Source organism: Anas platyrhynchos, chromosome 33, assembly GCF_047663525.1.
Source record: "Anas platyrhynchos isolate ZD024472 breed Pekin duck chromosome 33, IASCAAS_PekinDuck_T2T, whole genome shotgun sequence".
NCBI classification, from domain to species: domain Eukaryota; kingdom Metazoa; phylum Chordata; class Aves; order Anseriformes; family Anatidae; genus Anas; species Anas platyrhynchos.
Window position 1 is genome coordinate 5,696,047 of NC_092618.1, and position 127,252 is coordinate 5,823,298.

At 64.2% G+C, this 127,252-nt stretch overlaps 10 protein-coding genes across 14 annotated transcripts; 4 read left to right on the plus strand and 6 right to left on the minus strand.

Annotated features, from left to right (window-relative positions):
• Positions 1-4,800: 4,800 nt before the first annotated feature.
• LOC119716331 (uncharacterized) lies at positions 4,801-12,652 on the plus strand. Its single transcript, XM_072029973.1, has 11 exons — positions 4,801-4,839; positions 5,468-5,611; positions 5,887-5,976; positions 6,065-6,169; positions 7,761-7,910; positions 8,132-8,286; positions 8,648-8,786; positions 9,061-9,192; positions 9,371-9,547; positions 9,904-10,059; positions 12,599-12,652. Exons 1-11 carry the CDS (start codon positions 4,801-4,803, stop codon positions 12,650-12,652), a joined length of 1,341 nt encoding a protein of 446 aa, XP_071886074.1.
• A 2,166-nt stretch (positions 12,653-14,818) lies between these two features.
• RTN2 (reticulon 2) lies at positions 14,819-22,797 on the plus strand. Of its 4 annotated transcripts, none has more exons than XM_038185439.2 (10): positions 14,819-14,996; positions 15,738-15,779; positions 15,888-16,250; positions 16,485-16,649; positions 18,059-18,272; positions 19,577-19,712; positions 20,818-20,887; positions 21,811-21,857; positions 22,134-22,192; positions 22,598-22,797. In XM_038185439.2, the coding sequence occupies exons 1-10, from the start codon at positions 14,966-14,968 to the stop codon at positions 22,638-22,640; spliced, it is 1,170 nt and encodes a 389-aa protein (XP_038041367.2). In that variant the 5' UTR covers positions 14,819-14,965; the 3' UTR covers positions 22,641-22,797. The 4 variants fall into 4 exon arrangements, with proteins under 4 accessions (XP_038041367.2, XP_038041364.2, XP_038041365.2 ...); XM_038185436.2 differs by having other exon boundaries at positions 14,821-14,996; positions 15,735-15,779; XM_038185437.2 differs by having other exon boundaries at positions 14,821-14,996; positions 15,735-15,779; positions 16,488-16,649.
• Positions 22,798-25,789: 2,992 nt separating this feature from the next.
• On the plus strand, positions 25,790-33,790 carry FOSB (FosB proto-oncogene, AP-1 transcription factor subunit). Of its 2 annotated transcripts, XM_072030130.1 has the most exons (5): positions 25,790-26,581; positions 29,087-29,371; positions 29,483-29,590; positions 31,919-32,077; positions 32,238-33,790. In XM_072030130.1, the coding sequence occupies exons 1-5, from the start codon at positions 26,456-26,458 to the stop codon at positions 32,301-32,303; spliced, it is 744 nt and encodes a 247-aa protein (XP_071886231.1). In that variant the 5' UTR covers positions 25,790-26,455; the 3' UTR covers positions 32,304-33,790. The 2 variants fall into 2 exon arrangements, with proteins under 2 accessions (XP_071886231.1, XP_038028816.1); XM_038172888.2 differs by having other exon boundaries at positions 31,919-33,789.
• Positions 33,791-38,311: 4,521 nt separating this feature from the next.
• On the minus strand, positions 38,312-50,681 carry EXOC3L2 (exocyst complex component 3 like 2). The gene is made up of 12 exons (XM_027448159.3): positions 49,718-50,681; positions 48,341-48,797; positions 46,273-46,903; positions 45,601-45,715; positions 44,759-44,869; positions 44,437-44,537; positions 44,097-44,204; positions 43,203-43,338; positions 41,629-41,751; positions 41,404-41,559; positions 41,185-41,306; positions 38,312-39,444 (listed from the first exon to the last, which is right to left on the minus strand). Exons 1-12 carry the CDS (start codon positions 50,207-50,209, stop codon positions 39,186-39,188), a joined length of 2,811 nt encoding a protein of 936 aa, XP_027303960.3. The 5' UTR covers positions 50,210-50,681; the 3' UTR covers positions 38,312-39,185.
• A 2,063-nt stretch (positions 50,682-52,744) lies between these two features.
• MARK4 (microtubule affinity regulating kinase 4) lies at positions 52,745-72,431 on the plus strand. Its single transcript, XM_072030080.1, is given in 19 exon segments — positions 52,745-53,049; positions 55,577-55,768; positions 56,528-56,581; positions 56,698-56,746; positions 56,862-56,927; positions 57,233-57,303; positions 58,447-58,503; positions 59,015-59,251; positions 60,011-60,130; positions 61,484-61,583; positions 61,667-61,776; positions 62,969-63,074; positions 63,077-63,124; positions 64,176-64,292; positions 64,295-64,392; positions 66,378-66,481; positions 66,555-66,827; positions 69,744-69,788; positions 71,432-72,431. Coding segments are annotated over 19 exon segments (2,232 nt in total). The 5' UTR covers positions 52,745-52,998; the 3' UTR covers positions 71,766-72,431.
• A 121-nt stretch (positions 72,432-72,552) lies between these two features.
• On the minus strand, positions 72,553-80,546 carry CKM (creatine kinase, M-type). The gene is made up of 8 exons (XM_072030081.1): positions 80,393-80,546; positions 78,223-78,424; positions 77,353-77,507; positions 76,634-76,766; positions 75,821-75,992; positions 75,331-75,454; positions 73,987-74,176; positions 72,553-72,844 (listed from the first exon to the last, which is right to left on the minus strand). The coding sequence occupies exons 2-8, from the start codon at positions 78,413-78,415 to the stop codon at positions 72,666-72,668; spliced, it is 1,146 nt and encodes a 381-aa protein (XP_071886182.1). The 5' UTR covers positions 78,416-78,424; positions 80,393-80,546; the 3' UTR covers positions 72,553-72,665.
• A 2,757-nt stretch (positions 80,547-83,303) lies between these two features.
• ERCC2 (ERCC excision repair 2, TFIIH core complex helicase subunit) lies at positions 83,304-95,307 on the minus strand. The gene is given in 26 exon segments (XM_072030126.1): positions 83,304-83,535; positions 83,615-83,758; positions 83,841-83,984; positions 85,947-86,017; positions 86,120-86,192; positions 87,241-87,333; positions 87,437-87,558; positions 88,312-88,375; positions 88,475-88,576; positions 89,373-89,442; positions 89,888-89,957; positions 90,218-90,280; positions 90,283-90,335; positions 90,948-91,119; positions 92,087-92,220; positions 92,300-92,396; positions 92,496-92,622; positions 92,722-92,836; positions 93,762-93,844; positions 93,847-93,879; positions 94,497-94,558; positions 94,561-94,609; positions 94,700-94,720; positions 94,722-94,763; positions 94,839-94,916; positions 95,002-95,307. Coding segments are annotated over 26 exon segments (2,208 nt in total). The 5' UTR covers positions 95,035-95,307; the 3' UTR covers positions 83,304-83,442.
• Positions 95,308-95,660: 353 nt separating this feature from the next.
• Positions 95,661-108,031, minus strand: PPP1R13L (protein phosphatase 1 regulatory subunit 13 like). Its single transcript, XM_072029974.1, is given in 16 exon segments — positions 95,661-95,858; positions 96,711-96,787; positions 96,790-96,855; positions 96,858-96,908; positions 98,472-98,635; positions 99,033-99,172; positions 100,133-100,271; positions 100,982-101,345; positions 102,307-102,666; positions 102,669-102,702; positions 103,272-103,339; positions 104,775-104,873; positions 105,537-105,939; positions 106,071-106,189; positions 106,288-106,343; positions 107,877-108,031. Coding segments are annotated over 15 exon segments (2,322 nt in total). The 5' UTR covers position 106,343; positions 107,877-108,031; the 3' UTR covers positions 95,661-95,675.
• Positions 108,032-108,035: 4 nt separating this feature from the next.
• ERCC1 (ERCC excision repair 1, endonuclease non-catalytic subunit) lies at positions 108,036-116,826 on the minus strand. Its single transcript, XM_072029975.1, has 11 exons — positions 116,817-116,826; positions 116,191-116,284; positions 114,754-114,946; positions 113,825-113,928; positions 113,641-113,740; positions 112,525-112,601; positions 112,328-112,427; positions 111,366-111,437; positions 110,668-110,736; positions 110,176-110,317; positions 108,036-108,061 (listed from the first exon to the last, which is right to left on the minus strand). Exons 1-11 carry the CDS (start codon positions 116,824-116,826, stop codon positions 108,036-108,038), a joined length of 987 nt encoding a protein of 328 aa, XP_071886076.1.
• Positions 115,778-120,308, minus strand: CLPTM1 (CLPTM1 regulator of GABA type A receptor forward trafficking). Its single transcript, XM_072030145.1, has 7 exons — positions 120,038-120,308; positions 119,496-119,588; positions 119,075-119,265; positions 118,880-118,976; positions 118,657-118,794; positions 117,275-117,444; positions 115,778-116,284 (listed from the first exon to the last, which is right to left on the minus strand). The coding sequence occupies exons 1-6, from the start codon at positions 120,273-120,275 to the stop codon at positions 117,290-117,292; spliced, it is 912 nt and encodes a 303-aa protein (XP_071886246.1). The 5' UTR covers positions 120,276-120,308; the 3' UTR covers positions 115,778-116,284; positions 117,275-117,289.
• Positions 120,309-127,252: the final 6,944 nt, after the last annotated feature.

Consider the following 127,252-nt stretch of genomic DNA (forward strand, 5'->3'; position numbering starts at 1 on the left):
GTTACTGTTGCTTTTTCGACATCCTCATCTTCCTCCTCCTGAATCCTTGATGGCCCAGCGTCGTCATCATCTTCGTCATCTCTATACTTAGTTTTGGCAGAAGCCTTACCTGGATTGGCAGAAGACTCTCTGCGTTCTAAACGACCTGAATTTCTATACCATATTTTCACCTTCTCTACAGGGGCAGCTTGCACTGCTACTGCTCGTTTCTCTGACCCCGTTACAGGGATTGGAATACCCTCTGCAGGGTCAACTTGCACTGCTACAGCTCGTTTCTCTGACCCCGTTACAGGGGTTGGAATACCCTCTGCAGGGTCAACTTGCACTGCTACAGCTCGTTTCTCTGACACGGCCACAGGAGCTGGAGCAGTTGCAGGAACCGGAGCTGTAGCGGCTACAGGAGCTGGAGCTGGAGCTGGAGCAGTTGCAGGAGCTGGGACTGGAGCAGCGGCCGGAGCTGGAACTGGAGCGACTGCAGGAACTGGGACTGGAGCGGCTGCAGGAGCTGGAGCTGGAGCGGCTGCAGGAACCGGATCTGGAGCGGCTGCAGGAACTGGGACTGGAGCGGCTGCAGGAACCGGATCTGGAGCGGCTGCCGAGTCCACCGTAGGGGTCACAGTGGCCGTTGGATCTGTCACAGGGCTTGGAGTGGCCGCAGGGTCTGTCACTAAGTTGATAGCAGTATCAATGGCAGCTCGATAGGCATGAGCCAGGCCCCAGCACGTTACAATGATTTGTGTTACTTTGGAACTGCCAGAATCATGACACCTTTTTTTCAAGCATTCTGCCAGTTTTTGAGGATTTTGCCATTGTTCAGGGGTGAATTTCCAACACACTGGGGGTGCCAACTGCTCTAGATGCCTGCCCATATCCACCCATACTCCCTGCCACCCACAACTATCCTGCCTCCGGGCAGATCTCCGGATGAGCTTCATAAGTAGTTGTTTAACTATAAGCAGAATCTGAAGTGCATTCATGAGGCAGAACAACAAGACTATGGTGGTCTGAGTATCCCAAGAATATTCAGTATCTTGGAGAGCTATTGTGACAAGCTCAGGGGATAAGAGGGTGGTGAAGGAGGAAGGCAGAGTGATCCAGGAGGATACAGGGGTGGTGAAGGAGAAAGGGAGAGTAAGCAAGTAAGGAAAAATATCCTCCCCTTTCCCCTCCACAGATTGACTCCCTAATGGAAAAAAACAATAGGTATAATTGCTAATAGTTTCCAAGATACAGTTTCCAAAGTACAGAGTCGACGATGTTACTGAATACAAATAACAAGTTAGAGTCATGACCACATATTTCATCGTCTCATAAGCCATTGCTACAACACACAGCACCATAATGATCTGAAACCAGGGCCCAGAGAGGATAAACAACACGACAGAGAGCAAATACGGAAAATAATGTACTATAATATTCAATTTGGAAAACAGGCGCAGCAGAGTTGAGATTAAAGCAATCAGCATCATGACAAGTGACTATTAAGCAGGTCTAATCCTTACACCAATTTTAGTTTAACACACTCTGATCAGATCTGCTGTTATCTCAACCTTTCGGGCCCCACGTTGGGCGCCAAAAAGACTGTCGTGGTTTAACCCGGCCGGCAGCTAAACACCACGCAGCCGTTCGCTCACCCTCCCCCCTCCCTCTCTGGGACGGGGGAGAGAAATGGAAAGTGAAGCCCGTGAGTTGAGATAAAGACAGTTTAATAAGACAGGAAAATAATAATAACAAAATAATAATAAAATAATAACAATAATAATACAATGGTGATAATAGGAAAGTAATAATAGTATGTACAAACAAGTGATGCACAATGCAATTGCTCACCACTCGCTGACCGATGCCCAGCCTAACCCCGAGCAGTCCGGCCCCCTCCCCCCAGCTAGCCACCCCTATATATTGTTTAGCATGACGTCAGATGGTATGGAATACCCCTTTGGCTAGTTTGGGTCACCTGTCCTGGGTCTGTCCCCTCCCAGCTCTTACTGCACCCCCAGCCTGCCCGTTGGCAGGACAGAGCAAAAGGCTGAGATGTCCTTGGCTTAGTATAAGCACTGCTCTGCAACAATTAAAGCATCGGGGTGTTATCAGCACTCTTCTCATCCTAAGCCAAAACACAGCATTCCACCAGCTACTAGGAAGAAAATTAATTCTGTGCTAACTGAAACCAGGACAGCCCCATAAAGGAAGAGGTCTTGGATAGGGCTTGTCATGTCAGAGGTGTCAGCTTTTGCCTGAAGTCATCCTTCAGGACTGCTTTCAGTTTTCAACACAGAGGGGGCCACTGCCTCCAAGATGCCTGGGGTAAACCGAACCATGCACGAGGGCCTGGAAAAAGTTACCCTGGCTGCATAGGAGCCGTTCTATATCCAAAAGCTGGAGGCAGGAAACAAATTTTTAGGGTGGTACGGAGCTGCAGGGCACATTGTGCAGGGTGTTCCGGCAGCCTTTATGTTCTTTTCCATCCTGGCTTCGGTGCTGCGTCTGTCTTAAGAAAGGAGTAGCCAACAGAGGTAAGACAGACACTGTGAGATCATGAAAGCCATCAGAAAACTACCCCTAAGAAGATGACTGATATGGGGAGGTCAGAAGAAGCCTGGCCAGGAGAAATGTGAGATTTGGGAGAGAGAAGAGGCCAGCAGGAATCAATGATTTCTGGGAGGCTAGAAGGTTCAGGCAATGTTGATTCTGCTGTAGCACTGACTTAAAAGAGTCATGTAAAGACCTTGCCCTATTTTAACCAGCAACATTAATCCTTAAACCTAAATGCTACTGTACACACTGTCAGGAATCCACTACTCTAATGCCTGACCTCAACGCATCCCTTGAAGCCAAAATTCATCACATAGCCCCTTCCCCTTGTTTTTACTCTCTTAATCACTCTGATCCCTGACCTTAACACTAGCATTAAAATGCTCTTTTTAACCCTAGGAAACTGCCTGAGAGACCTAAACAAAACCCTAAACCACAAAGCTTGTCCATACCCTAAACACAGACCTGATACCCACATAAGAATACCAAAACATTCCCATTCAAACTTTGCTTAATCTTTAACCCAGTAAGGTGGGCCCTAGTCCCTAGTCATATACATGAACACCTAACACCCAAAACCCCTGTTCCTGTGCATTAACCTCCTCACCTTCAGCCCCTCTACTAAGCCTTAACTTTAGGCCCGTCATCCCTTGGGACAGGGCAGGAACCATGAGGTTGCTCTGCAGTCATGGCACTCAAAGCTGAATGTGAGGGGCCATGGATCTCATCAGATTGTGGGCCACAAGGAGGAGACAGGGGAGAATGCTCTGATGAGCTCAGCTCTGCCTCAGGATCTCCTGCACCAGCAGGGGAGTGTGACTGTGGTGGTCACTGTGGGGTCACTTCTGTCTCTGCAGTTGATAGGGAAGCAGCAGGATCATGTCACAGAAAGGGACGGTAAGGTCACTTCTGTAGGTGGCAGGTCACCCTTGACTTAGAGCTGGGATCGGTACTTTTCGGCTGACATCTGCCAGTGGCCCTGGTAGGCCAGCAAAAGGCACCTGGCTGGCATGCTGACTGTGGGATCCCCTCTGCCTACATACCCAGGAGGACCCATGCAGAAAGAAGGCCCACATATGGGTTGTCCTGTCCCTTCTGCTTGAGTCCATGACTGGACAGCAGCAGGCCCATGGCTTGGAAGATGCTGGTGCGGTGACTTCTGTCTGGTTGGCTGACAGGCCGCAAGGAGCCTGATGGATTGGGATGCCTACTTTAGGAGGGGGTTCCACCCTGATGGAGCTTTCTTTTGTAGTAGAAAAGAGTAGGAGAGAAAAAACTGCCACAAAGTGCACTTTGGAATGTTGGTGCTGGCCACGAGGAGGAAGAACTGTCCCTCAGAGTGTTGTGCTGCGTTGCCAGAGGTCACCCAAAGAGCGTCTGTGATCAGAGCATGGCTTTGTGTGAGAAGGAGCAGCTGGGGAGGGTTGATGAGACACTGGTGAAATGATGGAAATGCTGGGATGAGAGCAAGGTGGTGAACAGAGACGGGTGTCTACAGTCCTCAAAGAAATAGGTGAAAGTCATCAAAGTCAACAAAGTGCTCTGCCGGGCACTGCCCAGCCCAGCCCGGCCCCTGCCCACCTCTCCCCACCACCCTGAAGGGTCCCTCCCCACCCCATCCCGAAGAAGGGTCTTCGGGATGGGGTGGGGAGGGTTGGGGACACAGAGACCCCTGCCTGACTCCAGGACTCCTTCCCTGGGTAAAGCGGCGCTTGGGCTGACGGGGCCGAGCTTCCTCCGCAGCACCACAGAATGCCAGGACGTTTTGGGCTGGGGGGGACCTCGGCGATCACGATGCTTCCCCCCAGCCCAGGCTGCCCAAAGCCCACCCAGCCTGGCCGTGGGCAGTGCCAGGGACGGGGCACCGCAGCCTGCGCCAAGGCCTCACTGCCCTGGGCGTGAAGGAGAGAAATCCCTGCCTGTCCGAAAGAAACCTGCCCTCTTTGAGGTTAAGGCCGTCACCCCTTGTCCTGTCGCTGCAGTCCATGATGAAGATCCCCCCCCAGCTTTCCTGGAGGCCCCTTTGGGCACGGGGAGGCCGCAGCGAGGTCCCCCCGCAGCCTTCTCCAGGCTCCACAAGCCCAGCTCCCTCAGCCTCTCTTCCCAGCGGAGCTGCTGCAGCCTCTGGGCATCCCCGCGGCCTCCCCACAGCCTTCTGGGGCTGGGGCCCTTCCTCTCCTCACCCCTGCATTCAGCCCCTCTCTGCAGCACTCTTTGCTTTCCTCCTTTCCAGATAAGGCATGGAAACTGAGCGCAGACTCGGCCATGGAATTCATCGTGAAGTATATCAGTGGCACAGAAAAGGTAATGGCAGCCGCTTGCATCACAGCTGTGCTCCTGGCGCTGCCCTCCAGGGGTCCCACACAGCCCCAGACCCCTCAAGGCTTTGGTCCTGCTGGCCGTGGGTGTCCCCCTAATGCTCTGTTGGTATCTTTGTGGCTGCCAGGACGACGAGGAGCAGAAGATGCTGTTCCTCAGCAAAATCTGCGATCTGTGCACATGTGTCACAGAGAGGGGTGTGCCAATGAACTTGCATGGCTTCTGCTGCCAAACTAACCTGGTGGAGAACATCATGGTGAGAGGATGCGCAGCGGGTTGGGGAAGGGGCAAGGCCCCCCGGCACCAGCCCCCTGGGAGGCGAGGGCTGGGGCAGCGCTGGCTCTGCTGCTGCTGGGTGCCGGCGGCTCCAAGGTCTCATCCTGCTTGTGCTCTGCAGGCGCTGCTGGAAAAGGAGCCCATGGACAGCTTGCGCACAGCATTCCGGCAGAAGGCCATGGAGACTGTCGCCCTCCTCAGGTGCGTGCCCAGCCCCTGGTGGCAATGTCCTGGTGGCCCTGAAGCTGGCAGGGAGGCTGCCCGTCCCTCCCAGGGATGCCTGGCCAAGGGAGGTCCGTGTCCTCCTTCATAAGCCTCGAGGCACTGCGTCCAACAGGCTCCTCTCTCTCTTTTCTTCAGCAACACCGTACCAACAGCACTGTGTGGCAAAAAGGAGAGTCTCCTAAACATGTGCTGCAAGAGCATCTTCTTTCTGCCTCCGGAGTCGGATGTGCCAGAGACAGGAGTGCTCTACGCCGAGGTATGTGCTGGGTGAGGTACCGGCACCCCCAGTCCTGCTGAGCTGCTGCCTTGCTTCCCCGTGCTGACACAACCAGAGACCAGTGCAGGGCCGGGGCCCAGATTTGCTTTCCCAGCCTCGCCCCTTCCCCGACCTGATCTTGTGCTGCAGGAGGTCTGCACACAGCAGCTTTTTAGCCCCAAAGCCACCCCTGAACTCCCGAGGGGCTCAGAGCCAGCTCCTGGGGGTGAGGAGGGCCACAGAAATAATTCGATGCTCTTCTGTCCTCCCTGCAGACTATGGATGCCTTGGACACCATGCTGGAGGGCTTCGTACGCAACTGTCCCATCGCCAGTTTCAACATAGAGATGCAGAATATGTTGAAGGTTTGGCATTTCCAAAGAATTTCCAAAGAATCCTCTCAGGTCACATTTGCAGACCGCTGTCAACCCCCAGCAACTTCTCTCCTCGCAGGTGATGCTGGACTTTGCTGTCTCCAAAAACTCAGCTGTGCGTGAGAGCGCTGTGAAGGTGATTGAGAGGCTGATTACTTTCATCCGCTGGTATTTGGTGATCAAGGTAAGGCACAAGGAATTTTCCACCCTTTCCTGCATCCCAGAGCATCCTGCCATGCAAGGGTGCCTGCGAGGTAACCCTCAACGCACGTGAGTGCCTCAGAAGCGTGAATCGAGGGTCTTTGTCCCTCCTTTGCCCCTGCTCTTCCCTCCCCAGGCCGTGCTCTCTCAGGGGCTGGCTCTGCCTCCACTAAGCCCTTTGTCTCTCCTCCCTTCCTCAAACAGATCTTAGGGAACTTTGAAAACTATGGCAACGATGAGCCCACAGATTTCAACCTGCGCATCCCCATCCTGGGCAAGCTGCTGGGCCACCTCTTGCTTTTCAGCAGTGGCGATGATTCCATGAGCCACTCAGCTTTGGAAAGTCTTCATCGCATGTACTCAGTCGTCAGAGAAGGAAGAGGTAAGAAGGTGTGGTAGGCAATGTCCATCTGCACACAGACATCTGCTGGTTTGTCTGCCTGTTCTCCCTGAGTATTGTGAAGGATTGTTTTTGTGCTTGGTGGAGGCTGCCCACGGAATTCTGCCAGGTTCCCTGGCCTCCTCTGCTCCTCACAGCAGCTTCCCGCAGCATTCTGGCTATCGTTTTCCGCAGAAGCTAGACGCTCACCTGCCGTCCAGGAGCAGTTCTCTGCTGCTGTGCTTCCCAACCCTCCCCAGATCACCTACCACGCTGTTTTGTGGTCTCCCCCAGTCTAAGCCATCGATCGATGAGCACTTCCCAAACCGCATCTTCCCCGAGGAGTGAACAGCAGAGCCAGCCGTGCATCACCAGGGATGGTGACGCCCTCCAGAATGCTCCCTGACTGTTTGCTCCCTGCCGTCTTAAAGGCAGGTGTCAGGGGGCTTCCTGCACATCCTGACCCCGAGCAGAAGGGGGTCTGTGACACGCTGCTACCCCCACGGCACCCAACGCCATTGCTTCTCCTCCTTCTGCATCATCCCTGAGGTCCCTCTTGCTCCCAGCACTCCTCACCTTGTGCTTTACATCCCTGCCCACCACTCTCCTCGCCGTGGGTCTGAGCCTCCCTCCTCAGCCATTCCTAGTGAAAGTGCTTTTCACCATTTGGCAAGCTTGTTGGCAAAGATGCTCTTCCCTACTGACTCTTCGCTGTTTCCCCCTGTTTAGAATGCATATTGAGAGCGGACATGGTAAATTATGCAGAGAGACACAAGAAATTGGAGTATGCAAAACTTCCATTTTCTACAACATCAACTCCGTGTGAAATTGCCAAGGTAATGAGCTCTGGCCTTGCTGGGGATCTTGTCCGCAGCATCAGCAGGCATCTCGTGTGAGCAAAGGGGTCCAGAACCGGTGGGGCTGGCACGGCCTCACTCGCCCTGCTGAGAGGGTTCCTCTTGTCCCCAGGCTGGGGCTATGCGAAGGCTGCTCCCCTGTGTCCCGGCAGCAGCTCCAGCCCTCCTGGCCACCAGCAAGCCCTGGTTACCTGCAGGGCCAGCACTCTGGCCCCATATGCCCCATCCTCACCCCTTCCCCCGAGGGCCCTCTCTCCAGAGCTGCCCTTGCTGCTCAGCTAAGCAGCACCCTTGGGACACTCAGTGAGGCATGTCTTTGCTTCTCCTTCTTCCCACAGGGGTTTGGAGGATACCTCTTCCCTGATGAGAGGCTGGACATCATCCTCACAGCCCTTGAAGCTTTACAAGACTCCAGCATCCATGACAAGAAGAGGGCCTGCAGCGTGCTGGACGCAGCCTTGGAGGTCCCTGACTACTGGCTGACAGATGTAAGTGGCCTGTGGCCATGGCCCTGCCCTTGAGCTCTTCCAGGCATTGTTCCTCTCTCCTTCCCTGCCTCCCTCCCTGCCTCCCTCGCACATCGGGGTCTCTTGGGCTCCAGAAGCCACCTGAAGCCAGCAGAGAGCAATGGAAGGCGCCAAAGTTTGAGTGGCAGCTGTGGCAATGGCTGCTGTCTGCTGGCAACACCATTCCCACTTTGTCCCCCAAGGTGCCAACGATCGTGGAGTGCATCAGGAGAAACCTGGGCAGCATCCACACGGCATCGGCGCGGCAGTGCCTGGACTCCCTGCTTCTCCAGCTGACCAAAAAGATGCCCTGGAGAGAAGTCATGAACCTGCTGCAGTTCTCTCCGCCACGTGACAGGTCCTGGCCTTAACATCCTTGAGGGCTTGTTCCGCGTCGGGAGATGCACCTGGAGACTCTCTGCTTGCCACACCAATGGCAAAGAGCAGGACATCCCCAAGGAGCACAGCCCTCCTTCCCACCAATGTGTTCCAGCCCTACTGGGCCAGCCAGGGCTGCAGCAGCCCAGCTGTCCAAGGCAGCCCAGAGTCCCCCTGCCCCCAGGGAACACCAGCTCAGCCCCCTCCTGCCTGCCCAGGCTGAGCCCTCAGTGCTCCCCAAGTCACAGGGGCTGCAGGACAGCCTGGGTCCTCTGGGGCTGGCCCAGTTTGTGGCCCTGCGGCTGAGGCAGCCTCACTGACAGAGTATTCTGGGCTTGCAGCACTGACCTGGCCATGTGGGAGGTGATCCTGGCCATGCCGAAGACCTTGAATTGGGTTTTAAACTTCATGATGGGCTTCTTGCAGCTGTGCTACTGGTGCACCGCAGTCTCCGAAGACACCTGCATCCGTCGCTTGGCTGTGAGTTCCCAGATGAAACCTTGCTCCCAGCAGGGCCACGTGTGCCCCTTCAGGCACACAGGCACAGCCCTGTGCCCATCTACCCCCAAACTGCCAGCTCCCGCAGGACGTACGGACACATGGTCCCTGGGGCCGGCAAGCCCCCGTAGCTCCCCGCGCCTGGTGCCTCTTTGGTGCCAGCTGGCGCTGCCCCATCCCTGCCCAAAGGTGGGAGAAGAAGAAGCTGCAGGGAGCCCTGCAGGCCCTGCCAGGCTCTCACTGCTCTTTCTTGCAGATGCTGGCCCAGAATGAAAGTTATGAGTTTGGTAACCCGGTGCACCTCCAGAGCTACCTGAGGCACCCAAGCCCAGAGATGCGCTTTTTGGTTCTGAAAGGGCTCTGCACCGTGTCAGAGAGCCCTGAGAAGGTGAGCGGGCCATCGTCAAGCAAAGCCATGTTGGCAGCCTGGGGCTTTGCTCTTCTGCCCTCCCGTCCCTCCCCGCTGCCAGGAAGCAAGGCAGGAGGCTGGTGCTCAGGAACCAGAGCCCTTTGCCCAGGGTGGTCTCTCACTGCCTCACGGAAGGGAAATGGTGTCTTTCCTACAGGCAAGGGAAATTCAGGTCTTGCTGCCAGACATCCTGGAGGCCCTGCAGGACACCAACACAGACGTGGTGCTGAAGGCCCTGCTTGTGCTGAAAAACGTGATGGCTCATGTGGAGAGGAGGAAGGCCAGTGGCCTGGCTCTGCAGCTGGCTGAGAAGCTCCTGCCATTCTTTGACCACGTAAGTGTGCTGCGGGAGCCCGAGCCCTCAGCTGGGCCCCCTGTAACGAGGGCTGCCCTTCAGCCCGGCCCTGTGGGCAGCACTCAGGCAGGGCCTTCCCAGTCTCCTCGTCAGCCCAGGCGCTGGGGAGCTCTGCTTGGGCATGGCTGGTGCGGCTGGTGGCGAAAGTGGGGTGGCTGGCGGGCAGCCTGCGATGGCAACCGATTGCGTTGCCCTTCACAGGCACCAGGCCTTGCAGCTGCCCCTGAGCAGCTCCTCTGGGAAGGATCCAGCGCTGAAGCATCTCACAGTGCTGGGAGCTCCCTTCACATCGGCCATGCTAATGCTGAAATTCCTCCTGTCCTCCTCCCTGCCAGGCGTCCAGCCAGGTGCAGGAGCACTCCATCTGCCTCTTCCAAACCGTGGTGGAGGCTGTGCTGCGGCAAAGGAAGAAGGAAATGAAGAGGACAGTTCACAGGAGCCTTCTCCCACTCTACTTTCACATGAGAGACCAGAGTGAGAGCGTAGCAAAGGTACAGATCTCAGAGCTGAGCAGTTATGTGGGCAAGGGTGTGCTGATGCCACAGGGTTGCTCTGGGGGATCTCTGGCCGGCAGCATGAGCTGCCTCCGATGGTGGCTGTCCCGTGGCCTTGCCTTGGCCACTGAACCCAGTGCACGCTGCCCCCCACCACAGCCTCCCATAACGCGCTGGGAAAGGCTCGCAGCCCTGCCAAGAGGAGGGGACAGAGGGACTCCTTCCCAAGGCTGTGCTGCTACCTCCCAACCTCTGCTGCTCCGCAGGCCTCTGGGGAAGCTCTTGCCGTGGCTGCAGAGTTTCTGCGACGCAAGGAGCTCAAGCGCTTGGCCCAGACAGAACAGACGTGGAGGATTGGAGAGTGCTTGGTAAGGCCCCAACTTGGTTTGCCCCAGCTGGGCAAACGCGCCCGGCCAGAGCCCGCTGCCTGCAGCCGCATCCTCGCTCCCTTCCTGCCAGCACAGAGCCCCAGGGGGCTCTTCTGCAGGCCCCTCTGCCCTCCCTGCCCCCAGGATGCTGGAGGAGACCCTGGAGAGGGTGTGCAAGCCCCGTGACCCTGCGTTCTCTCTCTCTCCAGCTGCAGCAGGACAGAGGCAGAGTAGAAGAATACCTGCAGCAGAGCCAGCCCTACCTGCAGGCCACTCAGACCGACTTGCGACTTGAGGCCGTCAGATTCATTGGTGAGCCCAGCCCCTGGGTCCCTCTTGGGGCAGCCTTTGGCAGCCCCAGGCACTGCCCTGTTGCCCCCAGAGCCCCCCGACTGGGCCCTTGCTCCAGGGTGTAGGAGGGGGCACAGCCTGGCTGGCCAGGCCAGGGGCTGCGCTGCTGGGAGCGTGCTGGGGAGCGGGGCTCTGATGGGGTCTCTGTGTCTAGGTCTTGCTGCGCGCTACTGCGAGGACCAGAGCGAGGAGAAGCAGAATGAAATCCTCAGAGGTGAGTGAGGGCAGTGGGGGATGTGCTAGGGCTGGGGGGACAGCGGCAGAGGCCCCCGTGCCTTGCCCTGCTCCAGGGAAATGCTTCGGGGCGGAGGAGCAATGCAGCCATAGGAACGAGGGAGAGGAGACGGGGTAGCCTGTGGTGTCAGGGAATGGCCTCCCAGCCTGGAGCTGGGCAGTGCCGCTGAAAGGGTTGAGTGTCCCTGAGGAAGAGTCAGGGGAAAGGGCAGTAAGGCTGACAGAAGGTGGGAGCCTGTTGTAGAGCACGCAACCAGGACGAAGAGGGAGATGAGACAGCCTACAAGCAGCTAGGAGCAGGGTCACGATTGCTAGCCCTTGCTCTCATGGGGAAGCACAATAGCGAGAGGAAAGAGTCCAGGAGATTCCTGGAGTGTGTGAATCCTCCCAAGGGATGGAGGCAGGTGGTGAGGGAACCAGCTTGTGAAGGTGCCCCACTTGACCTGTGGTGCGCAGGTGGGGAAGGACTGGTGGCTGCATTTGGGACATTGCTGAGCAGCAGCTTTCAACGGATTCCTTTGTCCCTCCTGCTCCTCCTGGCCTGGGGAAGAGTCGAGTGGGGCTGGCATGGTCTGCAGGGGATGCCTGGGGATCTCTGCAAGGAGTGGGTTTTCATCTCTGCTCTTCTTTCTTTTGCAGTCCTCCAGCCTTCAAAGAAAGACCCGGAACCCATGGTCCGTTCCTTGGCAGTTCAAACCACCGTGATGCTGACGTCAAGGCATACCGCAACGTCAGGACGGAGATTTCCACTGCCGTGTTGCCGCTAGCCCCGCAGCAGTCCCCAAAACCCTTTCGTAAATATTACTATAAATGTTTAAATCTTGCACATTTTATAAATATGACTAAATTCAGATCGAGTTGAGACTTCATTTGTAACAAGCCCAACGTTCAGATCTCCAGGAGTAGGCCCAATCTTCCAAGTTCCTCTCATGGGTCCCTTTTCTCCTGACCCATCCTGGAACCTTCAAAGAATTTCGGAATCCCTGGAACCCTCTAAAAGCTTCCAAATCCCTGGCCCCCCAGCACCTTCCCAGTACCTCCCAGTAGTGCCTGTATCTAGAGGTGTCTAGCAAGTGGTTAACCCACCCAGTGCCTCCCAATATTGCTTAGAGGCCCCAGCACCCTCCCAGTGCCCCCCAGTAATGCCTATGGGCCTTTAGGACCCTCCCAGTGTCCCCCAGTATTGCCTATGGGCCTTCAGCACTCTCCCAGTGCCCCCCCAGTATTGCTCAGAGCCTCCCAGCACCCTCCCAGTGTCCCCCAGTAATGCCTATGGGCCTTCAGGACCCTCCCAGTGCCTCCCAGTAATGCCTATGGACCTTCAGCACTCTCCCAGTGCCCCCCCAGTATTGCTCAGAGCCCCCCAGCACCCTCCCAGTGCCCCCCAGTAATGCCTATGAGCCTTCAGGACCCTCCCAGTGCCCCCCGGTAATGCCTATGGGCCTTCAGAACCCTCCCAGTGCCCCCCAGTAATGCCTATTGGCCTTCAGGACCCTCCCAGTGTTCCCCAGTAATGCCTATGGGCCTTCAGGACCCTCCCAGTGTCCCCCAGTAATGCCTATGGACCTTCGTTACTCTCCCAGTGCCCCCCAGTAATGCCTATGGGCCTTCAGAACCCTCCCAGTGCCCCCCAGTAATGCCTATTGGCCTTCAGGACCCTCCCAGTGTCCCCCAGTAATGCCTGTGGACCTTCAGCACTCTTCCAGTGCCCCCCCAGTATTGCCCAGAGCCCCCCAGCACCCTCCCAGTGCCCCCCAGTAATGCCTATTGATCCTTGGTACTCTCCCAGTGCCCCCCAGTGCTGCCCTCAGCCGCCTCAATTCTGTTCCAGTGCGCCCCAGTAATGCCTGGAGACCCCCCAGTTCCCTCCCAGTGACCCCAGTGCTGTCCTGAGTGTCCCCAGTTCCCTCCCAATGCGTCCCAGTGTTGCTTAGAGCCCGCCAGCACCCTCCCAGTGCCCCCCCCCAGTAATGCCTGCGGATCTTCAGCTCTCTTCCAGCGCCCCCCAGTGTCGCTCAGAGGTTCCCAGCACTCTCCCAGTGCCCTCCAGTAATGCCCAGAGACCTCCTGTAGGCATTACTGGTGGGCACTGGGAGAACACTGAGGGGCTCTAGACAGCAATTTGGGGCACTGGGGTGTTATTGAGGGGCTCTGTGCAGTACTGGGGGGCACTGGGAGGGTACTGGGATGCACTAGATGCACACTGTGGGGACTCTGGGGAGCACTGGGTGGAACTGTGAGCACACTGGGGCACGGGGGCCAGCACTGGGGGTTACTGGGAGGGTACTGGTGACCTCTGGGCAGAACTGGGGGACACTGGGAGGGAGCAGGGGGGTCTCTAGGCATTACTGGGGGGCACTGGGAGGATGCTTGGGGACTCTGAGCAATACTGGGGGGAACTGGGAGAGAACTGGGGGCACTCAGGATGGAACTAGGGGGCACTGGGAGGGTATTGGGGGTCTCCAGGCATTACTGAGGGGCACTGGGAGGGAGCTGGGGGTCTCAGGCATTACTGGGGGGGCACTGGGAGGGAACTGGGCATCTCAAGTCCTTACCGGGGGGGCACTGGGAGTGATCTGGGCATCTCCGGTCCTTACCGGGGGGCACTAGAACGGTGTGGGGGGGTTCTGAGCAATACTGGTGGGCACTGGGAGGGAACTGGGCGTCTCTGGTCCTTACTGGGGGGACACTGGGAGTGATCTGGGAGTCTCCAGTCCTTACCGGGGGGGCACTGGGAGTGATCTGGGCGTCTCCAGTCCTTACTGGGGGGCACTGGGCGGGAACTGGGCATCTCCAGTCCTTACTGGGGGGCACTGGGAGGGAACTGGGCGTCTCCAGTCCTTACTGGGGGGACACTGGGAAGGAACTGGGCGTCTCCAGTCCTTACCGGGGGGCACTGGGAGGGAACTGGGCGTCTCCAGTCCTTACTGGGGGGCACTGGGAGTGATCTGGGCATCTCCAGTCCTTACTGGGGGGCACTGGGAGTGATCTGGGCGTCTCCAGTCCTTACTGGGGGGCACTGGGAGGGAACTGGGCATCTCCAGTCCTTACTGGGGGGACACTGGGAAGGAACTGGGCATCTCCAGTCCTTACCGGGGGGCACTGGGAGGGAACTGGGCGTCTCCAGTCCTTACCGGGGGGCACTGGGAGTGATCTGGGCATCTCCAGTCCTTACTGGGGGGCACTGGGAGTGATCTGGGCATCTCTGGTCCTTACTGAGGGGCACTGGGAGGGAACTGGACATCCCCAGTCCTTACTGGGGGGCACTGGGAAGGAACTGGGCATCTCCAGTCCTTACCGGGGTGGCACTGGGAGTGATCTGGGGGTCTGCAGTCCTTACTGGGGGGCACTGGGAGGGAACTGGGCGTCTCCAGTCCTTACTGGGGGGGCACTGGGAGTGAACTGGGGGTCTGCAGTCCTTACTGGGGGGCACTGGGAGGGAACTGGGCGTCTCCAGTCCTTACTGGGGGGCACTGGGAGGGCTCTGAGCAATACTGGTGGGCACTGGGAAGGAACTGGGCATCTCCGGTCCTTACCGGGGCGACACTGGGAGTGAACTGGGGGTCTGCAGTCCTTACTGGGGGGCACTGGGAGTGAACTGGAGGTCTGCAGTCCTTACTGGGGGGCACTGGGAAGGAACTGGACATCCCCAGTCCTTACTGGGGGGCACTGGGAGTGAACTGGGCGTCTCCAGTCCTTACCGGGGCGACACTGGGAGGGTACTGGGAAGGGGGGGGCTCCGCTCCTCGGTTCCCAGCGCGGCCCCGCCCGTGCCCCGCCCCCCCCCACCCCCCCCATCGTCGTGTGTCCCCCCCCCCCCAGCCGCCGCCGCCGCCCTTTGTCCGCCGCCGCCGCGGGCCCCGCCATGGCGCCGCCGTGATGCGCGGCGGGGCCGGGGGGGGGGAAGCGGGGCCGGGGGCAACCGGGAGCCTGATGCCGGGGCCGCCGCCATGGGGCAGGTCCTGGGCTTCGCCCACTGCAGTACGGAGCGGGGGGGGGGGGCGGGGGGGGGGTACCGGGGATGGGGGGTACCGGGGATGGAAACGGGAGGGGATGGGGAGGGGGTACCGGGAGCGGAGGGGGGGCCGGGGGGGGGGGACCGGGTGGGGATGGGGGGGGTGGGGGGGGTACCGGGAGGGGATGGGGAGGGTACTGGGAAAGGATGGGGGGGGTACTGGGAGGGGATGGGGGGGCACCGGGAGGGGATGCGGGGGGTGGGGGGGGTACCGGGAGGGGATTGGGGGGGGGGGGTACCGGGGATGGGGGGGCACCGGGAGGGGATGGGGGGGGTGGGGGGGGCACCGGGAGGGGATGGGGGGGGGTACCGGGGATGGGCAACCGGGAGGGACCGGGTGGGGATGGGGAACCGGGAGGGGGGGCACCGGGAGGGGATGGAGAGGGTGGGGGGACACCAGGGATGGGGAACCGGGGGAGGGGGGGGGGGGACACCGGGGATGGGGGCATCGGGAGAGGATTTAGGGGATGGGGGGGGCACCGGAGGGCAGGGTGGGGTATAGGGAGTGTCTGGGGGGGGGCGGGGGGGGGCACCCGTGATGAAGCCACGGGGACACAGTGGGCATGGGGGTGTGGGGGGGGCAGGTTTGGGGGGCACCTGTAACTGGGGGGGGGGCAATACGGATGCACGGGGGGGGGGCAGGCCTTGTAGGGTGACCCCCATGCCCCCCTCCTTGCCCCTCTGATCACCCCCCCCCCCCCCAGAAGAGGCTCCATCCACGGCCTCCACCACGCCGGACTCCACGGAGGGTGAGTGGGGCCGAGCCCCCCCCCAGCCCAAATTAGGGTGACTATGGAGGGGGGGGAGCAACCCCCTGACCCCCCCCCCCATCCCCATTGCCCCCCCCCCCCCTCAAGGCAGCCCCGAGGAGCCGGACTTCGCCGAGCTGCAGGCGGCACCGGAGCCCCCCGAGGAGGAAGAGGAGGATGAAGATGCAGAGGTGGCGTCAGGGGGGGGCCGGGGCCCCCCCCGGGAACTCACTTTCTCCTACATCGCCTTCTCCGGGGGGGGGGGCCCCCCCGGCGAGCCAGCTCCCCGAGGTCGTCGGGACCCCCGCCGGGGCCGCCCCCCCCGCCTGAATCCCCCCCCCCCCCGGGGGCCGGACCCCCGCGCTTCTGCTCGTGCCCCCCCCACGAAGTGCCCCGGGGGACCGGGGGGGCCGGGGGGGGGCCCTTCGGTGCTGGCAGACCCCGTGCCCAGGGAGCCCCCACCGAGCCTGGGTATGGGGGGGGGCAAAATGATGGGGGGGGGTTGATGAAAGGGGATGGGGGGGGGGGAAGGGAGGGTGTTGGGGGGGGGCAGGTGATGGGGGGGTCAACAGGAAACCCTGGGGGGGCTTAGGGTGCTGGGGGGGGGCAGAGGGGCCTGGTTACTGGGGGGGTCTTGAGGGGGGGGGGGGCTCAGGGCACTGCTTGTGCCCCCCCCACCCAGCTTCTCCCCCCCCCTTCCCACAGCAGCGCCCGTGGGGCCCCCCCCGCCGCCCGCTCTGCCCCCCCCGCCTGCAGGGGGAGCCCCTCGAGCCCCCCCGCTGGAGCCCCCCCCGGCCCCCCCCCAAATCCCTGAGGGGCCCCCGCCCCCCCCCAACCAATCGCCGAGCCCCACAGGAGCTGACGTCCTGGGTGAGCAGCCAATCAGGGCCCCGGGATGCATTTTTTGGGAGGGGGGGGGACCGGGGGGGGGGGGGCAGGAATCCGGTTGCAGGGTGGGGCGCGATTGGTGGCTAAAAATAGGGGGGGGGGAGGCCCCCCCCCCCTGCACACAGCACCCGAGGCGCCATGGAGGGGCAAGGTGGGTGGCGGGGCCCCCCCCAGGCCTTTTGGGACCCCCCCAGCCTTTTGGGACCCCCCCCAGCTTTTTGGGACCCCCCCCCAAAGCTTTGTTGGACCCCCCCTATGCTGGGGGCTGGGGACTGGGAGCACTGGGATGTATTGGGGGGGGACTGGGAGCACTGGGAGAGGCCGTGGGGGGGGGCTGGGGACATTGAGGGGGGCACTGGGAGGAACTGGGGATGTGGGGAGGGGGCTGGGTGGGGGTACTGGGGGGTACTGGGAAGTACTGGGAGGTTCTGGAGGGGATACTGGGAGCATGGGGGGGGGTCTTAAAGGAGGCTGGGAAGGGGGGGAACATGGGGGGCACTGGGAGGGGTCTGCAGGGGGCACTGGGAGGGACTGGAAGCACGCTGGGGACACTGGGGTGATCTGGAGGGGATAGTGGGTGGACACTGGGAGCACTGGGGTGACACTGGGACTATCAGAGGGGCACTGGGGGGACCTGGAGGGGCTACTGGGGAGACTCTAGGGACTCTGGGGTGACCCGGAGGGGTTACTGGGAGCACTGGGGTGTCCTGGAGGGGCTTCTGGGGAGACTCTAGGGCTACTGGGAGCACTGGGGTGACCTGGAGGGGCAACTGGGAGCACTGGGGTGACCAAGAGGGGCTACTGGGGGCCACTGGGAGCCTTGACGGGGATACTGGGAGTACTGGAGGGGGCATTGGGACCTGTAGCAGGGCCCTGGGGTGACCTGGAGGGGCTACTGGGAGCACTGGGGTGACACTGGGACTATCAGAGGGGCTACTGGGGAGACCCTAGGGGCACTGGGGTGACCTGGAGGGGCTACTGGGGAGACTCTAGGGCTACTGGGGAGACCTGGAGGGGCTACTGGGAGCACTGGGGTGTCCTGGGGTGGCTACTGGAGGAGACTCCAGGGACACTGGGATGACCTGGAGGGGCTACTGGGAGCACTGGGGTGACACTGGGACTATCAGAGGGGCACTGGGGTGACCTGGAGGGGCTACTGGGGAGACTCTGGGGACTCTGGGGTGACTGGGGGGGGCTACTAGGAGCACTGGGGTGACACTGGGACTATCAGAAGGGCACTGGGGGGACCTGGAGGGGCTACTGGGAGCACTGGGGTGACCTGGAGGTGCTACTGGGGAGCCTCTGGGAACTCTGTGTCACCCCAGAGGGGCTACTGGGAGCACTGGGAGGCCCGCTGGGAGGCCCCGGCACCCACACCAGTGTCCCCGCAGTGTGGGAGCTGCTGTACTGGCGCGCCCCGGGGCGCTCGGCGCTGGCGCTGGCGGGGACGCTGGGCACCCTTGGGTGCTTGGCGCGCTTCAGCGCCGTCAGCGTGGGCGCGTACGGGGCGCTGGCGGTGCTGGGGGTCACCCTCCCCCTGCGCCTGCACCAGGTGGCCCTAAGGGCGCTGCGCCGCGGCCCCCCCACCCCCGAGCAGCCCAGCCGGTGAGTGACACCCCCCGAAATCCCACCCCGGAGCCTCTGGGGTGTCCCCGGCCATATGGGATTGGGGTGGCCCCTGGGATTGGTGTCCCCGTGGTTTGGGGTGGCCTCGTGATTTGGGATGGCCCTTGGGATCCCTGTCCCTATAGCATTAAGGTGGCCCGTGGGATCCCCATCCCCATAGTTTGGGGTGTCCCTTGGGATCCCTGTCCCTATGGCATTGGGGTGGCCCCTGGGATCTCTGTCCCCGTAGTTTGGGGGGTCCCCTGGGGTCCCAGTCCCTATGGTATTGGGGTGGGCCTTGGGATCACTGTCCCCATGGGTTGGGGTGGCCCCTGGGATCGCCATCGCTGTGTTTTGGGGTGTCCCCGTGGTTTGGGGTGGCCCTTGGGATCCCCGTCCCTATGGCATTGGGGTGTCCCCTGGGGTCCCAGTCCCTATGGTATTGGGGTGGCCCCTGGGATTGCCATCGCTGTGTTTTGGGGTGTCCCCGTGGTTTGGGGTGGCCCCCGGGATTGGTGTCTGTGTGGTCTGGGGTGGCCCCATGGTTTGGGATGGCCCTTGGGATCCCCATCCCTATGTTATTGGGGTGGCCCTTGGGATCCCCATCCCCAGGGCATTGGGGTGGTCCCTGGGATCCCCAACCCCATGACATGGGGTGTCCCCTCCTGTCCCCATCCCCGTCACATCGGGTGTCCCTGGGGTCCCCATCCCCGTGACATTTGGGTACCCCCTGGCATCCCCAACCCCATAACGCACAACGGCCCCTCCCATCCCCATCCCCGTCCCCCTACGCGATCCCCTGACCCCCCACACCCCGGGGTGACCCTGCCGCCCCTATTCCCACCCCCGGGTGACCCGTCCGGGTGACCTGGTGGCCGTCCTTGTCCCCAGGGGGCAGGGTCTCCATCCTGGTGCTGTCCCCAGGGCATTGGGGTGTCCCCTGGGGTCCCCATCCCCATGACATTGGGTACCCCCTGGGATCCCCAACCCCATGACACGGGGTGTCCCCTCCTGTCCCCATCCCCATGACATTGGGTACCCCCTGGGATCCCCAACCCCATGACACGGGGTGTCCCCTCCTGTCCCCATCCCCATGACATTGGGTACCCCCTGGGATCCCCAACCCCATGACACGGGGTGTCCCCTCCTGTCCCCATCCCCATGACATTCGGGTACCCCCTGGCATCCCCAACCCCAGAACGCACAACGTCCCCTCCCATCCCCATCCCCGACCCCCTGCCCGTCCCCGTGCCCACCCCGTGGGTGACCCGGCCGGGTGACCCGGTGGCCGTCCTTGTCCCCAGGGGGCCGGGGGACGCGGTGGGGCTGAGCCCCGAGCAGCAGCAGCGCTGGGCCCGGCGCCTGGGCCGGCACCTGGCGGCCGCCACCCGCACCCTCACCCGCCTCTTCCTCGTCCACAGCATCCCCGAGTCCCTCAAGGTGACGGGGGGCACGGGGGGGGGGCACGGGGGACAGGGGGGTCACGGGGGGCAGGGGGGTCATGGGGGGCAGTGGGGTTGTAGGGGAAGATTGGGGTTATGGGGGGACATTGGGGTTGTGGGGGAAGATTGGGGTTGTGGGCGAATATTGGGGTTGTAGGGGACATTGGGGTTATGGGGGAAGATTGGGGTTGTAGGGGAATATTAGGGTCACGGGGGGCAGCGGGGTCACAGGGGGCAGCAGGGTTATGGGGGGACATTGGGGTTGTAGGGGAAGATTGGGGTCATGGGGAGCAGTGGGGGGGCAGCGGGGGGGGTTAAGGGGGGGCAGGGGGGTCATGGGGGGTAGAAGGGTCATGGGGGGCAGCGGGGTTGTAGGGGAAGATTGGGGTTATGGAGGGACATTGGGGTTGTAGGGGAATATTAGGGTCATGGGGGGCAGCGGGGTTGTAGGGGAAGATTGGGGTTATAGGGGACTTTGGGGTCATGGGGGGCAGTGGGGTTGTAGGGGAAGATTGGGGTTATAGGGGACATTAGGGTCATGGGGGATAGGAGGGGGCATTGGGGTCACGGGGGGCAGCAGGGTCATGGGGGGCAGCGGGGTTGTGGGGGGACATTGGGGTTATAGGGGAAGATTGGGGTTGTGGGGGAAGATTGGGGTTATAGGGGATATTGGGGTCATGGGGGACAGGAGGGGGCATTGGGGTCACAGGGGGCAGTGGGGTTATGGGGGAATATTGGGGTTATGGGGAACAGGAGGGGACACGGGGTGCTATGGGGCTGTGGGGGGCACTGGGGTCACTGGGACCATGGGGAGACATGGAAGGGCATCGGGGTCCTGGGGGACTATGGGGGGGGACATTGAGGACATGGGGGGACATTGGGGACATGGGGGGACACCGGGGACATTTGGGGACATTGGGGACATGGGGGGGACAACGGGGACATGGGGGGGGACACCGGCCCCTGTGGCACAAGGGGGCTGTGGGCGTGGGGAGGGGGCCAGCGGGGGGCGCTGTGGGGTGCCATGGGGTGGGGACGGGGTTGGGGACGGGGTTGGGGACAGGGTTGGGGACAGCGGCGGTGACAGCGCGCTCCGGGCGCAGTTCGCCTTCCTCTTCTACCTGCTCACCTACGTGGGGGCCGTCTTCAACGGGGTGACGCTGCTCGGAGTGGGTACGGCACGGGGGGGGCATGGGGGGGGACATGGGGACATGGGTGGGGACATGGGGATGGGGACACATGAATAGGGATGGGGACATGGGGACAGGGATGAGGATATGGGGACAGGGATGGGAACAGGGGATATGGGATGGTGATGGGGACATGGGGACGGGATATGGGATGGGGACACGGACATGAGGACACAAGGATAGGGACATGGGGATGGGGACATGGGGACAGGGATGAGAATATGGGGACGGGGATGGGGACACAGGGATGGGGTATGGGATGGGGACATGGGGACATGGGGACGGGGATGGGATATGGGATGGGGACACGGACATGGGGATGGGGACATGGGATATGGGATGGGGACACAGGGACATGGGATGGGGACAGGAATGGGGCAAAGGGATGGGGACACGGGGTGGGGACATGGGGACATGGGATGGGGACAGGGATGGGGACATGGGTTATGGGATGGGGACATGGGTTGGGGACAGGGGGATGGGATATGGGATGGGGATGGGGACACAGAGATGGGGACATGGGGATGGGGACATGGGTGATGGGGACATGGGTGATGGGATGGGGACATGGGGTGGGGACACAGGGTGGGGACAGGGGATGGGGACATGGGGACACGGGGGGGACACAGGGTGGGGACATGGGGACAGGATATGGGATGGGGACATGGGGTGGGGACATGGGGACATGGGAGGGACATGGGATGGGGACACGGGGACATGGGGACGGGGACAGGAATGGGGCAAAGGGATGGGGACATGGGGACACGGGGATGGGGACACAGGGACAGCAGTTTGGGAGCATGGGGGGGCACCTTATGGGGACAGGGGGGGTGGGGGACACATGGGGACATGGGGGGGACACAAGGGGACAAGGGGGGGTCCCTGATGTGGCCGCTCCCCCCCCAGGCGTCATCTGCGCGTTCACCTTCCCCGTGCTCTACCGGCACCACCAGGTACGGGGGGGGGGACACGGGGGGGGCACGGGGCTGGGGACACCAGGGGGGGGTGACACAGGTGGGGGGGGGACAGGTTTGGGGACATTGGGGACACGGGGTGTGGAGAGCATTGGGGACAGCAGGGGGAGGCTCACCGGGGGTGGAGAGCATCGGGGATCCCTCTGCCCCCCCCCACGTCCCCAATTGCCCCCCTCCCGGTCCCCAATTGCCCCCAAGACGTCCCCAATTGCCCCCCCACCCTAAAAAAAAAAATTGTCCCCAACTGTCCCCAAGGCCCAAATCGACCGGTACGGCAGCCTGCTGAGGAACCACCTGAGTCACCTCCGCGCCAGGTGAGGGACCCCCCCCCAATTTTTGGGGTGACCCCCCTCATTTTGGGGTGCCCAAAAAAAATTTTGGGGTGCCCCCTCCCCAAATTTTGGGGTGCCCCCCAATTTTTGGGGTGCCCTGTCTAAAAATTTTGGGGTGCCCCCCTCCCCAAATTTTGGGGTGCCCCCCAAAAATGGGGTGCCGCATTCCCAAATTCTGGGGTGCTCCCCAAATTTTGGGGTGCCCCCTCCTCATTTTTGGGGGGGTTCCCCCCCTTTTTTGGGGTGCCCCCACCCCAATTTTGGGGGTGCCTCCTCTAAAAATTTTGGGGTGCCCCCTCTCCAATTTTTGGGGTGCCCCCCAATTTTTGGGGAGCCCCCTCCCCAATTTTTGGGGTGCCCCCCCCCACGGCCACCCTCTGTCCCCAGGATCCAGGCCAAGCTCCCAAGTGCCAAAGCGAAGCCGCAGTGACCCCCCCCCTCCCCGGGGGCGTCACCCTGCTGGGGGGGGGGGGACACGACCGGGGGCTCCCCCCCAACCCCCCTCTGTGGGGGGGTTCGCTCGGGGGGGGGGCGCGGGGGCCCCCCCTGCGCGGGGTTTACACTTTAATAAAAACTCTTGTGACAAAGTGGCTCATTTGGGGGGGGGGCAATGTGGGGGGGGGACACCTTGGGGACATGGGGGGGGGCAGTGGGGATGGGGGGGGCTTGGGGACATGGGGGTGGGTGTGGGGACACATGGGGGGGCCTTAGGGACCTGGGGGGGGTCTTGGGGACATGGGGGGGGACAAAAAATGGGGGACACAGGGGAGGGGATAGACATGGGGGGGCCTTGGGGACATGGGGGGGTCTTGGGGACATGGGGGGGGGGCAGTGGGGACATTGGGGGGGGGCCTTGGGGGCACGGGGGGGGGCACAAGGGGACCACGAGGACACGAGGGGAAGTGGGGGGGGGGCAAAATGGGGGACACAGGGGAGGGGAGGGACATGGGGGGGGCTTTGGGGACATGGGGGGGGGCTTGGGGACATTGGGGGGGGCACAAGGGGGCCACGAGGGGACATGGGGGGGGGCAAATGGGGGACACGGGGGGGGGGTGAGCGGCCGGGGGGGACACGCGGGGAGGTGTCCGTGGGGTCCCCAAATCCCCCGTGCCCCCCCCTCCCACGCGTGTCCCCCCCCCTTGCCCCCGTGTCCCCCCCCCCCACGTGTCCCCAGCCCCGCAGAGCGCGGGAAAACCTTGGCGCAGGCCCCGCCCCCCGGCCCTCCAAGCCCCGCCCCCCAGCCCGCCAAGCCCCGCCCCCCTCCCTCCCCGTTGCCAGGGCCACGGCGGTTGCCGCGCGACGTAAACAAAGGACGCCGGACGTGGTGACGTCAGGGGCATGGAACGCCGTCGCCATGGCGACACGCGCAGTGTTTACTCCGGCGGCGGCGGCAGCACGTGGGGCCGGGCCGGGGCACCGGCACCGGGACAGCCCGGGGGGGACCGGGCCTACGGGCACCGGGACAGCCTGGGGGGGCCGGGACCGGGACAACCGGGACCAGGATACCGGGACCAGGACAGCCTGGGAGAACCGGAACAACCAGGACTGGGACAGGGCCCACCGGGACAGGGACAACCGGGACCGGGATAGCGGCACCGGGACCGGGACAGCCTGGGGGAGCCAGGCCCACCGGGACATCCCGGGGGGACCAGGACAACCAGGACCGGGATACTGGCACCGGGACTGGGACAGCCCGGGGGAACCGGGACAACCAGGACCGGGATGGCCCCGGGGGGGACAAGGCCTGCAGGCACTGGCACCGGGACAGCCTGGGGGGACCGGGCTTACCGGGACAACCAGGACTGGGATAATTGGGACAGGCTGGGGGGACCGGGACAGCAGGCACCGGGGCAGGGACAGCCCGGGGGGACCGGGACAGCAGGCACTGGGACCAGGAAAGTCCGGGACAATTGGACCTGCAGGCACCGGGACCGGGACAGCCCGGGACAACCGGGACAGCCTGGGACAAGCAGCCCTGCAGGCACCGGGACCGGGTGCACCGGGGGCCAGGAGGGCTGGGGACAAGGTGACCAGGGCCACCAGGACCGTGCAGAGGGGGCCACCGGCTCTGCAGGCACCAGGATGGAGTCACCGGGGCCAGGACAGCCGGGGACAACCGGGCCTGAAGGCACCGGGACAGGGAGCACCCGGTACCGGGAGCACCGGGGAGCCCCAGCACCGGGGACGGCCGGAGACAGGAGCAGTGGGGCTGGGGGCACCCCGGGGGCAGGGAGTGAATGAATGAATGAATGAATGAATGAATGAATGAACGAACGAATGAACGAATGAATGAATGGGAACGCGTGGGAACGGCCCCGCGGGCCGGCCGGGCGCGGTGGCCCCGCCGTGACTCAGCGCCGGGCGCGGGCTCCCACGGGTGACATCAGAGCCCCCGGCCGTGCCCCGGCCGTGCCACCCGGGGCCGAGCCATCGGTCGGGAGCCCGGGGGTGGTCCCCGAGCCCGGGATGGGCACGGCGGGGGCGGCAGCCGGTTAATCCCCGGGAGATCCTGCCCCGGGAGGGGGGATGCATCCCGTGTCCCTGTCATCCTCCGGGACCTGCCTCCCCCTTCCCGGCTCCCCGGGACCATCCCCCGAGAGTCTGGCCCCCGACACCCCCATACTGGGAACCTCCGGTGCCCCCCGCCCCAAAAACCCCGGGGGCTTTGCAGCCCGGTCCCGGTTGCACCCTGTCGGGGGCTCTCCCTGTTGTCCCGGTACCGAGACCACCCGGTGGTCTGCAGCCAGGTCCCGGTAACACCTCGGGGGGGGCAAATAGAGTTGCCGCGGTACCGGGACCAGCCCCCCCCCGCCCCCCCGGTGACTCACCGCCGGGTCTCGGTATCACTTACAGGGGGTTCCCGGTGTCCCGGTCCCGGCACGTCCCGGTGCTCTGCAGCCCGGTCCCGGTAACGTCTCGGCGGGAGGGGGGAGGGGAGGGGGAGGGGGTGTCCCCGGTAGCGGGGGCGGGGAACGGGAACACCCCCCCCCGGGGCCGGTGCTCTGAGCACGTGCGTGGCGGGGCTGGGGGGGGAATTCCCAGCTTGGGGGCGGGGTTACGGGAGGACGTCACGGGGGGGGGGCGGAGCACCGGGGGTGGGGGGTGGGGGTCACCGGGTTTACGGGGGGGGGGTCAGCAAGGGAGGGGGGCACGGGAAAGGGTCGGGGGGGGGGGGGGGGAAGGGAATCACCGGGAGGGGGTTACCGGGGGGTGGGGGGGGGCACGGGGGGGGGTGTTAATGAAGGGGGGGGGGGCACCGGGGGGGGTACGGGTGGGTTACCGGGGGGTGCGGGGCCGTGGTCCCGGACGGTTCGGGCCGTTTCTAGAAGCGCGGCGCCCGTTTCTATTAATACGCGCACGGCGGCGGCGGCGGCGGCGGCGGCGAAGGGATTCCCTGTGACGTCATTGCTAGGATACCAAACAAACACTCCGAGACAAGCCCATATATGGCTAATTGCGTCACAGGAACTCCGGCGGGGCGGGGCGAGGGATGCCCCCCGCTCCCCGCCCTCCTCCTCGGCGCCTCTTAACGGCGGCGGCAGCGGCGGGGCCGCAGAGCGGCGGCGGCACCGGCACCGGCAAGGGGCAGCGACACCGGCACCGGCACCGGCGGGGCTCCGAGGGGGGCTCGGGGGGTCCGCCGTGACGTCAGCAAGGGGGCGGGGCTCCGCCGTATAAAGCGGCCGCGCGGCGGAGAGGGGTTCATTCATAAAGAACGTGCGGAGGACACCGGGGAACCGAACCGCGAACGGGGACTTAGCACCGCCGGACCGGGACCGGCGCCTGGCACGGATGCAAGGGGGCTCGTAGCAGCGGTACCGGGACTCGGAGCCACCGGAGAGGAGCTTGGGGACGGGTTCCAACGGGACTGAGCGGCGGCGGAGCGGAGCGGAGCCCGGACCGGGAGTACCGGCGGCGAACCGGGACTTTGCAGCAGCGGCACGGATGCAGCGGGACTTGAGAACGGCAACCGGGACGGCGCCTCGCGGGGTTTAACGGCGGAGCGGGGCTCGTACCGGAGCCCGGAACGGCAGCGGCGGCGGCTGCTCGCCCCGGCGGGGTGCTCGAGCTCCGGGGCGGCGGAACGGGACTTTGCACGGCGGCAGCGCGGACCTTACCGGCCCCTCGACCCGGCGAGGCGGCTCCAGCAGCGGGCCCCGGCGGCGGCGATGCCGGTGGCTTGACTTTTCCCCCGCTCCGGGCGCAGCCTTGGCGTGGCGGCGCGGCCCCCGCGCCCCCGGGGCCATGTACCAGGGGTTCCCCGGTGACTACGATTCGGGCTCCCGGTGCAGCTCCTCGCCCTCGGCGGAGTCTCAGTACCTCTCCTCGGTGGACTCCTTCGGTAGCCCGGCGGCGGCGGCGGCCGCGCAGGTGAGAGAGAGAACGAGAGAGCCCCGGAGCGGCGGCGGGGGGCGGCGGCGGAGCCGGGGGGGGGGGGGCGGGGTCGTGCGTAAACGCGTGACGCGCTGGAACCCTCCGTGATGACGCGGCGCGGGGAGAGCGCGCGCGCGCGCCGGGTTATTTTGGAACGCGGCGCCCCCCCCACAACCCTCCCCCCCCTCCTGTTGCTAGGAGACGGGCGGATGGCCCCGCCCACCCCCCCCGCGGCCACGCCCCCTCCCAGCTGGGTGCTTCGGGGGTATTTTTTTTTGGGGGGGGTTCAGGGTTGGGGAGCATCCCCTAAAATTGAATATTTGGGGAGTGTCCCCAAAATGCGTGAGGTTTTGGGGAGCATTGCAACCCCCCCAAAAATAAATTTAACCCCTTGGGAGAGCGCCCCCAAAATATTTAAGGATTTGGGGAGCATTGCACCCCTCCCCCCCAAAAAAAAAATAATTAACCCTTGGGGGTAATGCACCCAAAATATTTAAGGGGTGGGGGGGGCATTGCACACCCCCCCCCAAAGAATATTAACCCTTGGGAGAGCGCCCCCAAAATATTTAAGGTTTTGGGGAGCATTGCACCCCCCCCAGAAAAAAAATAAACTTAACCCTTGGGGTAATGCACCCAAAATATTTATGGGGTGGGGGTGTGGGGGAGCATTGCACCCCTCCCCAAAAATAAATGTAACCCTTGGGAGAGCGCCCCCAAAATCTTTAAGGATTTGGGGAGTATTGCACCCCCCAAAAAATAAATTTAACCCTTGGGGGAGTGCCCCCAAAATATTTAAGGCCTCGGGGTGGGGGAGCATTGAACCCTCCCCAAAGTAAATTTAACCCTTGGTGGAGTTAAACACCCCCACCCCCCCCAAAAAAAAAAAATCTACACTAAGCTTTGAGTGTAGGGGGCCCCCCCCCCCAAAAAAAAAAAAATTAAAAAAAATTAAGCCCCCTATTCAAAAAAATTAACCCTTAGGGGTGTGTGGGGAGTGTTGCCCCCCCCCCCCCCCAAAGATTTTAAGCCTTGGAGGAAACACTGTGTCCCACCCCCCAAAAAAAAAAAGAAATTACCCCTTGGTGGTTTGGGGGGAGTGCTGCCCCCCCCCCCCCCCCATAGGAGTTTAACCCTTTGGGGTTGTTGAGGGAGTGCTGCACCCCCAAAATTTATGGGTCTCAGTTCAATGTGTGTATGGGGGGGGGGGGAACACAGTGCGCAATTCACAATTTGCCCCCCCCCCAATTTCCTTGTGCAACTGGGGTGCAGCAGGCACATGGTTGTTTCCCCCCCCCCAGTGCAATTTTTGGGGGGTACGGGGGGACAGTGCATTGCAAGGTCTCTGTACAGGGGTGCTGGGGGTGCAGGGTCTTGCACGTTGGTGCCAGCAGGGTGAGAGCTCTGTGCATGGGTGCTGGAGGCTCCATGCGCAAGGGACTTGTGCACAACATCCCTTGCACCAATGTGCATCTTGCAAGGGGTCTGTGCAAGGTCTTGCACGTTGATGCCAGAGGAGTGAGGTCTCTGTGCACAAGGGACTTGTGCACATTGGTGCAAGGGAGGTCAAGCACATTGCAAGGTATCTGTGCACAGGCTCTGGGGTGCAAGGTCTTGCACGTCGGTGCCAGAGCAGTGAGGTCTTCGTGCACGGGTGCTGGAGGCTCCGTGCACAAGGGACTCGTGCACAACGTTCCTTGCACTAATGCACACGTTGCAAGGTCTCTGTGCACAGGTGCTGGGGTGCAAGGTCTTGCACGTTGGTGCCAGCAGGATGAGAGCTCCATGTGTGGGTACTGGAAGCTCTGTGCACAAGGGACTTGTGCACGTTGGTGCAAGGGAGGTCAAGCACATTGCAAGGTATCTGTGCACAGGCTCTGGGGTACGAAGTCTTGCACGTTGGTGCCAGAGCAGTGAGGTTTCCGTGCATGGGTGCTGGGGGCTCCGTGCACAAGGGACTTGTGCACAACATCCCTTGCACCAATGTGCACATTGCAACGTGTCTGTGCATGGTGCTGGGCCACAAGATCTTTCATGTTGGTGCCAGCAGGATGAGAGCTCCATGTGTGGGTACTGGAAGCTCTGTGCACAAGGGACTTGTGCACATTGGTGCAAGGGAGGTTGAGCACATTGCAAGGTGTCTTTGCATGGGTGCTGGGACGCAAGGTCTTGCACGTTGGTGCCAGAGGAGCGAGGTCTCTGTGCACGGGTGCTGGAGGCTTCATGCACAAGGGACTTGTGCACAACATCCCTTGCACCAACGTGCACATTGCAAGGGGTCCGTGTGTCTGTGCAGGGGTGCAAAGTTTTGGGTGCTGGACCACAAGGTCTTGCACGTTGGTGCCCGCAGGGTGCACGAGGCGCTGGTGCCGGCGAGGTGGCACGCATCGCCACGAGCCTTGCTCCCACCTGCTGGTGCCCTGCAGAAGCAGGGGAGGGGGGGTGGGCACCCATGGGTGCTCCGGGGGTGGTTCTGCAGCACCCTGACCGTCCCCTTCTCCACAGGAGTGCAGCGGCCTGGGGGACATGCCCGGCTCCTTCGTGCCCACGGTGACGGCCATCACCACGAGCCAGGACCTGCAGTGGCTGGTGCAGCCCACCCTCATCTCCTCGGTGGCCCAGTCGCAGCCCCCGGGGGGGCCCATGGCGCATCCTCCCCCCCCAACAGCCCCCGTGGACCCTTATGACCTGCCGGGACCCAGTTACTCCGCACCGGGCATGGGGGGCTTCCCTTCAGCCCCCCCGGCGCGTCCCGCTCGCGCCCGGCCCCGGCGGAGCCGTGAGGAAACGGTGAGTTCCCAAAACGGTCCCCAACCCTTGGGGGGGGCTCAGGGGTGGTGGGATGGTCGAGGGGGGGTGACACGGTGGTGGCACCTCGCTGATGGCCCTGTCCCCTCGCAGTTGACCCCGGAGGAGGAGGAGAAGCGCCGCGTGAGGAGGGAGAGGAACAAGCTGGCGGCCGCCAAGTGCCGCAACCGGCGCCGGGAGCTGACGGACCGGCTGCAGGCGGTGAGTGGCACGAGGGGGACACGAGGGGACATCGGGGTCCCCAGAGGTTGGGGATGTCCAAAAAAAAAAAAAAAAAAAGGGTGGGCATGGCCAGCAGGGTGGGGTGGTGGGGGACGCGGAGGTGTCGCCGACAGCTGGGGACGTCACAGGGGGACTTGATGGTGAAGGGTGAGGGGTCTGGGGACAGAGCTGCTGGTGGCAGTGGGGACAGTGGTGTCCCCAACAGCTGGGGACATCTCAGAGGGGCTTGATGGTGAAGGATGAGGGGTCTGGGGATGTTATGTGGGGACAGAGTTGATGGTGACAGCGGTGTCCCCAATACCTGGGGACATCTCGGGGGACTTGATGCTGAAGGATGAGGGGTCTGGGGACACATTGCTGATGGTGGCAGTAAGGACAGAGGTGTCCCCAATAGCTTGGGACATCTTGGGGGACTTGATGCTGAAGGATGAGGGGCTTGGGGATGTTATATGGGGACAGCAGTGTCCCCAATATCTGGGGACATCTCGGGGGGACTCAATGCTGAAGGATGAGGGGTCTGGGGACGTTATATGGGGACAGAGCTGATGGTGGCAGTGGAGACAGTGGTGTCCCCAACAGCTGGGGACATTTTGGGGGACTTGATGCTGAAGGATGAGGGGTCTGGGGACACAGAGCTACTGGTGGCAGTGGTGTCCCCAATATCTGGGGACATCTCAGGGGACTTGATGCTGAAGGGTGAGGGACCTGGGGACACATTGCTGATGGTGGCAGTAGGGACAGAGGTGTCCCCAATAGCTTGGGACATCTTGGGGGACTCAATGCTGAAGGGTGAGGGGCTTGGGGATGTTATATGGGGACAGCGGTGTCCCCAGTATCTGGGGACATCTCGGGGGGACTCGATGCTGAAGGATGAGGGGTCTGGGGACACAGAGCTACTGGTGGCAGTGGGGACAGAGGTGTCCCCAATATCTGGGGACATCTCAGGGGACTTGATGCTGAAGGGTGAGGGGTCTGGGGACATTATGTGGGGACAGAGCCACGCCAAAATTTGCGGATGCTGAGGATGTCACGTGGGGACAGTGATGTCCTCAGGATGCTGGGAGGGGACACCGATGTCCCCAGGGCACACTGGAGAGGGTGACAAGGACTTGTAGGAGTGCAGATGCTGGGGATGCTCGATGGTGACAATGGCGTCATGATGCTGGGGACATCACGGGGACATTTCTGGGGCTGTGGGCACCAGATGGGGACAATGATGTCCTCAGGACATGGGGACAATGACGTCCCCAGTCCCTGTTGGAGGGACAGATGGACACCTACGGGTGCATGTCCCAGAGAGCTGGGGATGTTGGTTGGGGACAGTGGTGTCCCCAAGGCTGGGGGATGCCACCAGGGGCCGATGATGTCCCTGGGAGCTGGGCACATCGAGGGGGGTGGCACTGTCCCCAGGGCTTGGGGACATCAGAGGGGACAGATGGATGTCCAAGGATGTTGGAGGGGGGGCAATGTGTCCCCAAAAATTGGGGACATCAGAGAAGGGGACCTGGGAATGGCAGAGGGGACAGTGGTGATCCCAGGAGCTGGGGACACCTGGAGGAGGAGGACGGTGACCCCAAAAGGGGACATCAGAGGGGAGATGTGATACTTGGGATGCCCGGGGAGGGGGTGACAGTGTCCCCAAAAGCAGGAGACACCGACCCAGGGACACTGAAGGGGAGTGCTGCCACCCCCAGCAGCAGGGGACATCGATGGGGGAGGTGTCACAGGGACAATGCCACCCCCAGGAGCAGGGGACATCAGAGGGCAGGAGGGTGCAAGGGCAGGGGAGGGGGACAAAGAGCAGGGGACACAGGAGGGTGGCACCCAGAGGTGCTGGAGGGGGACAAGGCTGTCCCCAAAATGAGGGGCAAGTGGATGGCTGGGGGTGCTGGAGGAGGAGGTGGCCCCTGTCCCCATGAGAGGGGGGACATCAGAGGGGGACATTGGAGGGGGACAATGTTGTCCCCAGGAGCTGGGGATACCCCTGTGAAAGGCATTGAGGGGACATTGGAGAGGGGACAGCGCTGTCCCCAGGATCGGGGGGGGGGACATCGGAGGGGGCTGTACACCCCGGGGGGGGGATGCTGGAGGTGTCACCTCCATCCCCAAAAATGCAGCGGGGAGAGCGCCGATGCCACCTGGGTCCCTTGGTGGGGTCCCTTGGTGATGTCCCGTGATGTCCCTCGGTGTCCCTACCTGTTCCTTGGTGGCACCCCTTGGTGTCCCTTGGCGATGTCCCTGCCTGTCCCTTGGTGTCCCTCGGTGTCCCTACCTGTCCCTCACCCTGTCCCCTTGTCCCCCCCCCAGGAGACGGACCAGCTGGAGGAGGAGAAAGCCGAGCTGGAGTCGGAGATCGCCGAGCTGCAGAAGGAGAAGGAGCGCCTGGAATTCGTCCTGGTGGCCCACGCGCCCGCCTGCAAGCTCCCCTTCGAGGACGCCGCACCCTTGGGTGCCGGCCCCCCCGAGGTGAGCACCCTGGGCAAAGAGGAGCCGCCGGGGCCCGTCGCCTTCCCGTTCCAGCCGGGTCCCCAGGGCCCCTTCCCCAGCTGCTGCTTCGCGCCGGGGGCCCCCCCCCCGGTGCCACCTAACCCCTCCTATACGTCTTCGTTTGTGTTCACCTACCCAGAGGGAGCCACCTGCGGAGCCTCGCATCAGCGGAGCAGCAGCAGCGACCAGTCCTCGGACTCCTTGAATTCTCCCTCGCTCCTGGCGTTGTGAACGGGCCCCCCCCCAAAAAAAAATCATAATCCCCCCCCCCAAAAAAAAAAATCATAAAAAACAAAAAACCCACACGGATTTAATTGGGCGCCTCCCGTCCCGTCCCACGCACCCCAGGTGGTTTTTTTTAATTTTTTTTCTTTTTTTTTTTTTTTAATTTTTGGTGGTCTTTTTGGGGTTTGGTCCCTTTTTTTTTTTCTTTCTTTTAAATTTTTAGTGGTTTTGGGATTTGGTCCCTTTTTTTTTTCTTTTTTTTTTCTTTAAATCTTTGGTCTTTTGGGGGTTTGGTCCCTTTTTTATTTTATTTTTTTTTTCCTTTTTGGACTTGGTTGAGCCCATTTATTTTTTTTTTTTTGGGGTGGCGGCGCTCCCTCGCCCTGACTTTTTGGGGGGTGTAAAGGAAGTGGCCCTGCGGTGTCCCCACCCTGCCACCTCCGAGGCATTCGTGCCCCCATCCCCTTCGCACGATGCTGGGGGGGGCTTCACGCAGCACCCCCAGCGCTCTGGGGGTGTCCATGTCCCCACTGCCACCACCCTGGGGGGGTCCCTTGGGTACCTCCGTCACCTTCAAGGTGTCCCTGTCCCATCGCCACCGTCCCCTGGGGTGTCACCGAGCACCTCCGTTGACTATTTTTATTTTTTTTAATATTTTTTATTTTTTTGGGAAGGGTCCGTGCCCCCCCCTCGCCACCACCCCGGGAAGGTCCCAGTGGCATTTTTGTCACCTTCAAGGTGTGCGTGCCCGGGGGGGGGGGGGGGTCACTTTGCGCCTCCCTTGCTTTTTTTGGGGGTGTCCGTGCACCCTCGCCACTGCCCTGGGGAGGTCACCCCGGAGGTGACCCCGTCCCTCGGGGGGGGGTCGGGGGGGTCACGCAGCATCTCCTTGGCCCCGAGATTTTGGGTGCCCCCGTGGCACCTCTCAGGTGGCCGTGCCCCGTCCCCCCCACCCTAGGGGGCTCGTGCACCATCTCCGTCCCCCCCCCCCCCCCCCCCCCTTGGAGCTCCCCATGCCCCATCCCCGTTATCATGGGGGGGGGGTCTCCTTGCGGCGCCCCCACCCTGGGGTGCCCACGGTTTTGGCTCCACCGCTGATGCTGGGGCTCCAGGTGGCACCTCCAGCACCCAGCTGGCACCGGGGGGGCTCCCACCTTGCTTGTGTGTCCCCCCCCCCCTTCTGACCCCTGCCTCACTGTGAACGGCTCTGTCCCCCCCCCCCATGGGGGCCCTCCCCTTGGTGTCCCCCGCCCTGCGCCGTCCCCTTCTCAGTGACCAAGCTTCGCCAGCGTTGCCTCTGTTCTCTCTCTCTATTATATATATATTTTTGTTGCGGGGGGGGGGGGGAAAAAAGGGGCTGCCTCCCTTCCCCCCCCCCTCTCCGGGAGATGTTTAATTTTTTATTATTATTATTATTATTGCCTGTGCTGTATTTTGTGACTCTGTTACGGGCTCGGTCCCCTCCGCGCCCCCCCCCCCCCCCCCCAAAACCCTTTTCCCCTTTGCGCCCCCCCCCCTGTTGTCCGCGCTCGCCCTATGGTCAATAAAGCAGCTTCGGATCGGCCCCGAGTCCTCTTTTTCCCCCCCCCCCCCCCCCCCCCTTCCCTTTTCTGGGGGGGGGTTGGGGTCTCTGAGTTGTGGGGTGGGAAGGGTGAGGGGTCACCTTGGACCCCCCCAAGGGGGACCCCCCAGGGGAACCGGGGTCCTGGGGCAAATGGGGAGGGGGTGGGTGCAAGGAGGTGTAGGGCAGGGGAGGTGGGACAGGGAATTTTTGGGATAAGGAGCAATGGGACATAGGGACAGGGAGTCTGTAGGGTTGGAGATCCCTAAGGTTTAGGTCCCATATTTTTATTAAAAAAATAATGGGATCTGGGGACACGGAGGCTATAGGATGGGGGGGGGTATGGGGCTGGAGATCTATGGGGTTTAGATCCCATATTTTTATTTAAAAAAATCAATGGGATCTGGGGACATGGAGGCTATAGGATGGGGGGGGGTATGGGGCTGGAGATCCTTGGGGTTTAGATCCCATATTTTTATATAAAAACAATGGGATCTGGGGATACAGAGGCTATAGGACGGGGTTTATGGGGTTGGAGATCTGTGGGTATTAAATCCCATCTTTTTATATAAAACCAATGGGATCTGGGGACACAGAGGCTGTAGGATAGGGAGTCTGTAGGGCTACGGGTCAGTGGGGTTTAGATCCCATATTTTTATTTAAAAAAAATCCCATATTTTTATTAAAAATCCAATGGGATCTGGGGACACGGAGGCTATAGGATGGGGGTTCATGGGGCTGGAGATCCATGGGACCATAAAAACAAGGGGACAGGGATAGTTGGAGACATAAGGGACACGGAAGCTATAGGATGGGGGGTTTATATCCTATATTTTTATATAAAAACAATGGGAATTAGGGACAGGGATCAGTAGGGACAAGGGGACCTGGGGACAGGGAGCTTTTGGGGACGGGGTGGCTTTAGGACAGGGGGTTTCTATCCCATGTTTTTATATAAGATCAATGGGAATTAGGGACAGGGAGACCATGGGGAGAGGGATAAGGGGGACATAGGGACAAGGGGACCTGGGGATAGGGAGTTTCTGGAGGTTATATGGCAAAGGGGACATGGGGATAAGGGGATGTGGAGGTTATAGGGCAGGGAATCTATGGGGCCAGGGAGACGAGGGAGTTTCTGAGACCATTAGGGACAGGGTTTAATGGGGACAGGGATTAATGGGACCAGTGGACAGAAAGGCTGTAGGGCGGGCAGTCCATGAGGACAGGGGTCCATAGGGACAATGGGATCTGGGGGACAGGGAGATGCTGGAGACGTGGGAGCTATAGGGCAAGGGGGGCATGGGGATGGGGGTCAGTGGAGATATAGGGACAATAGGACCAGAGGACAGGGATCCAGGGGGAGGGGGAGTTCCTGGGGGCAGGGGGACGGGGGTTAATGGGATTAATGGGATTAATGGGGTTAATGGGATTAATGGGGACACTGGGACCCGGGACAGGCTCAATCGGGCCGCTCTGCGCCTGCAGCCCCACGAGCGGCCGCCAGGGGGCGACGGTGCCAAGAGGCTGGGGGGGTCTGCCCAGTATGGGGGGGGCGAGTCCCAGTTTGGGAGGGAGGCTCCTGCCCAGTATCAGGGCTCCCTGCCCAGTTTGGAGGCGGCAAATGCCCAGTTTGGGGGGGGTCCTGCCCAGTTTGGAGGGGGCTTCTGCCCAGTTTTAGAGGTCCCTGCCCAGTTTGGAGGGGTTTTGCCCAGTTTTGGGGGGGGTCAGTGCCCAGTCTGGGGGGGTCCTGCCCAGTCTGGGGGGTCCCTGCCTAGTTTAGAGTGGGTCAACGCCCAGTTTGGGGAGTTCTGCCCAGTCTGAGGGGTCAATGCCCAATTTGGAGGGGGGTCAATGCCCAGTTTGGGGGGCTCCTGCCCAGTTTGGAGGTGGTTAATGCCCAGTCTGGGGGGGGGCTTCTGCCCAGTTTTAGAGGTCCCTGCCCAGTTTGGAGGGGTTCTGCCCAGTTTTGGGGGGCATCAATGCCCAGTCTGGAGGGGTCCTGCCCAGTTTTAGGGGTCCCTGCCCAGTTTGGAGGGGGTCAATGCCCAGTTTGGGAGGGTCCTGCCCAGTCTGAGGGGTCTTGCCCAGTCTGGGAGGCTCCTGCCCAGTTCGGGGAGGGAGGGTCCTGATGAGTTTCGGGGGTCCCTGCCCAGTTTGGAGGGGGTCAATACCCGGTCAGGGGGTGGTCCTGCCCAGTTTTAGAGGCCCCTGCCCAGTTTGGATGCAGCCAGTGCCGTTTGGGATGGTCCTGCCCAGTTTGGGGGGCTCCTGCCCAATTTGGGGGGGGGGCGCTCCCTGCCCATTTGGGGACGAAGAGCAGCAGCCAGCCCCCCCCGACCCCCACCCCCACCACTGGGGGGGCTGCTCCCACCCTGCCCCCCCCCCCTTTGCTGTACCCCCTTACCCCTTCCAACGTCCCCCCCCGGCCCCGCTGCCCCCCTGTGTCCCCCCCCCCCCGGGGGGGTTTCCTGCCGCCGTTTTCCTCCGCACCCGGCCTTGACGTCAGGAGCGCGGTGATTCACGCCGGGCTGGCACGGGGGACACGCCAGGGACACGCCAGGACACACAGGACACACAGGACACACCCTGCGCCGCGTCCCCCCCCTTGGGGACCTGGGGGGGCTGTGGCACCGCGGGGCGTTTCTGTCCCTGGGGGCTGCTGCTGGAGGCAGGAGACGGCCCCGAGGGTCCCCGTGGGGTCACAGCACTGTCCCCACATGGTGACTTCCCTGTCCCCATGTGTCAGGGAATGGTGACATCCCCATCCCTATGTGTCCCCACGTGGTGACATCCCTGTCCCCTTGTGTTTAGGCACAGTGACATCCCGGTCCCCATATGGTGACATCCCCAGCCCCATGTGTCCCAACAAAGTCACATCTTTGTCCCGGCATGGTGACATCCCTCTCCCCATGTGTCCTTCATGGTGACATCCCCATCCCCATGTGTCCCCACAAAGTCACATCTTTGTCCCCACATGGTGACATCCCTGTCCTCTTGTGTTTGGGCATGGTCCCATCCCTGTCCCCTTGTGTCCCCGCATGGTGACATCCCTGTCCCTGTGTGTCCCTCCATGGTGACATCCCCATCCCTATGTGTCCCCACACGGTGACATCCCTGTCCCCTTGTGTCCAGGCACAGTGACATCCCTGTCCCCATATGGTGACATCCCCAGCCCCACGTGTCCCCACAAAGTCACATCTTTGTCCCCACATGGTGACATCCCTCTCCCCTTGTGTCCCCACATGGTGACATCTGTGGCCCCATGTTTTTAGGCACAGTGACATCCCTGTCCCCACATGGTGACATCCCTGTCCTCTTGTGTTTGGGCATGGTGACATCCTTGTCCCCATGCGTCCTTGCATGGTGACACCCCCAGCCCCACATGTCCCCAGAAGGCCACATCCCTGTCCCCCCATGGTGGCACCCCCGTGCCCCCCACCCCCCATCCCTCACTTCTTGTGCCCCCACTCGGTGCCACCCTCATCCCCTCACCACGCCACCCCGTGCCACCCCCTTTATCCCCGTGCCACCCCCTTTTTCCCCGTGCCACCCCCCTTTATCCCCGCTCCCCCCGGTCCCCCCCTGCCCTTCCCGCAGCCCCGGCGCTGCCGCTTCCGTCCCCGCCGCCACCGGCCCCTTCCCACGGCACCGGGACGGTGGCCCTGGCCCCGCTCCCACCGGGGCCGTACCGGGGGGGCCGCTTATTTTTAGCCCTTGCTCCTTCCTGGCCGGATCCGGCACTCGCCTATTTTTTGCCACGGCGCCACGCAGGACCCGGCGAGAGGGGGGGGGGACACACACAAAAAGAAGGGGACAAGGGTGGTGGCCCCAGAAGGGGACAAGGGTGGTGGCCCCATGGGTGGCACCCCCAAAGCAGGGCACGGAGCCCCAATGAGTCAGTGCTGAGCGCTCAGGGGACAGCAGGGGACAGCGGGTAGGGGTGGTTGTCCCCTTGGCACCGCCACGGGGGGGGACAGGGTGTCCCCAAGAGGCGCCGGATCCGGGCGCCAGCGCCAGGTCAGGGTGGGGTTGAATGGAGCAAGGCCAAGGTGACCCCAAGCCCTCGGCGTCCCACATCCCCCCCCCCCCCCCAAATTTCCAGCCACCCCGCTGGCTTCGGCCACCGCTCCTTGGGTTGTCCCCAAGCCACACTGGGGTCCCCGTCACCGCAGGATGAGGCCGCGGTGCCGGGAAGCGGTGTCCCCCCCCCCGTCCCCTTCGCCCTCCCTGCCCTTGCGGTGGCTTCCCGGCTTCCCGGCGAGGGACACGAGGGACACGAGGGACACGCGGCGCTTCCTTCCTCCCCACCCCTGCGGCAGCGGCGCACGGGGACGCGGCCTCACACGTGACCCCCCCCCCGTACACCACGGGCGGGGGTCCCCACGTCCCCTGTCCCCACTTGTGCCACATGCGAGGACCCCGGAGCGTTAAATTACAGCTTTTATGGCATTTTCTACAGGGGTCCCGCAGTGCCCAGAGTGAGCCCCGCACAGCAACGCACCCGGTTTTGGGGTGCGGCACTCGCCCAGCCTTAGGGTGCACCCAGTTTTTTTGGGGTGCTGCGCTCACCCGGCCTCAGGGCGCTGCAACACCTCCAGGTTTGGGGTGCAGCAATGCACCAGGCTCTGCAGGACAGAGAGGCACCCAGATTTGGGGTGTGTGCATCCAGTTTTGGGGTGAGCGTGCATCCAGCTTTGGGGTGCAACGTTGCATCCAGCTTTCGATGCAGCATTACACCCAGATTTGGGGTGAGCATGCACCCAGTTTTGGGGTGTAGTGTTGCACCCAGCTTTGGATGCAGAATTGCTCCCAGATTTGGGGTGAGCATGCACCCAATTTTGGGGTACAGTATTGCACCCAGCTTTGGGGTGCAACATTGCACTCAGTTTTGGGTGCAGCATTACACCCAGATTTGGGGTGAGCATGCACCCAGCTTCGGGGTGAGCGTGCACCCAGTTTTGGGGTGTAGTGTTGCATCCAGCTTTGGGGTGCAATGTTGCACCCAGCTTTGGATGCAGCATTACACCCAGATTTGGGGTGAGCGTGCACCCAGTTTTGGGGTGTAGTGTTGCACCCAGCTTTGGATGCAGCATTACACCTAGCTTCGGGGTGAGCGTGCACCCAGTTTTGGGGTGCAGTGTTGCATCCAGCTTTGGGGCGCAACCTTGCACCCAGGCCTGGGCTGAGCGTGCACCCAGTTTTGGGGAGCACAGCGTTGCACCCAGCTTCGGGGTGAGCGTGCGCCCAGCCACGGCGCACCGCCTCGCACCCGGTTTTGGGGCGCAGCACCCCACAGCAGGGTCACAGGCGCGCCTCGGCCGGGCGCTCAGGGTGCGGGCGCCGCAGGCGGAGGCGGGAGAGGCGCGCCAGGCGCTGCAGGTCGAAGGGCAGGCAGCGCGCCTCGCGGGTCACGGCCAGCTCGGAGAAGAAAGCGCGCTCACGGGGCAGCCCCGGCTCGCCCTCGCCCTGCTCCAGGTCCTTCACCACCCCGAGGATCTCCTGGCGCGCCGCCTGGCTCCGCAGCCCCCGCACGTCCAGCACTGCCGCCACGTGCTTCCTCCTGCGGGATCCAGGGGTGGGTGGTGAGAGAAGGGGTGGTGTGGGGTTTGGGGGGAGAAGGGGGCTGGGTGTGGGGTGAGCGGGCACACTGTTTTGGGGTGAGTGGGCACCTGGATTGGAGCGAGTGGGCACCCAGTTTTGGGGTGAGTGGGCACCCAGATTGGGGTGAGCGGGCATCCAGATTGGCGCGAGTGGGCACCCTGTTTTGGGGTGAGTGGGAATCCAGATTGGGGTGATTAGGCACCCGGCTTTGGGGTGAGTGGGCACCCAGCTTTGGGGTTAGAATATCCCCTATTTGGGGTGAGCACTGCACCCAGCTTGGGGTGATTGTGCACCCAGATTGGGGTGAGTGGGCACCCAGATTGGGGTGAGTGGGCACCCAGCTTTGGGGTTAGAATACCCCTTATTTGGGGTGAGCACTGCACCAAGCTTGGGGTGAGTGGGCACCTTGTTTTGGGGTGAGCATTGCACCCTGGTTTGAGTTGAACACTGCACCTTGTTTTGGGGTGAGTGGGCACCCAGCTTTAGGGTGAGAATACCCCCTATTTGGGGGCGAGCACTGCACCAAGCTTGGGGTGAGTGAGCACCCTGTTTTGGGGTGAGTGTGCACCCAGCTTTGGGGTGAGAATACCCCCTATTTGGGGGTGAGCACTGAACCAAGCTTGGGGTGAGCATTACACCCAGATTGGGGTGAGTGGGCACCCTGTTTTGGGGTGAGTGGGCACCTATCTTTGGGGTGAGCATTGCACCCCAGATTGGGGTGAGTGGGCACCCAACTTTGGGGTTAGAATATCCCCTATTTGGGGTGAGCACTGCACCTTGTTTTAGGGTCAGTGGGCACCCCGCTTTGGGGTGAGCGTGCACCCTGTTTCGGGCTGAGCGTGCGGCCAGCTCTGGGGCCAGCCCTCTTCCCAGCTCTAACTGGTCCCAGCTGAAGGCCTGACTGGAGCTATTTAAAGCTCGCCAGGCGCCGGAGCTTGGCCCCGCGCCCGGGGGTGTCCGGCCTCGTCCTGCAGGGCCCACGCGTGCCACCAGCCCCGAGGGCGGCCGCGGGTGACCCAGGGCCGGGGAGGGGACTTGGCACGGGACGCGGCGGCGGCGGGCGGCCAGGAGGGACCGGCAGCAGGCGGGGGCTGCCGGGAAGGACAGAGGCGGCGTCCTGCCACCCGTGGGGACACCACGTCCTGCCCTGGTCCCTGCGGGGAGGTGGCGTCCTGCCTGGCCGTGCCACCATGCTCCCATCCCCGTGGGGACACATGTGCCACCATGCTCACATCCCCATGGGGACACACGTGCCACCTCGCTCCCTTTCCTATAGGGACACACGTGCCAGCATGCTCCTGTCCCCATGGGGACACGTGTGCCACCAGGCTCCCATCCCTATGGGGACACATGTGCCACCCTGCTCTGATTCCCTTGGGGACACACGTGCCACCCTTCTTCTATCCCCATGGGGACACAAGTGCCACCCTGCTCACATCCCCATGGGGACACAAGTGCCACCCTGCTCCCTTTCCTATAGGGACACATGTGCCACCATGCTCCCATCCCCATGGGGACACCACATCCTGCCCTGCTCCCATCCCCATGGGTACACACGTGCCACCCTTCTTCTATCCCATGGGGACACGCGTGCCACCACGCTCCCATCCCCACAGGGCCAGGGTGTCCAGCATGGCCGTGCCACCCCCTCCTGGGGACCACTGCCCCCCCCCTCCTCCCCTTGGGGACCGCCACTCACCGGACATCGGGGAAGTCGCGCACCAGGACGCCCACCTCCATCTGCAGCGCCGCCGTGTCCTCCAGCACCAGCAGCTCCCGCAGCCGCGGCACCACCGAATCCAACCAGGGCGAGGCCGAATCCTGCGGGCACCGCAGTCTCAGCACCTCTTTTTGGGCTTGGCACCACCCTTGGGTGCCGGGGCGAGGGTGTTGGGGGGGGGGGGGTCCTGGTGCTCACCAAGCGGCCGAAGAGCTCGCGGAGCTGCCGGGCTTCGTCGCCCAGGCGGGCGGCCACGCGGGCGCGCATTTTGGCCGAGGTGCAGACCAGGCGCGCCTGCAGCAGCGGCCGCACGTACTCGATGAGCACCCGCCGGTGCATCTCGCTCACCAGCACCTGCCACGCACGGGATCAGCACCCATGGATGCCGCCGGCACCCAGCCCGCTGCCCCCATCGGCACCCACCTGGTAGGGCTCCGGGCGCAGCGAGCGCAGCTTCTGGGTGAAGCTGGTGATGAGCATCACGATGGTGTCGAAGGCGTCCGAGCTCGTCAGCCACTTGCGCTTCATCAGCTTGTTGAAGTAGGGCTGGGCGAGGGGCGGGCACCCAGTGGGTGACACCCCGGCCTCGCCCCCCAGGGGCCTCGCACCTCAACCCAGCACCCAAGGGTGGCACCACCATCATGGGTTTCACCTCCACTCAGCACCCAAGGGTGGCACCACCACCATGAGTTTCACCTCAACCCAGCACCCAAGGGTGGTGCCATCACCAGGGGTTTTACCTCAACTCAGCACCCAAGGGTGGCGCCATCACCAGGGGCTTCACCTCAGCTCAGCACCCAAGGGTGGCACCACCATCATGGGTTTAACTTCAAACCAAGCACCCAAGGGTGGCACCATCATCATGGGCTTCATCCCAGCTCAGCACCCAATGGTGGCACCATCATCATGAGTTTCACCTCAACTCAGCACCCAAGGGTGGCACCACCATCATGGGTTTCACCTCCACTCAGCACCCAAGGGTGGCACCACCACCATGAGTTTCACCTCAACCCAGCACCCAAGGGTGGCGCCATCACCAGGGGTTTTACCTCAACTCAGCACCCAAGGGTGGCGCCATCACCAGGGGCTTCACCTCAGCTCAGCACCCAAGGGTGGCACCACCATCATGGGTTTAACTTCAAACCAGGCACCCAAGGGTGGCACCATCATCATGGGCTTCATCCCAGCTCAGCACCCAATGGTGGCACCATCATCATGAGTTTCACCTCAACCCAGCACCCAAGGGTGGTGCCATCACCAGGGGTTTTACCTCAACTCAGCACCCAAGGGTGGCGCCATCACCAGGGGCTTCACCTCAGCTCAGCACCCAAGGGTGGCACCACCATCATGGGTTTAACTTCAAACCAAGCACCCAAGGGTGGCACCATCATCATGGGCTTCATCCCAGCTCAGCACCCAATGGTGGCACCATCATCATGAGTTTCACCTCAACTCAGCACCCAAGGGTGGCACCACCATCATGGGTTTCACCTCCACTCAGCACCCAAGGGTGGCACCACCACCATGAGTTTCACCTCAACCCAGCACCCAAGGGTGGCGCCATCACCAGGGGTTTTACCTCAACTCAGCACCCAAGGGTGGCGCCATCACCAGGGGCTTCACCTCAGCTCAGCACCCAAGGGTGGCACCACCATCATGGGTTTAACTTCAAACCAGGCACCCAAGGGTGGCACCATCATCATGGGCTTCATCCCAGCTCAGCACCCAATGGTGGCACCATCATCATGAGTTTCACCTCAACTCAGCACCCAAGGGTGGCACCACCATCATGAGTTTCACCTCAACTCAGCACCCAAAGGTGGCAACACCACCAGGAGCTTTACCTCAACCCAGCACCCAAGGGTGGCACCACCACCATGAGTTTCACCTCAACCCAGCACCCAACAGATGGGCGCCACCACCCTGGGCTTCTCCCCAGCTCAGCACCCAAGGGTGGGCACCCTGCCCGGCACCCAGGGGCACCATCCCCGCCTCACCTTGAGGTCCTCAAAGAGGCGCTGGGTGAGGACGTGGTTGCAGAGCCGCGTCACCTTGTCCAGGGTGGCGTGGGCTTGGCGCCGCGGCTCCTCGCCCTCCGGGTGCCCAAACTGCGCCAGGCGCTCGGCGAAGGCCCTGCCACGGGGCAGTCAGAGGGTGCTGAAGGGTTCCCTGGCACCCCGGGGACACCAGGGACACCAGGGATCCCCGAGCACCCTGGGGACCCCAAGCACCCTGGGGACACCAAGCACCCAGGAGACACCAAGGACCTCCAAGCACCCCAAGGACCTCAAGCACCCTGGGGACACCAAGCATCCTGGGGACACCAGGGACCTCCAGCACCCCAAGGACCCCAAGCACCCTGGAGACCTCAAGCTCCCCAGGGACACCCAGCACCCCAAGCACCCCAGGGACCACGATCCCCTAAGCACCCCTGGGTACACCAGGGGCCACCAAGCACCCAGGAGACACCAGGGACCCCTAACACCCAAAGGACCCCCAGCACTCTAGGGACACCAGGGACCTCCAAGCACCCCAAGGACCCCAAATCCCCCTGGGACCCCAAACACCCCAGGGACCCCCAAGGACCCCAAGCACTTCAGGGACCTCAGGAACCAGAATCCCCCAAGCACCCCAAGGACCCCTGGGCACACCAGGGACCCCCCAAGCACCTTGGAGACACCAAGGACCCTCAGCACCCAAAGGACCCCCAGCACTCTAGGGACACCAGGAACCTCCAAGCACCCCAAGGTCCCCAAATCCCCCTGGGACCCCAAACACCCCAGGGACCCCCAAGGACCCCAAGTCCCCCAGGGACCCCAAGCACCCTGGAGCCACCAGGGACCCCCAGCACCCCACCCACCCCAGGGACCCAGTGCCCAGGGTGCCCTCACCTGAAGGGGGGGCAGCAGTTGACCAGGGCGATGGCCCGGCCGGTGGCACCGTCAGGGGGGGTGGCTTCGCCGGGGGCCTCCAGGAACCGCTCCACCTTCCGCTGGAAACTGCAGCACCCACGGGAGTCACCCACGGTGGCACCCTGGGGACCCTGGGGACCCTGTCCCCACGCTCATCCAGTGCCCCCTGTCCCCAACGTGTCCCCCACACCCACCCCAGCTCTGCCCCGTGTCCCTGCACCCGTCCCCGGTTCCTCACCTCGCCGTGCCCATCTGCTGTCCCCCCATGTCCCCCCCGTCCCCACGCCTGTCCCACGCCACCCCGTGTCCCCGTGCCCACCTGTGCAGGAAGGCCACCAGCACGCCCAGCAGGCTGTGGGCCATCTCCATGCCGAATTCGGGGGTGATCTGGGGGGCTCGGTCCACGTGCGCCCGCAGCAGCTGTGGGCACGGGCACCGTTGGGGACGGGGACGTGGCCACCACCCCGGTGTCCCCTGGGGTGCCAGCCACCACCCCAATGTCCCTCCACGTCCCCCGTGCTCCCTACAACCTGGTGTCCCCAGCACCTTGTGGGACACCCAGGCAGCCCCACGGGGGCGAGGGGGGCACCCTGCAGGGCACCGGGTCTCCAAGGGGTTGGGGACAGGGGACAGAGCCGTACCCCGGTGACACGGGTGGCCAGTCCCTCCTGCAGGTCATCGCTGGAAGCTTCCTCAGCCCAAGTGTCCTCGCTGAGCTGCAGCTCCTGCGCCACCGCCACTTCCACCTTGGCCTGGGGACCGGGGACGCGTGGGGACACCGAGCATAGGGACAGCGGGGCGCAGGGCCACCGCCTGCCCCCAGCCTTGGGACTTGTTGTGGCGCACATCCCAGTGGCCAAACTGGTGCCGTCCCAGTGCCCATCGTGGTTGTCCCCATGCCCATCGCAGTGCCACCCCAGTGCCTGTCCCAGTGTCATCCCAGTGCACATTGTGGCTGTCCCCATGTCCATCCCAGTGCCACCCCAGTACTAATCCCAGTGCCACCCTAGTGCCCAACATGTTTGTCCCCATACTGGTCCCAGTGCCACCCCAGTGCCAATCGCAGTGCCACCCCAGTGCCCGTCCCAGTGCCACCCCAGTGCCCATTGTGTCTGTCCCCATGCCCATCCCAATGCCACCCCAGTGCCCATCCCAGTGCCACCCCAGTGCCCACCATTTCTGTCCCCATGCATCCCAGTGCCACCCCAGTGCACCTCATGAGCACACTCCAGTCCCAGCCCCAGTGTCACCCCAGTGCCCATTGTGTTTGTCCCCATACTGGTCCCAGTGCCACCCCAGTGCCCACTGTGTCTGTCCCCATGCCCATCCCAGTACCACCCCAGTGCCCATCCCAGTGCCCATCATTTCCATCCCCATGCCCATCCCAGTGCCACCCCAGTGCACCTCACGAGCCCACCCCAGTGCCACCAGTGCCTTCCCCAGTGCCACCCCAGTGCCCACCCTGTCCCCACTGGGGCCGTACCTTGACGGCAGCGATGCAGGACCTCTCGAGGCCCCGTTGGGTCTCGGGGGGCAGGAGGGGTCCCAGCGCCTGTGCCTGCAGCAGGGCCCCGATTTCGGGGTGCCCCAGCACCTCCCTGTGGGCACAGAGTTCTCAGAGCACCCCCCTGGGGGGGCATCGCAGCACCCGGCGTCACCCACCCACCACCCTGGGGACAGCCCCGGGGGCGCACAGAGGGACATGGGGGTGGCATCGGGTGCCCAGTGGGGTGGGGTGGGGGGCGTGGGTGACACGGGGTGCCCAGAGGGTGAAGGGAATGGGTGCTGAGGGGTCCCATGGGTGGCACCAGGTGACCACATGTCAAGGGGAGAGGTGCCACAGGGTCCCATGGGTGGCACTGGGTGACACTGGGTGCCTGGCGTGCCAAGGGATGGGCACCAGGGGGTCCCATGGGTGCCAGTGGGCACCCAGCCTGCCAAGGGGATGGGTACCAGGGGATCCCATGGGTGCCAGTAGGTGCCCAGTGTGCCAAGGGGACAAGCACCACGGGGTCCCACGGGTGCCAGTGGGCACCCAACGTGCCGAGGGGATGGGCACCAGGGGGTCCCATGGGTGACAATGGGCACCCAGCATGCCAAGGGGATGGGCACCACGGGGATCCCATGGGTGCCACCAGCAGCCCGCGCGCCTCACCTGGGGTAGGCGTTGCTGTGCCAGTCGAGCAGCAGGTAGAGGTCGGGCACGGCCAGCGGTCGCTGCGCCAGGGCTCCCAGCTGCTGCGCCAGCGCCCGGTGGTACCCGCGGGCGTAGACCCCGAAGGCGCCGTACTCGGCGGGGTAAGCGGGGGCCACGTGGCACCGCACGGCCCCCAGGTCGGCCACCAGCCGGCCGGCCAGCGCCGCCAGCCTCGCCCCCAGCCCGGCGGCCGGTGCCACTTGTGCCAAGCGCTCGCCCGCCGCTCGCCCCACGGCCTCCTGCCAGCGGCGCCGCAGGGCGCGCGGGCGCCCCGGGGTGCCCGGGGGGTGCCGGCGGTCGGCCGCCTCCTCCTGCTCCAGCACCCGCACCACCAAACGCAGGGGGGGGTAGGGGCGGCCGGCCGGCACCGCTTCGCCCACCACCGCCCAGAGCTGCGCCAGCAGCGCCTCGTACAGCAGGGCCACGTCCCGTGCCTGCCGCCCCGCTGCGGGGACAGGGGACGGTGGGGACGGTGACGTCCCTGTCACCGCTGCTGCTGCTGCTGCCACGCACTCGGCCTCCAGCGCGATGATCTGCTCGTCCGCCGCCACCAGCTCGCGGCGCTGGATCAGCTCCAGGATCTCCAGCACTGGGGGGGGGGGGTTGGGGTCATTGGAGGGGGGTTTGGGGTCACTGGAGAGGGGTTTGGGGGTGTTGGAGGGCGGTTTGGGGTCACTGGAGGGGATGTAGGGGGGTTTGGGGTCATTGGAGGGGGGTTTGGGGTCACTGGAGAGGGGTTTGGGGGTGTTGGAGGGGGGGTTGGGGGCATTTGAGGGGATGTGGGGGGGTACTGGGGTCATTGGAGGGGATTTGGGGTCACTGGCAGGGATGTATGGGGGCATTGGGGTCATTGGAGGAGGGTTTGGGGTCACTGGAGAGGGGTTTGGGGGTGTTGGAGGGGAGGTTGGGGGCTTTGGAGGGGGGGTTGGGGTTATTGGAGGGGCGGTTGGGGGCATTGGAGGGGATGTGGGGGGGTACTGGGGTCATTGGAGGGGGTTCAGGGTCATTGGTTTGGAGTTTGGGGCCATTGGCAGGGATCTAGGGGGATAGAGGGGTCATTGGAGGGGGGTTTGGGGTCATTGGAGGAGGGTTTGGGGTCATTGGTTTGGGGTTTGGGGTCATTAGAGGGGATGTGGGGGGGTACTGAGGTCATTGGAGCAGGGTTTGGGGTCATTGGAGGGGGGGTTGGGAGGGTTTGGGGTCATTTGATTGGAGTTTGGGGGGTTTGTGGTCTTTGGAGTGGGGCTTGGGGGGTTTGGGGGTGTTGGAGGGGGGTTTGGGGTCATTGGAGGGGTGGTTGGGGGTATTGCAGGGGATGTAGGGGGGTACTGGGGTCATTGGAGGGGGTTCGGGGTCATTGGTTTAGACTTTGGGGCCATTGGTGGTGATGTAGAGGGATAGAGGGGTCATTGGAGGGGGGTTTGGGGTCATTGGTTTGGTGTTTGGGGTCACTGGAGGGGATGTGGGGGGGGTACTGGGGTCATTGGAGGGGGGTTTGGGGTCACTGGATGGGGATTTGGGGTCATTGGAGGGGGGTTCATCCCACTGGGTGTGGGAGGCACCCATGGGTGCTGCAGACCCGGCAGCCAGGAGGTCCAGCTGGGTGCTCTGCGTCCCCCATGGCCCCATCCCAATGTTCCCCCTCCCTATGTCCCCCTCCCTATGTCCCCCATCCCTGTGTCCCCATGTCCCCATCCCAAAACATCCCCATCCCCATGTCCCCCATCCCCACATCCCCATCCCAATGTCCCCTAATCCCATGTCCTCCATCCCCACGTCCCCCATCCCTGTGTCCCCATGTCCCTTAACCCCATGTCCCCATCCCCACATCCCCATCCCAATGTCCCCTAATCCCACGTCCCCATCCCCATGTCCCCATCCCAGTGTCCCCTAATCCCACGTCCCTATCCCCATGTCCCCATCCCAGTGTCCCCCCTTCCCATCCCCACGTCCCCATCCCAATGTCCCCACGTCCCCACATCCCCCCCCACCTCTCCCCCACCCCCTCGCCCCCATCCCCGCTCACCCGACAGCGGCTCCTTGGCCTTGCTGCGCGCCTCCTGCCTCCGTCCCCCGCCGTCCCCGTCCCCGTCGGGCGCCCCGTCGGGTTCGGGTGACCCCGGCGAGCGCTCGGCCAGGGACCCCCGACGTCCCTTTGTCCCCAAGGCCAGCCTCAGCAGCGAGCTGCGTTTGGGGACCGGCCGCTCGCTCAGGGTCTCCACGCTGGCTTTGCGCCTCCCCGGCAGCCTCCGCAGGAGCCCGAAATCCTCCGAACGCCGCCGCAGCCCCCGGGCGCGACCCCCGTCCCCGTCGCCGTCCCCGTCCCCGCTTTTGGGACCGGGGCGGCGAGCGCGGCCGAAGGGTGCCAAGCCCACCAGGCGCTCCAGGGTGGCCCGGCGCCGGTAGCGGCTCTCGGGGCTGGCGGCGAAGGGGTCGCCATCCTCCTCCTCCTCCTTGGGGGCTTTCTTCAGCAGAGGCATGGCCTGGGGGCGGCACGGCAGCGGGGTGGCACCGGAGCACCCCGAGGGAGCACCCCCATGGGTGCAACCTGGAGACCCCTCTGTGCAACCCCTCCGTGCAACCCCGTCGTGCAACCCTGTTGTGCACACTGCTCTGTGCAACCCCTCCGTGCAACCTCTCCATGCACACCACTCTGTGCAACCCCGTCGTGCACACCGCTCTATGCAACCCCTATGTGCACGCACACCATGCACAACACTTTGTGCATCCCCTCTGTGCAACCCCTCTGTGCAACCCCGTTGTGCACACTGGTCTATGCAACCCCTCTGTGCACACTGCTCTGTGCACAACGCTCTGTGCAACCCCTCCATGCAACTTTGCCATGCACAACACTTTGTGCAACCCCTCCGTGCAACCTCTCTGTGCAATCCTGCCATGCATTCCCCTCTGTGCAACCCCTCTGTGCAACCCCGTCGTGCACACTGCTCTGTGCAGCCCCTCTGCGAGTGTGCAACTGCTCCGTGCAAGCCCACGAGTGCCACCCCCACGAGCGTGCAACTGCTCCGTGCATCCCCTCCACGCAAACCCAGCGTGGGAGCGTGCACCCGCTCCGCGCACCCCCCCATCCCCCGTGCAAACCCACTCGTGCAACTCCCGTGAGTGTGCAACTGCTTCGTGCAACCCCTCCGTGCAACCCCCCCATCTGTGCAAACCCCATCCACGCACCCCCCCCCCTGGGGGCGTGCAACCGCCCCGTGCAAACCCATCGGTGCAAACCCCCCCCCGAGCGCGCAAATCCCCCCCTGAGCGTGCAAACCGCTCCGTGCAAACCCCCCCTATCCGTGCAACCCCCCCAGGAGCGTGCAACCCCCCCCGAGCGTGCAACCCCATCCGTGCAACCCCCCCCCCGGAATGTGCACCCCCCCCCCCGCACCCCTCGCACCCCCTCGGTCGCTCCCCGCCGAGCCGCCGCCGCCGCCGGTCCCCGCGGAGCAGCGGGCGCGGGGCCGGGGGTTTCCTGAGGAAGCGCCGCCCCCCCCCCGCCGCCGCCCCCGCCCGGGGCAGGGTCAGCCCCGGTTCCGCTGGCACCGGGAGAAGGGGGGGGGGGACGGGGGGAGGATGGGGGGGGATGGGGGAAAAGGGGGGGGACGGGGGGGGCAGGGGAAAAGGGGGGAGGATGCGGGGAGGGACGCGTGGGACCCCTGTACCCAAATGTGCGCAATGGCCCCATGTCCCTTAACCCATGTCCCCGTGTCCCCATATCCTCATGTCCCCATATCCCATGTCCCCATGTCCCATGTCCCCATGTCCCCATGTCCCCATATCCCCTATCCCCATATCCCCATATCCCATACCCCATGTCCCATGTCCCCATGTACCATGTCCTCATGTCCCCATGTCCCCATGTCCCATATCCCCTATCCCCTATCCCCATATCCTATGTCCCATATCCCCATATCCCCATGTCCCATGTCCCCATATCCCCCTGTCCCCCATCCCCCTGTCCCTATATCCCCGTCCCATATGTCACTAATGTCCCCATGTATCTCCATGCCATGCTGCATCCGATGTCCCCATGTCCACCTCCAAATGTCCCCTTTTAGCATGTCCCCATGTCCCCATGTCCCCATATCCCTGTGCCCCCCAAATGTCCCAACATCCCAATGTCCCCATGTCCCCATCTTCCTACACCCCTGTCCCATATGTCACTGATGTCCCCATGGATCCACACATCATGACGTATCTCATGTTCCCAGTGTCCCCATGTCCCCATGTCCCCTGATGCTCCCAATGTCCCCAATGTCCCTCAATGTCCCTATGTCCCCATCTCCCCCAATGTCCCCAATGTCCCATTTCTCCCAATGTCCCCATGTCCCCCAATGTCCCACAATGTCCCCATTGTCCCCAAAGTCCCCCAATGTCCCCAATGTCCCCATATCCCCCAATGTCCCCAATGTCCCCATGTCCCCCAATGACCCCCAATGACCCCCAATGTCCCCATGTCCCCATGTCCCCCAATGTCCCCGATGTCCCCAATGTCCTCAATGTCCCCAATTTCTCCAAAGTCCCCCAATGTCCCTATGTCCCCCAATGTCCCCAATGTCCCCATATCCCCCAATGTCCCATTTCCCCCAATGTCCCCAATTTCTCCAAAGTCCCTCAATGTCCCCCAATGTCCCCCAATGACCTTCAATGTCCCTTAATGGCCCCAATGTCCCTATATCCCCCAATGTCCCCAATGTCCCCAATATCCCCAATGTCCCCAAAGTCCCCATGTCTCCCAAAGTCCCCCAATGTCCCCATATCCCCCAATGTCCCCAATGTCCCCAATGTCCCTATGTCCCTATGTCCCCATGTCCTCCAATGTCCCCCAATGTCCCCTTTCCCCCAATGTCCCCAATTTCTCCAAAGTCCCCCAATGTCCCCAATGTCCCCATGTCCCCCAATATCCCCCAATGTCCCCCAATATCCCTGATGTCCCCAATGTCCCCATGTCCCCAATGCCCCAATATCCCCAATATCCCCCAGTGTCCCCATATATCCACATTATGGGACGCATCCCCATCCCCATCCCCGTCCCCGTGTCCCCACTTTGTCCCCCCGGTGTCCCCACGCCCCTGGGACCCCACGTGACGTCGTGCCCCACGTGACAGTCGCGTCCCCCCCACACTCCCGGCCGCGCCGGGCACTCAAGGGTTAACTCTCTCCCCCCGGCTCCCGATTGGCTACAGCACCAGCCAATGGGAAGGAGGCAGCGGCACGGGCCCCGCCCCCGCTTGGGGGCCGGCCGGCCTGTCTCCATGCCGCGGCGCAGCCAATGGGGAGCGGCCCCGCCCGCGCCCGCCCGCCGCAGAGGGCGCTGATTGGCTATCGAGCCGGGAGGGGGGCGTGGCCGGCCCCGCCCTGGCGCACCTCTTAAAGGCGAAGGCGGGGCCCCGAGGCCCGCACCCCAAATGCCCCCCCCCAGCCCCTAAATGCCCCCAGCCCCAAATGCCCCCTGCACCCCAATTCCCACCTGCACCCCAAATGCCCTCTGCACCCCAAATGCCCCCCCACCTCCAAATCCCCCTGCACCCCAAATCCCCCCTGCACCCCAAATGCCCCCCGCACCCCCAAATTCCCCCCCGCACCCCACATTTCCCCCTACACCCCCAATTCCCCCCGCACCCCAAATGCCTCCTGCACCCCAATTCCCCCCTGCACCCCCAAATCCACCCTACACCCCAAGTTCCCCCTGCACCCCAAATGTCCACTGCACCCCAAATCCCCCCTGCACCCCAAATTACCAACACACCCCCGAAATGCCCCTGCACCCCAAATCCTCCCTGCACCCCCAATTCCCCTCTGCACCCCAAAATCCCCCACACCCCCAAATGCCACCTGCATCCCAATTTCCCGCCACACCCCAAATCCCCTCTGCAACCCAAATTCTCTTTGCACCCCAAATCCCTCTGCACCCCAATTCCCCCCTGCACCCCCAAATCCCCCCTACAGCCCCAGTTCCCCCCTGCACCCCAAATCCTCCCTGCACCCCAAATCCCCCTACCCCCCAAAATCCTCCCTACACCCCAATTTCCCCCCGCACCCCAATTCCCCCCTGCATCCCCTATACCCCCTACACCCCAAATCCTCCCTGCACCCCCAAATCCCCCCTGCACCCCAATTTCCCCCCACACCCCCCAAATTCCCCCTACACCCCAAATTCCCAACACACCCCAAATCTCCCCTGCACCCCAAATTCCCCCCAGCACCCCAATTTCCCCCCTACACCCCAAATGCCCCGTGCACCCCCACATTCCCCCTGCACCCCACATCCCCCCAGCACCCCAATTCCCCCCTGCACCCCAATTCCCCCCCGTACCCCAAATCCCCCCCGCCCCCCAAATCCCCCCCCCCGTGCCGCGTCCCCTTTAAGAGGCCCCTCCCCTCCCTCCCCTCCCTCCCCTCCCCTCCCGGTTCCGCTTCCGCTCGGGGCCCCGAGGCCGCCCCCGCCGCCGCCGCCGCCGCCGCCGCCGCCCGCCCCTGGGGCTCCGCCGGGCCCGGGCCCGGCTCCGGCCCCCGCTTCCCGAGGCCTCGGCCCCGGCCATGGGGCGCTGGTAGCGGCCGAGCCCGGAGCGCCCGGACCGGGCCTGCCCCGGCCCCGGCCCCGGCCCCGGCTCCGGCTCCGGTCCCGGCCTCGGCTCCGGTCCCGGTCGTGGCCCCGGTCCCGGCCCCGGCCCCGCGATGTCTTCGCGTTCCGCCCTGGCGGCGGGGAACGAGCGGAACGCGGACGGGGTGAGGGGGGGGGGCGTGGGGGGCCCACGCGTGACCGCGGGGGGAGGACCCCAAATTATTTTTTGGGGGGGGGGGGCAGATAAAAAATGGGGACCCCAAATTATTTTTGGGGGGGGACCCCAAATTATTTGGGGATTATTTGGGGGGGTTAAGCCGGGGAGGGGGTCACGCGCGGTCACGCGTGGGGTGGGGGCACGCGTGGGGAGGGGGAAGGAGGGGAATTGGGGGGGGGGTTTAAGGGGTGTGGGGGGGGCGTGGAGCTGTAGATGTGAGTGGGGAGGGGGTGAGAGGGGATGGGGGGGGTCTCGTGGGGTCGGTGTCACGCGTGGGGTGGGGGGGACACGGGTTCCACGCGTGGGGGGGGTTGGGGGGGGGTGTTGGGGGGTGTTGTTGGGGTTGGGGGGAGCTGGGGGCACGTGGGGATGTGGGGGGGGGAGTGGGGTCGCGGTCACGCGTGGGGGGGTATAGGGGGGCCCACGGTCACGCGTGGGGAGGGGGGTGAAGGGGGTGTCTGGTGGGGGGGTTGTGGGGTGGGGGGGATATGGACCCTACAGGAACGCGAGGGGGGGGGAAGTTTGGGGGGGGGGTGTACCCCACGGTCACGCGTGGGTGCTCCCCCAAGCAGGGTTTTGCGTGGGGGGGGCTCTGCTGCTGCCCCCCCCTCTTTAAAAGGATTTGGGGGGGGGGCACCGGTGCTGCTCTCTCTTTTAGGGTTTGGGTGAGGGAAGGGGGGACACGCGTGGGGGGGGTCACACGTGTGGGTGTGGGGGTCACGCGTGGGGGGGGTCACCCGTGGGGGGTTGGGGGGGGGGGTCACGGCGTTGCCCTGAGCCGGTTGGGCCGGATCCGGCCCTGCCCGACCGGCCCCGGCCGCGTCCCTGTGCGGGCAGCCTGGCCCCGGGGCGTGCAAGGGGCGGGGGCACGCGTGGGGGGGGGGTTAAAGGGTGAGTGTGCAAGGAGGGGGGGGGGGCAGGGGTGAGCGTGCAAAGGGGGGGGGAGTCTGGGAGGTGGGAAGGGGGAGGGTGTGAATGGTGAGCGTGCAACGGGGAGGTGCAGGGAGGGTGAGTGTGCAAGGGGGGGGTGAGTGTGCAAGAGGGAGGTGGGGAAGGGTGAGTGTGTAAAGGGGGAGTGTGCAAGGGGGGGTGCATGGGGGGGGGAAAGGGGGGTGTGAGGGGGGTGTTCAAAGGGTGAGTGTGCAAGGGGGGGTGCATGGGGAGTGCTAAAGGGGGGCTTGCAAGGGAGGTGAGTGTACAAGGGGTGAGTGTGCAAAGAGGGGGTGCACACAGGTGGATGTGCAAGAAGGAGCATGCGGGGTGGGTGCAAAGTGAGTGTGTGAGAGGGTGGGGTGTGGGAGGGGTGAGTGTGAGAAGTGTGAGTATCCCTGAGGGGTGTGCAAAGGGGGAGTGTGCACGTGTGCAAGGGAAGGGTGTGCATGAGGATGCAAAGGGCGAGTGTGCAAAGGGGGAGCGTGCGAGGGAAAGGTGAGCCGGGGGTGTGCAAAGAGTGAGTGTGCAAGTGAAAGGTGTGCAGTAAGGGTATCAAAAGGTGAGCGTGCAAGGGAAGGGTGAGTGTGCAAAGGAAGGGTGTGCAAGGGAGGGGTGTGTCGGGGGTGTCCAAATGAAAGGTGTGCAGTGGGGGTGTGCAAAAGGTGAGTGTGCAAGGGATGGGCAAGCGTGCAAAGGAAGGGCATTCAAGGGAGGGGTGTATTGGGGGTGTGCAAAGGGTGAGTGTGCAATGGAAGGGTGTGCAAGGGAGGTGTGCGTTGGGAGTGTGCAAAGAGCGAGTGTGCAAACGAAAGGAGTGCAGCGGGGGCATGCAAAAGGTGAGTGTGCAAGGGAGAGATACGTTGGGTGTGTGCAAGGGAGGGGTGTGTTTGAGGTGTGTGAAGAGCGAGCGTGCAAATGAAAAGTGCAGTGGGGGTGTGCAAAAGGCAGGTGTGCAAGGGAAGAGTGAGCGTGCGAGGGAGGGGTGTGTCAGTGTGCACAGAGTGAGCGTGCAAATGAAAGGGGTGCAGCGGGGGTGTGCAAAAGGTGAGTGTTGTGCAAGGCAAGGGCGAGTGTGTAAAGGGTGAGTGTGCAAGGGAAGGCCGAGCGTGCATGGGAAGGGTGTACAAGGGAGGGGCGCATCGGGGGTGTGCAAAGAGCGAGCGTGCAAATGAAAGGTGTGCAGTGGGGGTGTGCAAAGGGCGAGCGTGCAAGGGAAGGGCGAGTGTGCAAGGAGCACCTAGTGGCATGGGGTCCCGCGTCCGTGCAAGGAACACACAAGGGGATGGGGGGGGGGACAAGTCGGGCGTGCAAGGAACGGGCGTGCAAGGGAGGGGCGTGCACGTGGGTGTGCAAGCGGGTGTGCAAGCAGGTGGGGGGGTTATAGGGCCAAAAGGGGGGGGGTTATAGGGCCAAAGGGGGGGAGCATGTAAGGGGGAAGGGATATTGGGGAGGGGTGAGGGTGCAAAGGGGGGGGGCTGAGCGTGCAAGGGGGGGTGCGAGCATGCAAAGGGGGGGTCACTGATGCCTCGCCCCCCCCCCAGCTGGGCGGCAGCCGCTCGGAGAAGGGCTCGGCGTGGTCGGGGGGCCGCTCGCTGGGCGCCCGCTGCCGCAATTCGGTGGCCTCGTGCCCCGAGGAGCAGCCCCACGTGGGCAACTACCGCCTGCTGCGCACCATCGGCAAGGGCAACTTCGCCAAGGTCAAGCTGGCCCGCCACGTCCTCACCGGCAAGGAGGTGGGGGGGGGGGGGGGGCGTGGGGGGTCGGGGGAATTTGGGGAGGGGGCGTGGGGGGGTGGGGAGGGGTGGGGAGGGGGCTGGGGGGGGGAAATAGGGGGTTAGGGGGGAGATGGAGGGGTTGGAAAAGGGGTAGGGGGGAGACTTGGAGGTGGTGGGAGACTGGGGGGGGGGTGGGGGGGTCGGGGGAATTTGGGGAGGGGGCGTGGGGGGGTGGGGAGGGGGCGTGGGGGGGGAAAAGGGGGTATGGGGGGTGTAAAGGGGGTTTGGGGGAGATGGAGGGGGTGGAAGGGGGTGGGGAGGGGGAAAGGGGGGGGATTTGGAGGTGGGGGGGGTCGTGGGGGGGTGGGGGGGTTGGGGAGGGGGCGTGGGGGGGTGAGGAAGGGGCGTGGGGGGGAAAATAGGGGGTTAGGGGGAAGGCGGAGGGGTTTGGGGGGTGTAAAGGTGGTTTGGGGGGAGATGGAGGGGGTGGGGGAGGGGAAAGGAGGGGAATTTGGAGGTGGGGGGGGTCGTGGGGGGGAGGGGAGGGGTGGGGAGGGGTCGTGGGGGGGGGGGAAATGGGGGGGGGGGGAATGAGGGTTGGGGGTGGGGTTGGGGTGTGGGGGGGCAATTGGGAAGCAAATGAGGGGGTCCTGGGGGCAATAAGGGGGAAGCAGAATCTGGGGGGGGGCATTTGGGTGCACAAGGGGGGCAATTTGGGGGGGGGGACACACCTGGGTGCCCCCCAACTGACCCCCCCCAAAAAAAAATCCTTCCCAGGTGGCCATCAAAATCATCGACAAGACGCAGCTGAACCCCACCAGCCTCCAGAAGGTGGGGGGGCACCTTTTTTTTTGGGGGGGGCACCTTTTTTTTTTGGGGGGGAGCACCTTTTTTTTTGGGGGGGGGGGGGGGCACAAGACCCCATTAAACCCTGTCCCCCCCCCCAGCTCTTCCGGGAAGTGCGCATCATGAAGGGGCTGAACCATCCCAACATCGGTGAGCGGCGGCAGGGTGGGGGCACCCAAGGGTGCTGGGGGGGGCACCTAAAGGGTATGGGGGGGTCCCTTGGGTGCCCCCCCCCCAAAATCTGACCCCCTGTCCCCCCCCCCAGTGAAGCTGTTTGAGGTGATCGAGACGGAGAAGACGCTGTACCTGGTGATGGAGTACGCCAGCGCGGGTGAGCCCCCACCCATGGGTGCTCCTCTGCCCCCCCCCCCAAAAAAATATATGGGTGCTGCCCCCCCCATCATTAAATTTGGGTGCTGGGACCCCCCCCCCGCAGCCCCAGCCGAGCCTCGGGGGGTTGTGGCTGCGTCCTGGTGGGTTTTGGGGGGGCTGTGGGTTTTTTGGTGGGTTTGTTTTTGTTTTTTTTTGGGGGGGGGAGGGGGTTTTTTGGGGGGGGGGGTGTTTTTTGAGGGGGGGGTGTTTTTTTGGGGGGGGGGGCACGGTGCAGGGTGCTGGCACCCACGGGTGTCCCCGCAGGCGAAGTGTTCGACTACCTCGTGTCCCACGGGAGGATGAAGGAGAAGGAGGCGAGGGCCAAGTTCAGACAGGTGGGGGGGCACCGGGGGGGGGACAGGGACACGGGGGGGACACGAGGGGAGGTGGCACCGCGGTGGCGTCAGGTTGGGGACACTGCTGGGGAGGTGGCACTGTGGTGGCACTGGATTGGGGACACCTGGAGAGGTGGCACTGGGTTGGGGACATCTCTAGGGAGGTGGCACCGTGGTGGCACCAGACTGGGGACACTGCTGGGAAGGTGACACTGCGGTGGCACTGGGTTGGGACACCTGGAGAGGTGGCACCAGGCTGGGGACACCACCAGGGAGGTGGCACTGGGTTGGGGACAGCACCAGGGAGGTGGCACCGTGGTGGCATCAGGTTGGGGACATCGCTGGGGAGGTGGCACCACGGTGGCACCAAGCTGGGGACACTGCTGGGGAGGTGACACCAGGCTGGGGACACCTTTGGGGAGGTGGCACCGTGGTGGCACGGGGTTGGGGACATTCCTGGGGAGGTGGCACTGGGTTGGGGACATCTCTAGGGAGGTGGCACCGTGGTGGCACTGGGTTGGGGACATTGCTGGAGAGGTGGTACCAGGCTGGGGACACCTCTGGGAAGGTGGCACTGGGTTGGGGACATCTCTAGGGAGGTGGCACAGTGGTGGCATCAGGTTGGGGACACCACTGGGGAGGTGGTACCAGGCTGGGGACATTGCTGGGGAGCTGGCACTGGTGGCACTGGGTTGGGGACACCACCAGGGAGGTGGCACCATGGTGGCACTGGGCTGGGGACACTGCTGGGGAGGTGGCACTGGGTTGGGGACACTGGAGAGGTGGCACCATGGTGGCACCAAGCTGGGGACACCACTGGGAAGGTGACACTGTGGTGGCACTGGATTGGGGACACCACCAGGGAGGTGGCACCAGGCTGGGGACATCTCTAGGGAGGTGGCACCATGGTGGCACTGGGTTGGGGACACTGCTGGGGAGCTGGCACCAGTTTGGGGACACCATCGGGGGTGGCATGTGGTGGCCACCCACAGCCAGCACCCATTCCCTTCTGGGGCCACCCACCAGTGCCACCAATTTAGGGGGGGACGGGGAGGGGACACGGAGTGAGGGGTGGGTGACAGCGGGGGGGTGACATACCCCGGTGCCACCCCCAGTGACTTTTTGTCCCTTTTTTGTCCCCAGATCGTCTCGGCCGTGCACTACTGCCACCAGAAGAACATCGTCCACCGCGACCTCAAGGTGGGAGCCCCCTCCCATGTCCCTTGCGCCCCCCCCCACGTTGTCCCCAATGTCCCCACTGTCCCCACACCCCCTCCCCAATGTCCCCAGTGTCTCCACTGACCCCACACCCCCTCCCCAATGTCCCCATTTTCCCTACACCCCCTCCCCAATGTCCCCGCTGTCCCCATGCCCCCTGCCTATGTCCCCAGTGTCCCTGCACCCCCTCCCCAATGTCCCTGCGGTCCCTGCACCCCCTCCCAATGTCCCTGCGGTCCCTGTGCCCCCTCCCCAATGTCCCCAGTGTTCCTGCACCCCCTCCCCAATATCCCTGTGGTCCCTATGCCCCCCATCCCCAGTGTCCCAAATGTCCCTGCGCCCCCTCCCCAATATCCCTGCGGTCCCTGCGCCCCCTCCCTAATATCCCTGTGGGCCCTACACCCCCTCCCCAATGTCCCCACTGTCCCCACGCCCCCTCCCCAACATCCCCAATCCCCCCGTACCCCCTGACACCCCCATGTTGCCCCCCCAGGCGGAAAACCTGCTGCTGGACGCCGACGCCAACATCAAAATCGCCGATTTTGGCTTCAGCAACGAATTCCGCCTGGGCTCCAAACTCGACACTTTCTGCGGTTCCCCCCCCTACGCCGCCCCCGAACTTTTTCAGGGCAAAAAATACGACGGCCCCGAAGTCGACATCTGGAGCCTGGGGGTCATCCTCTACACCCTGGTCAGCGGCTCCCTGCCCTTCGACGGGCACAACCTCAAGGTGGGTGCCCCCCCCGGGACTCCCCCCCCAGACCCGTGGAGTCCCAGCAGTGGGGTGTGCTCTCATTTGGGGTTTTGGGGATGGTGGCTGTGTCCCGTCCCCGTGTCCCATTCCCCATCCCATGTCTTGTCCCATGTCCCTGTGCCATGGGGACATCATCCATCCCATTCTCCATCCCATGTCCCCATGTCCCTGTGCCATGGGGACAGCATCCATCCCATTCCCCATCCCATGTCCCCATGTCCTTGTGTCATGGGGACAGCATCCATCCCCATGTCCTGTCCCCATGTCCCATCCCCATGTCCCATTCCCCATCCCATCTCTCATCCCCGTGTCCCTGTGCCTTGGGGACAGCTCCTGTCCCCATGTCCTGTCCCCGTGTCCCGTTCCCCATCCTATATCCCCTCCCCATGTCCCTGCGCCATGGGGACATTCCCCATCCCTGTGCCCCATCCCTGTGTCCCATATCCCATTCCTGTGTCCCTGTGCCATGCATGAGGACAGCCCCAGTGTCCCCATGTCCCCTGTGTCCCCATGCCCCCACCCCCTGTGTCCCCAATGTCCCCATGCCCCCCCCGTCCCCATGCCCCCATCCCCTACCTAATTGGGGACAGAACCCAACCCCATACCATTCCCTTATCCCCATCCCCACCCCCAGTAGGGCGCAGCCCCCATCCCAAACCCCTCTGGGGGGGGGTGACGGTGCCCCCCTGACCCCTGTCACCCCCCCGACCCCTGTCCCCTTGTGTCCCCCCCCAGGAGCTCCGGGAGCGGGTGCTGCGGGGCAAGTACCGGGTGCCCTTCTACATGTCCACCGACTGCGAGAACATCCTGCGCCGCTTCCTGGTGCTCAACCCCGCCAAGCGCTGCACCCTCGAGGTGAGGGGGGGCTGGGGGGGGGAAATTGGGGCACCCCGGGGGAGCTGGGGGGGCTGGGGGCAATTGGGGAGCTGGTAAGGTGCTGGGGGGTGACTGGGAGGGGAAATGGGGGGCTATTGGGGGCAATTGGGGCTCAGAGAGGGGGTCCTGGGGGCAATTGGGAGGGTAAATAGGGGGTCCTGGGGGAGCTGGGGGGGCTGGGGGCAATTGGGGAGCTGGTAAGGTGCTGGGGGTGACTGGGAGGGGAAATGGGGGCCGTTGGGGGCAATTGGGGCTGAGGTAAGGGGTGCTGGGGGCAAGTGGGGCTCAGAGAAGGGGTCCTGGGGGCAATGGAGGGTAAATTGGGGGCTCTGGGGGCAATTGGGGCTGAGATAAGGGGTCCTGGGGGCAATTGGGAGGGTAAATAGGGACCCTGGCAGCCCTGGGGCAATTTGGGCTCAGAGAGGGGGTGCTGGGGGCAATTGGGAGGATAAATTGGGGGCCCTGGGGAAGCTGGGGGCCATGGGGGCAATTGGGGAGCTGGTAAGGTGCTGGGGGCGACTGGAGGGGAAATGGGGGCTATTGGGGGCAATTGGGGCTGAGGTAAGGGGTGCTGGGAGGGTAAATAGGGGACCCTGGGGGCAATTGGGGCTCAGAGAAGGGGCCCTGGGGGCAACTGGGAGGGTAAATAGGGGGTTCTGTGGAAGCTGGGGGGGGCTGGGGGCAATTGGGAGGGTAAATAGGGGGTCCTGGGGCAACTGGGAGAGTAAATAGGGGGAGCTGGGGGTCTGGGGGCAATTGGGGAGCTGGTAAGGTGCTGGGGGCAACTGGGAGGGGAAATGGGGGGCTATTGGGGGCAATTAGGGCTGAGGTAAGGGGTGCTGGGGACAACTGGGGGGGTAAATAGGGGGTCCTGGGGGAGCTGGGGGGGGCTGGGGGCAATTGGGGAGCTGGTAAGGTGCTGGAGGGTGACTGGGAGGGGAAATGGGGGGCTATTGGGGGCAACTGGGGCTGAGAGAAGGGGTCCTGGGGGCGACTGGGAGGGCAAATAGGGGGCCCTGGGTCAATTGGGGCTCAGAGAAGGGGTCCCCAGGACTTCATGCCCATGGTGGGGACACCCCCAGGGCTTGGTTTTGGGGGTGGGGGCACCCCCGGGGCTCAAGGACCGGGGTGGGGGCACCCCAAGGGCAAATAAATCAGGGTGGGGGCACCCCCAGGGCTGGGTGGTGAGGGTGGGGACACCCCAAACCCAACAGATCACGGGTCGGGGGAGGCAGCCGATGCCACTTTCCCCCCTAGCAACGCTCCCCCTTAATTAAATGCCCCCCAGCTAATTAAATGCCCCCCCCTAATTAAATGTCCCCCCCCCCCCAGCAAATCATGAAGGACAAATGGATCAACATCGGCTACGAGGGCGACGAGCTCAAACCCTACAAAGAACCCGAGGAGGATTTCGGGGACACCAAGCGCATCGGTGAGGGCATCCCCGGCACAGTACCCCCCGGAGGGGTCACCAGGACCCCCCCCCACATATATCACCCCCCCTGTGCCCCCCAGAGGTGATGGTGGGCATGGGCTACACGCGGGAGGAGATCAAGGAGTCCCTGAGCAACCAAAAATACAACGAGGTGACGGCCACCTACCTCCTGCTGGGCAGGAAGAACGAGGTGAGGTTTGGGGGGCTTTTTTTTTGGGGGGGGGGGCACCCTAAATGTTAGAAATGGCTCAGGATTCAAATTAATTCAAATTAAAAAAATAATAGGGTTTGTTAAAGGAATTATTCTTCCTGCTGGGCAGGAAGAACGAGGTGAGGTTTGGGGGCTTTTTTTGGGGGGCTTTTTTTTTTTGGGGGGGGCACCCTAAATGTTAGAAACGGCTCAGGATTCAAATTAATCAAATTAATTCAAATTAAAAATAATAGGGTTTGTTAAAGGAATAGAGGGGAACAAACGGCGCTGGGGGCACCGGGGGGCTCCGCTCCGCCAGGACGCCCCCCCCGGTGCCATCCAGCAGCTGATTTTTGTTTTTTTTTTTGATTTTTTATTTCCATAAATTCATTACTACTGCTAAAAAAAATAATTAATTATTATAATTAGCTGCCAGGGGCCGGTCCCTCCTGCTGGAGCATGCGCATCGGTCTCTGGGGGTCTCTGGGGGTCCCTCTGGGGGTCTCTAGAAGTCTGTGGGGTCCCTCTGGGGGTGTCTAGGGGTCCCTAGGGGTCCCTCTGGGGGTCTCTAGGGTGTCTCTGTGTCCCTCTAGGGGTCCCTCTGGTCTCTCTGGGGGTCCCTCTGGGGGTCCCTCTGGGGGTCCCCTCTATTGGTCTCTAGGAGTGTCTGGGGGTCCCTCTGGGGATCCCTCTAGGGGTCTCTGGGGGGGGTCCCTGGGTCCCTCTGGGGGTCCCTCTGGGAGTCTCTGGGTCCCTCTGGGGGTCCCTCTGGGGGTCCCTAGGGGTCTCTGGGGGTCCCTCTGGGGGTCCCTCTGGGGGCCCCTCTGGGGGTCCCTGGGGGTCTCTTCCCCAGCCATTCCCAGGGACGGTCACACCTAGAGCAGCGTTAAATTAATCTCGAAGAAGACCCCAAAAAAAGGCTGGAACTGTTAGAAACAGGAGTCCGGAATACCAAAATCAACCAAATTCATACATTTGGGGGTATTTCCTAAAGATTTGATAAATGGACCAGAACGAGGGGGGGGGGGCTGGACACAAGAATTTAATTCAAGAATTAAATTGGCAGCGCGGGGCCCGGAGGCAGCCAGGATTTGGGGTTTTTTAGACAAGAATTGTTAAAATTGTTAAAATTGTAAAAATTGTTAAAAATGTTAAAATTGTTAAAAAAAGACGTTTTTCGCCCAAAAAAAAGGTGGAGGCGGGCGAGTCGCGCACGGGCAGCAGCCTGTCCCTGGCCCGGGTGCGGGCACCCAGCGAGGTGGCCAACGGAGCGGGCAAGGGGGGGCACGGCAAGGGCCAGCCGGGGGGGCCCCCACCTACCACCGGCAGCGGCGGCACAGCGACTTCTGTGAGGGGGGCACCGGGGTCGGGGGGGGGGCACCAGGGGGGGTGCCGGGGGGGGCACGATACCCCCCTGCTAGGGGGTGGGGGTAGAGGGGGTGTGGGGTGGGGATGGGAAGGGGTATGGGGTTGGGGTTTTGGGGGGAAGGGGAAGGGGTTGGGGGGTTTTGGGGGGTTTTGGGGGGAAGGGGAGGGGGTGGGGGGGTTTGGGGGGTTTGGGGGGAAGGGGAGGGGGGCAGTGAGGTTTGGGGGGAGGGGAGGATGTGCAATGTGGTTTTTGGGGTGGAGGGGAGGGGGGTGGGGGGGCGTTGGGGTGGAGGGGAGGGGGGTGGTGAGGTTTTGGGGTGGAGGAAGGATGGCTTAGTGGTTTTGGGGTTGTAGGGGAGGATGGGCTTCGTGGTTTTGGGGTGAAGGGAAGGGGGGCAGTGAGGTTTTGGGGTGGAGAGGAGGATGGGCAATGTGGTTTTGGGGTGGAGGGAATTGGGGTGGTGTGGTTTTGGGGTGGAGGGAAGGGGGGCAGCATGGTTTTGGGGTGAAGGGAAGGGGGCAGCGTGGTTTTGGGGTTGTAGAGGAGGTTGGGCTTTGTGTATTTGGGGTGGAGGGAAGGGGGCAGTGAGGCTTTTGGGGTATAGCAAAGGGGGGGCATCACAGTTTTGGGGTGCAGGGCAGGGTGGGCTCCATGCTTATGGGGTGGGCACCCAGCCCCTTTAATGTGGGGTGCAGGGCAGGGTGGGCATCACGGTTTTGGGGTGCAGGGCAGGGTGAGCATCACATTTTGGGATTTAGGGCAGGGTGGGCATCACCGTTTTGGGGTGCAGGGTGGGCATCACTGTTTTGGGGTGCAGGGTGGGCATCACAGTTTTGGGGTGCAGGGCAGGGTGAGCATCACATTTTGGGATTTAGGGCAGGGTGGGCATCACATTTTGGGTGCAGGCCAGGTTGGCCCCCCCCTACCTCCCCACATCCCCACGAGGGGGTTTTCCCACCCCCTCCCAAGCACCCTCACCCTATGGGGCGCCCCCCCCCCTAATTTCCCCTACTTTTTGGGGTCCCCGCAGGCGGCCCCTCTCCGGTGCCGGCGCACCCCAAACGCAGCCCCACAAGCGCAGGCGAGGGGGAGCTGAAGGACGAGCGGCTGCCGGGCCGCAAGGCCAGTTGCAGCGTGGGGGGGGGCGGCCGAGGGATGCCCCCCCCTCCAGCCCCATGGTCAGCAGCGCCAACCACCCCAATAAGGCCGAAATCCCCGAAAGGCACAAGGACGGCGCCGGCAACGCGGTGGGCAAGGGGGGGGGGCAAAAAAAAAGGGGGGTGAGGGGGGGGTACAGGGGTGAGGGGGGGGGTACGGGGGTGAAGGGGGGGTACGGGGGTGAGGGGGGGGGTAGGGGTGAGGCGGGGGGGGTACGGGGGTGAGGGGGTACCTGGGGGGGGGTGTAAAGGGATGGGGGGGAGTTTGTGGGGTGGAGGGGGTTTGGGGAGGGGGCTGGCCCAGGTGTTGGGGGGGGGCAGCTGTGGGGGTCAGGGTTAAGGGGGGGCACCTATGGGGGTCAGGGATAAGGGGGGGCACCCCAAGGGCCAACAGGTTGGGGGGGGCACCTATGGGGGTCAAAGATCAGGGTGGGGGGCACCCATGGGGATTAGGGATAAGGTGGGGGGCACCCCCAGGACCAATAAACTGGGGGGGGGGCACCCCAGATGCTCGGTGCTGAGGATAGGGGGCACCCATGGGTACCAACAGCCTAGGATTTGGGGGGGGGGGGGACACCCATGGGGCTCAGCCACCGGGTTGGGGGGGCCCAGCACCTCTAGACCAGGGTGGGGGCACCCCAAGGACCAATAAATTGGGGGGGGCACCCCAAGGGCTTGGTGCTGAGGACAGGGGGCACCCATGGGTACCAACAGCCCAGGACTGGGGGGGGACACACCCATGGGGCTCAGCCACCGGGCTAGGGGGGGCCCCCAGCACCCCTAGACCAGGGTGGGGTCACCTATAGGGCTCAAGGAGCAGGGTGGGGGCACCCCAAGGACCAATATTTCGGGGGGGGGGCACCCCAAGGGCTCGGTGCTGAGGACAGGGGGCACCCATGGGTACCAACAGCCCAGGACTGGGGGGGGGGACACACCCATGGGGCTCAGCCACCGGGCTGGGGGGGCCCCCAGCACCCCTAGACCAGGGTGGGGGCACCCATGGGGCTCAGGACCCATAGTGGGGGCACCCCCAGCACCAATAAATCGGGGGGGGGCACCCCCAGGACCAAAAAATGAGGGTGGGGGCACCCCAAGGGCTCGGTGCCGAGGATAGGGGGTACCCATGGGTACCAGGATCGGGGGGGGGGACACCCATGGGGCTCAGCCACTGGGTTGGGGGGGCCCCCAGCACCTCTAGACCAGGGTGGGGGCACCTATAGGGTTCAAGGATCAGGGTGGGGGCACCCCAAGGACTAATAAATCGGGGGGGGGCACCCCAAGGACCAATAAATCGGGGGGGGGCACCCCAAGGACCAATAAATCAGGGTCCAAGTGCTCGGTGCCGAGGATAGGGGACACCCATGGGTACCAGGATTTGGGGGGGGGGGACAGCCATGGGGCTCAGCCACCGGGCTGGGGGGGGCCCCCAGGACCAATAAATGAGGGTGGGGGCACCCCCAGCACCAATAAATCGGGGGGGGCACCCCAAGGACCAATAAATGAGGGTGGGGGCACCCCAAGTGCTTGGTGACGAGGACAGGGGGCACCCATGGGTACCAGGATCAGGAGGGGGGGACACCCATGGGGCTCAGCCACCGGGCTGGGGGGGGCCCTCAACACCTCTAGACCAGGGTGGGGGCACCCCAAGGACCAATAAATCGGGGGGGGGGCACCCCAAGGACCAATAAATCAGGGTCCAAGTGCTCGGTGCCGAGGATAGGGGGCACCCATGGGTACCAGGATTTGGGGGGGGGGGGACAGACATGTGGCTCAGCCACCGGGCTGGGGGGGGCCCCCAACACCTCTAGACCAGGGTGGGGGCACCCCAAGGACCAATAAATTGGGGGGGGGGGCACCCCAAGGACCAATAAATCGGGGGGGGGGCACCCCAAGGACCAATAAATCAGGGTCCAAGTGCTCGGTGCCGAGGATAGGGGACACCCATGGGTACCAGGATTTGGGGGGGGGGGGGGGACAGACATGTGGCTCAGCCACCGGGCTGGGGGGGCCCCCAGCCCCCTGAGCCCGGGCTGGGGGGGGGCAGGGGGGGTCTGAGCGTGCGGGGTGCCGTGCAGAACACCATCCCCTCCAGCGTGATGGCGCGCAGGAACACCTACGTCTGCACCGAGCGCCCGGGCACCGAGCGCCACTCGCTGCTGCAGAACGGCAAGGAGAACAGGTACAGCACCGGGGGGGGGTCTATAAAAGCCCCCCCCCCACCCCATAACGCCCTCTTTTTGCCCCCCCCGCAGCTCCGTCACCGGCCGCGTGCCCCCCGCCTCCCCCTCCAGCCACAGCATCGCCGCCGGCTCGGCCGAGCGCGCCCGCCTGGCGCGGGGCACCACGGTGCGCAGCACCTTCCACGGCGGCCAGCTCCGGGATCGGCGTGCCGGGGGGGGCGGGGGGGGGTCCAACGGGGCCCCCCCTTCCCCGACTTTACCCCCCGAAGCCTCCCCCTTGCCTCAAAGCCGCTCCAGGGCCACCTCCAACCTCTTCAGCAAGCTGACCTCCAAGCTGAGCCGCAGGTAGGGACCCCCCACCCGGTGCCGGTGCGCCCCCCCCCACCCCGTGCCGGTGCCCCCCCCACCGTGTTTTTGTGTGTGCCCCCCCCTCGCCGCGCGGCTGCTCAACGCCTCCTCTCTCTTTTAGGGTCACTCTTGACCCCTCTAAGCGGCAGAGCTCTAATAGGTGCGTGTCGGGCACCCCCACGCCGCCAGGAGCCAAAATCAGTAAGTGCCCCGGGGGTGCCGGTGCCCGGCACGGTGCCCGGGGGTGGCCCCGGGGGTCACCCGGGACAAAGATGCACGGCCCAGTGCCACCAGTGACTGTCCCAGTGCCACCAGTATCCTGGTGCCCATCCCGGTGCCAACAGCATCCCAGTACCCGTTGGGGTGCCACCAGTATCCCAGTGCCCGTCCCGGTGCCACCAGTATCCTGGTGCTCATCTCGGTGCCACCAGCATCCCAATGCCCATTGGGTTGCCACCATCACCCATCCCAGTGCCACCAGCATCCTGGTGCCCATCCCAGTGCCACCAGTGACCATCCCGGTGCCACCGGTATCCTAATGTCCATCCCAGTGCCCATCTCGGTGCCACCAGCATCCTGGTGCCCATCCCAGTTCCACCAGGGCCCATCCTGGTGCCACCAGTATCCCAATGCCCATCCCAGTGCCACCAGTGCCCATCCCGGTGCCACCGGTATCCCAATGTCCGTCCCGGTGCCACCAGCATCCTGGTGCCCATCCCAGTTCCACCAGGGCCCATCCTGGTGCCACCAGCATCCCAATGCCCATCCCAGTGCCAGCAGTGCCCGTCCCGGTGCCACCAGCATCCTGGTGTCCATCCCGGTGCCACCAGTGCCCGTCCCAGTGCCACCAGTATCCCAATGCCTATCCCAGTGCCCATCCCGGTGCCACCAGCATCCCAGTACCCGTTGGGGTGCCACCAGTGCCCATCCCGGTGCCACCAGTATCCCAATGCCCATCCCAGTGCCACCAGTGCCGATTCCGGTGCCACCAGTATCCCAATGCCCACCCCGGTGCCACCAGGGCCCATCCCGGTGCCACCAGCATCCTGGTGCCCATCCCAGTGCCACCAGGGCCCGTCCCGGTGCCACCAGTATCCCAATGCCCATCCCGGTGCCACCAGGGCCCGTCCCGGTGCCACCAGTATCCCAGTGCCCACCCCGGTGCCACCAGCACCCTGGTGCCCATCCCAGTGTCACCAGTGCCGATTCCGGTGCCACCAGTATCCCAATGCCCATCCCGGTGCCTGTCCCAGTGCCACCAGCGCCCGTATCCGTGCCACCAGCATCCCAGTGTCAATCCCGGTGCCACTAGTATCCTAATGCCCATTGGGGTGCCACCACTGCTCATCCCAGTGCCACCAGTGCCGATTCCAGTGCCACCAGCATCCTGGTGCCCATCCCCGTGCCAACAGCATCCCAGTACCAATTGGGGTGCCACCAGTGCCCATCCCAGTGCCACCAGTATCCCAATGCCCTTCCCAGTTCCAACAGGGCCCATCCCGGTGCCACCAGCATCCCAGTACCAATTGGGGTGCCACCAGGGCCCATCCCAGTGCCACCAGTGCCAGTCCTAGGGCCACCAGTATCCCAATGCCCATCCCAGTGCCACCAGTGCCCGTCCCGGTGCCACCAGCATCCTGGTGCCCATCCCGGTGCCAACAACATCCCAGTACCAATTGGGGTGCCACCAGGGCCCATCCCAGTGCCCCTCCTGGTGCCAGCAGTGGCTGTCCCGGTGCCACCAGTGCTCCTCCTGGTGCCACCAGCATCCTAGTGCCCATCCCAGTGCCCCCAGCATTCTGGTGCCCATTGGGGTGCCACCAGTGCCCTTCCTGGTGCCACCAGTGCCCATCCTGGTGCGACCAGCACCCCAGTGCCACCAGTGGCCATCCTGGTGCTCCCAGTATCCTGGTACCCATCCCAGTGCCACCAGTGCCTGTCCCAGTGCCACCAGCATCCCACAGTGCCCATTTGGGTACCAGCAGTGTCTGTCCCAGTACCACCAGTGCCCATACTGGTGCCAGCGATGTCCCTCCCAGTGCCACCAGTGCCAATCCCAGTGCCCATTTTGGGGCCAGTACTGGTTCCAGTGCCCATCCCAGTGCCACCAGTGCCCTACTGGTGCTATCAGCACCCATCCCAGTGCCACCAGTGTCCCAGTACCTGCCAGCACTGGTCCCAGTGCCCTTTTAGGTGCCCATCCCAGTGCCACCAGTGTCCCAGTGCCACCAGTACTGGTCCCAGTGCCACCAGTACCCTCTTGCTTCGCTCCTGTCCCTTCTCTCTCTCTGCCTCTCGCCCTTTGCTGTCGCTGGGGGGGCTGGGGGGGGGGTCACAGTGGTGCCCCCCACCCAAGGGACTGGGGGGGGGGGGGGGGGGAACCCAGGTGTGGTGCCCAGTTTGGGGAGGGGGGGGGGCACCCCTAAAAGGGGTGCGGGTCTGGGGGGTGCCCCCCCCACATCGGGCATGCCCTTGAGGGCGGGGCTGCCCTTCAAATTTGGGGGCGGGGGGGGCAAAATGGGTCTGGGGGGGGGGGTGAGCCTTGCATAGGGGATGGTGCCCCCCCCAAAATAATAGGTATCCCCCCCAAAAAATAGGCATCCCCCCCCTGAGGGGGGTGGTCTCCCCCCAATTTGTAGTGGTGCCCCCCCCCAAATGGATGTGATGCTGGGGGGGGGTGTCCTGTGTGCCCCCCCCCCCCCAAAAAAAAAAAAATAAATTGGGTGTAGTTTTGGGGGAGGTGGACCCCTAAAATGGGGGGGTGGGGGGGGGCAGGGTCCCGAAAACAGGGATAAGGATGCCCAAAATGGGTGGGGGTGGCAGGCAGTGCCCCCCCCACACACCCAAAATTTTGGGGGGGGGGGGGGGCACAGGGCACAGCCCCCCCCCCTTAACACCCCGTTCCCCACCCAGGGTCGCAGACGAACCTGAGAGAATCGGGGGATCTGCGCTCACAAGGTGGGTGCTGCCCCCCCCCCGGGGGGGGGGGGGGGGTTGGAGCCCCCCCCAGCCCCCCCCCCAAGGCTCCATGACCCCCCCCCCCCCCAGCCCCCTGCCACCCCGTGGGGTCCCAGCCCCACCCCAAAGTGTCCTGGGCCCCCTTTTCCCCCCTGTGACCCCCCCCTTATGTCCCTAATGCCACCTTAGGGCCCCCCCCCCCATGCCCCATACACCTTTTAGAGCCCCCATACCCACCCCAAGCCCCCCAAAACCCCCATTATACCCCAAAAACCCTCCCCAGTGCCCCCTTGCACCCCCTTTTACAGCCCCCCTACCCACCCCAAACCCTCCCCAGTGCCCCATAGCCCCCCAGTACCCCTCTTTAGAGCCCCCATACCCACCCCAAACCCTCTCTAGTGCCCCATAGCCCCCCAAAACCCCCAATTATACCCAAAAACCCTCCCCAGTGCCCCATAAGCCCCCTTGCACCCCCTTTTACAGCCCCCCTACCCATCCCAAATCCTCTCTAGTGCCCCATAGCCCCCCCAAAACCCTCTATTATAGCCCCCATACCCACCCCAAACCCTCCCCAGTGCCCCATAGCCCCCCAGTACCCCCCTTTTAGAGCCCCCATACCCACCCCTATATCCCCCCAAGCCCTCCCCAATGCCCCATACCCCCCCAAACCCTCCACTAGTGCCCTGCAAGCCCCCCAAAACCCCCCATTATAGCTCCCATACCCACCCAAACCCTCTCCAGTGCCCCATAGCCCACCCAGTACCCCCCATTATACCCCCCATACCCCCCCCAAACCCTCTTCAGTGCCCCATACCCCCCCCACACCGCCCATTTACAGCCCCCATACCCCCCCCAAACCCTCTCTAGTGCCCCATAGCCCCCCAGTACTCCCCTTTAGAGCCCCCATATCCACCCCAAACACTCCCCAGTAATAGCCCCCTTGCACCCCCTTTTATAGCCCCCCTACCCACCCCAAACCCTCCTGAGTGCCCCATACCCCCCCTTTAAAGCCCCCAAACCCTCTCTAGTGCCCCATAACCCCCCAGTACCCCCCATTATACCCACCATACCCCCCCCAAACCCTCCCGAGAGCCCATAGCCCCCCAAAACCCCCAATTATACCCCAAAAACCCTCCCCAGTGCCCCATACCCCCCCTTTACAACCCCCAAACCCTCCCCAAATCCTCTCCAGTGTCCTGCAGCCCCCCAGTACCCCCCATTATACCCCCCATACCCACCCCAAACCCTCTCCAGTGCCCCATAGCCCCCCAGTACCCCCCTTTTAGAGCCCCCATACCCACCCCTATATCCCCCCAAGCCCTTTCTAGTGCCCCATAGCCCCCCAGTACCCCTCTTTACAGCCCCCAAACACTCTCTAGTGCCCCGTAGCCCCCCAGTACCCCCATTATACCCCCATACCCACCCCAAACCCTCTCTAGCGCCCCATAGCCCCCCAGTATCCCCCATTATACCCCCATACCTGCCCCAAACCCCCCCCCAAACCCTCCCCTGGTACCCCAAACCCCCCCCAAAACCCTCCCTTGACACCCCCCAACCCCCCCCCAAACCCTCCCTTGACACCCCAACCCCCCCCAGACACCCCAACCCCCCCCTTAACCCCTTCCCCTCCTCCCCCCCCCCAGTTGCCATCTACCTTGGGATCAAAAGGAAGCCCAACCCCGGCTGCTCCGATGTCCCTGGCATGTGAGGGTGACGAGCGCCCGGCCCCCCGAGGCGGTGATGGCGGCGCTGACCCAGGCCACCCTCTCGGCCGGTTGCCGGGCTCGCCAGCCCCAACCCTTCCTCCTCTCTTGCACCCACGACCGGGGGCCCAGCGAGCTCTTCTGCCACTTCGAGGCCGAGGTTTGCCGGCTCCAACGCCTCGGCGTCCACGGCGTCCTCTTCCGACGCCTGGCCGGCACCGCCGGGGCTTTCCGAGCCACCCTAGCCCGCGTGGCCGGCCAGCTGCAGCTCTAAGGGACCCCCCCCTTTTCCTCTCATCCCCCTTTCCCCCAAGCCCCCCTCCCCAGCTTTCTTTTTGGGGTGTGGGGGGACGCGGCCGCCGCCCTACATCGGCCACCCCAAATCTCGGCCCCGGTTGGAGCCGGGAGCTGGAGATGTGGTGGCATTTTTTTTTTTCTTCTTTTTTTGTGTTTTTTGGGGGGTGGGGGGGGCACCGAGACCCCCCCGCACACACCCCACCCCCAGGGGTTGTGTCGGCGCTGGAGCCCCCTCCCCGCATCCAGCCCCCCCCCTCCCCAAGGAGGCTTTGGGTGCAGCACCTGGGAGCTGGGACCCCCCCGACAAGGGACTGCGACCCCCCCAAAGGGATGGCTCGGCACTGGGACACCCCCTTTACCCCCCCCAAAAAAAAAAAAAAAGGGGGCTGTGTCACTGCCAGCATCCCCTTGGGGCCATCAGCATCCTCAGCTTTGGGGACGCGGGCTCTGGGGTCACCGCTGCCCCTGGGGGGTGTCCCCATACCCCCCCCCTTTTCCCCCCCCCCCAGCCCTGTACAGCCCTGTAAATAAGGTCTGGGGTCCCAGCGCCGCCCCCTGTCCCCCCCCCTCCAACCCTGGCACATTTTTAAGTTATTCCTGCCCCGGTTTGTACCCCGGCCCCAATAAACATAGGAGACCCGTGGCTGTCTTGCCTGGCACCCGTCGCACCCAGACCCCCCCAGGTGGCACGGGGGGTGTGGGCGATGTCCCCAGAGATTTGGGTGCCCCCCCCCAAAAAAAAAGGAGCACCCCGGACACCTGGGTGCAGAACTGGGGGCCAGCGGCGTTTTTATTGCAGCTGCGCCGGTGGGAACCGGGTAAAAGGGTTGGGGGGTCGTAAATGGGGTAAGGGGTGTGTGTGGGGGGGGGGGGGGCCCTATTTTTGGGCCGGGATCATGTCGTCGATGGACTGGTTCTGCTCCAGCTTCTTCTCCATCTCCACCATGAGCTTGACGCCGTCCACCACCATCTGCACCTGCTCCACCTCCGAAAATCCCAAGCGGTCGGCGTTGGAGATGTCGAAAACGGCACCCACGGCCGCCGTGTCCACGCCGCCTGGGGGTGGCCAAATTTGGGGGGGGGTTCAGCCCTCACAGCCCCCCCCCCATCCTCGTGTCCCAACGCCCCTGTCCCCATTCCACCTGGTCCCGGACCTCGCAGCCCTGTGTCCCTTGGGATTGAGCCCCGTGTCCCTGTGTCCCCATATCCCCATGGCCATGTGTCCCTAAATCCCCCATATCCCCATGTGCCCCATGTCCCTGTGTCCCTAAATCCCCACGTCCCTGTATCCATGCATCCCATGTCCCTGTGTCCCTAAATCTCCACGTCCCTGTACCTCCATGTGCCTTGTGTCCCCAAATCCCAATGTCCCTGCGCCCATGTGCCCCATGTCCCTTTGTCCCTAAATCCCCACGTCCCCATGTCCCTACATCCCCATATCCCTATGTCTGTGCCCCATGTCCCTAAATCCCCCAGTCCCTCTACCCATGTGTCCCCATGTCCCTGCACCCCAATATCCCTGTGCCTGTGTGCCCCATGTCCCAGAGTCCTTAAATCTTCACATCCCTGTACCCACCCACATGTGCCTCATGTCCCTAAATCTGTGTCCCTACATCCCCATATCACTATATTTATGTGCCCTGTGTCCCTAAAACCCCATATCCCTGTGCCCACCTGTGCCTCATGTCCCTAAATCCCCATGTCCTTGTGTCCCTAAAACCCCATATCCCTGTGCCCATGTGCCCCATGTCCCCATGTTCCTAAATCCCCAAGTCCCTGTGCCCATCTGTCCCATGTCCCTACACCCCCATATCCCTATATCTATGTGCCCCATGTCCCTTTTTCCCTAAATCCCCATGTCCCTGCACCCACGCATCCCATGTCCCTATACCCATGGGTGCCCGATGTCTCTGTGTCCCCACACCCCACATCCCTGTGCCCACGTGCCCCATGTCCCTAAATCTCCATATCCCTGTTCCCTCATACCCACGTCCCTATACCCACGTGTGTCCCTACAACCCCACACCCCTGCGCCCCATGCCCTTACCCCTTCATACCCACATCCCCCTGACACCCCCTTGTCCCCATACCCAAACCCTTTACCCCCAGCCCCAATACCACGCATCCAAGCGCCCCACGCCCCCTTCCCCTTAATCCCACGCCCCCAACCCCATATCCCCCGTGCCCCCCATCCCGACCTGTGCCGCGCTTCTGGAGGCGGAGGCGCTTGAGCACCTCCTCGAATTTGGGGTGCTGGCTGAGTTTGGGCAGGCGGACGTGGACGCCGCCGCGCAGCCCCGTGCCCAGGTTGGAGGGGCAGGTCAGGATGTAGCCCAGGTGCTCGGTCCACATGAAGGGGTGCCCGGCCTTCTTGAAGATCTCCTCGATCTGTAGGGGACGGGGGCGGGGGGGGGACACGGCACGGGGTCATGGACACCCCCACCCAGCTCCCCGTATCCCTAAATCCCCAAATCCCCAAATCCCCAAATCCCCAAATCCTGTCCCCTATAACCCCCAAAGCCCTAATCCCCATGTCCCTCCCCCAGTGCCCATATCCCCCCTGTCCCCCGATGCCCCAGTCCCGATGTCCCCCCAATGCCCCAATCTTCATGTCCCCCAAATCCCAATCCTCATTTCCCCATTTCCCCCCAATCCCCATTGTCCTCCTATGCCCTAGTTCCCAAATCCCCCATGCCCTAATCCCTGTGTCCCCCATGTCTCCCCATGCCCTAATCCCCGTGTACCCCATGTCCCCCATGCCCTAATCTCAGTGTCCCCCAGTGTTCTAATCCCCATGATCCCCATGCCCTAATCCCCTTATCTCCCATGTCCCTCCATGCCCTAATCTGTGTCCCCATGCCCTAATCCCCACATCCCCCATATCCCCACACCCTAATCCCTGTTTCCCCTGTCCTAATCCCCATGTCCCCCACATCCTAATCCCTGTGCCCCCCATGTCCTCCCAAACCCTAATCCCATATCCCCATGTCCCCCAATGCCCTAATCCCCACACCCCCCATATCCCCATGCCCTAATTCCTGTTTTCCCTGCCCTAATCCCCACATCCCCCATATCCTAATCCCTGTGTCCCCCATGCCCTAATCCCCACATCCCCCACATCCCCACACCCTAGTCCCTGTCTTCCCTGTCCTAATCCCCATGTCCCCCATACCCTAATCCCTGTGCCCCCCATGTCCTCCCAAACCCTAATCCCGTATTCCCATGTCCCCCATATCCCAATCCCCATTTCCCCCAAACCCCCCCAAACCCTAATCCCCACATCCCCCATACCCTAATCCCTGTTCCACCCATGTCCTCCCAAACCCTAATCCCATAGCCCCATGTCCCCATATCCCAATCCCCATTTCCCCCATACCCCCCCCCAAGCCCTAATCCCCACGCCCCCATATCCCCACGCCCCCAGCCCCCAACACATCACCCCCACGGGCCTGCTCCCACCTCCCCGAGACCTCCCACCCCCCCCACATCCCCCCCACATCCCCCCCACGTCCCCCCACGACCCCCCCCAGCCCCTTCCCCACCTTCTTGAGGCCGACGCAGAAGCGCCTGAAGACCTCCTTCATGTTGCCCCCCTTCTCCATGGAGATGACGCGGAGGTGGTCCTCCTCGTTCACCCACACCAGGAAGGTCTTGTTGTCATTGTGCCTGCGGGGGGGGGGGGGGGCACCCTCAGCACCCCCCACACCTTCGGGTGCCCCCTGCACCCCCAAAACACCCCCAGCCCCACACTCACCCCCCTACATTTGGGGACACCCCAAACTTTGGGCTCCCATTTCACCCCCATAGCAGGGATGGGGGGTGGGTTTGGGGGGTGCCCCCACCCCATGTGCCCCCCCCCACGCCCTGCACCCCCAAAACACCCTCAGCCCCACACCCACCCCCCTACATTTGGGAACACCCCAAACTTTGGGCTCCCATTTCATCCCCTTAGCAGGGACGGGGGGTGGGTTTGGGGGTGCCCCCACCCCATGTGGCCCCCCCCACCCCATGTGTCCCCCCCCGGGTGCCCACCAGATGCCGCGGGCGTCGGGCCAGTCGCGGGCCATGCCGGAGGCCAGCAGCAGGGGCGAGACGGGCTTGTCGAAGAGGAAGTGGTCGTCGATCAGCTGCTGCTGCTCCTGCTCTGTCATGGCCTTCAGCGGGTAGTATTTCCCCTTGAACTCCCCCTCCAGGCTGTTCAGGGCTGAGGGGGCGTGGTCAGGACACGCCCAGGCCACGCCCACCCCGCCACGCCCATGCCACGCCCGGCCACGCCTGCCCCCATGTGCAGAAGCCACGCCCACAGCTCGAAGGCCACGCCCCCGAGCCCGCAAGCCACGCCCCCGAACACGTGTGACCGCAGCTGTAAGCCACGCCCACATTCATAAGCCACGCCCACATGCATAATGACCACGCCCCCTTTCATGCAAGCCACGCCCCGTGGCTCTCCCTGCCATGCCCACACCCAGAGGCCACGCCCACTCCCAGAGGCCACGCCCACACCCAGAGGCCACGCCCCCAAGCCAGCAGTCAACACGTGCCTGCAAACCACGCCCACAGGCAGAAGCCACGCCCCTTGCCTTAAAGCCACGCCCCCCAACAACCACGCCTGCAAACCCCAACACCGAGACCACGCCCCCAGAGGCCACGCCCACACCCCAGAGGCCACGCCCACCCCATAGGCCACGCCCCCACTCTGACCTCCCCTCCTACCCCAGCCCTCCCATCTGACCACGCCCCATTTCATAGACCACGCCCCTTTCCATCTGACCACGCCCCCCCCTCCGACAGGCCACGCCCCTCCCAACAGGCCACGCCCCCCTCCGGCAGGCCACGCCCCCTCACCGGTGACGGACAGCTTCTCGATGGCGCGCCGCTCCCCCCGGCTGCAGTGGGGGGGCAGGGAGTACCCCTTGATGCTGCGTCCGGTGCGCACGCGGCTGCTCAGCACGTATTTGGGGTCCAGGTCCTCGCCCCCCTGCACGCAGCACCCGTCTGAGTGACCCCTCCCCGATCCCCAAATCCCCCCCATGTCCCCAAATTCCCCCCCATGTCCACAAATCCTCCCCCAACCCCCAAATCCCCTCCAACCCACCCCCCGTATCCCCAAACCCTCCCCTGATCCCCAAATTCCCCTCATGCCCCTAAATCCCCCCCCATGTCCACAAATCCTCCCCCAATTTCCCCAAATCCTCCCCATGTCTCCAACCCCTCCCAATCCCCAAATCCTCCCCCCCATCCCCAAATCCCCCCCCCATGTCCCCAAACCCCCTCGATCCCCCAATCCCCCCCCCAAACCCTAAATCCTCCCCCATGTCCCCAAATTCTCCCCCATGTCCCCAAATCCCCCCCAATCCCCAAACCCTCCCCCAATCCCCAAATTCCCCCCACATCCCAACCCCCCCAATCCCCAAATCCCCATATCCCCAAACACCCCCATATCCCCAAATCCCCCCATACCCCCACCCCATATCACCTCCCCACCCAAACCCCATTGCTCCCCACCCCCCACGCCCCCCCCACATCCCCCCCCCACCCCAAATACGCCCCCCCCCCGGCAGCACCTTGAGGTTCTCGTGGTTGAGGTCGGTGCGGTGCTTGTCGGTGGGTTTGTAGCCGCCGTGGCGGTCCTGGATGACGGGGTCAAAGAGCTCCTTGAACACCTCGTAGGACTCCTCGTCCCCGGCCACGCAGCCCACCGTCATGATGAAGGGGTGTCCTGTGGGGTGGGGGGGGTCAGTGGCACGCGGCGAGGGGGACAATGGCACGGGGACAGTGGCACTGGGGCACTGGGAATGGCATGGGGACAATGGCACTGGGGGACCAGGGACAATGGCACTGGTGACAATGGCACTGGGGCACTGGGGATGGTATGGGGATAATGGTACAAGGACAATGGCACTGGGGCACCAGGGATGGCACGGGGACAATGGCAATGGGGACAATGGCACCATCGACAGTGGCACTGGGGCACTGGGAATGGCACGGGGATAATGGCACCAGGGACAATGGCACTGGGGGACCAGGGATGGCATGGGGACGGTGGCACTGGGGAACTGGGGATGGCTCGGAGACAATGGCACTGGGGACAATGGCACTGGGGATGACACTGGGGACAATGGCACCAGGGACAATGGCACTGGGGCACTGGGGATGGCATGGGGACAATTGACTGGGGCATGGGGGACAGTTGACTGGGGAACTGGAGATGGCACTGGGGTCAATGGACCAGGGCACTGGGGCACCAGTGATGGAACTGGGCTGGAGACAACGAAGCAGGGCACCGGGGACAATGGCACTTGGGGACAGTGGCACTTGGGGACAATGGCACTGGGGCACCAGTGATGGAACTGGGCTGGGGTCAAGGAACCAGGGCACTGGGGACAATGGTACTTGGGGACAGTGGCACTTGGGGACACCGGGGCCGCACGCACCGGGGTTGTCGACGCCGGTCTGGATGACGTCGTCCAGCGTGAAGCCGCTGGGGGTCTCCTTGTCGCGCAGGCGCTGGTAGAGGGCGGGGGTCAGCACCTTGGCCATGTGGTTGTTGTGCTTGGAGAGGTCGGGGAACTCCTCCTCGGCCGAGAACTTCAGCTTGTGCTTGTTGTGGGTGTTGCTGAACGGCATGGCGGCGGGCTGCGGGACATGGCGTGACACGGGGTGACATGGTGTGATATGGTGTGACATGGGGTGACACGGCATGTGGGGGTGACACGGCGTGAGATGGGGTGACTCGGCGTGACACGGCATGACATGGGGTGATATGGTGTGATGTAGCGTGACATGGTGTGACATGGCATGGAGTGATATGGTGTGACATGGCATGACACGGCGTGACATGGGGTGACATGGCGTGACACGGGGTGAGGGGGGTGACATGGGGTGACACAGCATGTGGGGGTGACAGCGTGACATGGCGTGACATGGCGTGACATGGTGTGACATGGCGTGACATGGGGTGACACGGCGTGACATGGGCTGACACGGCGTGACATGGAGTGAGGGGGGTGACACGGCATGTGGGGGTGACACGGCGTGAGTTGGGGTGACACGGCGTGACATGGCGTGACATGGAGTGATATGGTGTGACATGGCATGACACAGCATGACATGGTGTGACAGGGCATGACGTGGTGTGATATGGGGTGACAGAGCATGAGGGGGGTGACACGGCATGACATGGTGTGATGTGATGTGACATGGCATGACATGGCATGTGGGGGTGACACGGTGTGACATGGCATGACATGGCATGTGGGGGGGGTGACACAGTGTGACATGGGGTGATGTGGTGTGACATGGCGTGACATGGCACGATATGGTGTGAGGGGGATGACAGTGTGACGTGGTGTGACATAGCATGACATGAGGTGACATGGTGTGACAGGGGACACAGCATGACAGGGGACATGGTGTGACATGGTGTGACATGGCGTGACATGGCATGAGAGGGGGTGACATGGCGTGACACAGTGTGACATGGCATGACATGATGTGACATGGGATATGGTGTGACATGGGACACTATGACACGGGACATGGCATGACACAGAGTGACACGGGGCATGGTTTGACATGGGACACGGCGTGACAGGGTGACATGGGACACAGCATGACATGGGACATGGCGTGACACAGGGTGGTGCGACATGGGTGACAGGCGGCATGGCACGACACAGAGCATGGGGTGACACAGGGCATGTCGTGACATGGGGCATGTCATGACATGGGACACAGAGCAGGATGTGGCACAGCCACCAGTACAGCCCTGGCTCCGGGCATGGCACAACATTGGGCATGTCATGACATGGGGCACAGGACAGGGTATGGCAGGGCCACCAGGACAGCCTGGGCACAGCAGTTATGGGGACACATCGTGACACGGGGCGTGTCATGACACAGGGCATGTCACGATAGGGGGCACATCGTGACACAGGGAGGGTCACAGCCACCAGGACAGCCTGGGCACTGCAGTCGGGGGGCGTGTCGCGACACGGGACATGTCGCAACATGGGGTATGTCGCGACACGGGCACGTCGCAACCACCCAATCAGCCCAGGAACAGGGGCTGGGCACATGGGGGTGGGACACGGAGGGGGGGGGGCGTGGCCACGATGTGGGCGTGGTCCCCAGGGGGAGGGGCCACGGTGGGCGTGGTTCTTGAGGGCGGGGCTATGGGGAGGGGGCGTGGCCGGGCCAGATTTGGCCGGGGCTGCGCGGGGGCTTTTTATAGCCCGGGGCTGGGGGGGGAGGGGGGGGCAACAACGGGGCACCGGGGGGGGGGGGGAAGGTCCCGGTCCCGGGGTCGGTCCCGGGGGGTTCCCAGCGGGGGGGGGTTCCCACTGGGGGGGGGTCTCACCCGGTTCCCGTTAACCGGGGGAGGTCCGGTTGGCACCGGGGGGGTCCCACGATGTGGGGGGGGGTCTCACCGGGGCGGGGGTCTCACCGAGGGGGGGTTCCCAACGAGGGGGGGGTCTCACCCGGTTCCCGTTAACCCGGGGGGGGTCCGGTTGGCACCGGGGGGGGGGTCCCACCGGGGGGGTCCGGTGCTGCCGGTCCCGGGGGGGGGGACGGACGGACGTGGGGGGGGGGCTCGGGGCTTACCTGGGGGGCGCGGAGCGGAGCGGGCGGAGCGGCACCGGCGGGGGCTGGCGGCGAGCACCGGGGCCGCCCCCGGCCTTTATCGCCCCCGGGCCCCCCCGGGCCCGCCCCCGCCCCGCCCGGCCACGGGGGGCCCGAGGGCACCGAGGGGGGACGGGGGGGGGACCGAACCGGGGGGACCGGGGTGCTCAGAGCGGGGCAGGGGGGTTGGGGGGGGGGTCACCGGGACCGGGACCGGGGATACGGGGGGGGGCACCGGGACCGGGACCGGGCTGGGTCCGGTGGAACCGAGGGGGGGCCGGGCGCTGCCGGAGCGGCCGCCGGGAGCGGGGAGACCCCTCCGGGACCCCCCCCCCCCCCCCGGATCCGCCCCCGGTGTCGGGTGGTCGCTGGGCTCCGGGCCCGGCACCTGCCGGCCCCGGTATGCGCGGCCCGGCCCCGGTGCACGGCCTGCGGGGGCACGGGGCACGCTTGCACACCCCCCCCGGTTGCACGCTGCACAGTGCACGGTTGCACACCAAATATTTGCACGCTGCATGGTTGCACGGTGCACACCCCGTGGGTGCACGCTGCACGGTTGCACACCACACGGTTGCACGGTGCATGGGTGCACGGTGCAAAGTGCACGTTTGCACACTACATGGTTGCACACCCCATGGTTGCACAGTGCACGTTGCACAGATGCACACCACACAGTTGCACAGTGCACATTGCACGGTTGCACACCACACAGTTGCACAGTGCATGGTTGCACACCACACAATTGCATGGTGCATGGGTGCACGGTACACATTTGCACGCTACATGGTTGCACACCCCATGGTTGCACAGTGCACATTGCACGGTTGCACACCACATGGTTGCAAACCCCATGGTTGCACACCCCATGGTTGCACGGTGCACAGTGCACAGTTGCACACCACGCGGTTGCATGGTGCACAATCACACAGTCCATGGTTGCATGGTGCACATTTGCACACTACACGACTCCCAGTGCATGGCTGCTCAGCACACAGTCACACCACGCACATTGCACAGTCGCACACCACACAGTCACACTGTGCACGGTTGTGTGGTGCACAGTGCACGTTTGCACACCACATGGTTGCACACTACACGGTTGCACGGTGCACAGTTGCTCAGCATACAGCTGCAGGGTGCACGATGCATGGTTGCACACCGCATGGCTGCACGGTGCACGCTCACACAGGGCATGCTGCACGCTTGCACGCTGCATGGGGCAGGTTGCACGCTGCATGGAGCACAGGACGGGTTGCACGTTGCACACTGCTTCTTGCACACCAGCACCGTGCACCCCTGGGGGGCACCCAGCACCCCACGGGCTGCAGCGGGTGGCCCTGGGTGGGTGCTGCGGGCGCTGGGTGACCTTGATGGGTGACAGACACCACGGCTCCAGTTATGCTCCCACAGGGCCTGTACTGGGAGCACTGGGAGCACTGGGAGCCAAGCAGGGAGGGAGCAAACCCCAGGCTCAGGCAGCGTGGGCAAAGGGCGACAGGGGACAAAGGGACACTGGGGGGGGGGGCACATATTGGAGTGTCCCCACGGGTGACACCGGCCCCACGCAGGGGGGGGTGCCCGTGGGGGGCGCACCCAAGCCCCCAGCCCCACGTGGGGGGGGGGTGCTGGGGGGTGGGGAGGCACCCAGGGGTGGGGGGGTGGGGGGGGGCTGCGTCCCTGCGCCCTGACCCCGTAGAGGATCCGCTGGATCAGGGCAATTCAAGCCGGGGGGGTGGGGGGGCGGCTCCGAGCCCCCCCCTCACGCCCGGTATTTTTAGGCCGGGTTGGGTTTCGCGGCCGGATCCGGTGTCGGCGCTGGGGACCCCAGCGGGGGGCATGGGAAGGGCGGCAAGGACCGGGGGGGGGGGGGCACCCATGGGTGGGGAAGGGGGTGGCATTGGGAACACCCCCCCCCGCACCCCAAAACGGTGGCGGGTGTCCCCATGGGGAAACTGAGGCACAGAGCGGGGGGGACCTGAATTGTTAGGGGGGGTCCCACACCTGTGGGGTGCCCCATAGGGTGCCTCACCCCCCCCCCCACCCATGGGTGCCCCGTTAACAGGGTGCTGCTGGCACAAGGGGGTGCCCATGGGGGGGACCCTGGGGACATGGGGTGCCAGGGACAGGGGGACAATGGGGACATGGGGACAATAGGGCCCTGGGGATTTGGGGTGCCAGGGACAAGGGGACAACGGGGACACTGGGGACAATAGGGCCCTGGGGATATGGGGAGACTGGGACCCTGGGGAGCCAAGGAAATGGGGTGCCAGGGACATGGGGACCTTGGGGACATGGGGTGCTGGGGACCTTGGGGACAATGGGAACCTGGGGACATGGGGACCCTGGGTGCCAGCAACATGGGGACAATGGGACCCAGGCTGTGGGGGCTGTGGGGGCACTTTTGGGGCTGGGGGGGCCACATGCCTGCTCCCACCCATCCCCTCCTGCAGCAGGGGCACCACAGCCCCCCCCCCAAAAAAAAAAAAGTTGAGGGGGGAGCACAGGGGGACAGAGACACGGGGTGGGGGGCGGGGGTCCCGCCTGCAGCTGCTTTATTTTGGGAACGTTTTGGGGGGAGTGGGGGGGTGGGTCCCAATGTGCAGCTCCAGCAGGACTGGGGGGGGGTCCAGGTCCTGCTCTGTGTAACGGGGGGGCTCCAGACCCCACCCCAAATATATGGGGGGGGGGCAGGTCCTGCTCTGTGTAACCGGGGGGGCTCCAGACCCCACCCCAAATCCAGGGGGGGCTCCAGATCCTAGTCCATGTGATCGGGGGGAGGTGTCCAGATCCCAATCCAAGTTGGGGGGGGATCCAGATCCCCCTCCCTGTGCTCGGGGGGGGGGGCTCCACCCCCCACCCCAAACACACGGGGGGGGGACCTGGGCCCCGCTCCGCCCCCACAGGGGGGGATCTCTGTCCCCCTCCCCGCCGCTGGGGGCTCTCCCGATCCCTTTCCACGCACACAGTGGTGGTCCGGGGGGGTCAAATCTTGCTCCAAGTGTGTGGTGGGGGGGTCGCCGCCCCCCCCAGCCTCAAGCCTGCTGGGCGATCTGCTCGATCCTCTGCAGAACCTCCTCCGACTGCAGCTGCTCCAGCGTCAGCAGCGACAGCCCCAGCTGGTCCTCCTACCCCGGGGGGTGACATGAGAGGGGCTTGGGGGGGGGGTCAAAAAAAAAACAAAAAATCAATAAAAAGGGTCCTCACCTTGTGGAAGGGCTGGGCCATCTGCCTCAGGAAGAATTTGGCCACTTGCACCGCCTCGTCCACCGTCAGGTTGAGGTTGGCGTCGGAGATGTGCTCCTGGATCCACCGCGGCAGCTTGCCCCGCTTGTCCGCCCGGGCAAAACGCTGCGCCAAGGGGGGGTCACGAGAAGGAATTTAGCGTTTTTTTTTATTTTTTTAACCCCCCCCCCCAGCAGCTGGCACCCACCTTATCGGCGAAGACCATGAGGCCGTAGTCGGTTTTGCCGCGCAGAGCCCGGCCGACGCACTGGGCGGCGTGGCGCATGGCGTCGAAGGTGAGGAAATCGTTCTCCCGGATCTGGAATTGGTCCCGCAGGTACTCCAGGCGTGCCTGGGGGTGGGGGGGGGACATAAAGATTTTTAGGGGGTCGTGGGGGGGCTGCTCTGTCAGTGGGGTGCACCTCTGGGGTCTTGCGGTGTCCCCCCCAGGGGTCCGCTGCAGCCCATGGGGTGTGCGCTGCCATGCCCCGCTGTGTTCCCCTAGGTGCCTGGTGGGGTCCCTGGGGGTCCTGGGGGTCCCCAGGGTGCCCCATTGTGTCCCCTGGGTGCCCGTTGGGGTCCCAGGGGGGTCCTGGTGGTCCCCAAGTTGCTCCCTTGTGTCCCATGGGTGCCCTTTGGGGTCCCAGGGGGATGCTGGTGGTCCCCCACTGGGTCCCCTGGGTGCCTGGTGGGGTCCCAAGGGGGGCCTGGTGGTCCCCCACTGGGTCCCATGGGTGCCCAATGGGGTCCCAGGGGGTCCTAGTGGTCCCCCACTGGGTCCCCTGGGTGCCTGTTGGGGTCTCAGGTGGGGCCTGGTGGTCCCCAGGGTGCCCCACCATGTGCCATGGGTGCCCGTTGGGGTCTCAGAGGAGTCCTGGTGGTCCCCCACTGGGTCCCCTGGGTGTTTGGTGGGGTCCCAGGGGGTCCTGGTGGTCCCCCACTGGGTCCCCTGGGTGCCCGTTGGGGTCCCAGGGGGGTCCTGGTGGTCCCCAAGTTGCTCCCTTGTGTCCCATGGGTGCCCTTTGGGGTCCCAGGGGGATGCTGGTGGTCCCCCACTGGGTCCCCTGGGTGCCTGGTGGGGTCCCAAGGGGGGCCTGGTGGTCCCCCACTGGGTCCCCTGGGTGCCTGTTGGGGTCTCAGGTGGGGCCTGGTGGTCCCCAGGGTGCCCCACCATGTGCCATGGGTGCCCGTTGGGGTCTCAGAGGAGTCCTGGTGGTCCCCCACTGGGTCCCCTGGGTGTTTGGTGGGGTCCCAGGGGGTCCTGGTGGTCCCCCACTGGGTCCCCTGGGTGCCTGGTGGGGTCCCAAGGGGGTCCTGGTGGTCCCCAGGCTGCCCCACCATGTCCCATGGGTGCCCCCCTGTGGCACCAGCACATCCTGCAGGTCCCCAGGGTGCCCCCCCGTGTCCCATGGGTGCCCGGTGGGGTCCCAGGGGGGGTCCTGGTGGTCCCCAGGGTGCCCCATTGTATCCCATGGGTGCCTGGTGGGGTCCCAGGGGGGTCCTGGTGGTACCCCACTGGGTCCCCTGGGTGCCTGGTGGGATTCCAGGAGGGTTCTGGTGGTCCCCAAGGTGCTCCCTTGTGTCCCATGGGTGCCCGCTGGGATCCCAAGGGGGTCCTGGTGGTCCCCAGTGTGCCCCATTGCGTCCCATGGGTGCCCATTGGGGTCCCAGAGGGGTCCTGGTGGTCCCCAAGCTGCCCCACCATGTCCCAAGGGTGCCTGGTGGGGTCCCAGGAGGGTCCTGGTGGTCCCCAGGGTGTCCCATTGTGTCCCATGGGTGCCTGGTGGGGTCCCAGGGGGGTCCTGGTGGTCCCCAGGGTGTCCCATGGGTGCCCCCCTGTGGCACCAGCACATCCTGCAGGTCCCCAGGGTGTCCCCCGGTGTCCCAAGGGTGCCTGTTGGGGTCCCAGGGGGGTCCTGGTGGTCCCCAGGGTGCCCCATTGTGTCCCATGGGTGCCTGGTGGGGTCCCAGGGGGGTCCTGGTGGTCCCCAGGGTGCCCGTTGGGGTCCCAGGAGGGTCCTGGTGGTCCCCAGGGTGCCCATTGGGGTCCTAGGGGGGTCCTGGTGGTCCCCAGGGTGCCCCACTGTGTCCCATGGGTGCCCATTGGGGTCCCAGGGGGGTCCCAGTGGTCCCCAGGGTGTCCTATGGGTGCCCCCCTGTGGCACCAGCACATCCCACCAGTCCCCAAAGTGCCCCATTGTGTCCCATGGGTGCCTGGTGGGATCCCAGGGGGGTCCTGGTGGTCCCCAGGGTGCTCCCCGGTGTCCCTGGGGGTGCCCCCCCGCTGTCCCCCCGCTGTCCCCGCGCCCCTCACCTTCAGGATGCGGCTCTGGGTGTAGACGTAGGGCACCCCGAACATGACCACGGCCCTCCCGTAGTGGTGCACTGGGGGGGGGGACACACGGTGACATCGGGGACACCGGGGGGGGGAGCCACGTCCCCGTCCCCCCCCACGTCCCCCTCCCTGTCCTTGTCCCCGTCCCTCACCGAAGTCGATGCCCTCCGACACCTTGCCCCGGGCCACCGAGAGCAGGATGGCACCGCGGCCGTTCTCGCAGGCCTGCCGAAAAAACAGCGCCGGGTCACCCCCCCTGGGGACAGCACCCAGGGGACACCAGGGGACCCCAGGGGATGGGGACGGTCCCGAGAGGACAGGGACACCCCCCAAGGGTAAGGGGAGAGCCCCCAGGGGACCCCAGGGGATGGGGACAGACACCAGGGAAGGGGACAGCCCGAAGGGGATGGGGATGGCCACCAGGGGACCCCAGGGGACAGGGATAGCTCCAAGGGGACCCCAGGGGATGGGGACAGCCCCAACGGGACCCCAAGGAATGGGCACAGCCCCAACGGGACCCCAAGGAATGGGGACAGCCCCCAGGGAACCCCAGGGGACAGGGACAAACCCAAGGGAATGGGGACAGCCCCCAGGGGACGGGGATGGCTCCCAGGGGACCCCAGGGGATGGGGACAACCACTGGAAATGGGGACAGCCCCCAAGGGACCCCAGGGGACAGGGACAGCCCCAAGGGGACCCCAAAGGACAGGGATAGCCTCCAGGGGATGAGGATGGCCACTGGGAATGGGGACAGCCCCCAGGCGACAGGGACAGCCCCCAAGGGACCCCAAGGGACAGGGGACGCCAGGGGATGGGGACAGCCCCCAGAGGACCCCAGAGGATGGGGACAGCCCCAAGGGGACCCCAGAGGACGGGGAGAGCCCCCAGGGGACCAGGACAGCCCTGATGGGACCCCAGGGGATGGGGACAGCCCCCAGAGGACCCCAGGGGACAGGGATAGCTCCAAGGGGACCCCAGGGGACAGGGACAGCCCCAAGGGGAAGGGGACAGCCCCCAAGGGACCCCAGAGGACGGGGATGGCTCCCAGGGGACCCCAGGGGATGGGAATGGCCCCAAGGGAGGGGGATGGCCCCAAGGGGATGGGGACAGCCCCAAGGGGACCCCAGGGGATGGGGACAGACCCCAGGGAATGGGGATGGCCCCAAGGGGATGGGGACAGCCTCAAGGGGACCCCAGAGGATGGGGACAACCCCAAGGGGCCCCAGAGGACAGGGACAACCCCAAGGGGACCCCAGGGGCCAGGCCCAGCCACCTCCTGGTACTTCTCCAGGGCCATACTGGTCTCGGCCCCGTCCTGCGTCTCGATGAAGATGAGCTTGTTCCGCTGGATGTTCTCCAGGATGCCCTGGGCGGGGGGGGGGACACAAAAAGGGGACACAAAGGGGACAGCGTGAGCGGGGCGGGGACCACCCGAAGACCCTTTTTGGGGCGGTTTTGGGGTGGCCTACCTGCTCGTACCAGGAGGCCACGATGTTCTCCATGTACTGGTAGCTGGTGAAGAAGGCGACGAGGCCGTCGGGGACCACGGCCGACAGCTCCAGCAGCAGGTTCCCGTAGTTGCGGATCACGGCTGAGCCACGGGGTCACTCGGGGGGGGGCCCCAAAAGACCCCAAATAACACCCCCCCCCACCCTGACCCGTAACCCCGTCCCTGTACCCGCTTTGGAAGGTGTAACGGTGTCCCTGTCCCCGCTCTGTGCTGTAGGATGGTGTTTCTGGAGTCCCTGATCCCATAACCCTGTCCCTGTCCCTATAACCATGTCCCTGTCCCTATAATCACATCCCTGTCCCCTTCCTAATCCCATAACTGTGTCCCTGTCCCTATAACCATGTCTCTGTCCCCTCCCTGATCCCATAACTGTGTCCCTGTACCCTATAACCAAGTCCCCGTCCCCTCCCTGATCCCATAACCATGTCCCTGTCCTCTCTGATCCCATAACCACGTCCCTGTCCCTATAACCATGTCCCTGTCCCCTCCCTGATCCCATAACTGTGTTCCTGTCCCTATAACCATGTCCCTGTGTCCCCCAGCCCTATGACCATGTCCCCCTCCCTGTGTCCCTGTTCCCCCCTGGTGTCCCTGTCCCACCCCCAGGTGTCCCCATCCCCCCCAGACCCTGTCCCCCCACCGTGTCCCTGTCCCCCCCAGTGTCCCTGTCCCCCCCAGGTGTCCCTGCCCCCCCCGTGTCCCTGTCCCCCCACCGGTGTCCCTGCCCCCCCCCCGATGTCCCTGTCCCTTTGTCCCCAGACCCAACCCTGCCCCCCCCCGGTGTCCCTGCCCCCCCCAATGTCCCTGTCCCCCCCCTGTGTCCCCGTCCCCTACCGATGTCCTCTCTGGTCTCGAACTTGGAGCTGATGGCCACCTGGTCATTGCCCCGGCCCACGATCTGGGGGGGGGGACACAAGGTGACAATGGGGTCCCTGCCCCCCCCCCCCCATGGTGCCAGGTGTCCCCCCCCCCAGCCATGTCCCCCCCCCCCACTCACCATGGGGCACAGGCAGGTCCGCGCCAGCGTCATGGTGAAGGTCGCCATGGTAACGGGGCGAAAATCCAGGATTTTGGGGTAAATGTCCAGGGGGGACAGGGTCTGGGGGAGAGGAGGTGGGGGGAAAAATGGGGGGGGGGTCAGATCTGGTGGGTCCCACGGGGGGGGGATATAGAGGGAATGGGAGGGGCAAGGGGGGGATGTGGGGGGTGCTGATATGGGGGGGACATGGGGGGTCATGGGAGGACATGGGGGGGGTCCTGGGGATGTGGGGGGGACATGGGGGGGGCATGGGGGGGACATGGGGTCATGGGGGGACATGGGGGGTCCTGGGGGGCGGTGGGGGACGTGGGGACATGGGGGGCGCAGGGTCATGGGGGGGGGACATGGGGGGTCATGGGGAGGACATGGGGGGTCCAGGGGGGATATAGGGGGGGCCATGGGGGGGTCATGGGGGGAAATGGGGTGGGGGGTCCTGGGGACATGGGGGGGGACATGGGGTCATGATAGGGACATGGGGGGGACATGGGAGGACATGGGGGGGTCCTGGGGGGGCGGTGGGGGATGTGAAGGGACATAGGGGGGCCATGGGGGGGGGGCATGGGGTCATGGGGGGGACATGGGGGGTCCTGGGGACATGGGGGAGACATAGGGTCCTGGGGGGGGGGTCCTGGGGGGTCCTGGGGGGGACATGGGGGAGTCATGGGGACATGGGGGGGAATAGGGGGGGGGACATGGGGTCATGGGGGGGACATGGGAGGACATGGGGGGGGTGGTGGGGGATGTGGAGGGACATAGGGGGGCCATGGGGGGGGGGGCATGGGTCATGGGGGGTCCTGGGGGGGCAGTGGGGTCATGGGAGGACATGGGGGGGTCCCGGGGGGGGGCAGGGACTGACCCCCGAGGTGATGATGACGGACTGGAAGCGCTCGAAGACGGGTTTGATGGCGATGGAGGCGTCCATGCAGCTGCGGGGGAGGGGGGGGGGGCACACAGGTGACACCAGTGCCCCCCCCCCCCAACCCTCCAGAGCCCCCCCCCAAAATTCTGTGCCCCCTGCCCCGAGTCTCTGCCCCCCCCGCCCCCAGCATTGGGGCAGGACCTCCCCATAGCCCCTCATGACCCCCCCCCAGCACCCTCCCACAACCCCCCCAGCCCCCCTGTGCCCCCCCCCAAAAAAATTGTGCCCCCCCCCCAAAAAAACTGTGCCCCCCAAACCTCCCTGTGCCCCCCAGCCCCTTTTCCCCCCCAAAAAAACGTGTCCCCCCAAAAGCCCTGTAACTCCCCCCAAAAAAACCTGTACCCCCCCCAAAAAAAAAATCTGTGCCCCCCCCAACCCCTCTGTGCCCCCCCCCAGCCATTTTTCCCCCCCCGTGCCCCCCCCCAACCCTTTTCCCCCCCCCCGTGCCCCACCTGAAGTGCAGGATGGGGTTGGAGATGGTGGGGGTCCTGTCATCGAAGGGCTCGATGATGATGGTGAAGCCTGGAAAAAAGGGGGGGGGGCATAAATATGCGGGGGGGGGGCACTCATAAATTGGGGGGGGCACCCAGCAGCGCCCCCCCCCCCACCACACAACCCCCCCACGTCGCCCATCCCCACCCCAACCTCCCCATCCCCGCACCCCAACGCCCGATCCGGCGCCGATTAAAGAGGGAAGGGGCAAAATAAAAAGACCGGGGGGGCGCACAGGGGTGGTGCCCCCCCCCCCGCCCCGGAGAGCCCCCCCCCAGGAAAAAACGGACCCTTGGAGTAGGTGCTGACGAGGGTGGCGAAGTTGGAGACCAGGGTGATGGCGGAGAAGTCGCCACGTCGGCGATCTCCAGCGAGCGCAGCAGCGAGCGCAGGCGCTCGGCGCAGAACCTGGGGGGGGAATTAACGGGGTGGGGGACACACGTCACTCCTGGGGGTGTGATGGCACCCCTGGGGGGTGATGGCACTCCGTGGGGGGGCGTGATGGCACCCACGGGGGGGGAAATGCCCTGGGGAAGAGGGGGGGGAGCTGAAGGGGATGCATTGGGGACACGGTGACATGGGGGGGGACATGGTGATGTGGGGGGGGACACAGCACCCTGGGGGGGCTCGTGTCACCTGGGGGGGCTCACATCACCTGGGGGGGTTCGTGTCACCCTGGGGGGGGCACACGGTATCCCAAAGTGGGGGGGACACTGTCCCAACGAGAGAGGGGGCGGAAAACGTCACCATGGATAGGGGACACGGTGTCCTGGGGGGGGGGACACCACCCTGGGGGGCTCACATCACCCTGGGGGGGGGGATATATCACCTGGGGGGGGGCACAGCATCCCAAAACGGGGGGGGACACACACTATTTTAGGGGAGGGGGGGGTTGAAACACCCCCAAGTGGATCCCAGGCACCCCCCCAGGAGCCAGCGGCCACCAGGGTGTCGCCACCTTTTAGGGCAAGGAAAGGGGGGGGGGGGGGGGCTTTTTTTTTTTGGGGGGGGGGCACGGACTCACCGCAGGGCTTGCGCTCGATGCAGACTTTGTCGTGGAGGTCGCGGAGGAAGGCGGGGGGGCTCTCCTGGACCACACGGGGCCCCCGCAGGCGCGCTCGCAGGTACGCCACCAGGCGCTTGAGGAAGCCCACGAAGTGCTCGGCCGTGCGGATGCTGCCGGGGACGGCCTCTGGGGGGGGGGGGGCAAATTAAAAAAAGGGGGGGTTGAGAAACTCCGGGGGGGGCGTGGGGAGAAATTGGGGGGCGTGGGAGTAAAGGGGGGGGCGTGGGGGTAAAAGGGGCGCAGGGAAATGAGAGGAGAGGGGTGGGGGCGCGCCGAAGGGTTGGGGTTTGGGGGGTATATAGATGAGGGGGGGGCATAAAAATACCGGGGGGGCACAGAAATAAAAGGGGGGGCACAGAAATAAAAAGGGGGGGCATGGAAGTATGAGGGGGGGCACAGAATAAAAGGGGGGGCACAGAAATGCAGAGGGAGGGGTGAAGGTCCCAGGTTGTGGGGCTGGGAGCGCCCCAAAGGGATTGGGGGGGGGGGGAAAAAAAAAAAAAAGGGGGGGGCATAAAAACGCCAGGGAGCACAGAAATATGAGGGGGGGCTCAGAAATATTGGGGGGGGGGGCCATGGAAATGCAGAGGGGGGGGCAGGGATCTCCCCACAGTAGAAATTGGGGGATTGGGGGAGCAGAGACCCCTCCCTAGGGTAGAAATTTGGGGGGGGGGCACCCAAATATGGGTCAGAAGTGGGGGGGGGGGCACCCAAAAAGGAATTTTGGGACCCCCCGGTCTGCACAGTGGCAGTGGGGGGGTCCCACATGCTGGGGGGGGGTCCCACACCCCAAAGGGGGGTCCCATATCAGCCCTGGGGGCACCAGCAGAGGCTCGGAGCCCCCCGGAGTGAAAAACCAGGGGGGGGACACCCCAAACCCCCCCCACGCATCTTGGGGGGGGGTCCTGAGAGCTTTGAGCCCCCCCTGACCCCCCCACCCCATTCAGCCACAGCCCGGATGCCTCCGAACCTTATTTTAGGGAGAATCCCCCCAAAAAAAACAACCCTAAAACGACCCGGGGGTGGCCGGAACGGATCTGGGGGGGGGTCACCGAGAGGGGGGCACATCGGGGACCCCCCCGGGGGCTCTGACCTTGTAGGATCTGGTCGGGGAGCACGGGGTTGGCGAGGTAGAGGTCGGTTTCGCGGGCGACCCCCGCTTCTCGCAGCCCCTCCACCAGGCGCCGGTATTCATCCCGCAGCCTCTCCGCGTCCGTGTCCTTGATCCTGGGGGGGGCAAGGTGACAAAAAAGGGACAAAAAAGGACAAAAATGGGGTAAAAAAAGGGTAAAAAGTGGGTGCTCACTTTTGGATGGTGGCTTGCAGCGTGGCCACGTTGGCTTGGCAGCGGTCGAGCGTGCGGCGCGTGATGTTCACCCCCATGGAGTCGATGCAGACGTTGTCTTTTTTGGGGGGGGGGGACACAAAAAGGAGGTGACAGCGGGGTTGGGGACACTCGGGGGACATCGCCGAGGGGGGGGGCGAGCGGGGGGGGCGCTCACCGATGTTGTGCGCCTCGTCGAAAACCACGACGGATTTTTTGGCCAGCTCCTTGGACACCAGGTCGGCGATTTTGGGGTCCAGCAGGTAGTGGTAGCTGTAGACCACCACGTTGGCGTGTAGGATCTTTTTGGGGGGGGGGGGGGGGGGGGGGCACAAAAAACGTCACCCCCATGGGAATTCCGGGGGGGGGGTCCCCGTGTCCCCGTGACCCCCCCCATTACCGAAAAAACGGGCGAGGAAATAGGGGCACCAGCCCTTCTGGCGGCCGTACGCCTTCAGGTCGTCCAGGTTGTAGACCCCATAAGGGAGGGGCTCCTCGCGGCCCTGGGTGTCAAATTCCCTGGGGGGGGGGACACACACGTTGGCCCCCGGGGGGGTCACAAAGGCCGGGGGGGGGATAAAAATGTTTTGGCCCCCAGGGTGTTTTGAGGCCCCTCAAAGGCAATGTGTGAGCCTCCAGAGTGACATAAGCCCCCCCCCAGCTGCCATGTCCCCCCCCCAAGTGACGTGTGGCCCCCCCAAAGTGATATGTGACCCCCCCAGAGTGACATGAGCCCCCCCCAGGGAGACACAAGCCCCCTAGGTGACATGGCGACCCCCCCAGATGGTGTCCCCCCCGCTTTGGGATGCTGTGTCCCCCCCCCAGGGTGACACAGCCCCCACCGGAGTGACACGAGCCCCCCCCCCCCCGGCAATGTGTGACCCCCCCCAGGGGTGACACGAGCACCCCCCCCAGGTGATATGGGATCCCCAGGGCGACATGAGCCCCCCCTCAAGGTGAAATGAGCCCCCCCAGGTGATGTGTGACCCCCGCAGGGTGACACAAGCCCCCCCAGAGTGACATGACCCCCCCCCAATACCATGTCCCCCCATTCCAGATAACATGTCACCCCCCCAAGGTGACATGAGCCCCCCCCCCCAGGTAATGTGTGACCCCCCCCAGGTGACGGGTGACCCCCCCAGGGTGACAAGAGCCCCCCCCCAAGGTGAAATGAGCCCCCCCAGGTGATGTGTGACCCCCCCAGGTGCCACGTCCCCCCCCAGCTGCCATGTGTCCCCCCCAGGTGCCATGTCACCCCCCCAGGTGACCTGTGACCCCCCCAGGGTGCCAGGAGCCCCCCCCAGGTAACGTGTGACCCCCACAGAGTGCCATGAGCCCCTCCCTGGTGATATGTGACCCCCCCCCCAGAGTGACATGGAGCCCCCCCAGATGCCATGTGCCCCCCCCAGTGCCCGTGCCCCCCCCCATGCCCACCCCCCCCACCTCGTAGAAGCGGCATGCGGGCAGGGTGGGGTCCCGGCGGTGCTGGGCGCGCACGTGGGAGGCCGTGAGGCTGAGGCAGCGCCCCCGTCAACCTCCTGCCCGAAACGCAGCGCCGACACCTGGGGGGGGACAGCCCTGTCACCCCTGTCACCCCCCCGTGTCACCCCCCCTGTCCCCAGTGTCCCCAGTGCCACCAGGATCTGTCCCCAGTCCCCCCAGGGGCTGTCCCCAAAGCCCTGCCACCATCCCCAGTGTCCCCAGTGCCACCAGAGGCTGTCCCCAGCCCCCCCCCAGTGCCCCCCAGTATCCCAGGAGCTGTCCCCAGCACTCCCAGTGCTCCCAGTCCCTGTCCCCAGTGTCCCCAGTACCCCCAGGGGCTGTCCCCAGTCCCCCCAGTGCCCCCAGGAGCTGTCCCCAGCCCTCCCAGTGTCACCAGTCCCCTGTCCCCAGCCCCCTCCCAGTACCCCCATGGGCTGTCCCAGTCCCCCCCACTGCCCCCAGGGGCTGTCCCCAGCACTCCCAGTGCCCCCAGTCCCTGTCCCCAGTGTCCCCAGTGCCACCAGAGGCTGTCCCCAGCCCCCTCCCAGTCCCCCCAGTGCCCCCAGCCCCCCAGGATCTGCCCCCTGCCACCGCCCCCAGTGCCACCACACCCTGTCCCCAGCCCCCCCCCCACTGTCCCCAATGTCCCCAACCCCCACCAGTTCTCCCAGTGCTCCCAGTAACCCCCCCCCCACACCTCGGGGTGGATGCACAGATTCTTCCTGGAGCTCAGCGCCAGCCCCAGGAAGGGCAGCTTCTCCCGAGCTGCTTCTCGTAGTAATCCAGCAGCTTCCGCAGCTCCTCGATCACCTGCGGGGGGGGGGAGGGGGTTGAGGCTCAACCAGATCCCTTGGATCCACTCCCCCCCCCAGAGGGGGGGATCCACTCCTTGCCCCCCACCTTCTCGATCTCGGGCACGGTGGCGGGAGCAGTAGATCAACTTGGTCACGTCCAGCGGCCGGGCCTGGAGAAGAAGACAAAAGATACTGAGGTCCCCCAGCCTGGGATCCACTGGGATCCACTGGGATCCAGCGCTCACCCGCTGGTACGCCACGATGAGGGCCAGCAGCGACACCGTTTTCCCGGTCCCGGAGGGCATCTCCAGCACGCCGTGACCCTGTGTGTGGGGGGGATGTAGAGAGTGGATCCCTTGGATCGGGTGGATCCCAGCCCAGGGAGAGGGGAGTGGATCCCCGGCCCACCTTGGCGTCCAGGGTCCGCTTGAGCTCCAGCATGTAGGAGAACTGCTCGGGGTAGATGTAGTCATAGGGGAAGGGCACCAGGAGCCCGTCGATGTGAGCCTGAAGGGATCCACTGGTGGGGGAGGGGCTGGGAGGGATCCACTGGGGGCTCCCACCCGAGCCCAGCCCCGCCGCATCCCCCCAACCCCCTCCCCGGCTCCGAAATGGGCCTAAAAAAAGGCCTAAAAGGGGCTGGGGGGGGTGGGGGATCCCCCGCGCCTCGGGATCCACCCCAGGGATCCCCCCCCCCCCCCCCTCCCCGGGATCCCCTCCCCCGCCCCCCGCTCACTTCATGGCAGCCGCCGGCCCCGCGCGGCCGCCGCCAGTCCTCTCTGCGGTCCGCGCCGCCGCCCCATTGGCCGCCCCGCCCGCCGGGCCCCGCCCCCCGCGCCTCCGATTGCCCCGCGAGACGCCCGTCAAGGAGGGGAGGGAGGGAGGCAGGGAGAGCGACCGAGCGCCGCGCAAATCGAGCGCCGAGCAACCCAGCGCGGAGCAGTCGAGCGCCGAGCAATCGAGCGCGCTCCCACCCCACGCGTGTCCGCGCCCCCCACGCGTGTCCCCCCCCCCGCCGTGTTCTCCCCCCCCCAAGAGACGCAGAAGCAGCCACGCGGCGCGTCCCAACTTTTCTCAGCTCTTTATTGCCGGCCCCACGCAGGGGTGCCACCGTTTCCACGGTGGGGGGGTGGGGGGGGGGGGTACGTGGGGGGGTCCCGGTCCCGCGTGGGGGCACCGCTGGGTTTGGGGGGGGGGGGCCGTGGGTGCAGGGCGGCCCCCGCTCCCCTCACACCTTGCGCTGCCGGCCGCACCCTGGGGTAGAGCTGGAAGAGGGGGGGGGGGACAAGGTGAGGAGGGGGCTGGGGGGGGCGTGGGGACCCCACGCGGGACCACGTGGGTGCCCCCCCACACCCCATGAACCCCATCACCCCACCCCATGGGTGCCCCCCTCCACCCCTTGGGTGCTCCCCTATAACCCAGGGGTGCCCCCCACACCCTCTGGATGCCCCCCACACCCCATGGGTGCCCCCTCATAACCCAGGGGTGCTCCCCTATAACCCACAGCTGCCCCCACCCCATAATTCATGGGTGCCCCCCACACCCTCTGGGTGCCCCCACCCCATGGGTGCTCCCTGCTCCCAGGGGTGCCCCCCCCCACTCCATGGGTGCCCCCCTCCACTCCTTGGGTGCTCCCCTATAACCCATGGGTGCCCCCACCCCCCATGAACCCCATTACCCCACCCTCTGGGTGCCCCTCATAACCCAGGGTGCCCCCATACCCTATGGGTGCCCCCCACACCCTCTAGGTGCCCCCACCCCACCCCTTGGGTGCTCCCCTATAACCCAGGGGTGCCCCCCACACCCCATGGGTGCCCCCCACCCCACCCCATGGGTGCCCCCTACTCCCAGGGGTGCTCCCCCATACCCCAGGGGTGCCCCCCCCACCCTCTGGGTGCCCCCCCACACCCCATGGACCCCATCACCCCACCCCATGGGTGCCCCCACCCCACCCCCACCCCACCCCTTGTGTGCTCCCCTATAACCCATGGGTGCCCCCCCACATCCCAATGAACCCCATTACCCCACCCCATGGGTGCTCCCCTATAACCCCCGGGTGCCCCCTCCCCATGGGTACCCCCCCACCCTATAGGTTCCCCTCCCCCCGCGCCCCTCACCCCGAAGTAGTTTCGGGGCACGAAGCCCTCCTGGCCTGGCAGGGCCGCCCACCACCACTCGTGTTCGCCGGGGGCTGGCGCCGCAGCACGGTGACGGGGTCGCCCTCGCGGAAGCTCAGCTCGTCCCCCTGCGCCGCGCTGTAATCCACAGCGCGTACACCACCCCGCCGTGCCGCTGCCCCAGGCTCTGCTCCACCTCTGGGGACAAGGACACCCGTGGGGACACGTGGGGACACCGGTGGGGACACGTGGGGACATCAGCAGGGACATACATGGGGACAGGGACACCAGTGGGGACACGTGGGGACACCAGTGGGGACATGTGTGGGGACGTTGGTAGGGATGGGGACACCAGTAGGGACATACATGGGGACAGGGGCACCAGTGGGGACACCAGTGGGAACATTGGTAGGGATGGGGACACCAGTGGGGACACGCGGGGACACCAGTAGGGACATACATGGGGACAGGGACAACAGTAGGGACACGTGTGGGGACGTTGGTAGGGATGGGGACACCAGTGGGGACACATGGAGACACCAGTAGGGACATACATGGGACAGGGACACCAGTGGGGACACGTGTGGGAACAGGACAGACATGGGGACACACGTGGGACACCTCTGGGGACAGGGACACCAGTGGGGACACCAATAGGGAAGGACACAACCACTGGCAACAGGGACACACATTGGGATGGGGACACCAGTGGGGACAGGGACACCAGTAGGGACAGGGACATGTCCCCAGCCCCCCCATGTCCCTATAGGTGAGGTAGCTGTGGCACTCACTGAGCACTCCCAGACCCCATGTCCCCAAATGTCCCCAAATGTCCCCATGTCCCTACCGGTGAGGTAGCTGTGACAGTCCCCGTAGCCCTCCCAGACCCCATGTCCCCATGTCCCCCCATGTCCCCACGCCCCCCCATGTCCCAAATGTCCCCAAATGTCCCCAAATGTCCCCATGTCCCTGTGTCCCCCCATGTCCCTACAGGTGAGGTACCTGTGGCACTCCCCATAGCCCTCTCAGACCCCATGTCCCCAAATGTCCCCATGTCCCCAAATGTCCCCAAATGTCCCCGTGTCCCTACCGGTGAGGTAGCTGTGGCAGTCCCCGTAGCCCTCCCAGACCCCATGTCCCCAAATGTCCCCATGTCCCCCCATCCCCCCATGTCCCCCCATGTGCCTGTGTCCCCATGTCCCCATGTCCCCCCTCATGTCCCCATGTCCCCCCCAGTGCCCCCAACCCCATACCGGTGATGCAGCTGTGGCACTTGGTGAGCCCTCTTGGTCCCCATGTCCCCTGACATCCCCCCATGTCCCCATATCCCCATGCCCCCCCGTGTCCCCACGCCCCCCCCACGTCCCCAAATGTCCCATGTCCCTACCGGTGAGGTACCTGTGGCAGTCCCCGTAGCCCTCCCAGACCCCATGTCCCCAAATGTCCCCAAATGTCCCCATGTCCCCAAATGTCCCCGTGTCCCCAAATGTCCCCCAAATGTCCCCATGTCCCCAAATGTACCCAAATGTCCCCGTGTCCCCAAATGTCCCCATGTCCCTACCGGTGAGGTACCTGTGGCACTCCCCATAGCCCTCCCAGACCCCGTGTCCCCAAATGTCCCCATGTCCCCAAATGTACCCAAATGTCCCCATGTCCCCCGTACCGGTGATGTACCTGTGGCACTCCCCATAGCCCTCCCCAGACCCCGTGTCCCCAAATGTCCCATGTCCCCAAATGTCCCAAATGTCCCCATGTCCCTACCGGTGAGGTAGTTGTGACACTCCTCGTAGCCGTCCCGGTACGGGTCGCACTTGTCCAGTGCCAGGCAGCCGTCGCTGGTGGTGGCGAAGCAGGCGGCACCGTGGCGCACCAGGGCCATGCAGATGGCGGTGTCATTGCATGAGGCCGCGCAGTGCAGGGGGGTCCTGGTGGGGGGGGGGGGGGGGGGGGCACCATTGGGGGGGGGAGCACAGTGGGGTGCCCGGCCACTGGGGGTCCCGGTGCCATCTGGGGGGTTCCCAGTATCCTTGGGGGGGGGGGTTCCAGTATCCTCAGGGGGTCCCAGTAACCTTTGGGGGTCCCAGTATCCTCGGGGGGGTCCCCAGTACCCTCTGGGGGGGGTCCTAGCACCCTTGGGGGTGTTTCCAGTATCCTCAGGGGGTCCCCAGCACCCTTGGGGGGGTCCTAGTACCCTCTGGGGGGGGTCCCAGTACCCTCCTGGGGTCCCCAGCACCCTTGTTGCCCCCCATGCCCCCCCCATTCCCCTGGTGCCCCCCGATGCCCCCCCTTCCCCCCTGTGCCCCCCCCGTGCCCCCCCCGCGCCCCCCACCAGCGTGGCTGTCGGGGGCGTTGACGTTGGCCCCGCAGGCGATGAGGAAGTCGACGATGGCGTGGTTGGCGCCGCAGATGGCGTTGTGCAGCGCCGTGATGCCCTCCTCGTTGGGCTGGCTCGGGTCGTTCAGCTGGGGACAGCCGCGTGTCACCCCCCCCGTCACCCCCTGTCACCCCGTGTCACCCCATATGCTCCTCATGTCTCCCCCATGTCTCCATCCCATGTCCCCATGTCCCCATCCTGTGTCCCCATGTCCCCATCCCATGTCCCCGTGTCCCCATCCCCTGTCCCCCATGTCCCCAGCCTGTGTCCCCTTCATCCTCAGTCTGTCCCCCCATGTCCCCATCCCATGTCCCCAACTCCTGTCCTCCGTTGTCCCCAGCCCGTGTCCCCTGCATCCCCTGTATCCCCACTCTGTCCCCCATTCTGTGTCCCTATCCCATGTCCCCAACCTGTGTCCCCTGTCCCTAGCCCATGTCCCTGTCCCCATCCCATGTTCTCAGCCCGTGTCCCCATGTCCCCATCCCCTGTCCCCATGTCCCCTGTCCCATATCCAAGTGTCCCCATCCCATGTCCCCTGTCCTCATCCAGTGTCCCAGTGTCCCCATCCCATGTCCCATAGCCCCTGTCCCATATCCAAGTGTCCCCATCCCATGTCCCATATCCCAGTGTCCCCATGTCCCCATCCCCTGTCCCCATCCCATATCCCCAGTGCCCCCATCCCATATCCCCATCCCATGTCCCCAGTGTACCCAGCTCCTGTCCTCCATGTCCCCAGCCCGTGTCCCCTGTGTCCCTGTATCCCCAGTCTGTGTCCCCGTGTCCATGTCCCCATCCCCTGTCCCCATGTCCCCATCCCATATCCCAGTGCCCCCATCCCATGTCCCGTGTCCCCTGTCCCCATCCCCTGTCCCATATCCAAGTGTCCCCATCCCGTGTCCCCATGTCCCCGTGCCCCATGTCCCTGTCCCCATCCCATTTCCCCATCCCATATCCCAGTGTCCCATATCCCTGTGTCCCCACGTCCCCCCTGTGCCCCCATGTCCCCCCCGTCCCCATGTCCCCCCCCCCGTCCCCGTGCCCCCCCCACCTCGGCCACAGCCTGCTGCACCACGTCGAGCTCCCCGCTGAGGGCTGCGTCCAGCAGCAGCACCAAGGGGTTGAAGCGCACGGAGAGGCTGGGGCGCTGCCGGGGGGAGGACGCCGAGCGCAGGGGCAGAGCGCAGCTCCTGGGGGGGGGGGGCACCCATGGGTGGGGGGGTGATGGGGGTGAGGGGATACTCATGGGGGGGGGGGGGGAAGCTGCCTGAGGTGGATGGGGATGGGTGGAAATGGGTGGTACCTGGGGGAGTTTGGGAAGGGGGGGCACCCTAAGGAATTGGGGGGGCACCCTGGGGAAGGGGGGGCACCCTAAGGAATTGGGGGGCACCCAGTGACCCCAGGGAAGGGGGGGCACCCCAAGGAATTGGGGGGCACCCTAAGGAATTGGGGGGAGCACCCAGGGGTCCCAGGGAAGGGGGGGGCACCCTGGGACCCCAGGGACAGGGGGGCACCCCAAGGAATTGGGGGGCACCCTGGGGAAGGGGGGGCACCCTAAGGAAGGGGGGGCACCCTGGGACCCCAGGAAGGGGGGGGGCACCCTGGGGAAGGTGGGGCACCCTAATGAAGGGGGGGGCACCAAGGGATCCCAGGGAAGGGGGGGGGCACCCAGAGATCCCAGTGGTGCATAGGACCCTGGGGATGGGATGGGGGGTGCTCCAAGGGATCTTGGGGGGGGGAACACACCCTAATAAAGGGGGGGGCACCCAGGGACCCCCCTCACTCACCGGCGTGTTCATGGAGCTGGTGGAAGGCTCGGTGGGGGGGGGGCTGGAGGAGAGCTCCAAATCCTCAGCGGGAACCGGGGGGGATTCGGGGTCCCCGGGGGGGGCGTTATGGGGGGGGCGGTGCAGCAGGCGGGTGATGAGCTTCTGGTATTGGCGGGTACATGGGGGGGGGGGCAGGGCCCCCCCCGGACACTGCTCCATGGATCCCCGACGCCGGAGGGGTCGCGGCATTTGGGCCAGGACCCTGGCGACCTCCCGAAATTCGGGGTCTGCCCGGGCTTCGGGGGGGAGCAGGGGCTGCAGGCGGGTGGGGCTGAGGGGGCGCACCGGGGGGGGGGTCATTTTCCGAAGTGCCCTCCCCCGGAGATCCTGAAGCCCCCCCCAAAAGGCCTTCCAGCTCCGGTTCGGGGTCCGGATCCCCCCCCCTAGAAGGTGGGCGCTCCATGATGGGGTCCGGGTGAGGGGTCCGGGTGGGAGCTAGAAAGGGGGGGGGGGGGAGAAAAATAGGGGGGAGGGAGGTGTGAGAGCCCCCCCCCCACACGCACACTCATGGGGTCCCACCCTAAAAGCCCCCACGACACACCAGGACCCCCCCCTAAAATCCCCCATATGACTGGGACCCCCCCCCCCAAAAAAAAAAACATATCTCACTGTGACCCCCCCCAAAAATCCCCCATATGACTGGGACCCCTCCCCAAAAACCCATATCTCACTGTGACCCCCCCAAAATCCCCCATATCACTGGGACCCCCCCCCAATCCCCCATACCACACAGAGACCCCACAGACCCCTCCCCAATACCCCACACCCATCACATTGAACCCCCCCCAGGACCCCCCCAAAACCCCAAATTCATCACACTAAAGCCCCCCCAGACCCCCCCCCAAAAAAATTCTGCCCCACTGAGACCCCCAGGACACCCCCCAAAACCCCAAATCTGCCCTACTGAAGCCCCCAGGACCCCCCCAAAATCCTCCATCCATCCCAGTGAAGCCCCCGACCCCAAAACCCCCAATCCATCCTATTGAAGCCCCCCCCAAACCCAAATCCACCCCCCTGAAGCCCCCAGGACCCCCCCCAAAATCCTCCATCCATCCCAGTGAAGCCCCAGACCCCAAAACCCCCAATCCATCCTATTGAAGCCCCCCCAAAACCCCAAATCCACCCCACTGAAGCCCCCAGCCCCCCAAAAACCCCAAATCCACCCCCCTGAAGCCCCCCAGCCCCCAAAAACCCCAAATCCACCCCCCTGAAGCCCCCCCAGCCCCCCCAAATCCCCTGCATCCACCCCACTGAAGCCCCCAGCCCCCCAAAACCCCAAATCCACCCCCCTGAAGCCCCCAGAGCCCCCCCAAACCCCAAATCCACCTCCCTGAAGCCCCCAGGACCCCCCCAACCCCCCCCCCCCGGACCCACAGCCCCCCCGCGGGTCGCTCACCTTCACCCCCAGACATCGCAGGGGGGGGCGGGGGGGCCGGGGCCAGCGGGGGCTGCTTTTGGGGCGACCCGGGGGAAGGCGAGGGAGGGGGGGGGGGGCGAGGGGTAGCCCACGGGGGCCGCCGCCCCCCCCGCCGCCGCCCCCCCCCCACCCCTCCCCAAAAACCTTGTTCCCAAAAAGCGTTTTGCAGCTTGAAGATCATGGAGAGGGGCAGGGGTTTGTGGCGGGGGGGGCGGCCCCCCGGGGGGGGCACGGGGATGCGGGATACGGGCCAGGAACGGGGCAGGACCCCCGGGCGTCTGTAGGGTCCCTCGCCCCCCCCCCGCCGCTCACCAGCCAGGGGGGACACCTTGTAGTTTCGGGCAGCGTGGCACTGTGCCCCCCAAAAGATCCGTCCTGGGGGGGGGCAGGGGGGGGGTTATAGGGTGTTTGGGGGTGGCACCCTAAAAGCCCCCCCCCCCTAATGTGCCGGAGCATTGTGGAGTGTCCCCCCCCCCCAAAAAAAAGCCGTGAATTTCGAGGGTTTGGGGCCCTGCAGGCGTCCCCCCCCCAAAAAAAAAAATCCCCCATATCACACTGGGACCCCCCAAAAAATCTCCCATATTATACAGGACCCCCCCCAAATCCCCCATATCAAACTGGGCCCCCCCCCCCCAAAATATCCCATATCACACTGGGACCCCCCCCCCAAATCCCCCATATTATACAGGACCCCCCCCCCAAATCCTACATATTATACTGGGACCCCCCCCAAATCCCCCATATCACACCAGGACCCCACAGACCCCCCCCCAAACCCCCCCATCCCCCACACCGAAGCCCCCCCCCCCAAACCCATAGATCAGAGGATGATGACCCCCCCTGCCCCAAATCCACCCCAAATCCACCCCAAATCCACCCCACTGAAGCCCCCAGACCCCCCCAACCCCCCCCCCAAAACCGGGTGCCCCCCCCCCCGTGCTTACCTTGCCTCCCCCGTCCAAGCTGGACTCACGCCAAGGCACCAGCCCCAGGCGCTGCCCCTCGCTGCTGCCTGCGGGGGGGGGGACACAACAGAGCTCAATAATGGGGGAGGGCTTCAGAACCCCCCCCCGCCCAACCGCCAAAGCAGCAGCCCCAAAACCCGAAGGGGGGGGCCCCCATATCAGCCCTTGGGTTTCTGCCCCCCCCAAATCCCTGTTTGTGCTGGATGTTCCCCAAAAATCCCAAAATGCCCCCCCCCTCAAAGCCCCCCCCAAATTCCCCTTGAACACCCCCCTAAGTGCCCCCAAAGAGCCCCTAAATGTCCCCAAACACCCCCCAAGATCCCCCTAAATGACCCCAACCCCCCCCAATACACCTAAACACCCCCTAAATGTCCCCCCCCCAAAAAAACTAAACATCCCTGAACATCCCCAAAAGGTCTCCCAGCACCCCCAAAAGGACCCCAAACCCCCCCAAACCCCCCCTAAATGACCCCAAATACCCCCCCACTCCCCAAACTGCCCCTTGAGCCACCCCAAACCACCCCATAAGGGTCCCCCTGCGCCCCCAAAATAGACCCAAATACCCCTAAATTGCCCCCAAACCTCCCCAAGCCACCCCAAATCCCCCTAAATATACCCAAAACCTCCCTATATAAAACAAATGCCCCCAACCCGCCCTAAAACTGCCCTAAACATACCCAAATCCCCCCTAAATAACCCCAAACACTGCCAACCTCCCCTAACCCCCCCCAAACATACCCCAATAAACCCTAAATAACCCCAAACACCCCCCACATCCCCTCTAAAAAATACCCAAATCCCCCTATATAACCCCAAATGCCCCTCAAAACCCCCCCTAAACAACCCCAAACACCCCCAATCTCCCATAAACCCCCTCCTAATCCCCCTGAACATACCCCAAAAACCCTAAATAACCCCAAACGCCCCCTAAACCCCCCTAAAAATACCCAAACTCCGCCTAAATAACCCCAAACACTCCCTAACCCCCCTAAACATACCCAAATCCCCCTAATTTAACTCCAAATGACCCCTAAAGCCCCCAGCCTCCCCCAAATCCCCCCTTTTAACCCCAAACGCTCCCTAAGCCCCCCCAAACATACCCAAATCCCCCCAATACAACCCCAAATGCCCCCTAAAGCCCCCCCATATCCCCCCAAATCCACCCCAAATAACCCCAAACACCCCCTAACCCCCAAACATACCCAAATCCCCCCGATATAACCACAAACGCCCTTTAAAGCCCCCCAACCTGCCCCCAAATAACCCCAAACGCCCCCTAAACTCCCCCAAAATCCCCCAAAATCCCCCCAATATAACCCCAAACACCCTCTAAAGCCCCCCAACCTGCCCCCAAATAACCCAAACACCCCCTAAACCCCCCCAACCCCCCCCCAAATCCCCCCGATACAACCCCAAACGCCCCCTAAAGCCCCCCCAAACCCCCCAAATCCCCTGCCCACCCCCCCTTGCGCCCCCCCTCACGCTCGTAGCCCCCCGAGCCGGGCGCTTTCTTCTCGTAGGCCACGTCGAGGTCGGACTCGTTCCAGCTCTTTTGGGGCCGCCGCTTGAGCACGAGGTCATCTTGGGGGGGGGGGGGGGGGACAGGGACAGAGTGGCCCCCCCGGCACGGCCTCGCCCCCCCCACACCATTGGGGTGCAGTGGGAATTGGGGCGGGGGTCCCAGGAATGGGGGAGCAACAGGGAGGCACCCCAAAAGGAATCGGGATGCCCCCCCCCCCCAATTGGGATGGGGGCACCCTGGGAGGCATTGAGCCCCCCCCCCAATTTGGGGACCCCCCCGATTTGGGGACAGCCCCCCCAAAACATGGACCCCCCAAATGTGGGACCCCTCAATGATATGGGGAACCCCCCAAAAATATAGGACCCCCCCAATATAGGGATTCCCCCCCCTCCACAATATGGGGATCCCCCCAATATAAGGACCCCCCCCAAGATATGGGACCACCCCAATATTTGGGGACCCCCCCCCCATGATATGAGGGCCTGCCCCCCAATATGAAGACCCCCCCCCAATACAGGGACCCCCCCCACGATATGGGAACCCCCCCCAAAATATGGGGACCCCCCCATATGGGAACCTGCCCCCCCAATCTGAAGACCCCCCCCACAATATGTGGACCCCCCCAACATGGAGACCCCTCCCCATGATACGAGGACCCCCCTTCCCATATATAGAGCCCCCCCCCCGCCCATATAAAGCCCCCCCCCAAAAAAATTTAGGGCCCCCCCTTACCCTGTGCCCGGAAGGAGGGGTACAGCCCATGCAGCTCGTAGGGTGGGGGGGCGGGGGCCGGGGCGAGGGCGCCCTCTCGGGGAAAAAAACCTGCCCCCCCCCCGCCTCGGCTTGCCGGGGGGAGCCCCCCAGCCCCAAAAATTCATAGGGACGCTCGGCGCCCCCCCCCCCGGGCCATAAAGGTCTCGGGGAGGGGGCCCGGCCCCCCCTGGGGCTGGGTAACGCCAACACCTTGGGTCGGGGCGAGGGGGCTCGCTCCTCGCTGGGGGGGGGGGCACGGCCCAGGGGGGGGCGAGGAGACGAGGGGCGCCCCAAAGTGTCCCCCCCCCACAGCTCGGAGCCCCCCCCCAGCGAAAGGCTGCTGCGGGGGGGGGGGCGGCTGCCGAAGGGCTCCTGGAGGGGAAGAGCGCGGAGGTCAGGGGGATGGGGGGTGGGGTCCCCAACACCCCCCCCCCTTTGGGATTAACAGAAAGGGGGGGGGCCCAGCTGCCCCCCCCCATATTGTGGCCCCCCCCAGGGCTTACTTTGGGGGGGCCGGGGCCGTCGGTCCAAAGGGACTCGAGCTGCCGGGAGAGCTCGTCCACCTTGGCCACCGCCGTGTCCAGCTCCACTTGCTTCAGGTCCATGTGCTGCATGGCCAACGCTGCGGGGGGGGGGGCAAAAAAAATTAAAAAAAATCACTGGGGGGGCTCCCCGTGCCCCCCCCTTTTAAAAAAAAAAAAATTAGCCCCCCCTTCTCACATTGGAAGGTGAGATCCAGCAGGTCCTGCGCGCCGCTCAGCCGCTCGCTCGCCATCCTGGAAGGATTTTGGGGAGGGGGGGGGGGCACAAAACACACCCTAAAGCCCCCCCCCACCTCTTCTCCGCCCCCCCCCCGGGCCGGGGAGGGCCGTGCCCCGCCGCCCCCGCGCCGCCCGGACGTGTCGGGGCCGGCCGTGGGGAGCACAATAATAATTAGCGGTAATTAACGCGGCCCCGCCCGCCCCCCCCCGGCGTGGGGCTGGGACCTGGGAGCCGCCTGGGGGGCTGCCCCCCCCCCCCCCCAAAAAAAAAAAAAAATACACCGGGGCACCCATGGGTGGGGACGGGGACACACATGGGGGGGCGAATCGCGGTGCCCCCCCACCCCCAGTTTCAGCGTCCCCAAATTAAGGCTGGTGTGCCCCCCCCCCCCCAAAAAAAAAAAACAGCCCCCCAGCACCCAAGGGTGCCACCCGCTTTGTCCCAGCACCCCCAAAAACAAAGCTGTGCCCCCCCCCGCCCCCCGAAAAATAATAATTGGGCACAGAGCACCCCTGGGTGCCCCCCAGCTTTCCCCCCCAGTGACCCCAAATCAAAGCTGGGGCGCCGAGCGTGCCCCCCCCCCAAAACAAAAAAAAAAAAACGGAGCCTGAGCACCCATGGGTGCTCCCCAACTTTCTGCCAGCACCCCCACACCAACGTGGGTGCCCCCCCCCCAATAAAACCCTCCCCCAAACTCCCCTGGGGAGCCCCCAGACTCCCCCCAGTACCCCCAAACTCCCTTCTGGGGACCCCATGGGAGCCCCCCACTCACCCCAAACCAGACCCCGAGCACCCATGGGTGCCCCCCAACTTTCTCCCAGCACCCCCAACGTCAACGTGGGTGCCCCCCCCAAATAAAATCATCCTCTAAACACCCCCGGGGAGCCCCCAGACCCCCCCCCCCAGCACCCTAACCCCCCTCTTGAGACCCCCGGGCGCCCCCCCATGCACCCAAACCTGGCCCCTGAGCACCCATGGGTGCCCCCCAACTTTCTCCCAGCACCCCCACGCCAACGTGGGTGCCCCCCCCAATAAAACCCTCCCCCAAACTCCCCTGGGGAGCCCCCAGACTCCCCCCAGCACCCCCAAACCCATCCCTGGGACCCCATGGGAGCCCCCCAAGCACCCAAAACAGACCCCGGGCACCCATGGGTGCCCCAAAACTTTCTCCCAGCACCCCCACGCCAACGTGGGCGCCCCCCCCCCTAAAACTCACCCCCCAAACGCCCCCGTGGAGCCCTTAAACTCCCCCAGCACCCCCAAAATCACCCCTGGACCCCCCCCACGTGCCCCCCACGCCCCCAAACCTGGCCCCCGAGCACCCATGGGTGCCCCCCAACTTTCTCCCAGCGCCCCCCCCCCCAAAACTCATCCCCCAAACACCCCCGTGGAGCCCCCGCCCCCCCCAAAACCCACCCCGGGGACCCCGTGGGCGCCCCCCCCCCCACCCCCAACCTCCCTCCCCTCGCACCCACGGGTGCCCCCCCCACCCCACGACCCCCCCCTCCCCCCATGGTTCCCAGGACCCCCCCCCCTCTCTCCGGTACCTGCCCGGTGCCCGCCGCCGGTGCCGCCCCCACGCCCAATTCCACAGCGCTGGGTCACGCGTGGGGGGGGGCGGCCCCGCCCTGGGCCCCGCCGGGACCTGCACCGTGGGGAGGGGCCGGGGGGGGCCCTCCCCCCCCGCCCCGGTTCCGCCCCCCCCCTCACCTGTGTGTCCCCCCCCTCCCACCTGTGGCGTTGCCGGGGGGGGGTCCCAAAGGGGCCCGGACTCTGAGTGGGGTGGGGGGGTCCTGGGGTCCTGGGGGGGTCCTGGGGGGGGGGGGGGGGGTGGGAGGGGGCGGAGGGTTCCGGGTTCCGGAGTGGGGGGGGGGGCGGTGTGGGAATGTGGGCGCGGCGCCTTTAAGAGCGTGGCCACGCCCCCTTTTGGGGAGGGGAGGGCGGGGCGAGCGGGCGTGGCCACGCCCACCGGGTCGTGTGGATGAATGGGGGCGGGTGGGGGTGGGCGGGGCTAAGGGAGGGGCGTAGTAAGGGGGCGGGGTCTGGGTGTGGGCGGGGCTGGGGGCGGGGCCTGGCGGGGCACGCGGCGGAGCGGCGGCATGGCGGGTGAGCGGGGGGGAGGGGAGGGGGGGTATGGGGGGGATATGGGGGGGTTTGGGGGGGTTATGGGGGGGATATGGGGGCACTTGGGGGGGCTTGGGGACATGGGGGGTTATTGGGGGTTATGGGGGGTTTGGGGGGGGATATGGGGGATTTGGGGACATGGGGGGCATGGGGGGGTTATGGGGGGGCTTGGGGACACGGGGGGGTTATGGGGGCGTGGGGGGATATGGGGGGTCATGGGGGCAGGGAGGGATGGGGGGGTAATGGGGGATTTGGGGGGGGTTATGGCGGGGATATGGGGCACTGGGGGGGGCTTGGAGACATGGGGGGTTATTGGGGGTTATGGGGGGGATACGGGGGGGTTATGGGGGCGTGGGGGGGACATGGGGGGCAGGGAGGGATGGGGGGGTTATGGGGGGGCTTGGGGGGGATATGGGGACATGGGGAGTATGGGGGGGTATGTGGATATATGGGGGAGGGGAGATATGGGGACATGTGGGGGACACGGGGGGGTGGCAGCACAGCCCCCCCCGAGCCCCCCCATCCCCGTCCCCGCAGCGCGGCCGTTCCGGTGCCCCCCGAGTTTGTGGCCGCCGACCCCGCACCCCCCCCGGAGCTGTGCGGGGCTGCCCTGGGGGGGGGCAACACCGAGCTCTGGCTCATCAGGGCCCCCGCCGCGTTCAGGCCTGAGAGGTGGGGGGGGGACAGGGGCATGGGGGGGGGACAAGGACATGAGGGGGACATGGGGGGGGGACAGGGGCATGGGGGGGTGATGGGGACACTGGGGGGGGGAACAGGGACATGGGGGGGCGCAGAAAGGGGACAGGGACATGGGGGGGTGATGGGGGGGGAACAGGGACATGGGGGGGGCAGGAAGGGGATGGGGACATGGGGGGGTGATGGGGACACTGGGGGGGCAATAGGGACATGGGGGGGGGGACAGGGGACATGGCAGTGCCATGGGGGGGACAGGGAAGGGGCAATAAAATGGGGGGGGGCAGGGAGGGGACAGGGACATGGGGGGGGACACAGGGGTGGCAGTGCCATTGGGGGGGGGGACAAGAGGGAGGGGACAGTGTTGGGGGGGGGGGATTGGGACAGGGGGGTTACGGGGTTGTGGCAGTGCCATCAGTTAGGGGGGGGGCACAGGGACACGGCGCTGTCCTGGTGGGGGGGGTGATGATGCCAGCGACTCCCCCCCCCATCCCTGTGTCCCCCCCCCCTTGTCCCCATGTCCCCCCCCTTGTCCCCGTGTCCCCCCCCAGCCTGCAGGGCTGCTCGGTGCCGCTGGACGGCTGCGGGTGGCTGCACCCCCCCGGGGACACCGACGGGGACGGGTGGCCCTACAGACTGCGGGGGGGCCCAGACTTCACGGGGGGGGGCGGCCCCCTCCTGCTGGTCCCCCAAAAGCCGGGGGGGCCCTGAGCTGCGCCCCCCCTCTGCGCGGCTGCCTCACCATCACCGAGAGCTGCGGGGAGCCCCCCCCCGAGGAGGGGATGAGGAGGAGGAAGAAGAAGAAGAAGAGGATGAAGGAGCAGCCGCCCGACGAGGGGGGGGGCACCCCAGTGCCCCCCCAACCCCTTGGGGACCCCGAGGGGCCGGAGCCCCCCCGGAGAAAGAAAAAAAAGAGGCACAAAAATGGGGAGGACGCCGCCAACCCCATCCCACCCCAGTGACCCCAAAACCCGGCCCCGTTCCATAATGGGGGGGGGGGGGGGGGCTGGAGCTTGGTGGCCCCCCCACCATGTCCCCGATGTCCCCCCCCCGGTGACACCGCCTGTGGTGTTTTGGCCGTTTTATTGTGATAAAAGTGGAGTTTTGGGACCCGCCGCGGGTTTGGGGTCTTGAGGAAGGGCTCGTGCAGCACCTCGAACAGCCGCTTGGCCTGGGGGGGGACACGGGGGGGCGTCAGCGGGTGTCACGCCATCCTCATTGTCCCCACTGTCCCCATATTGTCCCCACATGGTGTCCATTATCCCCATTGTCTCCATATTGTCCCCACACTGTCCCATTTGTCCCTATATCGTCCCCATATTGTTCCTATTGACCCCATATTGTCCTTATTGTCCCTATTGTCCCCCCTGTCCCCATATTGTGTCCATTGTCCCCACACTGTCCCCATACCATCCCCACTCCACCCCCATTGTCCCCATATTGTCCTTGTTGTCCCCACGCTGTCCCCACTGTCCCCATATTGTCCCCATTGTCCCCCCCCCCCCCCCCCCCCCCGCTCACCTTCTGGGGGCCGATGCCGGGGCACAGGGCCAGCTCCTCCCTGGGGGCGCGTGCCACGGCTGCCAGTGACTGTGGGGACAGGGACATGGCCCTATTGTCCCCACGGGCAGTGTCCCCCTCCCCACGAGTCCACGGGCAGCGTGTCCCCATGGGCATGACCCTATTGTCCCCACGGGTATGTCCCCAGTGTCCCCACAACCCCACAGACTTGTCCCCACTGTCCCCATGGGTATGGGGTATGTCCCTAATGTCCCCATAGTTATGGGGTACATCCCTAATGTCCCCATAGGCACATCCCTGTTGTCCCCACAGACATGTCCCTATTGTCCCCATGGGTATGGGGTATGTCCCTATTGTCCCCAAGGTCAATGTGTCACCCCCGCAAATCCACAGGCACCGCGTCCCCATGGGCATGACCCTATTGTCCCATGGGTATGTCCCCAGTGTCCCCACAACCCCACAGACCTGTCCCCACTGTCCCCATAGTTATGGGGTATGTCCCTAATGTCCCCATAACCCCACAGATACGTCCCTATTGTCCCCACGGACATGTCCCTATTGTCCCCATGGGTATGGGGTATGTCCCTATTGTCCCCATGGGCAACGCATCCCCGTGTCCCCGCTGTCCCCATGTCCCCTCCCTGCTGTCCCCGTGTCCCCGCTGTCCCCAAATCCCCGCGACACCAAATCCCCTCACCCCCAAAGGTGCTGAGCAGGCTGAGCGCGTCCGTCCTGTTCACTGACTTCACGCTGGTCAGGCAGTCGCTCACCTGCGGGAGGGGGACGGGGGCTCAGCACCCTTGGGGACACCCCGGGGACCCCAAAACCCTGCTGGGGGCACCCCGGGGATCTCATGGCCTGGTTGGGGGCACCCTGGAGACCCCAAAATCCTGCTGGGGACACTCCAGGGACCCCAAAACCCTGCTGGGGACACCCTGGGGACCTCATAGCCTGGCTTGGGACCCCCAAGGGACACCCATGGGACCCCATAACCCTGCTGGGGACACCCTCAGGACCTCATGGCCTGGCTGGGGACACCCTGGGGACCCTCACAGGACCCCATAACCCTGCTGGGGACACCCCAGGGACCTCATGGCCTGGCTGGGGACTTCTAGGGGACACCCCGGGGACCCCAAAACCCTGCCGGGGACACCCTAGGGACCCCAAAACCCTCCTGGGGACCCCCAAGGGACACCCATGGGACCCCATAACCCTGCTGGGGACACCCTCGGGACCCTGTGGGCTGGATGGGGACACCCTGAGGACCTCATGGCCTGGCTGGGGACCCTCAGGGGACCCCAAAATTGTGCTGGGGACACCCCAGGGACCTCAGGGATTTCGAGGAGACACCCTGGGGACCCTATAACCCTGCTGGGGACACCCTCAGGACCCTGTGGCCTGGCTGGGGACCCCCAGGGGACCCCAAAACTCTGCTGGGGGAAACCTGGGGACCCCATAATCCTGCTGGGGACACCCCAGGGACCTCATGGCCTGGCTGGGGACACCTTGGAGACCCCACAACCGTGATGGGGACACCCTGAGGACCCCACAACCCTGCTGGGGACACCCCAGGGACCTCAAAACCCTGCTGGGGACACCCTAGGGACCCCACAACCCTGCTGGGGACCCCCCAGGGGACAGGGGGGTGTCCCAGGCTCACCCGTGCCATGTAGCCGGGCTCCACGCGCTCCCTCAGCAGGTCGGGGGGCTTCTGCTCGTAGGCCTTGTAGGTCTCCAGGTAGCGCCCGGCCTCCTCGGGGCTGCGGGGACACGGTGCCATCGTCCCCAAACGGGGTGTCACCCCCCCCAACCCCCCCACCCTAACCCCGGGGGGCACCCATGGGTGCCAGCTCCTACCTCCAGGCCAGGATGAGGGTGCAGTCGGCCAGGACGCAGATTTTGGCCAGCTCCTTCACGGCCTGGTGGGGGTCCTTCTGTGGGGTGGGGGGCGCAAACGGGGTCAGCGGGGGGATGGAGGGGACACGGGGGACAGGAGAGGGGGGTGGGAGAGTGAGGGGATAGGGTGGAAGGGACAAAAGTGAGGGGATGGGGGGACAAAAATCAGGGGATGGGGACTGGGAGGGTTGGGGATGAGGGTGGAGGGAACAAGGATGAAGGGGACGGGGACAATAGGGTCTAAAGGGACAGGGACAGAGGGGACAGAGGGAACAAGGAGAGCGAGGGGACAAGGACAATAGGACCTGAAGGGCCAGGGGACAAAGGGACAGGGGACAGGGGTGGAAGGGACGGGAGTGAGGGGATATGGGGACAAAAATCAGGGGATGGGGACTGGGAGGGCGAGGGGACAAGGATGGAGGGGACGGGGACATAGGGTCTGGAGGGACAGGGACAGAGGGGACAGAGGGGACAAAGGATGGAGGGGACAGGGACAAGAGGGTCTGAAAGGACAGGGATAGGGACAGAGGGGACGCAGGGGACAGGAGAGCGAGGGGACAGGGGTGGAAGGGATGGGAGTGAGGGGATACGGGGACAAAAATCAGGGGATGGGGACCGGGAGGGCTGGGGATGAGGATGGAGGGGACAGGGATGAAGGGGACAGGGACAATAGGGTCTGAAGGGACAGGGGATGGGGACACAAGGGACAGAGAGGACAGGAGAGTGAGGGGACAGGGACAGAGGGGTGAGGGGACAGGGGTGGAGGGACAAAAACCAGGGGATGGGGACCAGGAGGGCTGGGGGATGAGGATGAAGGGGACAGGGACTAAGGGGACAGGGACAATAGGGTCTGAAGGGACAGGGGACAAAGGGACAGGGGACAAGGGGACAGAGGGGACAGGGACAGAGGGGACAGGAGCCAGGGACCAAGGACCCAGAGAGGAGCTGGGGCAGATCGCAGGGCGCGGGGACGGCGACGAGCGGGGACCAAAGGGGCAAAAAAGGGAGGGGATAACGGGGATGGGGGGGGGGACAACGGGGACATTGGGGGGACAATGGGGACAAGGGGGGGCTCACCACGTCGACCTGCAGCAGCAGCAGCTGCAGCGCGTAGCTCCGGCCCAGGCTGCGCAGGCGCTCGTGGATGTAGTCGGGGTTGAGGTTGTGGTAGCGCAGGCTGGGGGGGGGACAAAGTGACAAAAAGGGGACACGGGGACAAAGGGGACACCCGCCCAATGTCCCTCGTGTGTCCCCAACTCACCTCAGGAAGAGGGCGCAGGTGCTGGGGCCCAGGACGTAGTCCGGGACGATGTCACCGAACTCCCAGGGGACGCCCCGCACGAAGCGCAGCACCGGGTTCCCCCGCTGCGGGGACAATGGGGACAATGGGGACACTGCCACCCCCCCCCAAAAAAAAATAATAAAAAATGGCCCCCCCAGGGGTGTTCCTTGCTGTCCCCATGTCCCTGTGTCGCCCCCCAGGGTCACCACCCCCCCCCAATGTCCCCTCCCTGTGTCCCCAAGGACAACCCCAAATGTCCCCGTGTCCCCAAAGGATGCCCCCCCGTGTCCCCGTCCCCAAAGGATGCCCCCCCCTGTGTCCCCATGTCCCCAAGGGGTGTCCCCCCTGTGTCCCCCCATGTCCCTGTGGGTGCCCCCCCCCTTGTGTCCCTGTCCCCACAGGACACCCCCCGTGTCCCCATGTCCCTACGGGTGCCCCCCCATGTCCCCTTGTCCCCAAGATACCACACCCCCCCCGTTGCTACCCCAGGCCACCCCCGTGTCCCCAAGGCCCCTACCCCCTGTCCCCTAGGGACCCCCCCCTTGTCCCCATTTCCCCAAGACCCTCCCCAATGCCCCCCCCCGTGTCCCCCCACTCCCTCCTAGCCCCCCCCCGTCCCCAAGGGCCCCCCCCCCGATGACTCCCCATGTCCCCGTGGGTGCCCCCCCCCATGCCCCTGTGTCCCCAAGGCCCCCCCCGTATCCCTGTGGGTGCCCCCCCCACGTGTCCCCAAACCCCCCCCCCATGTCCCCCTGTCCCCATAGACCACCCCCCCCATGTCCCTAAGCCCCCCCCCCCGTCCCCATATCCCCATGGGTGCCCCCCCATGTCCCCAAGGGCCCCCCCCCATGCCCCCCTGTCCCCAAGGCCCCCCCCCAGTGCCCCCCGTGCCCCCCCCGCGCCCCCACCTGCCGGGGGCTGACGATGATGCCGCTGCTCCTGGCTCCGGCCGCAGCCCCTCGGGGCCTCCCCCCCCTCCCCCGGCTCCTTCCCCTCCCCCCCCCCGCCGCCGCCGCCGCCGCCTCCCCCCCGGGGGGGGGCTCCATGGGCACGGGGCCGGTACCGGAAGCCGGAAGTTCAGTACCAGAAACCGGAAGATCGCTACCGGAAGCGGGAAGTCGCGCACGCGGGGCCGCTCTAGGCGCCGCGGTCCTCCCGACTCGGTGAGAAAAGGGGGCGGGGCTTCCGGGAGGCCACGCCCACTTCGGGCCGCCCCGTGCCTGACCCCAGAAGGGACACGGGGGGGGGGGGCGGGGTTGACCCCCTCTCAGAAGCGCCCCCCCCGCCCCATTGAGGCCCCCCAAAGCCCCCCCACCCCCCTGAGGCCCCCCCAAAACCCCCCCAACCCCCTTAAGACCCCCCCAAAATCCCCCAAATCCCCCCCAATCCCACTGAAGCCCCCCCCAAAAGCCCCCCACCCACTGAGGCCCTCCCCAACCCCCCCATTGAGGCCCCCTAAAGCCCCCAAAAGCGCCCCCCACCCCATTCAGGCCCCCCCCAAATGCCCCTCACCCCATTGAGGCTCCCCTTAACTCCCCCAACCCCCGTGAGGCCCCCCCAAAACCCCCCAGACCCCATCCTGCCCCCTTGAGGCCCCCCTAACACCCCCAAAAGCCCCCCCACCCCACTGAGGACCCCTTAAACCCCCCCCAACCCCATAAGACCCCCCTAAAACCACAAAAAGAGCCCCCCCACCCCACTGAGTCCCCCCCCAAAATGCCCCCCCATGCCACTGAGGCCCCCCCAAACCCCATCCAGAGACCCCTCTGAGGCCACCCTAAATAACCCCCAAAAAGCCCCCCACCCCACTGAGGCCCCCCAAAATGCCCCCTCAAGAGCCCCCCAACCCCCCTGAGGACCCCTGAAACCCCCCCAACCCCATAAGACCCCCCTAACCCCCCCCGGCGCGGGGGGGGGGGGCACACAGCGGGGTATTTTGGCCACCCACGGGACTTTTTATTGACTTGCGCTGAGAACGACGGCGGCGACCCCCGGGGGGGGGGACAACAGGGTGGGGGGGGGGGCAAATGGGGCCGGGGCGCTGCCCTACAACACCTGCACAACGGGATGGAGCTGCACGACGGGGAGGGGGGGGCGAGGACACCGCACTGGAGGGGGGGGGACACACAACACACCAATGAGCCCCCCCCCCGGCGTCTTCCCCACTCGTCGGCCCCCCCCCCCCCAAAAAAAAAAAAAAAAAACGAAAAAAAAAATAAAAACAAAGAAAACAACCAAAAAAAACCCTTTTTTTGTAGGGCGGCGGAGTGTGAGGGGGAGGGGGGAGCCTCAATCCTGCTTTTTGTCCCCGGGGGGGGGGCAGGGGGGGGTTGTTCCCCCCCGGCCCCTGCTGCTCGCCGCTGATGCCGAATTCGTTGACGCGCGTCAGGTCCACGCGGTAGATCCAGCGCTGGTAGAGGTAAATGAAGAAAACGACGTCTACAAAAAAAGGACAAAAAGGGTAAAATTAAATGGGGGGGGGGGTCCTGAATCCCCTGCGTTAGGAATGTTTTAACAATTCGTGTCCAAAAAACCCAAATCCTGGCTGCCTCCCGACCCTGCGCTGCCAATTTAATTCTTGAATTAAATTCTTGTGTCCCCCCCTCGTTCTCTTCTCCATTTATCAAATCTTTAGGAAATGCCCCCAAATGTATGAATTTGGTTGATTTTGGTATTCCGGACTCCTGTTTCTAACAGTTACAGCCTTTTTTTTTCTTTTGGTTTTCTTCGAGATTAATTTAACGCTGCTCTAGGTGTGACCGTCCCTGGGAATGGCTGGGGAAGAGACCCCCAGAGGGACCCCCAAAGACCCCCCTAGAGACACCCAGAGACCCCAAGAGGGACCCCCAGACACCCATAGAGACCCTTAGACACCCCTAGAGACCCCCAGAGGGACCCCGAGACCCCTAGAGACCCCCAGAGACCCCTAGAGGGACCCTCCCTAGAGACCCCCAGAGGGACCCCCAGAGACCGATGCGCATGCTCCAGCAGGAGGGACCGGCCCCTGGCAGCTAATTATAATAATTAATTATTTTTTTTAGCAGTAGTAATGAATTTATGGAAATAAAAAATCAAAAAAAAAAAACAAAAATCAGCTGCTGATGGCACCTAGGGGGCGTCCTGGCGGAGCGGAGCCCCCCGGTGCCCCCAGCGCCGTTTGTTCCCCTCGAATCCCTTTAACAAACCCTATTTTTTCGTTATTTAAGCCTATTTTGAAGATCGAGCCCTTTCTAACATTTAGGGTGCCCCCCCAAAAAAAAGCCCCCAAACCTCACCTCGTTCTTCCTGCCCGGCAGGAAGAATAATTCCTTTAACAAACCCTATTATTTTTTTAATTTGAATTATTTTGAATCCTGAGCCATTTCTGACCCCCTGGGACCCCCCCAACCCAGGGACCCCCCCCCACCCCCAAATTTTTGGGGGGCTCACCGTCCCGCAGGCAGCCTATCCTGTATACATCATGGGCATCTTGATGACGAAGGCGAAGAGGTCGTCGATGAAGGTGTTGAGGGCTTTGTAGGTCAGCATCCGCCAGGGGAGGTGGGCCACCGACTTCAGTTTGTAGTTGATAAAAAGCTGGGGGGTCATGGTGATGAACCCTGAAACGGGGGGGGGCAACCTCGTTAGGTTAATTAGCTTAACGAAGGGGAGCCTGGTTGGGTTTAGGGGAACCAGGGCACGACCCCGCATCCACCTCCTGTGGGTCCCAGCCTGGGGGAAGGGGGAAAAATAAAGCGGGGGTGCATGGGGAGCCCCCCCCCCCGGGGGGGGTTAAGGGGGTGAAGGTTGTTGGTTTGGGGGGGGGAAATGGGGGGTGACCCACTTGGGGGGGGTGTCAGGGGAGGTGGGACCCCCATGGTTTGTCCCAAAGGGGAGAGGGACGCGGGAAAAAAACCCGACGTTGGTCATGGGGAGCCTCAACCCCCCCCCCAGGGAGCCCCAAACCCACCCCCCCGAGAACCCCAAACACCCCCGAGAACCCTAAACCCCCCCCCGGGAGCCCCAACCCCCCCCCAGGATGACCCAAACCCCCCCAGGATGACTCAAACCCACCCCGGGGAGCCCAAACCCACCCCCCCCCCCGAAAACCCCAACCCCCCCCCAGGATGACCCAAACCCACACCAAGGAGCCCCAAAATCCACCCAAGGAGCCCCAACCCCCCCCCAAGGAGAGCCCCGAGGAGTTTGGAGGATTGGGGAGGAGTCTGGAGGGAGTTTGGGGGATTTGGAGGGAGTCTGGAGGATCGGGGGGGGGGGAGTCGGGAGGATTTGGGGGGAGTCTGGACGGAGTTTGGGGGGCGAGTTGGGAGGGAGTTTGGAGAGAGTTTGGAGGATTTTTGCGGGGGGAGTCTGGAGGATTGGGGGGGCAGTTCAGAGGATCTGGGGGGGCGTTTGGGAGGATTGAGGGGGGAGTTTGGAGGGGGTCTGGAGGATTTGGGGGGGAGTCAGGAGGGAGTTTGGAGGATTTGGGGGGGAGTTTGGAGGGGAGTCTGGAGGATTTGGGTGGAGTCGGGAGGATCGGGGGGGGATTTTGGAGGGCGTTTGGAGGATTTGGAGGGCAGTTTGGAGGGGAGTCTGGAGGATTTGGGGCCAGTTTGGGGGGGAGTTTGAAGGATTTTGGGGGGATTTGAAGGACTGGGGGGGCAGCTTGGGGGGAGTTTGGAGGATTTGAGGGGAGTCTGGAGGGAGTTTGGAGGATTTGGGGCGCAGTCTGGAGGATTTGGGGCACAGTCTGGAGGATTTGGGAGGATTTGGGGGCGAGTCTGGAGGATCTGGGAGGATTTTGGGGGGATTTTGGGGCCGGGGCTCACCGAAAGTGAGGAGGAAGCCGTAGAGCATGCTGAGCACCCAGGAGTACCAGCCCTTGTGCTCCAGGTACAGCAGGCTGTACACGGCGTAGAGCAGCCCAGCAGGGGGAAGAGAATCCACGACAGGTACCGGAACGCCATCTGGGGGGCAACCACACCGGGGGGGGGGTCAGCAGAGCCTTTATACCCCCCCGGGGGGGTCAGGGCAGCCCCCAGAGCCACTCACATCGTCGTAGACCTTCGTGGAGGACCTCGATGTAGGTGGATTTGTCGGTGAAGGTCGGGCGCGGTAGGAGCCCCCCCACCTTGTGCTCTCGGTCCAGCTGCAGGAAATAAAAAAAAGGGGGGGCACAAAAAATGAATGAATCACGGTGTGCCAAAGCTCCTGCAGGGATGTGGCCCGCCCCTGTGACCCCCTTACCCGCACGTCCATGACTTTTGTGATCTTCCAGAGGTCGATGAGGAGCCCGATGAAGACGCTGACCTGCACCACGAAGTTGGTTTCGTTGTCCAGGATGTAGAGGAGGACCACGAGCGATTGGAAGACCCCGAAGAAAACGGAGCGGACCGAGAGCCCCTCCAGGGACTGCCGGCTGTTCCAGAACTGGATATCTGAGGGGGGGGCCACGGTGTCACCCCCCCCAAAACGGGGAGAGCCAAGGGTGGGCGCAAAGACCCCAAACGCACCCGTTTGGGGCTTTGCGCCCTCAATTCTGCACCCAAAAGTGGCTCAGGATGCTCCAGCAGGGGGACGCCCACGCTGTCACCCCCCCCCGGGGTGGAGGGAGGAGGTTTTGGGGATGCCCCCCCCCCGCTGACCCCGTTCCTGGGGGTACACTTACCGTTTTTGAAAGCCAGGAACTCAAAAACGCTGTGGACGATGGAGACGACGATGGTCAGCGCCAGCAGGTAGGGGTTGGTCTCCAGCAGGGCGACCTGGAAAATTTGGGGGGGGATGTGTGGGGGGGGTGAGGACCATGCTGAGCCCCCCCAACCCACCCAGGGCCGGGGGGGAGCACCGGGAGGGGTTGGGGAGGCACCGAGGGGTGGAATAGAGGCCGGGTGCCCATGGCACAATCAGCCAGAAGGGCAGCGTGGGGGTCCCTGCGTGCCCCCCAAAATCATTTTGAGCAGTTGGGGGTCAAAAAGAAGCCTCAAAGCCCCCCCCCCCCCGATGCGTTTAAGACCCACACCAGGCTTCCTAAATCCCTGTCCAAGCAGATTTGGGGCCCCCCCACCCAATTTGGGCAGCCAGATCCAAGTCCCGGCGCAATCAGCGCGGCGAGTTTCCACCTCGGGGGATCAAAAAAAAAAAAAATCAAAAATCCTGAAAGTTGGGAGAAATCCCCCAAAATCAACGCCCCGGGGGGGTACCTCTCCTCATCCTTGACCGAATCCTGCTCCTCATCCGACTGCTCGTAGAGGTCCTCCCCCAGGAAATTCACAGGGGGATTTGGTGCTCTGGGGGGCGGCGTAGAGCTGCCAGCGCCAGAGGGAGAGGGGGCAGAAGGAGAGGCGGAAGGGCAGGCGCTGGAGGCTCTCGTTGATGGGGAAATAATCCTTCTGCAGGTTCCAGTAGTCGTTGAAATAGAGGATGGGGTAATAATCCCCTCTGATCGCATCGAATTTCACGTCTGGGGGGCAAGGGGGGGGGACAGGGAGGTGAGAAGGGGACGGGAAGCGCCACGGAGGCACGGAGATGCCAAATAAATGGGGCCGGGGAGCCCAAATAAATGGGGCTGAGGAACCCAAATAAATGGGGCCAGGGAGCCCAAATAAATGGGGCCAGGGAGCCCAAAATGGGGCTGAGGAACCCAAATGGGGCCGGGGAGCCCCAAAATGGGGCTGAGGAACCCCAAAATGGGGCCGAGGAGCCCCAAAATGGGACTGAGGAACCCAAAAGCCACCAATTTCACCCCGTTCCCGTAGGGTTTTGGTGCGTTGGGCACCGCCAGCACGACTCCTGGCACGGGGTGGTGAATGCATCGAGCCCTGTCCCCCCCCCCCCGGGGTATGAAACCTCTGAAAATAAATGAATAAAGGAAAAAAAAAAGGGGTGGGGGATGATTTAGCATCCGGTGAGGGTGCTGCCTCCACCCAGGGCCGGGCCTTGCCCGTCGACCATGTTGATGGTGAGGTTGGGGTGCAGCTCCACCACCGCAATCCTCGCTCCCAGGGGAAGAGCTCAGGAGGAAGAATGCAGTTCTGGGTGGGGGAAGAGAGGAAAGAGGAAGGACACAGCCCTGACTCCATCATTTCTGTATGCTTTCCCTTCTCCCTCAGCAGGTTTTTGTTTTCTGGAGCTGTCTTTATTGTTTATTACTGGGGAAAAAAAAAAAAAGACAGCCCAGAGCCCACTCACAAAACGGCACCTGGGGGTGGAAGGGCTGCGGGGGCAGGGAGCAGCCCCGCAGTTCTGGGGCCACTCATGCTGTGTCCCCAGCCCCAAAGCCAATCTTTGGGCCATTTGGCTTGGACGAATGCTTGCCGTCATCTTCATCAATATAAATGAATCTGAAGTTATTTTCCCATAAAATTTACCAGCTCCTCCCCCCCATGACACCACACTTAGGGATTTTCTTTGGCATTGAAAAGGATGGAAGTATGCAAAATCGTTGCCCTTCTGAGGAACTGCTTAAGAGCTGTTGGTGAATTGGGTGCCCCACTCCTTGGTTGGCACTTTCCTTAGGTGTGCACCGTGCAGGCTGGAGTCTTGTTGGGGTTGTGAACCCCTGCTGAGTAGATGGGACTAAACTCTGGCACCTCTAAATCGGTGCCAAAGACCAAGGTAGGAAAATAAAAAAAATTAAATCATTCCCCCCAAACCCCTCCAGGAGGACTCCCAGCTCCCCTTCTGATTTGCTGCAGTGCTCCCCGGGCTGTTGGGACTGTGGCAGCAGCAGGAGGGGCTGCAACATACCTGGCTGTTTGCCTTTGCTTTTTTTTTTTTTTTTTGAGATCGTGTTTCCCCAAACTGGAGTTCAGTACAGCCTCACCCACCACCCCACCTGCCCCAGCCTCTGCAGCCCCCACTGCCCCCTTTTGTGTGGGCAGACCCATGCATAATCATGCTTCATAATCCCATGCTTCTCCCAGCCTTAGTAGATGGATTAGGGGGAGAAAAAATACAGTGGAGCAAAGTTGAACTTTTTGCTTTTATAACAATTTAGAACATCCCATGCCCATCCTATCCTGCCTCATGGAGAGTTGTATGCTCTCATTCATGATCTTTCCTCTGCACCAAATGAGTCTCACTCAAAAAAAATTATCTTCTCCCACCCTGGGTACATGTCCATGGTCCAATAGTGGTTCGTAGCCCGTTGTTCCTGTTCGAGTCCCGGATGAGTCCCTTGGAGCAGCCGGAGCGACCGAAGTCCGTAGGTTGGGTTTTCCGAAGATTAAAAAGATCCTGGGCACCAAAATGGGGGTCACTGTCTACCTTACACTGCCCTGTCACCCTAAAAAAAAAAAAGAAAAAACAAACCCCCAATTCACCCAGAGCCAAGTTGAGTTGTGGCCAATGTTCACTTGCTGCCCAACTCCAGCCCAGGCTGCTCTCACGAAAACAAACCCCGAACTCCCAAAACTGTGGGGGCAGAATTTCAGGCCGCACAGCCCCAGTGGGTGACCGTCTCAAAAAAAAAAAAACAAAACCAAAATGTTGAAATGTTGGCCGGGCAGGGTTCTCATGCTCACGCCTATAATCCCAGATGATCTTTTCAAAAACTCCCAAAATCCCCAAAATTAATTGAAATGTTGGGGTAGATTTGTTACATAGCTCCAGCCCTGTTGCCATCTCCTGAAAATTCCAAATTGCCCAGAGCTCCCAAAGTGTTGGGAGAGACCGGGCGCCGTGACCCCTTTCCCCCCATCACCATTAAAAGGTCCTTAGGCAGAGATTTGGGGGCCGGGCGGGGCCCCGGCTGGGCTCGGGCGCCGTCGGTCACGACGCCGAGTCCAGCCTGCCATGGCCGAAACGACGAAACCGGCCAAAAAGGGCAAATAGAAACCAAAATCATCATCAGAGCCTTTTTTTTTTGGGGGGGGGGGGGGAGAACATTGTTTCAAAAAATGAACGTTTTTAGGGTTTGGGGCTACATATACCAGATATGAGTGATTTTAGTGTCATTTTTTTGGGGTCAAATTGTTTTGGGGTAGTTTGTGATGAATTTACAGGCTCAAATCTCCCGCCTTTCCTTTTCTTACCCTCTGCCTGCACCCTGGGCACCGGCACCCCTGGACTTTGCCCTCCTCCAGCAGCTCAGGGCAGGCCCTGTGCCCCGGGGACAGGAGACGGAGGACCAGGCGGGGACTGCCAGGTAGGTCAGGGGCCTGGGGAGGCAGATTGGGGAAGGGATGGGGAGGGGGCGGGGCACAGGGTTGGAGATGGCAGGAGGGGATGGGGGAGCAGCATGGCCTGGCACTGTGGAGGAAAGGATGGCAAAACACTCAGGACATGGTGGAGGGAAGGGATGGGGCAGCACGCACGCAGGCATGGAGCAGGGGGAAGGGATGGGGGAGGCACATGCCCGGGCAGGACGGAGCTATGGGGCAGCAGCCACCCGGAGGATGATGCTGCAGGGCTATGGGGGGTGATGCATGACCGGGGGGAAGGGGAGCACACCCGCAGGTGGGGGGCCACCGTGCCCGGGGGAGTGATAGATCACCGGGGGGGACGGGGCCCGGGGGGCGCAGGCCGGGGACATGACCGGGGGGAGACAGCTGCCCGGGGGGCGGATGACTGGGGGCTGGGCAGATTACCCTGTGGGATGGCTGGGGGATGGGGTGACTGTCGGGGCGAAGGGGCCAACACTCGGGGTACTAGTGGGGTGACATGGCGGGGGTCAGATGGCCGGGGACATGGCGGGGGGGACGTGGCGGGGGACATGGGGCGGGGGACACAGGGCCCGGGGCTGATGATGAAGATGCTGCCTCGACTGGAGGCGTTGTGGTGGCTGCTGCCTCTGCGTCTCCGCCGCCGCCTCCCCTCTGGCGCTGCCGTTGCCCTGTATGGGGGAGGGGTCAGAGCCAAAGCTGAAGCTGAGGAGGGGACCCAAATGACCGCCCCCTCCCTCCCTTCTGAGTCCTGCTGCTGCTGCTGCTTCCTTGGGGCTGCCATTTGGTGGGCTGCACGTGGGCTTCCCCGCAGCAGGGGCTCCTCCCGGAGGGGGTGGGGGCCACTGCGGCAGGTGGGGTGGAGGAAGTGGTGGTGAGGTAGGGAGGGGGAAGGGGAGGGGGTGAATGGGATGAGTGGCAGGGGGAGGTGGGGTGGAGAGGGGTGTGATGAGATGGGGTGAGGTGGAGGCAGTGGGCGAAGGAGCAGGGGGTGGTGGCAAGTGGCAGGGGGTGTGTGTGGATGGAATGGATCGATGGTGGAGGTGGTGGCGATCAGGCAGGCGGGCGGTCGATGGGTGGGTGATGAACTGGTTGAGGGGGCGAGGAGGCGAAGAGTGGGTGATGAAGAAGGTGGGTTCCAGAGCCAGGTGTCTGAGGAGGGGGTACCCATGGCCAGGCCAGGGATCTGGTGCAAGACCCTCCCACAGGCCCTGGGCACATGCCCCGGGAGGTTATGCAGCACTGGGGTCAATGGTGTTTGGGATTTCCAGCTCCGGCTGCTTGCTTGGGGGTGGGGAGTGGGGCTGGTGTGTGTGTGTGGGGTCGTGGGGATGGGGCAGGGGGGTGGGGGTTGTGGGGAGGGGAGGGAGCCAGGGACGGGGAGGGGCAGGGGGGTTCTGGGGCACTGGGGGCGGGGCATGTCAATGGGGGAGGCAATGGGTTTTGGGAGGTGTTTTTTGGGGGGGGGGATTTTTTTGGGGGGGATAGGTTGGACCCCCCCCCAAATTGTTTTGGGGGATTGGGGGATGGGGTTGTGGGGGAGGGGGGAGTTTTGATTTGGGGGCATCGTGGCTCCTCCTTGATTGCTGTACTGGTGGGTCCCTGTCGTGGGGGCATGGCGGCTCCTCCCTCTGTTTCTTTCTGGGCAGCTCGCCTCCACGTTTGCTCCACCGTCTCCAGCCGACGTGCCCCCTCCATAATCGTTCAGCAAGTTCTCCTGCCCATGTCTCCTGAACCCTGTGCATGCCGCGCACCCATGAGTCCTGGCCGTCACCCTCCCACAGCCTCCTCCCACCTTCTCAGCTCATCCCTCTCTTAAACTCGGCCCCCCCCATCCCAGACTCTGCTCCCTCCTTCCCTTCACATGACTGGTGGTTGTGCACCCACCACTCTGCTTGTTACCCTGGGCTGGGGTGGCATGAGGGTTGGGGTTGGCATGAGGGGAGGGGTTGGGAGCTGCAGCCAGGTGTTGGCACCAGGGAGGGGGCTGAGGATGGAGGTTGGGGCTGTTTAGCACCAGGGCTGCATGAGTGCTGGGGTTGGCATTAGGGTTGGTGATTGTATTTTAGGTTGTGATTGCTATGTTTATGATTTAGTATTTGGATTTAGGCCATTGTATTTGCATGCAGGACTGCATTAAGGTCACTAATTTTAGGTAAGAACATTTGCAGTGTTTATATTAAAAGATTTGCAATGAGGGTTAGGTGATTGGCATGCAGGATCATGAGGGAAGGCATTGTGATTGGGATTATAAATTTGCATGGGAGGCATTTGCATTAAAATGAGTGCATGGCATGCAGGGTTGAGGTTTAGGAATGGGTTGCTATAGCAACTTGGGATCAGGCTGAGACTTGAGGTCATTTAACTCAAGGTTGGGTTAGAGTGTCATCAGGACTGGCCATAGGCCACCGTGTGGGACAGTGCTGGTGCCCTCTCCCAGTTTGAATTGGGGTGTTAATCATGAACGGGTTGCAGTGGGATTCCTGCCTCTGCCCCCCCCCCCCAAAAAAAAAAAAAAGAATTAATTAATAAATTGAATTAATCACTTATTATGAATAATTAATTAATTGATTAATTAATTAACTCAAAACACCATTGAGGGAGGCTGGCCAAGCAGGCCTCCCAATCCCACGCGCGCGCGCCCGGACCGCGCGGGCCCACCGGGCCGTCTTCCCCACCTTCTCTCCCTCCCACCCCATCCACCTCCTCATCCAGCCTGTGCCTGCTGCTTCGGCGCTCTCCTCTCCCTCCCCACCTCTGTAGCGATGCGGGGGCTGCGTCAGCGGGGGCAGGAGGGGGTGTCACTCCAAGCCTTTCTCCTTCATAATTGCAGCTCAAACAGAGGCCATTTGCTCATCAGTGTGAGGCCTTGGCCCACATCTGGGAGCATCAGGCAGGCTGCCATCAGGGGTGGGGCAGGGGCAGCTGGGGTGGGGAGGATGGGGGTGTGGGGTTGATGGGGGCAGGGGTGGGGTATGGGGCAGGGGCACTGGGGCATGGGGGAGACTATGGGGGATGGGGGATGGGGGATGGGGGTTATGAGTGGGGGAGGGGTGGGGATGGGGTTGGGGAAGGATGGTGATGGTGGGTTGTGGGGTTGGCGGGGAGGGGGAGGTGGGGGATGGGGGGTCATGGGCGGCAGTGGCGATGGGGTCATGAGGACCCTGGGAGGGGTCATGGGGGAGGAGGTGTGGGGGGGGCATGGGGTTGGAGAACCATGGGGCGGGGAGGGGGTGTGGGGGGTGTGTGGGGGTCATGGGGGGTGATGGGGGATGGGGGGGGGCACTAGGGGGGTCATGGGGGGGGTGATTGGGGGGCACGGGGGGGCACTGGGGGGGTAATGGGGGGGTAGGGGGTGGGGGGGGTACAGGGTTGGAGCTTCATGGGGTGGGAGTGGGGTTGGGAGTGGGGGGGGGGCAGGGGGGGTGAGGGGGGTCATGGGGGGTGATGGGGGGGGCACTGGGGGGGTCATGGGGGGGTAGAGGGGGTGGGGGGGGCGTGGGGTTGGAGATCCGTGGGGTGGGGAGGGGGTGTGGGGGGGATCATGGGGGGTGATGGGGGGGGCACGGGGGGGGCACTGGGGGGGGCATGGGGGGGGTAGGGGGTGTGGGGGGGCATGGGGTTGGAGAACTGTGGGGTGGGGAGGGGGGTTGGGGGGTGTGGGGGGGTCATGGGGGGTGATGGGGGGCACGGGGGGGGCATGGGGGGGGTAGGGAGGGTGGGGGTGCACAGGGTTGGAGCCCCATGGGGTGGGAAGGGGGGTTGGGGGATGGGGGTTGTGGGGGGGAATGGGGGGTGGGGGGGCACGGGGGGTCATGGGGGGGTCATGAGGGGTGATGGGGGTCATGGGGGGGCAGGGGGTGTGGGGGGGCATGGGGTTGGAGCCCCATGGGGGTGGGGAGTGGGGTTGGGGGTGGGGGTTGGGGGGTGTAAGGGGTGTGGGGGGGGGATTGGGAGAGCTGGGGGGGTCATTTGTTGTGAGATTCCCCTTTTTTGGGGGGGGGTTCATTGTGAGACCCCCATTTTTGGGGGGGGTTCTATTGCGAGACCCCTATTTTTTTGGGGGGGGTTTATTGTGAGACACTTATTTTTTGGGGTGGTTTATTATGAGACCACCATTATTTTTGGGGGGTCCATTGTGAGACCCCCTTTTTTTTTGGGGTGGGGGGGGCCCTGATGGCTCCTCCTTCAATATCCACCTCCCCCGTGTCCCCAAATGACCCCTGGGCGCCACCACCCCACAACAACCAGCACAGCGGGGATG

Coding starts and splice junctions, on each gene's coding strand:
- LOC119716331 (XM_072029973.1), top strand. CDS start 4,801: ATGGAATTCATCGTGAAGTATATCAGTGGCACAGAAAAG. Junction 4,840..5,467: donor ATATCAGTGGCACAGAAAAG/GTAATGGCAGCC, acceptor TGCGTCCAACAG/GCTCCTCTCTCTCTTTTCTT. Junction 5,612..5,886: donor CAGGAGTGCTCTACGCCGAG/GTATGTGCTGGG, acceptor TCCTCCCTGCAG/ACTATGGATGCCTTGGACAC.
- EXOC3L2 (XM_027448159.3), bottom strand. CDS start 50,209: ATGGGGATAGGGGATAGGGGATATGGGACATGGGGACATGGGGACATG. Junction 48,798..49,717: donor GGCGGGGAGCGACCGAGGGG/GTGCGAGGGGTG, acceptor TGCCGCCCCCAG/GCCATGCCTCTGCTGAAGAA. Junction 44,205..44,436: donor CTGGTGGCCTTCCTGCACAG/GTGGGCACGGGG, acceptor TGGGTGCTGCAG/TTTCCAGCGGAAGGTGGAGC.
- FOSB (XM_038172888.2), top strand. CDS start 26,456: ATGTACCAGGGGTTCCCCGGTGACTACGATTCGGGCTCCCGGTGCAGC. Junction 26,582..29,086: donor CGGCGGCGGCGGCCGCGCAG/GTGAGAGAGAGA, acceptor CCTTCTCCACAG/GAGTGCAGCGGCCTGGGGGA. Junction 29,591..31,918: donor TGACGGACCGGCTGCAGGCG/GTGAGTGGCACG, acceptor TCCCCCCCCCAG/GAGACGGACCAGCTGGAGGA.
- ERCC1 (XM_072029975.1), bottom strand. Junction 112,602..113,640: donor TGCTGCTGCAGGTCGACGTG/GTGAGCCCCCCC, acceptor CCCACCCCACAG/AAGGACCCCCACCAGGCCGT. Junction 110,318..110,667: donor CCGGCATCGGCCCCCAGAAG/GTGAGCGGGGGG, acceptor GTCCCCCCCCAG/GCCAAGCGGCTGTTCGAGGT.
- CLPTM1 (XM_072030145.1), bottom strand. CDS start 120,275: ATGCGATCAGAGGGGATTATTACCCCATCCTCTATTTCAACGACTACT. Junction 119,266..119,495: donor GTTCCTGGCTTTCAAAAACG/GTAAGTGTACCC, acceptor CCCCCCCCTCAG/ATATCCAGTTCTGGAACAGC. Junction 118,977..119,074: donor CAAAAGTCATGGACGTGCGG/GTAAGGGGGTCA, acceptor TATTTCCTGCAG/CTGGACCGAGAGCACAAGGT.
- CKM (XM_072030081.1), bottom strand. CDS start 78,415: ATGCCGTTCAGCAACACCCACAACAAGCACAAGCTGAAGTTCTCGGCC. Junction 77,508..78,222: donor GACCGGCGTCGACAACCCCG/GTGCGTGCGGCC, acceptor CCCACCCCACAG/GACACCCCTTCATCATGACG. Junction 75,455..75,820: donor CCCGACGCCCGCGGCATCTG/GTGGGCACCCGG, acceptor CCCCCCCCGCAG/GCACAATGACAACAAGACCT.
- RTN2 (XM_038185436.2), top strand. CDS start 14,966: ATGGGGCAGGTCCTGGGCTTCGCCCACTGCA. Junction 15,780..15,887: donor CACGCCGGACTCCACGGAGG/GTGAGTGGGGCC, acceptor CCCCCCCTCAAG/GCAGCCCCGAGGAGCCGGAC. Junction 21,858..22,133: donor TGCTCTACCGGCACCACCAG/GTACGGGGGGGG, acceptor ACTGTCCCCAAG/GCCCAAATCGACCGGTACGG.